Source organism: Periplaneta americana, chromosome 3 (genome assembly GCF_040183065.1).
Source record: "Periplaneta americana isolate PAMFEO1 chromosome 3, P.americana_PAMFEO1_priV1, whole genome shotgun sequence".
NCBI lineage: Eukaryota > Metazoa > Arthropoda > Insecta > Blattodea > Blattidae > Periplaneta > Periplaneta americana.
Genome location: NC_091119.1, coordinates 160955293 through 161085037, shown reverse-complemented (window position 1 = coordinate 161085037; position 129745 = coordinate 160955293). Strand labels below are relative to the sequence as shown.

Below are 129745 nucleotides of genomic sequence, written 5' to 3'. Positions count from 1 at the left end.
TTTCGGCTATCCCTGATCGTCTCAAATCCATCACAGTTGCTACTGTGTATTTGTTTATAAGGCATTGTAAGGGAAAGTGTCATGGGCAGCGGTTTCTGAGTTCCCCGTTGTACCCAGGACTGATTTACGTGTATGTAAGTAGACACGGTAACACTGTATGACTCACTGGATTCGAAGGAATGAGCGAAGGTCAAATAGAAACCACTTATTTTGTTCTGGTTCCTCGAATTTATTGACTCTACGAATTCAATTATTCTAAAGGGGAATTTGAAGATTCCACTTGCGCTCGAGAAGTCCGGAATGTCGGCGGAATGAGTGGCTTGGGATTTTCAAGTGTTTCCAGAAAAAACATCTCTGTTACCTCTTTATAATATCTGGAATGCCTGGTTCAGTGACAGTTATAGAAATATTAACGGAGAGGGAAAATAATGGAGATATGAAAACAATGGAATATTTTAATGACGTAATATTAAAATTTTACCAAAACATTATGAAATATATTTTATTTTATTTTAAATCCACGACCAACAGAAGCAAGCTTCCAATTATAGGTGGCTTACATGGATACATATATATAAAATGCCTAATAAGAAAAAACAAAACAAACAACACAAACGAAAGAAAGAAAATACATACCGGTAATAGATGCTAGAATATAATATTGCAGTTAATATAGTGCCAAATGTCAATATAATAATGCAAAATTATTTTAAAACTAGAGTAAAAAAAAAAACATTATGGTACACTTCTTCATAATTTAAATATCTAAGGAAATACCTACAATTCTTTTTAATATTGTATGAAATTTTTCAACTTTTAAACTGAAATCTAATTGAGAATCACAATTTAAAGACAGAGAGTTGTAAGTATTACACATAACAAACGACGAGGAGTTCTTGAAGAAAACAGTTCTAGGAATTGGAATAACAAAAGGTTGCCTATTATGTAATTCTGTTCTTTTTGCATTGAAGTGAAGGAATTTAAGAAAATCACAGTTATTCAATATACCGTTAACAGTCTTATAGAGTAAAATTTGACTATTTATTAATCGTCTAGATTTTAAAGTTTTATAATTAAATTATAAAAATAACTGACTACATGAAATTTGCTTTTCATAAGACGACGCGTGATTATTTTCATCATCATCGTCCTTGCAGGTATTAGGCCTAGTGGCCTGTTACGGTCTCCATCCATCTTTTCAGGGGGCGTCCCAAAGATCGTCTTCCATATGGTATATAGCGGAGAAAATTTGTCTTGGAAATCTGGAACGGTCCATTCTATTGACATGATTAAGCCATTTTTTCTATAGTGGTTGAGATGTTCATAAATAGGTGTAATTTTCAATTCTTTTGTAATTAGTTCATTCCTTTTGTGGTCAAGCAAGCTGTAGCCGGCAGTCCTCCTTAGAAATCTCATTTCCGCAGTTGTTAGGCGTTGAACATCTGAGTTTCGGACAGTCTAGGCCTCACTGCCTTACATGAGGACAGGTCTTGCTAGAACTTTATATGCTTTTAACCTAGTGTGTTTTTGGGTTTTCATGGTTGTGAAAACCTGGTTGATGGTTCTTAAGGCTCCATTAAAATGTTGAATATTTTAAGATATATCGGTAACAGGTAAATTTGTCAAATTATAACCTAAATATTTAAATGAGTTTACCTGTTCTAACGTATGGGTTCCAATGCAAATTTTACTCTTAACTGGCTGTTTACTTTGGAACGCCATAATTTTTGTTTTGTTTGGGGAAATTTTCATTTTGAAATTTTGTGCTATTATGTTCAGGTGATGTATTGAGTATTGCAGCTCGTCTTCATTTGTAGCAAAAAGAACCTGATCGTCTGGATATAATAATGTACCTAGAGTACAATTTCGGAAGAGCGGGATGTTTCCATGAATTGTTAGTCGCCACTGTCTGATAATGGAGTTGATGTATATATTGAATAAAAGTGGTGAGAGGGGGCATCCTTGACGAACTCCACAGTTTATCGGTCTCCATTCGGTATGTCCTGATCCAATAGTGATTTTGAAAATATTGTGGATATACAGGGTGCGTCAGAAAGAACGGATGGATTACAAACTATCAATACGCAGCGAGGGGAGGGATAGAGTGAGGGGGACCACGACTGTTGGATCAGCGAGAGAATGCAGTTTCAGTTGAGAACATGGTGTTGGTCTGGTGTACAACGTGCTTTCATCGCAGAGACATTTTTGAAAAATGAAGAGTCTGTGATCGTCACTCAGGACTCATTTCGACATCGGACGTCACGCTAGGATTCCAACTCGGGCGGCTTCATTTCGTACCACAGGTTCAACATTAAAGAAGAAATCACCTGGACGAACACGGAGCGCGTGTACTCCTGCAAATGTGGAGACAGACAGTAGGTTGTCCTGCCACCTCAACCATCAGCCCGCAAACATGATATTGCACTGAGATTGTCGAGGTTACGATAAGATCTCGCGCCCTGCGAGTTCTTTCTTTGGGACCACTTGAAGGCGTAAGTAACCACATACACTGGACGAACTGAAGACGGCGATTCGTGAAGAAATTGCGGCAATCCCACCAACTATGACTGTGAAAGTTACGGCGAACTTCAGAAAACGCCTCGATGCCTCTATCGAAAGCCAAGGACATCATATGGATGATGTTGTATACCGTAAATAAACTGCATGTATTGGTGAATCTGTTGATAACAATAAATTTTTGATTTGATGAATCCTTACAATTTTCTTGCCCTGTGAAATCCATCCGTTCTTTCTGACGCACCCTTTATAATTCGTAAATTGTTCTTATAATTGCGTTTGGAACTGAATCATCTGCCAAAATTTGAAAGAGCTTATTTCTGTCAACACGGTCGAAAGCTTTTTCGTAATCAATAAAAGCCAAGTGAGTTTCTTTATTAAATTCCCTATGTTTTTCGATCAAAATCTTCGAAGTAAAATATCCATCTGCGCAAGATCTGCCTTTTCGAAAACCGTTTTGTTCTTCACCAATGAGAGTTTTGTAGTGAGCTTCGAACTTAAGAGCTATTATTCTTGAGAAAATTTTGTATCCACTATTTAGGAGGCTGATTCCTCTGTAGTTTGTGCAATCTTTGATGTTTTTTAAAATATAAATAACGTAAAAATATTTTCTGTATCCTTTCTATTTGCAACTGATGGGACTGGAACTGAGGTGACCATATTACAGATCCATACTCTAGCTTACTCCTAACTAGAACATTATATTGCCGTTAACTGCATTCTACATAAAAATTATGTCCCTTTACCGTTATCGGGAATGAGTTAGAACAGCGGTTCCCAAAGTGTGGGTCGCGACCCGCAGGGGCTCGTGTAAGGGGATGAGAAGGGTCGCGAGATGATTTACAATATAAGCGAAATAGTACATTATGCAACGAGCCTATAATGATAGTAATTAAGACGCAAGTATGTTTGTTTATGAAACGAGCGCAAGCGAGTTTCATAATTTTCATACGAGCGTCTTAATTACCATTATAGGCAAGTTTCATACGACTTTTTATACTCTACCATATTTCTAACTTGAAATTATTCAGAAGTATCATTTTACAGTATTTGTATCTGACTCAAGATCGGAAGTGACCTTGTGCATAGCTCGTGTGAGATGTGCGCAGACGCGAAAGTATTGATTTTTTCCGAGGAACAATAATGTCATTGACCTTGATGTAGAGAATAACATGAACTAATTTTGGTATAACCTGGAAATTGATTTAGAATTGAAAAACGAGATGACAAATTTAATTTATTTGAATATTATTTACAATTAACGCTAATTATTATAGTAACAGAACATAACCTTCTGCGACAGTATTGGATTTGCAGCCTCCGTGACGTTTCCCTCGTTATCTTTCGATTGCATATCCGAGAATAATCGAAAACCTGAACTTTAATGAATAGATGTACTTTAATGACATGCATTAAAGTACTGCTACCAGGTGTATAATTACTACATTTCGGCATGGTAGAGCATAAAAGATTCTTATTAACATTTATTTTATATTTATAAACATAAACGAAAACAATATTGAACATATGAATAAAAACTGTTTCAGTATTATGAAGTAAAAAATACCTAATGCGATTAATGTGCCTGTTTTTCAGAAAGTAACTTCCCAAATCTGGACTCAGTTTTCCATACACATTTAGAGATATCATTTTAAACTTCAAGGAAATGTCTCACTTTGGTTTTGATGGTGACGAGAAACTCATTTTGCATAAATACAAGGTTGCAAATATTTAACAATTTAGGAATTCCGTATTTTTGCAAGTTCGAGATAGTCTTGCATTCTTTTGATCCAAAATTGGTCTACGCTCTGCTTCCTATTTCCAAACAAGTGCCCACCTAAAAGTCTTTACATATTTATCACTCCAGCAATACATTTTAATGGCTCCACATAATAATAGCATCTTCGCCAACTCTTTATCTGTCACAGACAATTACAGTATGCTGTTAAATATGCATCAGAGGTCTGCATCGGACGTTTTCGCTCGAGCGCCAAGTAGTTCATAGCATAATCCGATAGGTAGCGCACATGCAGGATGGGTAAAATTATCACGAGCGATAAATCCTGGAACGGTATAAGCCATGGTGGAAACATAGTAAAGGTGTGGGACTGCGCATGCTGTTGCGATAGCGGCCGAGGCGTGTGACGTCATCTTTACTGCAGACAGCGATCGCAGCTCATTGCGTTGAGTACATTTTCTTTAACAAACCTAACTAGACATTAATTACAATACATAATTTGAACTGATTGTTGCCAATGTTATTCATATCCTTTTCATTGTGCGTTTAAGTTCATGTACTCTTTAAAGAGTTATGAATAAAATTTAAAAAACATATAAAAAATTAACAGTAATAGCTTAAAAGTCGCTCCCTCAAATCTGCCGTCCTAGACAGCTGCTTAGTCTGCCGAGGCCTAAATACGCCCCTGATTGCATGTAGGCTACTATACCTATTAACTTTCTTTCACTTCAGCGCAATAGGAGCATCCAGCACTAATGTAACAATGGAAAATCGCGGAGCCACTGAGTCTACTGTCACAGAGGAATGCCAAATACTAAGAATTAGAAGAGAAGAATTAGAAGAGAAGAATTACTCTCTAGAAACGAGGATTAAGGAATTGACAGCTGCCAACAGGAAACATGAAGAAGAAAAAAGAAAATTACATGAGGATGTAATTTCATTGAAAAACATTAGACAAACAGAAGTTAAATCTAAAGTGGCTGAAATTTTGAAACCATTTTTCACTATTGGGCAAATTGATGCTCTTTTGAATAAAAAGCATAGGGTGAAATGGTCTGTAGAAGATTACGGTACTGCAATAACACTTCGAAACCTAAGTCTAAAAACATACCGATACTTAAGAACAAAATTAAATTACCCGTTACCTGATTTGTCAAATCTGAGAAAATGGGCAGTAAAACAATTATCGCTTGAGGAAGGGGTACTTCATGATGTCTTAAAATTAATGAAGGCGAGAGCTACAAATATGTCGGAGTTAGATCGTGTAACAGTATTAGCATTTGATGAAATGTATTTAAATGAGGAGGTTTCTTTTGACAGTAGGGAAGAACAAATAATTGGACCTCATAAAGCAGTGCAGGTTGTTTTTGCACGTGGTTTGTTTGCAAGGTGGAAGCAGCCCGTATACTATAAATATGATCAGACAATGACAAAAGAAATCTTAACAGACATAATTTGCCAGTTAGAAGGCAGTGGTTTTCAAGTTGTGGCCACAGTTAGCGATTTAGGTGGAAGTTACAGAAAATTGTGGCGTGATTTGAAAATTTCTACCAAACTAAATTGCAGTTTTCCTAATCCAAATGATTCAACTCGAGAAATATTTGTTTTTTCAGACGCTCCACATTTATTGAAATTACACAGGAATCACTTTCTAGATCATGGTTTCAACTTGAACGGATTGAACATTTCATCAGAACCAATTCATGAAATTTTACGTGCATCCTCGTCCTCTGATACAAAATTAGCTTACAAGTTAACTCCTTACACTTAAGTGTCCGTGGTACCCAAAGACAAAAAGTTAGTTTGGCAGCACAATTATTTTCCAACAGAGTTGCAAAGGCTTTGAAATGGTGTGGTGAAAACGAGCTGTTGTGATCAAATGAATGGGAAGAAACTTCAAAGGCAATAAAATTAACTAATGATTGGTTTGATTTATTTAATACCGTTTCTAAATTCGGTACCCACCGTGGGCTGCATAGTTACGGAATAAACCTTCAAGATCAGAATATTATACTCTCAGAAATGAATGACGTCATGACCACAGTTAAAGTAGGAGAAGCAAACAGGAAATTACCTTATCAGGAGGGGATTATAATAAATAATAAATCATTAACATTGTTGTATGAGGCAATGAGGTACAAGTACAAAATTGAATACATCATCACAAGAAAACTTAACCAAGATCTGGTAGAAAACTTTTTTTCGGAAATTAAAAGCATGGGTAGAACAAACGATCATCTCTCTGCTTTAGATTTTAAACATAGACTGAAGTGGTACATACTAGGTCGAAATCCATTATCTCAGTTTTGTGAGAACAAAAACACCTCCGATTTGCTTTCGGAAGAAGAGGCATTAATAGTGGGTCCTAGTACAAGCCAATCAGAAGTCAATGATAATCTGCAGAAAGAATTATGTGCAACGGCAGAATTTCTTAAAGGCATTCTGAAACCGGTTAAATTTACCAACGATCGAGATCCTGAAGAAAATATAGGCCTCCCAGAAAAAATATATGAAATCTCTGCAAGACAGCGGATATCCCAGGAAGGTTTAAAATATATTGCAGGATATGCTGCATCAAAACATATGGAGCAATACCCGAATCTTGGAATTCCCACAAAATTGTCAACTTCTGCTAATCAAAAAGACTGGATTACTACAGTGTCCCGTGGAAACTTAATTCTCCCTTCTAAGGATCTACAATTGGTTGCCATGCTTATTGAAGTATATTCTCAGATGTGCACGGAATTTCTGTTTCTCATGAGAAATTTATAATAAAAAAGACTGTAAATTTGGTTAATTCTGCCATGAAAAACGAAGCAGAAATCAGTTCTCCTCTTCCGCCAGAAGTAATTACGACATTGGTTAGAACAAGAACATTTATTAGAATTAAAGAAATTAATAAAATAATAAAAATGTCTGGAATTTCAAAGAGAAATATTATAAAGAAAATGAAAAAGATTGCATAAGAATAAGTATTTACTTAACAGAGTGGGATTTATAAAGGTGAAATTATATTATGTCGTGTGTGGAATAATAAGGTAAATAATGTAGTAGACTATATTATGTCTCCAATAGCCTGAATATATAAAAATATTTGTTTACTATAATGACAAATTATTCCAAGAAATTCATATACATATGCTAATGAAGGTTTCAAAAGTATTTGAATTCATATACAAAATAATATACGTTATAAATAACTGTATAGATCTAAGTATGTATATATTTATTACACATTGTATTGTAATTATTATAAAACCACGTGTAGGCCTATATTACAGAAGTCAATATTATTAATGACACACTGCCATATCACATTGTTTCTTGAAACTTGAGTTTAATATGTAATAGATCATAATTTTATTACGTTATCATTTCAAGGTAGTTCCTATTGTACTTGAATTCGTGTGTAATATAATTTGTGTGATATATGGGCCTAATTTTGTGCATATTTGTAGCATAATGTATTATAATTATTATAAAAGTACGTGTATATTACAGAAGGCAATTATTAACGTTGCACTACCATATTACATTATTTCTTGACTCTTGAATTTAATTTATTGTTCACTATTTTATAATGTTATCACTTCAAGATAGACCCTATTATAGCCTATACTGTCAATATTTACTGAATACACAAACCATGAGTTTTATTTATTCATTTAAATCTATGGACGCAGATCTAACCATCAACAATCTGTTATGTTGACTGTGTCATTCGAGTGCGGCCTGCAGTAAAGGTGACGTCATGCGCAGACTGAACGAAAACACGCACAGCTTGTCCCACACCTCTACTATGTTTCCACCATGGTATAAGCCTACCGTTAGAAATTCGTTCTTGTTACAGTGATGAACTGTGTAGTAACATCATAGATGTTTATCATTTCAAAACTTTGCAGTGTTTAACTAACCTCTCCATAGTACAACTGCAAAACTTGCTTTAAAATGTAATATAGATATTGTAGGTGAATGTTTTTTTTTCTCCACACAGGAGTGATTTTGCTTTTGCCACATGTGACAGATGTTATTGGATGTAAATGTAATTATTATAAACGGAGAACACAATCACGATAATGCAAGAACTATATCAAGTTTTCTAGTAATAATAATAATAATAATAATAATAATAATAATAATAATAATAATAATAATAATAATAATAATAATAATAATCTCTAATAATTAGTCTATCAATCTTTGCGTCTGTAACAGTTATGCAGCATGATTATTTTTTTATTATATTTTCTGTGACGTTATCTCTGTACTAATATTGTTATTAATCTACTGCTATATCAATAATATTTTGTAAAACGTTTCTACATTGTCGCAGTATATAGGCGGAACACTATGTATGGACCTATCATATTATATATGTGGTAAATCAAATATTGAATAATTATTAATTAGCAATAATAACAGTATATCGAAGTTTTTCATACTATTTTATTTATAACTTCATGTTCCTGTTTTGGTACGTTCCATTGACTATTCCATTAAACGTTTGTCATAAACGCAGAAAATAAAGCCTTATTTTTACCATGTGAGCAAAACATATGTGTATCTTATCTGTCGCCTTCCATACAAGATAAGACATGTCGGTGAGATGACCTTGTACTGTGCTTCTATTTATTACGAGCGTATCACGACCGATCGTATCTCACTCGAGGGTGCGACACTCGACCGTGTTCAAGCGAGCGATTTAACTCCAATGCAGCACTCTGATATGCATATTTCTCATAAAATGTAATTCTTTGTCATTTAATCACGTTCACCTTTAGTTAGATTGTTTTTTAAAAGTGTTTTAACAGTTTTTAAAAATTTTAAAGTTTGTATAATTGGTCGCATTCTTGTATTATGTAATTGATTTTGTACACTATGCACAGATATCTATACAATTGTCTGAAAATGCCCTACATAGAGCGAAAACGTTCGCAATATAATTTGAATGTGTTAACAAATAATTTTTTTGGTTCACATTATAATAAATAAGTTAGAGACGGAAATATTGAAACCATATTGTTTTTTCATTATCCCATTTTTAGGTAATACATATTTAAATGAGATTTTCCTGCATAGTTTCTGGTTCTGAAAAAGTACAAGTCTCCAGGTATCGATCAAATTCCAGCAGAATTAATACAAGAGGGTGGAAGTGCATTATATAGCGAAATTTATAAACTTGTACTTGCTATATGGGAAAAGGAAATTGTACCAGAACAATGGAAGGAGTCCATAATTGTACCTATTTTTAAGAAGGGGGACAAAACCAACTGTGGTAACTTTCGAGGAATATCAGTTTTGTTGACGTCGTACAAAATTTTGTCCAATATTCTTTTGAGAAGATTAGCTCCGTACGTAGATGAAATTATTGGGGATCATCAGTGCGGTTTTAGGCGTAATAGATCGACTATTGATAAGATTTTTTGTATTCGACAAATAATGGAGAAAAAATGGGAGTATAAGGGTACAGTACATCAGTTATTCATAGATTTCGGAAAGGCATATGACTCGGTTAAGAGGGAAGTATTATATGATATTCTTATTGAATTTAGTATTCCCAAGAAACTAGTTCGATTAATTAAAATGTGTCTCAGTGAAACATACAGCAGAGTCCGTATAGGTCAGTTTCTATCTGATGCTTTTCCAATTTACTGCGGGCTAAAGCAGGGAAATGCACTATCACCTTTACTTTTTAATTTCACTTTAGAATATGCCATTAGGAAAGTTCAGGATAACAGGCAGGGTTTGGAATTGAACGGGTTACATCAGCTTCTTGTCTATGCGGATGACGTGAATATGTTAGGAGAAAATCCACAAACGATTAGGGAAAACACGGAAATTTTACTTGAAGCAAGTAAAGCGATCGGTTTGGAAGTAAATCCCGAAAAGACAAAGTATATGATTATGTCTCGTGACCAGAATATTGTACGAAATGGAAATATAAAAATTGGAGATTTATCCTTCGAATGGGTGGAAAAATTCAAATATCTTGGAGCAACAGTAACAAGTATAAATGACACTCGGGAGGAAATTAAACGCAGAATAAATATGGGAAATGCCTGTTATTATTCGGTTGAGAAGCTTTTATCATCTAGTCTGCTGTCAAAAAATCTGAAAGTTAGAATTTATAAAACAGTTATATTACCGGTTGTTCTGTATGGTTGTGAAACTTGGACTCTCACTCTGAGAGAGGAACATAGGTTAAGGGTGTTTGAGAATAAGGTGCTTAAGAAAATATTTGGGGCTAAGCGGGATGAAGTTACAGGAGAATGGAGAAAGTTACATAACGCAGAACTGCACGCATTGTATTCTTCACCTGACATAATTAGGAACATTAAATCCAGACGTTTGAGATGGGCAGGGCATGTAGCACGTATGGGCGAATCCAGAAATGGATATAGAGTGTTAGTTGGGACACCGGAGGGAAAAAGACCTTTGGGAAGGCCGAGACGTAGATGGGAGGATAACATTAAAATGGATTTGAGGGAGGTGGGATATGATGATAGAGACTGAATTAATCTTGCACAGGATAGGGACCGATGGCGGGCTTATGTGAGGGCGACAATGAACCTTCGGGTTCTTTAAAAGCCATTTGTAAGTAAGTAAGTAAGTTTCTGGTTATTTCAGCCAGTTGAACGCAACTTCCTAAAAACGGATTCACCAACTTTGTGATAGTCGTAATTGCTTTGAGTTTCTTCCGGAATATACAATTCTTAAAATAAATTCTAACAATCATGGAAAAAAAAAAAAAAATAAAAAAAAACTCAGGCATCGACCCATAGTGTATAATAAAATTATAAAAAAGTTGTTAATTAAAATTGTGGAATTTTACTATTCATTTTGTATTCAGATAAATCTAATATAATATAATGAAAATATTTTGGGTTCAATCCAAAAGATTTATCTATTTGCAAATGTTTACTTGCTACAACATGTATAGAATATTAACGTTTTCGCCTTTTCGGTATCATCAGATATGTTAAAAACACGTAATCTGTAACTTGAACAAATTAACGAATATACATTGTAATATACATGACAGATAGATTTTCATGAGTTTTATGTATTATGTTATTATAAGTAAAAAGATTTTTGTAGAAAATGATTTCCAGGACATGTCAAATGTGATTGCATATACAGGGACATCATTTTATTTTTACTAACATTTTTAATATTAACCTGTCTATACCTTTAGAGAACCGGAAACACCGCTTGCTCCCCCCTCCAAGACTGGAGTTCGATGATACTGGCGTAAAACACAAATCACTCTACTAGGTATAGGAAGGAAGAAAAGTAATTCATCCATTTACGTAAACTAGGAAATATCGCGATTTTGAGTTTGATAATTTTCATTAGGTTTTTCTTTAATCAAAGTACAGTACTGTATTAAGAATAAGTATTTTTACTCACGAAGTGAGTTATCCATGCGAACGTATTCATTATGCAGTGTATATTATACTGTCTACAGCACATTAGCGTACAATATAGAGAAAGAAGTTAAATTGAAAAATAATCATAATATGAATATTTAAACACAATTTTGAAAATGGTGGCCGTTAATTTCTATACAGGCTTCAGTTCTTTTGTGCATATTATCGCACTATAGACTATTGCATCTAAGTCCAATTGCCAGTTTCGTCCTTCGTACTAGTAACTCATGTTGAAATAATTCTATACCTCTCTACGTACTGTTAATTCAATCTTCACTTCTGCCAGACCCGAAAATATAAAATTACTCAGACATGCTATCTACTGTCCGTCCAAGTGGTTATGCCGCATGATTGTAGAAAGGGAGGAAGTCACGTGACAGTTAATTACTTAACGAGGCCCTTTTATTTAAGTTAAATTAAACAGCTGTATAATATTACGTAAACGCCCAATTCCTAAGAGAAATTAATGTTTTCAGAAAAGAGCTAAGACAGCCAGCTTTTACAGAGGGGCGAGCAGAAGCAGGTGGGGGAAATCGGGATGCGACGTAGGCAAACGGACAGTACCTGTGCGAAAATATGATTCAATATTGAAAGCTCTTTCGTCACTGGAAAACGCGAACATATTCCTGGAACGTACTATACTCAGTAACTCAGTACTGCTTACTATCTGCTGTCTTGGCTCTGTGTGGAGTTGGAACTTCATTAGTAGAAGGGGTGGGAGTGAAGTACATTCAAAAACTCAGGAACAATAAAAATTGAAGTAAAAATAATATGATGTCCCTGTACATATAACTCATGTTACAAAACACATATGAATGATTAAATGACAAGCGTTAAATTATTGCCAAGTCTGAATGTCAGCAATATAAAAGGTTTAAATTGAATTTGTTAATTATGAGTGAAATGGTAATGTAATAGTAATAAATTTTAAAAGACAAAATTTATAAAACAATAATAGATGATTAATAAATTAATAATAATAATAATAATAATAATAATAATAATAATAATAATAATAATAATGATAAAATTGATAAAATCTTATGTGTCGTATTGTCATGCTGTTACAATTGATCTTTGGTAGTTGTTTAGCAATACATTTGCGTGTTCTTCATTCATCAAACTTGAATTTATTGATTACATATATAGGTGACTGCATCCAAATAGTAGCAAAAACATCATTGTGTTAGCAGAATTATATGCTTGTAGATTTAGAATGGGTGATATGCTGAAATAAAGGGGGAAAAGGTGTGAATTTGGATCAAAGTTATGTAATCATAATAACTTGCCTGTGTTTCAACTTGTATAAACTGTTAAGAGGGGCAAAAGACAGTTATTTATTTTTATGTATATTACAATGTATATTCGTTAATTTGTTCAAGTTCTAGATTACGTGTTTTTAACATATCTGATGATGCTGAAAAGGCGTAAACGTTAATATTCTATACACGTTGTAGCAAATAAACATTTGCAAATAGATAAATGTTATGGATTGAACCCAAAATATTTTCAACAGTAATCTCACTAGACGTTTCGATTTTATCGATAAATCTGCGAGCGGAACACGAGCAGATTTATCTAGAGAAAATCAAAACTCGAGTGGGATTTAATTGACTATTACACGATTAGAAGAAAGTATATAAAGATTAGAAGTAACAAAGTACTCCAATACAATAAAATATTAATTGACTTACGAAAATACAACTGTCTTCAAATGTATTATTGTACCATCTCAACATTACAAATATTACGCTAGATGCATGCTAGATGGCATTAGTGAGCAATGCCTTCTCGTCGAGAAGTTCTCGATCTATTATACACGATGGCAATGTTACTAGTCCAGAAGACTTTGTTGATTCTGTTTTATTTTTATTAAAATGCAACATTCCACTTCAATTATCCGAATCCCAGTAACCAACGTCACTTGACAGATGAGTTTCAATAAATCTTAATATGAAACAATCTCTGATACGTGACTATCCATAATATCATATAGCAGAAGCTATAACATAACCTAACTAATATACACAAGTGTTAGAAAAGTTTTAATTAACGACGATGACATAAAAATAAACATGAATAATTTTAAAAGGAATAATTATTGCATATACAATTTTAAAATTTGAATGTGGTTGGTGGCTCAATTGATGTTATATTAGACGTGTGCGTAATAGAAGTGGAACTCGTTGATTTAGGCCTACATGGTGTATTCAACTTATTCAGGATTTCCGAATGGTGCTTTTCATTTATTTGTAAATCGATTTCAGAAGATGCATAGGTATGATCAATGATTTTTTATTAATTCTTGTTCTTGAATGCCAATGCGAGTCATATTTGAAACTGCTGTGCATCGACTGGAGTGGTTTGTAATTATATATATATATATATATATATATATATATATATATATATATTTGACGTCCAGACCAGCGCAGTTTCAAACAAAGAAACAAATGCTAGGGACGCGATAAAATTAAACAAATGCTAGGGACGCGGAAAAAAATTAAACAAATGCTAGGGACGCGATAAAATTGTGCGATAAGCAGCCATGATTGATTGAAATACGTCCTTTCGTACCGTTTTATTGGTCAAAAGTAATATGACGTAGTAAGAGTGTAATAGTCATTATAAAATTGTGGAAACTTGGTTGCATGTCCGCAAAAACACAGTATCCTACTTGCCTATCGTACGTAGCGAAATTTTCCATGCGCTCTTTAATACACTGGAATGAATCAAATATATTTTTGTCAAATGACTTCTTCTTCTTCTTCTTCTTCTTCTTCTTCTGCCAATACACAGTTTTGGGTTGTTTCCAGTCTGTGAACTACAAATGGAATTGGTCCGTCAAACGTCGGTGAGGTCTGCCTAAATCTCTTCGTCCTCGTAGATGGTAATACAAAAGCCTCTTTGGTAAACGATTTTCAGGCATCCTAAGAAGGTGGTTTCTCCATTTACGTTGATAATGTTGGACGTCTGCGGTCATCTCCTCAACTTCCCACTGATTTCTTATGTCTTCGCTCCTAATGCGGTCCCGCAAGGTAACACCTGTCAGTGATCGTAGAAATCTCATTTGTGATGCGTTGATTCTATTATTTCCTTTTGCCGCAGTGTCCAACATTCACTGCCATATAACAGAGCTGGTTTTGATATTATGCTGTGAAATCGGATTTGGACCTCTTTTCGCATTTGTTTTCCAAAGTTCCTTCTCAAGATAACATTTAATTGATTATATTTCAATATATTTTTATGCTCGACATGCCGAAATGTAGTAATTATACACCTGGTAGCAGCCCTTTAATGGACCTCATTAAAGTACACCTATTCATTAAAGTTCAGGTGTTCCACCAATCACAAAATGTCATTGTAGCAATATGAAAGCGCAAGTATCGATTATTCTCGGATATGCAATCGAAAGACAACAATAAATCAATAAATCACTCATATTTGAAATAAAGTCAGTTCTGTTACTATAATAATTAGTGTTAATTGTAAATAATATTCAAATAAATTCAATTTGTCATCTCGTTCTTCAATGTCTAATTCAATTTCAAGGTTATATCAAGATTAATGTTTATTTTACGCTCTAGATTATATCAAGGTCAATATCGACATTTGTTTCTCGGAAAAAATCAATACTTTCGCGTCTGCGTACATCTCACAATTTACGAGGTATTGCAAAAGGTCAGTTCCGCTCCTCTGTCAGCTCGCTTGCGCTCGTTTCATAAACATACTCGCGCCTTAATTACTACCATTATAGGCTCGTTGCATAATGTACTATTATTTATGTCTTTTTGATAATTAGGGGAGAGTCGGGTAGTATCGGACGTCGGGTAATATCGGACAGTGAGTTTCTTTCATCTACCACACGATGATAGTACCTGATTGACATGGTTACGTTTCTGTGATGTCGCATAGAGAAACGTAACCATGTCATTCAGGTACTACCATATGGTGGTAGATGAAAGAAACGCACTGTCCGATATTACCCGATGTCCGATACTACCCGACTCTCCCCTATACAAAGAAATATGACTTCCTAAATATACAAAATCTGTCACTTGTTCTATTATTTTGTTATCAACCACTATTTTTGCTCGTATAAGGTTTTTGCCAGAAACTGCCATTACTTTTGTCTTTTCGGTTGATATTTTCATATTGTATTCTTTTAAAACCATCTGTAGTTTAAAAACAGAGCGTTGTTATTCGTCTTCAGTTTCTGCAAACAAAACTTGGTCATCTGCATATATTGTTATATTTAGTCTTGTGTGTTTGTCAACTTGTATACCTTTTGGTACTACTTCATTCCATTCTTGAATTGCTTTGTCTAAGTATATTATAAACAAAAGGGGGGAAGGCCACAACCTTGTCTAAGTACTTGGTTAGTTACTATTTTGTCCGTATATTTGTCATGATCTAGTTTAATTTTATAGCAGTTGTTTCATAAAGACTTTTTATAGAATTTAACAGAAATTTTGGAATGCCATAAGATTCTAAAATTAACCATAACTTTTCTCTATTGACTCTATCGTATGCTTTTTCATAATCTAAAAATAGCATATATAGAGGGAGGTTAAATTCTCGCCTCTTTTCTATTTACTATAAATATAGCATCTACACAGGAACGTCCCTTTCGGAAGACACATTGTTCTTCCGCAATTTGAGCTTCTACTAATGTTTTCAATTTCTCTTTTAAAATTGCTGCATGTAATTTTGACCCTGTGTTTATTAATGAGATTCCGCGGTAGTTGGAACAAATATTTCTTGGTCCCTTTTTATATATTGGGATCACTAAAGTTTTCATCCAATGTCAAATGACAATGACCAGAAATCAAGTTCCTTTGTAAACCCGTTAATTTTTTATCCTCGGTCAAAAAAATTCCTAGTTAATGTTGGAAGGATTCCGTAGGATTTAAAACGCCATCTAGCGGAGTCAGTCAAACCCATTGGCAATACGCGGTGACGGTGATGGTCGTATGTCACAGCTGGCCATTAAAATTCATCTCTAAGGCCCGTATTCACCAATGTCAATAATATTTGCTATTATCTCAGATTTCCAAAACTCTGGTAATACTATTATGTCGGATAATGCCCAGTTCTGTATTCACCACATAATTTATTATCCTGGTTTTCAAAAACGGAGTTTTCGTTTCAGACTGCATTTGATCGTTAATTTTTTCATAACGAAGTACGGAAAGCATAGAGGGAAACAATTGACTAACGCCATGCACACTATAAATTCATTATAAAAATAAACAAGTTTACGAGTGTACATAGGTTAGGTGTGCGAAAATAGTTTATCAACCGTAAGTTATGGCTAATGTTGACCAGAAACATAGAAAGAAACCTAATATGACATGTCAAGAGAAGGAATTGTTATTGGATTTGGTGGAAGAAAATATAAATATGATAGAAAATAAAAAAAACAGATGGTGTAAAAACTCAAATGAAAAATGAACAGTGGCAAACAATTTCAATTAGTTTTAGTTCTCAAGGAAACGGGCCTGTTCGGGATGCTACAAACTTGAGAAATGTCTGGGAAAATTTAAAGAAGGCTTTTAGAAAGGCATCGGCGGAAATCAAGATGGAAACATTGAAAACAGGTGGGGGCACAAGTAAGGTTATTACAATTGATCCTATCCTTGAAAGGGTAATAGAACTTATTCGTCCTTCAGTAGAGGGACTGAAAAACCCATACGACGACGGTGACAGTGAACCGTTAGATATTGTAGTTGTTAATAATGGTGATACAATTGTGCTGACAGAAGAATCCGGGAAATAAGTAGTAATTTTGAGATTCATCCAACGCAAATCAATTGGGGTCAATATCCACCAAATATGCTTAAGTGTCCCAAGCATCCAGCACTGCAATCGACTGTGACTGCAAGCTGTAGTGGAGCCGCCGACAGCGCTAATGTTCAAGCCATAAAAAACTGCTCCACTGAAGCTACAAGTGAAGTTGCCTGCGACGACTCGGCCAACGTCAGTGTTACAGCTCCTTAAACTTCTTCAAAAAATGTCCCCCCAAGCTGGACTACAGGCAGAAGACATATGCTTAGCAAGTCAGAAGAGCCCTTAGCAAAAATCCACAAGTTGAAGGCTGAGGCAATAATGAAGAGCATTGAACAAGCAACACAAGAACACTTGTGGAACAAGGAGCTTCACTCTCTTCGACTAGAGCAGGAAAAATTAAAACTCGAAATTGAAGGAGTAAAACTTGAAAGAGAAAAAGAACTACTCAAACACGAGAAAATGAAAACTGAAATATTATTAAACAACAATTAAAATTGTTACAATGCATTGTGCTGATAATTATTAATTCAATTTCATTGCTTTCATTATATGAAAAAATAATTTAGCCGTGTCGGTACATTAAAAGATATGAATAAGTAATATGTAAATAGTACATTTGTTTACAGAATTGAACCATGAAAAAAGCAAATTATTTCTTATGTTTTGTAATATAACAACAATGTGTAAGAAAAAATAGACAACATTTATGCAAGACCTTTTAATAATGTAAAATGCTGTGCTGCTACTGTGGTAGGAGACTTCTAAAGTAGGCATCAATTATTGTTCGTCTCACTACATTGTCGCGGCGAGATATAGGTCTATTTTGCTGATACAGTCGTCCATCAGTCTGCCCTTCTCCTAAGAATTCAGCCCATGGTGCAGGTAACTGTAGATGTGGATCGTCCTGAGGTAATTCTTCTCCAGCTCGACGAAGAATATTATGCAGCACCGCTGTAGCAATTATCACGGCTAATGTATGATCTAATGTCACATTCATCCCCAAAGTAAGAATCGAAAATCTTCGCTTAAGCCAAACGTTCTCTCTATTACATTCCTTGGTCTGATTTGCGATTCATTATAGAGATTCTCTGCCGGTGTATGAACTATATCCAGAGGAGGCATTAGGTAAGATCTACATCTACTAGTAACACTGAACCCCCGTTGATCCCCTGTTCGAACCTGGCTCGTTGTACACAATTATTGAAAATGGTACTGTCGTGACTACTGCCTGGCCATCTAGCCACTATGTCGCTAAATTCCATATTAGCATTACATATTGCTTGTACATTTAGCGAAAAGTAAGTCTTCCTGTTTCGGAAGAGTTCCGCATTATTACCTCCAGGGGATCGTATCCTAATATGGGTACAGTCCAATGCTCCTATTACTTTTGGAAATCTGGCTATGTTGTAAAAACGCATCTGCGTTTGAAGTACAGATTGAGGTGTTTGCGGAAGATTAATATATTGGCATCGTAAAGCAGCTATGACACTGCTGACTCTATGTACAATTCGGGAAACTGTAGACTGACTCACACCAGCGTAATCTGCAATGGTGAGCTGGTCACCACCAGTAGCGTAAAATCTTAGTGCTAGTAGCATCTGATTTATGGGCGATACAGCTTGATTCCTAAAATGGGAGAAAAGTAACTTCAATGTAATTTTAATTTTCTTAATTTTATGAAAAAAATGTAAAGATACATAGCCAACTACGATGCCTGTCAATACGATCGTTAGTATGCATGTATATGCGCGTGTGTGTATTTATAGCACTAACTTATAGGTACAGGGACATCATTTTATTTTTATTTGCATTTTTATTGTACCTGCATTTCTGAATGTACTTCACTCCGACCCCTTCACTAAAGTCCTTGCTCCTGTCACACACACAAACTTACGGCCGCTGCTGCATTCAAAGTCTTCAAGCAGTGAAGTAAACACTGCAGTGTGTAGTGTGTTTCAGAAATATGGTTGCGTTTTCTATAGAAGAAAGAACCTATATTAATAATATCGTAATAAAAGATTATATTCAAGAAACGGTAAATTCAATTTCAGAGAATATGCTTCAAAATGTTTTTAATAATATGCGTAAAGAATTGAAGTCTGCATTGTAATGAACGGCAACAATTTTCAGCAACTTGTTTAAAAATTTAGATTATCTTATTTTGAATTAAGGTGGCTAGAAGCAAAGGAATACTAGTGGCATTTGTAATAACATGAGTTAAGTGCAGCCAGTGTAAGCTAAAGTATCTAAAATTTTAGTGGCAAAGGGATATTTTAATCTCATCACACATAAAAATTTAAATAAAAATTTCACCGATTTTACGAAAGCTTAAATATTTAAACCCCATTTTCTTAAAAGCAACTTAAGTGCACTTACAGCCATTTACTTATGACCCCCTCAATTTAAATGCACTCTCTATATTGTATGTTAACATCAATAATTAATATGCTAAATAAAGTAGACATGACATAATGAAAATAGCCGCCTGAAAAGTTGAGTTTTTGAAAAAAAAAATTTACTACTCTACTGTATTTTGATAAATTCCATAAAAGTAATGATCAAATTGAAAATCGTAATACTGTATTTCCATATAACATAAATGGATACACTACTTTTCTCTCCTCCTATAGCTAGTAAAATGATTTGTTAACATATTGCACTAGTAACATCAAACTCCTGTAATGGAAGGGGATAACAGTGTTTCCGAGTATAACCAGGTTAATGTTAAAAATGTTGGTAAAAATAAAGTGATGTCCCTGTATATAAATTGGGTAACTACAGAGAGAGGAAGCGAAAAGTTACCGCACTATGCAGAAGACGTCGGCGTCGGGGAACAGATTGTCCGCAATCCACTGCTCGACTCACCGGTCAGCTGTAGCAGCGCGGGCGGGCCAGGCGTTCAGTTTTAATACGGTAGGCCTAAAATTCCAAGTGGTGAGAATTGAGTATGTGGACAGCGGGAAGCATATGGAGTGTTTAGTTGACGAGTGGAGTGTTTATTGAGTGCACATTATTACATAGTGTTGCATTACCACACTTGTTATTGAACATTTTTTGTGTTCGCTGTCAGTATGGTGACGTATAGTACTGTACAACGAATATTTCTAGTTAGACATTTCTCCTAAAAAAAAAAAAAAAAAAAAAAAAAAAAAAAAAAAAAAAAAAACAAATCTTATGACTGTACTGTTCACAAATTTCCACATCAGTTTCGCGACGCTGCAATGCCTTCGAGACAATACATAACCAAGTTATTCAGAAAATGGCGAGAAACTAATAATTTAGGCCTACCGCAGGTATGCTCATTGTCTGACTCGCGATTACGTTCTGTAATCACAACCTTCGGATGTAGAGCGTGCTGTTCCTCGTTCGAAGCTCGACGGATGGCTGCGGAAGGCAGTTCAAGTACTTAGTAAACGTACGAACATTGCAGGACAATGACACAGTCAAAAGCTTCTGTAAGAAAACGATCATTCCGTATAGTGTGGGAGGAAGACAATTTTTGTTGTGCTTCGGTGAAAACGTGAACTGTTTACTATGTTGTAAGGTACTGTCAGGAATACTACTGAGCAACATAAAACGACATTATATTCTCTGTCACCCAGAACATGTCGAAGTGAGAGGGAAGCTGTTTTCTGTAATATGTATTCATATACCAACGTTATTATTATTATTATTATTATTATTATTATTATTATTATTATTATTATTATTATTATTGTTATTATTATTATTATTATTTATTATTATTACTACTACTATTATTGTCTGATTTTATTCCAAAAGAAATACGTGTTATGATAAAATAATTTTTTCAGGGGTGCAACGTGCACTACAGTTTCAAAAATTGAAAGCACTTCATGAAAGGTCAAACATTGAAGAAAGTCGAACAATTAGTGCCTAAATAAAATGTAGTTAATTATATCTCCGTACTGGAAGAGCTCAAATGTGAATTCACAGAACACAGATTTAGTGGTTTTAGATGTATGGAGAGTGATATTAACCTTTTTGTCAATCCTTTCATAGCAAATGTACAATCCGTGAGAGTGCAGTTCCAGGATGCGTTAATTGATTTACAAAGTGACGTAAAATTCAGAAATGCAGAGAATATGACTTGACAAGAATAGAAGTGTTAAAAAAATAAACAAAAGGAAATATCCCGAGATCAGCTTATTCGCTGTCACTATGTTAGCTACCTTCGCCTCGACATATGTGTGCCAACAATTATTTTCGAGAATGAAGGCTGCTAAATCCAAATATAGGTCCCGATTAACAGATGAGCATCTTTTGAGCCAGCTGCGCATTGCAGCAAATTCGTTGGAAATAGATTTCCGATTACTTGCAGAAATGAATACAGATGTTGAATGGAATGCAATGTATGGTGGAATATGAAAATAACACTACATATGATATAATAATAATATCATAACTATATTTAAACATAATAAAATAATAATTCAATAACTGAATATTAGTGTATACTCCTTCCTTTTTCAAATTCAGTTTATTATCCGTATTTGTTAGAGTATGAGAGCCATGACACGGGGGGTGCTGCAATGTAGTTGCGGAGCCCAGTCTGTACACTGTGTGTGTTATGCAGTGCAGCATCATCCGTGTAATCGGAGCTTTTACAATTTTGAGCATACCTGCCTACCGTAATGAAACTGAATGCTAGGCCCGCGCGGGCTGCTACAGCTGATCGGTGAATCGAGCTATGTATTGCTTGCGATCTGTTCCCCGACGTCCCCTGTAAAGTGCGGTAATTTTTTGCTGAATCTCTGTGGTATAAACAATAGGTATTGTATAGAATTCAGTTTACCTATTTGTTGTAAATTCCAGGTTATGTTCTATCATTGATAAGACTGATAAAGCTGAATTTTTAGATAATCTAAAATGTGTTACAAAATCTGAGTCATCGTAGTCCTGAAAGTATGTGGCGCGTTCTTTTAGCCACCGAGGACGTCGTCTTTTGTACTCTTGGCCATATTTCTCATCACTGTCATTTTCCCTTTCATCAATTAAATATTCCAGTCGTCTACGAGCCATCTTGTTATTCCGATTATCTCAGTTTTTCCTATTTTATCGGCCAACATTTCTCCGGTAAAATTTTAAACCGAGATAATCCCAATTAACCGAGATAATTTTGTTGGTGAATACAAATGTAGTTATTATCTAAGTTTTTGTAGCTAAAAACCGAGATAAAATTTTTACCGATGTTGGTGAATACGGGCCTAAGAATCCCGAGTTTGCCTACGATATTTCACAAGAAATTGCGTCTTAATACAGTTCAAGGACGTGTAGGTGGCACTTTTAACAAAATTTTAACCTGAGGCATTTACTGAAAATATACTGAGGAAGAGAAGGAAAACCCACGTAGCAGGAAAATACCTGCGCACCACAAATTACTCACCTACAGTCAATGTCAATATTTATCTATTTTGTGACAGGCCATTATCAAAACACATTGCTTGTTTGGTGTCCTAATGTTGTCAACATGTATTTCTATCTGAAGTATTTTGAGATACTACTACAAAGTAAAATGACCTGAACAGCCGTGGATAGGAATATTCTGAACTAGCACCAACAGATAGCGCACGTGTACTTTGAGGGATGCGCTTTGCGTGTGCATTTGTTTTTCGGCATATAAACATTGAGGATATACGTAATGTATTAGTATATTAAATACTCTTAAAAACAACTAAAAATGGCAAATTTTTGTTATGTTCCTATATGTAAACACCAGGGAAAGCTTTTTGTCTTCAATCAGGTCCCGAAATATTCTGAATATATGCTTTAAACATTAAAAATATAAGTAATTAAATTGCGCCTCGAAAGTGTTAGCTATTAAATAAAAGTAACTGCTTAAAGTAAGGAATTGTTGACTGCAGTTTTATTTTGGAAGAGGGAAATGAAAAATTAATAAAAACATATACAACCTCGACAGCGAGCTATGTTAGCTTGGATTATATGCAGTAGTTGTAGGAGTTTCCGAACTTTACGCCTGCAGTAAACTCTCGATAAACTGGAATGTTTATTATCCAGGACGATCCGTAGTGAAATCCACTTCGTGAATAATGTTTTTAACCCTTCGATGCATGCATTTGGGAGGGAAATAAAAAATTGAGATTGCAATGAAATTAATATTTTATTTGTCTAAGAGAAGTACCTCACATTTTAAAAATTTGAAAAACTTCAATTTTTGACACAGAAAATGGATGGTTTCATGGTAAAACCACTATGCAATACTGCAGAACACAATGCCTTCAGACTTATTGTGAGTGATACAAAAGGAAACAGTTTCTGATCTCACTAAAGCAAAGTGCCACTCCACAAGTGTTGCAGGCCCATTTACTCCCGTGTGGTTGAACTTCAGTGCTACAATAAGCACAGCGTCTTGAAGATCGACACACAGGCGTATGTGCCACCTTGTCGAATCTTTTCTCATATGGGACCGTTGGCTTGAAATTGTGCACAGATTTTAGTACTGTCTTTCTCCCTCTAGGTTTTGGAATATTAGCTGCGACCAAAACATCAACAACTACCAACCTGAAATTCTTCAGAGTCAGTTCTCCACCTTCATCTCTCAATGAATATACCAAGAAGGCATTAGTCACAGTGACATCAACAAAATACCAAAAAATACGGTGCCACTATCTTCTGCATTTTCTATCAATCTCGTACAAGGACTTCAACTTATCAGCGTTGTCAACATAACCCAATGTTTGCTGTAGTCCTTCACGAGTTGTGGACTAGCAATTTCAGTGGTTTTTTCATTCTTCTCCTTCCTTGAAACAGTGGCGACAATAGATGGATCGTGGTAATTAGAATGGAAAAGAATGGACCTTCTATCCTTCCACTTGAGCCAGGACACTCCAGCATATGACGTACGGCTATCACTCTCACCATGTTTCAGGTCGCGGTCTCTTCTTTCGTTGTGTGGTAAACCAATACGCCTATGTTTAACTGTACCACATGCATAGATATTTTGCTAGAAACAGGCGTCCTTTTAAAAGGACAGTAGGCATATAAGCATACATTTTGAGGAAGAATTGTATACTATGCTTACATGAAAGGACACAATGTAATTGTTGTAATTTACAATTATTATTATTATTATTATTATTATTATTATTATTATTATTATTATTATTATTATTATTACGTTTTATTTTATTATAGTTTCTTTATTATTACTACTAATATTATTCTGAAGAATGATGCATTGTGGCTAAATTCATTTTAACTCTAGAATGCTTTCGTCATTGAATAGTACCGTATTGCTATTGATACATAAAAATAAGTAATAGGCGAAAAGAGTGTTGAAATTTCGAGGAGGACGTTATATTGGGAGGGAAGTGACGACACATATAATGAAGCAATTGCTGTGGCAATGTTGAAAGACAGGTTTCAGTTCATTTTCTAAAATCTACATTGTTATGACAATGACAATTTGGGAAGAAAATAAGACCTCTTCCAAAAATACTAAATGAAAAACAATAGAAACTTATGTCCGTTCAATACCTCCCTCCAGTTCTCCACTTGTAAACAGGTCTTGCTGTGCAAATCTGGCTTTCAGGTATATCTCCCTGTGAAGCAGACTTGAATATTTTCAAAGGAAAATTTGTTCCGGAGCCGGGTATCGATCTCGCGACCTTTGGCTTAGAGCACCAACGCTCTGCCGACTAGCTACCCAGGAACTACACCCGACACTGTCTCAACTTACCATTCATATCCACACACCTCAGTGGACTGACAAGATGCCAGAAACCCAATTTTGAGTGCACACGAACTCTGTGTGGCATTTGTAGGCTGCATTATAGTGATATGTCTGTATTTGAGATGAAATTTCGCCCGTAGCATAATTCTCAAACGTAGATAATATTTCATGCAGGGAAAATCCACTAAAATTGAAATAGCGAAACAATTTAAAAATATATGGGGATATGCCTACTGTCCTTTTAAAAGGACACATAAGTTTTCGTCATTGTCATGTCGCAATGAATAGATATTTCGAACGCATTGTGGTTTCACGTTATATTTATGTTTATTATGAGTCATTTGATCTATAACAATTTGTAAATTAATTACGAACTGTAAAAATATTTAACATTCTTATCTGATTTGCGTCTCGGATGCCATAGCTGAAATAAAAAGAACAATTCTCACGTCCACATCTCAAACTCAACGATGACCAGAACTCTAATTACCAGTCTTAACACACCCACCAACCCTCTAATTAAGACCAGTAATAGTGACACCTGTGAAAAATCAAATGCGTTAACTGTAGGGAGGGTAATTTGAAACACTGACAACTGTCCTTTTAATAGGACAGTAAGCATACCTGGGTTAAAATTGTAACTGAAAAATACATTGAAAAATGTTCATATTTTATTATAAACTGTCAAACGAAGCACAGAATCAACAAATAGCATGTTGTGTGGAAGGAATACCCTGAAAAGACAATACGATAAAAAGGAGAAGGAGCATCAAGTGCTAGTAGGCTCTCATTTTCAAGAAAATATTTCTTAATTCCGCAATCTGCAGTACCGTAATTTCCCATAACTATGGTCCAGGCATCCAACTATGGTCCAAAACGCATTATGTACTACTTAGTCCCCCAAGAGTTCGGTGTTTGCCATTTAAGGCGCCACTGTGATGGAATTATGTTCCCCATAGATGCGTCTATCTACCATTACACGTGGCAATGATATGGATGCTTAACAAGGTCAGTGTGCATCGTTCTATTGAATGTGTGAAGACACGAAATCATTCAGTTTGTGTTTGTCTGTTTTATTAAGCTCTCCTATGTAGAACTGGTACCTTATAGATAAATTATTCTTTCTACAATTAAACCTGGCTATATAGTGTTTACTTTCAAGTAATAATTACACTGGCAGAGGTTAAGGACTCTGCGTGAAAAATGTTTAACCCCAAGGCTAGAAGTCAGTCCTCAGCTATGTACCACAATTTTTCGTGGACCATAGTTGTATTTCATTTTGAAATATTTGTTTTAAAGAAATGTGATCAAAGTGATTATTTACTTCTGCAAATACGGTATCTCAGTATACTCTAAAACACCATTTAATATTATAGTCAAGTAAACAAAGAAACAGGCTGTTCCAGCATCAATGGTATTAGCACGAATGACGGTCCGGTAAAACGAAAACTTCAGGGTAGAAGGAAAACAACCGTCCCTGTAAGTGACTATGAGAGCGATGAAATTGAATTGGATACAGATTATGATGTTTCCGGTGTTCTCTCCATATTTACAGACAGTGAGTCAGATGTGGAAAAGAAGACGAAATCTGTCAAATTAATGCTAAAGGCACATAGTTATATGGTAGTTACTTATGAGGAGGAATTGTGGCCAGGGAAAGTATTGGAAGTGAAGAGCAATGGAGCTGTTGTTTCATGTATAGTAAGAAGCGGCAATTACCGAGGTGGCGAGAAATGGAAGACATTTTATTCTATAGAATGGAAAACATAATAAAACAAATTGAAGACTCAAAATGCGTCTAGAAAAAGAGAGATCTATTTTCAATTTCAGAACTATAAGAGAAGTGGAGATTCAAAGGATCGAAATTAGCCTACTGAATGTAGTTCTCAATATGGTAAATAAACATTATCAGTGAATTTATTTGCATAATATTTTGCTAAGAAAGTGTTAGTTTATTTTGATACCGTACTTTTCTTCTTTAATATACTGTAGTTGTTCATTATTGCAGGAAAATGGCTTTCAGATTTCTCTTGTTTATTGTGTGTTTATGCAATGTGAACCAATAAAAAGAATCCATGTACTTTTCAATTATTTTTAATATTTCTGTGCTAGATTATGTTCCTATCCTTAAATTAGAAACTCAATGTATTGATTTACGAATAATTACAGCTCCAGCTATAGTCCATTTATGCTTTCAAGCATGAATATATGAGTGGACCATAGTTGGGCAACTCAGAATACAACTATGTACCAATGCTTATTATTTTTTAACACTTGTAATTAAATCATTTCAAACACAAATGTCAATATTTATTTAATATACACTTACAAGAGTTCTAAGCCAAAATTTCACTTACTCTGGATGAATAGTACTGAATATACAAAGAAAAATGTGAAAAATGTGGACCATAGTTAGGGGAAACTACGGTAATTCCTGTAGAAATTATGCTTAGAGCTTAGATAACAATGCCTAAATTTATGAATTTGAGGTTTATTAATTTATTGTGACTACAGAATCAATTTTATCGAGTGAATATTTATCTCACGTTTGCTTTCTTTATTGTTTTCCTTAATTAAACTGCGGTGTACTGTCTTAGCCACAACAAATGATCGATTTCCTTTAGCGTGAATATGCCAAGTCCTCACGACTTGGTTACACAACTATCAAGATAATTGCGCGAACAATACGATAGCAGAACCACTTTTTAGGCGTTCCAAACAACATTCGACTGCCGAAAAGTGTCCATGCAGACTGCATGTCATGTGGTCTGTAATCGAAGAGGTGATATGGAGAAATCAGCCAAATGTAAATTACTTTTTTTCAACACAGCCACGAACACATACCATGATCCAGTGTTAACAAAGCTGTTAGAGAAGTCAATTGTAAATTCAAGTAAGTATTTTAAAAATATATCAAATGTTACAGACAATAATGATAGCTGTAGGTGTTGAAATGCGTATCGATCATGTAATAGTGAAAGTTGTGAGTGAATATATTAGTAAGATAATAAATAAATGAATTTACACAAGTAAGGTCAAATTCAACAGTGTTCATAAATGAGATATTAAGCATACAGAGAAATAATTTATTACAGTTGTATGAACACTTTTTGATAATTAAATTAAAATTAATATAATCAGTTAAAAACCGGTCATGTTTCGGAGGAATGCTCCTCCATCTTCAGTGGCAATACCACGACTGCAAAAAGAAAATGAGTATGTAAAAAGATCGTAAATAATACTGAATTACAAAAATGCTATATTTAAATGTCAATAATTGTTGAAAATAAAATGACATAAGTGTTATTCAGTATGATAAGTATAACTAAAAGAAATTAAATTAAAATGAATAAAACTGATATTTGAAAGTTGTCAAAAATATACTATCTAATAATAAAGAACTTGTACATAAATACAGTAAGTACAAAAATGAGTTAAGCAGTATATGTAGGAATCGTAAATAATACTAAATGTTACAAAGAAAACATGTTTAAATGTCAAAAGATAGTTGAAAATAATAATAAAGATAAAATGACGTAAGTGTTATTCATTTCTAAAATATATGATGAGTGAGATTAAAAATTGAAATGAAAAAACAGGTATTTAAAAGTTGTCTTAAAAAATATGTTATCACATGATAAAAACTTATATATATATTAATGAGTACAAGAACGAATAAGTAAGAAGAATGGACAGAATTACAATCTGGATGTTAGACTCACCGCTGGTTCAGATGTTCGACTGCGTATTGTGGCTTAGAGGAGACTGACTACGATGTGGGACGAGACAGAGATTGCGTGATTGATACTACGTTGATCTTCTCTTGTTCAAATCGGAAGTGATATAGAGATCAAAAAGGATGTTATTTTCATAGATTGCTTTATCATTTAAATTTTGAGGGTTAACAAGTTTATCTTTGAATAATGATACCCGGCCCCGGAACAATTTTTCCCTTGAAATTATTCAAATCTGCTTTACAGGGAGCTTCACCTGAAAGACTAGATTTGCATAATATATACGTTACTGTGTACGTTAACAGAAAACCACAATTCCAAGTCACACAGAGATTGTGTGCACTCGTTGTGGGTCTCTGGCGTTTCGTCAGCCCACGCGAGTTGTGTGGATATAAAGGGAAAAGTTGAGATGGTGTCGGGTGGAGTTCCCGGGTAGCTCAGTGGTAGAGCGCTGGTACGTTCAACCAGAGGTCCCGGGATCGATACCCGTCCCCGGAACAATTTTTCCCTTGAAATTATTCAAATCTGCTTTACAGGGAGCTTCACCTGAAAGACTAGATTTGCATAAGTTTATCTTTATAAATTTCAATGGATTCTAAAATATTTAATAATTTACCTTTTCTATTAGTGTGTAAGATCTCCATGTCAGTATTAATATCTGTAAAGAAATGTTGACTATTGAATATATGTTCACTAAAGGCAGAATGCGAAACTTCATGAGAAATATTTTTATATTCTTTATATCTTATATTAAAATTACGGCCAGTTTGACCTATATATGTGGCATCGCATTCTGGGAACTGACATTGTAATTTATATACGCCTGAAGAATGAAATTTATCGAAGTTGCTAGAAGGGAATTTATTAAACAAAATTTTACCTAGAGAGTTGTTTCTTTTATAAGCAATATTGAAATTTAGTTTTTTTAAAAATGGAAGCAATAATATGAACGTATGGGTTCGAATAAACGAAATAACAAAGAGCGAAAAGATTATGTTAGTTTCGTTGAATGACTCATGACTCTTCATGGATTATTTGGGCAGATTTTCTTTCAAGATGAAGGAATCTATACACTGCTCCTCCAATTCTCTCGACTCTAACTATAGTTCACTTCGACGTACAAGAATAAAAATTGGCGTGTATATTACTAAGATCTCCACCTATAAGTGGCAAAATTTCAGATCCCTAGCACATCTATATCCTGGTAAGGGTAAGAAATGTTTGAACAACTCTCGTAGCAGTACATCATCTGACGTTAAGAGAGAGGAGAGCGTCACCAAAGGTAATGAAAAAGCGTCTACTTTTTAAAAGAAAGCAAGTTGTTAACGTTCGGCGTGGTTTTTATATCTAACAGTAAGATCTATGTTACTCGTACATTTTGCAGGATATAATCTGACCTTTGGAGGAAAGCAGAGACTCACCACATTCACAGAGAAAGCGAAGGAGTTCTGCGGCCGGATTACTCCTGATGTACTGAAGGTTGAAGCAGAGTACGGGTGAGGTAACTGGCGTTGGGCCAAGATTATCTTCGACACGTGAAGAAGAGATTCAAGCAGAATACAGCTGTGGTTAATTTCGGATTACCATCTGCATGTGTTTGTACTTTTGTGTTGTATCCAAATATGAAGTGCTTCACATTTTCCACTGTGATTTTCCTGATCTTGTTCGGTTTATCTTCATCATCTGATTCTGATTTGATTGTGGAGACTCTTTATGGCCCCGTCAGAGGCACAATTCTGACGTCAGCACGCAGCAATCGACCATTCTTCGGGTTTATGGGGATACCATACGCCAAACCTCCCGTTGGAGATCTCAGGTTTAAGGTATGAGCGCTGTATATTACCGTTTGATTAAAAATGTTCTACATTAATGTCTAGCTTGGAACAATATAAATATTCAATTTAAGATTTCACTGAATTAATCCCAAAACCCATATTAATATACAGGGCTCCGTTTCAAAACTTCCCAGTCTAAATAACTATACAATTTAAATCGAATTTAATTAAACAAAACAAAACTTACGAAGACAAATGAACAAGATGCACAAACAATTGAATACTCTTCAAATTTAAGCATTACAAGATAAGAGTGCCAATCAACCCTGGGCCATAAGCCTGAAACAGTGGAACCAAAAAGGTGTACTAGTATGGCGGTCAAATTACCCATAATTCATCTCTTTTACCGGTGTGTTTATCAGCTGTTTTGTTCATATTATTACGATTACAAATTTTTTCTTATTGTTGTGAATATTTCAAAAGTGTAGTCAAGTTCAGCAGATGTTATTTTATTTATAAATATGCTAATATTCTATTCGGCTCAACTGTAGAATATGTCCGTTGGTATGTCCCCTATGCTTTAACATATGAAGGAGTGCCAACATCCTTCTTGATAAAAGAAAGAATGTGGAAATGAAGTGTTCAGTCCATGTCACAAACGTAATACTTTTAATAAATATACAGTGGAACATACATAGATATAATAATCTGCTAATAGTCCTGTTACCTCCACATCCATTCTAAACCTTTTACGTATGACCGAAACCAATAGTAGCAATTGAATATTTGGCGATTGGCGGTATTTCACGGAGGATTATGGAGCATAGAAGGTGTAGTTTGACGTCATATCCGTCACACTGATTTCAAGCATATTTGCTTTGATTACTCTCTCCTTTCTTTTTATCCTCTCAGGTGCCAATAATCCACCGCTATGGAGTAACGGTCAGCGCGTCTGAACGTGAAACGAGCGGGCCCGGATTCAAATTCTGGTTGGGACAAATTACCTGGTTGGGGTTTTTCAGGAATTTTCCCTCAACGAATTGAAGTAGAATTGCTGGTAATATTCGGCATTGAACCTCGGACTCATTTCGCCATCATTAATTCACATATCATCATCCACACAATAGCCCGGGTTAAGTTCACGATACGGCGTGCTGTACTTGTACAAGAGTACGGCCGTTCGGCTGTCACAGGGTGGGAGTGGTGAGCACAATAAGCCTCAGACTGCAGTGCAAGACTTCGGTTCTCTCTTCCATACAAGAGGAAAAAAAAGTGGCAATTGAAACATATTTTGTACATATTATACAGTGAGGATCACGTAAGGGTACGAACACGTTGACAATGGTAGACTAGCTGGTAGAGTAGCTGGTAGCGGCAGTGGGGGAAATGAATCGCTAGAATCATATGACACCGCACACGTTGACTCATGGATGGTCGCTTTACCGCTAGCTTTCCAGCACGCTGTAAGCTCCAAGAATGGTTTCAGTCATTCTTTCAAGCTTGCAGCGCAAGTCTCGGCGTGGAGTAGAGAGGCATTGGAGAGGTGGTCTGTGGACCAGATGTCAATGATGACTTTTGTAATTAGTAGGGACGACTTTTATCAATTATTTGTGTAATTCGTGCTTTTTAATTTACACAAATTTGTATTCTATTTTAAACTGTGGTTTAGTTTTGACGTTAATTGGCCGTAACTCGGTAACCAGTAAAGATTTTGAGCAGCGGTAACTTTTAAAACGAATTTCCATTCTTACACAACATTTTTCTCGCTTTGACCCCCCATCTAACGTGAAAAACAAAAAAGTTTACCGCTTACTGTAAATTTGTTTCGTTTTAAAAGTGAGCAGATCACTTCAAAGTTAGTATTTTTTCTCACTTTTAAAAACAATATTTTGACTTCGAATTGTTTTCTATGCTTCCCTTGGACATTGATCTATCAATACAAAAAATTGCAACGCGATTGTTTGAATATCATAGATGCTACGACGTGATAATGTTAAACGGAGCGGGAAATATCATTCTTGGCTACTCCGACTATCAGCCAGCGCCCTATCAAGCTCCGCCTTTAGCATACCGCTTGCTTCACTCCTAGCGGGAATCCTGTGTCAGTGGTTGTAAAGTTTTAAACATTAATTTGAAGTATTGCGATGAGTTCGGAATTGTGTGCCATTGAAACATTATTAAATCCATTTCCCGAAGGACTATTCAAGAGAAGACATACATGACAGAGAATATGTGCGCTCGTTCAGTCCAGCTCAATACAACAATGTGCATTGGTTGGCAGGGTCGAAAAAACTAAATAAACTATTTTGTTGGCCATGTTTGTTATATTATATCTAACTTCGGAACAGATGCATTATAGAGGCCACCTATCACACATTATGCACAAAAAAAAAGATCAGCGGAAGTAATGGTTCGATTAGCGTTTTTAGCCTTCGATATTCGATAAACATTAAATGCTACCAAATTAAAAAAAATAAACAGTTTGTTACTATTGATGTGACTTTAGTCACTTTGTATTATATTTTTGGTCCAGGGAAAATATATTTTAGGCCTACTATTACTGCCGTTATTTCCATTTTAAAGTAGGCTACAAGTCAATAATATAAAACTGACTGTTAATTTAGAAGTTGGCAACATATTTTATGTCGATTATAACAATACATATCGATAGTAGCATTCATACCATTCAACCAATAAGGAGATTGGCCCCTATAATGCATCTGTGCCCGAACTTCTACATCTCATAAGCGAATATGATCCATGACTCATAATGATTTCATAATTATAATAGTACATTATGCAACGAGCCTATAATGATAGTAATTAAGACGCAAGTATGGATGTTTATGAAACGAGCGCAAGCGAGTTTCATAATATTTATACGAGAGTCTTAATTACCATTATAGGCAAGTTTCATACGACTTTTTATGCTCGACCATATTTCTAACTTGAAATTATTCAGATGTATACATTTTATTTGTATCTGACAAGATCGGAAGTGACCTTATTCTAGGTTGTGGATTGTGAGATGTGCGCAGACGCGAAAGTATTGATTTTTTCCGAGGAACAATAATGTCATTGACCTTGATGTAATCCCGTTAAAGTTGATATAACCTTGATTATTTAATTCGACATTGAAAAACGAGATGACAAATTGAATTTATTTGAATATTATTTACAATTAACGCTAATTATTATAGTAACAGAACATAACCTTTTGCGACAATATTGGATTTCCAGCCTCCGTGATTTTTCGCTAATTCTCTTTCGATTCCATATCCGAGAATAATCGATACTTGCGGTTTTATAACGGTACAAAGCTGACTTGTCATTGGCTGAACACCTGTAAGCTGAGTTGTCATTGGCTGAACACCTGTACTTTAATGAGTAGGTGTACTTTAATGACATGCATTAAAGGACTGCTACCAGGTGTATAATTACTACATTTCGGCATGGTCGAGCATAAAATAAATTATTTATGTGGGTCTGATTATTTTGATTAATTATGAATTATTATATCCTCCCATCTTTCCCTATGAATAAAAGAGCAAGCCTAACTTTCGTGACTAACATTCGCCCCTGCAGTTGTCTGGTTTTTGGACAGAGGTCTTCATTTACATTACGAACCAAGACGCGTGAATTTGTGTGTTCAGATTTGTAGTGCAAAAGTTCAATAAAATTAGTCGTTTACTTCTACTATCAGTCATAGGCCTATAGTCATATCAAACGACATGGAATTTGGTCAGTTTGTACTGGCGTTCCCATTCCAGGGGCGAATGCTAGTCACGAAAGTTAGGCTTGCTCTTTTATTGATAGGGGAAGATGGGAGGATATAATAATTTATAATTAATAAAAATAATCAGACCCACATAAAGAATTTATTTTATAATTATGAAATCATTATGAGTCATGGATCATATTCGCTTATCAGATGTAGAAGTTCGATATAATATAACAAACATGGCCAACAAAACAGTTTATTTAGTTTTTTCGACCCTGCCAACCAATGCACATTGTTGTATTGAGCTGCACTGAACGAGCGCACATATTATCTTTAATGTCTGTCTTCTCTTGAATAGTCCTTCGGGAAAATGGATTTAATAATAAGGTTTCAATGACACACAATTCCGAACTCATTGCAATACTTCAAATTAATGTTTAAGAATTAATAACGCATGCAGCAGCTAACATATGCATTCCGCTCATACAATTACATTGCACTCGCATATCACAGCACATTCCCGCTGCCAATACTGGTCTGTGTAACGTTAAATAGTCGTTGCTGTAGCTTTCGGACCAGAGCTTCAAACAACACATAACAGAAGCATGTGCGCCTAGGACGGACCAAGGAGGAAGGCACTTGCGCGCGCATCATATTCTCGTTATTTCTACGTCTTTCCTGCAGCTCCGAGAAACGAGCAAGCGTTGCGATACTTGCGGTGGGCAACCTGCTGATGTTATTACGCCTATACAGTATTCCAAAAATCAAAATAAATTTTAAAGTACATAACGCCATTTTGAGAAATACACATTCTACGAAAATATTGGGCTTGCGCAGCAAGCATAGCATGCCCTGAGAAATCGCCCCTGTCCCATTCCACCTTAAACGTCAATTCTACAGTACCTATGGTTTATGTAACAAAGCCTCTTGGCTTCAAACATAACATTTCCCTCACAAAATATTAAAACACCATCTTAATCTTATTTCAAACAGCCTCTCCAGCCTCTAGAACCTTGGACCGAAGTAAGAAATGCAACTGCTGAAGGACCAATATGTCCACAGAAAAATAAATGGAAAGTAAATGCAGAAGGCGTAGAAGACTGTCTCTTTATAAACATCTACACACCTAAGGTGAGAACACATTAACGGAATCATTGGTTATTCTTCTTCTTTCCCTTAGTTTAACCCCTCCGTTTTAGGTTCTTATGACACGACCCACGCCACCCGGGCATCATTGGTTATTAATGGAGAAAAATTCGCTCCGGCGCCGGGATCGAACCCGGGACCCCCAGTCCCACGTATTGACCGCTTTAAGGGGACACGCTACTGAGATTTCTAATCTCCACAATTTTGATTGTAAGTTTTTGAAATTTTAAAATCGAATAGATATTGATGAGTTACATGTGCACAATTATTTTCAAAATTTTATGTTGAAAAATGTATTCGGAAAAAAATAAAATATAAAAAAGTGTTCATAATTTTAGTAAACAAATATCTGGGTCTCATATAATTTGTTTCTTAAACTTTTAAAATTATGCTAAGACTACCTACAATGAAATGGTAAATGGGTTTGTTCCTAGTCAATACAGTTCATTAGTAAAAAAAAAAAATTAACTTTTAACATTGACCAAAATTGACGAAAACTCAGTAGCGTGTCCCTTTAACCCCTGAGATACGCCGATGTCCAATCCACAGCACCGGATCGCCTTTGGTATTTTCCCTTAGTGGCATTACTCCATGTTCGACATATATATTGACACATAATATGTCAACTGTCATCACACGAGGAGAGCACTCATTTGAGTGACTTGGTGGCCGGGATTCCACAGTATATATGCACCAAAGGAGAAAGATTTGATCTGGTGCTGTGGATTGAGCCTCGGCGTAGCTCAGTGGTTAGAGCGCCCAGTACGCAGAACTGGGTTCGTTCCCCGGTGTCGGAGTGAATTTTTCTCCATTAATAACCAATGATAACAATAACAGGTAATGCTGTAGGACCAAAAAATTAATCTCTACGTAGTACATTAACGAAAGCTTATAGGTCTGTGATATTCATTCAGCTAGAAATTAAGACGATCTTCGTTTATACGACTGTTTGGGCGAAGTTCTGACGCTGGACAAAGTATCACCACAGTCTACTATATACAGTCACGAAGCTCAATATGTAGTAAAAATGCAAACATGGGTAGTTGCCCACCACTAGGATCGCTACTATCGCCTCATCATCGCAGATCTCTCTCCTAGTAGACGACAAAATGTTACACTTTTGTTGTGTTCTTTTGGAAATATTAACACCTTCCTTCCATTATTAAAATATTAAATGTATAAAGTTAATTTATTATTTTAATGAAGTATATTAAATTTCACCATAAACTCGAAGATACCTGCAAGAAATAGGATAATATTATTTTTGTTTGTGCAAAACGAACTGAAATTTACTATAATCGCTTCACTCATTCAAGATTATAGCGATAATTAACTATGAAACCAATAAATATTAATTTGCATTTCCCTTTACAACAATAATAATGGAAATATGAATTAATGGAGTAACTTACGTGTACCGGTACTTGTAGTGTAGGCTTACGTAGTTAACAAAGTGGGATGAGGTTAAGCAATAATAATCACACCAGAATTGAAAATAAAACGTGATCAATAAATTTTATTGTAACAGACTTTTTCTACGTCTCTAGTAAAGTAACAAATAAAAATAACAACAAAATTAACAGCTGTAATTAAAAACATCCTTTGTAAAATAAAAAGTAGGCCTAAGCAATAATAATCCCACCAGAATTGAAAATAAAACGTGATAAATCAATTTCATTAAAACAAACTTAATTTTTCTACGTCTCTAGTAAAATATTATTATTCCAAATATTGTATTTTAGCCATTAGCATTTTCATTACAACCAATAACGAACATTTCACAAGCATCAATGTGAAATACGCAACGAGCTAGCACTCGATGGAAATACGACACAGTCCAAAGTCGACCGTGGAGAGTCTATTGTTTCTAGTTGCTAACCGCTTGGAGCGCTTTATCACGAGAATCACCTCAAGCTTCGCGACTGTATATAGGAGACTGTGGTATCACAGTATTTCATCACATTCATTCAATTTTACTTACATATGTGTACGTAGTTCGGAGCAGAAGATGATATCAAATTATAGACGATAATAAAATATATGGATCTTATGAGGAGACAAAGAGAAAGATAAAATAATAAATATTGGAGAATGCTGGGTTTGCAGTGAAGGGTCTTCTCTTGGACAAAAAAAAAATTGAATGAATAAATGTGCTATGTAACTTTTATTTTCACCTTAATTGATAGTTAAAGAAAATGTATTTCGTACTGGGACAAGAAATATTAAACGAGATCTCTAAAAAATCGAGTAGTAGAACTTCGATATATACTGGATGTTCATTTCAAAGTGTGTCATGAAGTCACTGTTGATGAGTCAGGGATTTGAAGCGGGTCTCAGCTTTTGTGTCAGAGAAGTTGCCTATTAATCAAGGCGTTCAATCTGAACTTGAGAAGTGTACGTTATAACTTGAACGTCGTAGCAACAGATGGCGGTCTGTACGGTCTGTGTGCTACCATAACCTCTTTCGAACTATGTTTTACGCGGCCAAGTCGTACGCAGGGTATTTCTTATCATCGGTTGCGTACGGCAACATTCCACAATACGAATCAAACGCTCCGTGTCCATGTTGACCGTCGAAGTTAATGTCAACAAATACGTAAGTAATCGTCTTAACCCTCTCCCCATATCTCGACAGTAAGAAAAAAACTCACCTCAGTACATGTTTCGAAACAGTTCACATTCCAGCCAATACTGGCGTTACCGTACGTATCGGTAAGTACTCTTCAGAATGAACGCCGTATTTGCTAGGCAACTTCTCTGGCACATAGGTAATACACCTCTGCGGAAGTGTAGGAAGATTGAATTTTCTAGGCTCATCGGCTAGCCACATGACGGGATACAGCGAGCCATGATACACTTTGAACTGAACACCCAGTAGTAGAACTTCGATATGTACTGGGTGTTCATTTCAAAGTGTCATGACGTCACTGTTGATGAGTCAGGGATTTGAAGCGAGTCTCAGCTTTTGTGTCAGAGAAGTTGCCTATTAATCAAGGCGTTCAATCTGAACTTGAGAACGTGTATGGTATAACTTGAACGTCGTAGGAACAGATGGCGATCTGTACTGTGTGCTACTATAACCTCTTTCGAACTGTGTTTTGCGCGGCCAAGTCGTACGCAGGGTATTTGTTATCATCGGTTGCGTACGGCAACATTCCACAATACAAATCAAATGCACCGTGTCTATGTTGACCGTAGAAGTTAATGTCAACGAATACGTAAGTAATCGTCTTAACCTTCTCCCCATATCCTGACAGTAAGAAAACACTCACCTCAGTACATGTTTCGAAACAGTTCACATTCCTGGCACTACCGGCGTTACCGTACGTATCGGAAAGTACTCTTCAGAATGAACACCGTACTTGCTAGGCAACTTCTCTGGCAGATAAGTAATACACCTCTGCGGAAGTGTAGGGAGATTGAATTCTCTAGGCTCATCGACTAGCCACGTAACGGCATACAGCGAGCCATGACACACTTTGAACTGAACACCCAGTAGAAGAAATGTATGGAAATTATATATAATTCCGCCAGGAAATAAAAATTACTTCGAGATATCGAAAAATCGAGTTAGAGAAGTTAGATTTAAGGAAGTTCGACTGTATATTGCAATGTACAGTGTCAAATGCTTTAGATAAAAGACAAAATATCCCTCATTATGCATTTTCGAATTTAAAGTTTTGAGTACCTCATCCACCAACCTCAAAGCTGCCTTCTCTTTCCATTTTTGTTTTCTAAATTCTAACATAATAAGAGTACGTGCTACATCTTAATGTACTGTATATGGTAACTACCATATAACTGCATCGTATCAAACGCATACTAGTACATTATGCAACGAGCCTATAATGATAGTAATTAAGAAGCGAGTATGGATGTTTATGAAACGAGCGCAAGCGAGTTTCATAATTTTCATAAGAGCTTCTTAATTACCAATATAGGCGAGTTTCATACGAATTTTTATGCTCGACCATATTTCTAACTTGAAATTATTCACTTTATTTGTATCTAACTGACCTTGAGCAATACCTCGTAAATTGTGAGATGTGCGCAGACGCGAAAGTATTGATTTTTTCCGAGGAAGAGATGTCCACATTGACCTTGGTAGCCTATAAGAACCTACAGATTAAACTAAATATTAACTTTGATATAACATTGAAATTAAATTATACATTGAAAAACGAGATGACAAATTGAATTTATTTGAATATTATTTACAATTAACGCTAATTATTATAGTAACAGAACATAACCTTCTGCGACAGTATTGGATTTCCAGCCTCCGTGACTTTTCGCTAATTCTCTTTCGATCGCATATCCGAGAATAATCGATACTTGCGGTTTTATAACGTTACAAAGCTGACTTGTCATTGGCTGAACACCTGTAAGGCTGAATTGTCATTGGCTGAACACCTGTACTTTAATGATTAGGTGCACTTTAATGCCATGCATTAAAGGCCTGGTACCAGGTGTATAATTACTACATTTCGGCATGGTCGAGCATAAAATTATTTAAAGGAATATGAGTATACAATCATTACTCTGCACGCAAATGTCAGCGAAAAAATAATGAAGCTTTCTGCTTAGTGCAATGTACCTACACACAGGCGCTTTTAGTGACACGAAATATGTCTAATTTGCAGTCAATTTCACGCCTTTTGGCGTTTAGCACGTCTTCTGTGATAGTTTATGGTATCTGTTTTCCTTTATCTTAAATTTTATAGCGTACACTGTTGCCCGTGTGCACCATTCTCGATTAAAATTTGACCATGGTTATTCGGCACTTGACCATCTTCAACGCCAATTTGCAGAGAATCAATCTCGATCAAAGTTAAACAAGCGGGTTGATGATGATCAAATTTGATAATGGGTGTGGGACCGATTATCTTGAATTGAACATGGTCAAGTCGAGAAAACCAAAATGGCGGCACGATTTGACGTACTTGATGGAATTGAAGATGAAATGATGTATCTTGAACACGCAAATCACTGCGGAAATAACAGAATTGGTGTTATTGTAGAAAGAGTAAGTTTGTAGATGAATAATAAAAATGTTTTTTTTCTAATAATAGACTAATGTTTTATATAATATGTTTCTGCTTTGGAAGATCGGGACTTTACTTGAGGACAAAATATTATTTAGGCCTAACTGTCCAATTTTGTTAACATAATAATAAAGTAGTTATTCTATGCCGGTAATAATATAGCAAAACTATATGACCATTCTGTAGAATGCGAGTTTATCACTTATTAGCTACAGGTTTGCCGTTTGAAACTATTAGGACCTACATGACGTTTTGGACAATTATTAGGCTATTTACGCTTGAATTAAGAGAAATTACACGGATACCTCCGTTTGCCTCTTACTCCAAAATTCCAACCTTGTGAACACAAAATAAATGGATAAATTTAGAACAAGGATACTTTCCTTTCCCTCTTACTCCAAAATTCCAACCTTGTGCACACAAAATAAATTGGCACTAAAAACTTACTTTTCGTATTCATGATGATGCGTATTCGACATACACAGACGAATTGCTTTTTTTTATTATTTTAAAATAATTGTTAGCGAGGTATCCATATACTGAAATTTTCCCAAATATATTATTGTCTTTTCGTAAGCAAGATGATGAGCATTCGACAAACACATACAAATCTGCTCTTTTTAGTAGCCTATTTCAAGATAATTGTCAGTGAAGTGTCCGTATACTGAAATTTTCCCAATTATTATAAAAAAATATGAAATAACCACTGTATAAATTACGTTACAAATTATGTGGAATTATGTAAACACGTATAACTCATGTTGAATTGTGAGGTTAAATCCAACCAAGTAGCCTGCTTTTCTCTTAGAGAACTTCCGTCAGTACTTTTATTCTCTAATATGAATGCAGAAATGCTGACGAGTTCTAAAAGAATTCCCACTTTGAACTGTGAGAAGTTCGGTGCTCTTTTCTTTTTTTCTTCCATGATTATTAAAACTTGTTATTCGAAAACTGCGAGGATTTTTTAAACAGTCCGACAAACAAAAACGAAGCGATAATTGACAGAGTGCATTCGTTCGCTGCTTTATACGCGGTAACCTAGCGCTCAGATGATTCTTCTCAAGCGAGTGTACCGTCAGCTGACGGTACTGAGTTGATCGAGGGAAAATGTCGGTGCACCGCATCTGTAACTTGATCATTGTCAAGAATTAACCATGTTTCCGTGATTGCTGATAAACGGGCTAGATGATCAAGAATGGTGCACACGGCCATGTGTTTTGACATAGGTATAGATCACAGACGATGTAGGTATAGAAACCTGGGGCAAGCTCTGCGCTTGGCGGCCGTTGCGCGACCTTAACAATGCGTGTGGGAGGGGATGGAGTGAGGTAGACCGCGAGCAGGTACTGTTCTCAAAACAAACATTCTCTCCACCGGGACGACTAAAGGCTGGTTCACAATAAACCGGAAACGAGAATCGGAACGAAAACGAAAACGGTAAAATTGTTAAAATGTGTAATTTAAATGTGAGCATTCACAATTAACGAAACGCTTGCCGGAGCCCGGAATCGGGAACGGAGAGTTGGCCAAGTTTCAACTTTGGCGTTCACGTTTCCGATCACAGCCCACTAGATTCATTCTATTGCCATCCAAAAGCTATTTTGTCGTCGTATATTTTGTAGCAAGAACACCGTGACATAACTTATGCATTATTTTGTTCTGTGATGTGCATCATGGAACAAGTTTTATTTGATGAGATTCTAATATTGAGTTTACGATAAGCGGCGCGCCTCGTATAAAGATGAGAAAATGAAGGAGAATACGTGGCTTTCAATAGATGCATCTTTGAACACCGATCGTAAGTGAATCATATTTTATTACTGTATTGGTTGTATTACACACTACATATTCATGCTTCAATTCAATAACTACTGTTGTGTTCATTTTTGTTCTATTAGAAATGTTTCTTCTCTAATTATTTTACGTTATGGTAGACTTAAAATAGGTTGTGATAATAAAGATGCATGGGCATATTTATAGTACCGTACCTAATGAAATGTTTCAGTTGAAATTTCGAAGTTGGTTAACCTGTGTTTATGTTGGCTGCCTTGTACTCATGAGAGGACGCCATTGGTCAATTATACACAAATAACATCAGAATGCGTAATATCGACTTTACATATCGTTATTGACATGCATATCGATATGCATAGTCGTCTACGTTCTCGGTTTATTGTGAATAAAAAATTTTCATATTCATGTCCTCTGCTTCTGGTTTTCATTCTGGTTCTCGTTCCCGGTTTATTGTGAACCAGCCTTAACTTGCAACAGATAAGCTAACTCACAATCAACGTTTTCGATTCAGGCAATCCTGCTAGTGCGGGTACGTTGCTGTGACGTACGTAAGCGCACAGATCAGTCCCAGCTCTGCATATTATCTTAATATCATGTGTCCTTCCCCAGTATCTCCCTCCGAGACTTTCGAATGGGGGAATAGTTTACGTCCGGAATCTTTTACTATGAAAAGATTCATCATACCATGTTTTTCTTGGGAATGATAAATGTGGTAGGTTCTCGTTGCTTTCCGCACACCACTCTCTCTTTCGCATCTTGAAAGACCCCAGAGAGGCCCAGCGAGGAAGTGAGGAGAGTGAATTTGATTAATTAGGCTTTCCGAGCTTCACCGTAATTCACCGCAAGGCTCTATCACGGTTTTAACCCGATCAGAGACTGGGAAATCCTATTTAACCAATAGTTCAGTAGAATCCCGATTATCCGTCACCCTATTAACCGATTGGCGGATTATCCGACTGTCTATATCTCGCGCTTTTTTTTATTCAGAAATAAATAACTTATATAAAATACTGTTTTGTATATCATATTAGTAGCACAGTCTAGTATACCGGTATACAGTCACGAAGCTCAATAAGTAGAGAATATGCATCCATAGATAGTTGCTAACCACTAGGATCGCTACTATCGCTACTACCGCCTCATTACAGACAATACGAAATAGTACCGACACTGTCTATTGTTCCTAGTACCCTCACAACTCAAGCTTCGTGACTGTATATACTAGACTATGTTAGTAGGTTCTACATTTATGTTTTTGCTATAGTGTTTCATTACAAGTCTTTATCGTTACACAGCATTGTCTACTGTTCGAATTGCCGTTCTATAATATAACATATATAAAATGTCTTCCACGGGTGTTAAAAGAAAACAAGTATCGAAAAAAAAATGGAGATAATTGAATGGTTTGAGAAAGAAAAACTGCGGCTCATCTCGCATCAGAAAACGAGATTGGAGTTACAACTGCGCGATTTAATAAAAAAAAACAAGGATAAAGAGTAAAAAAGTATGTAAATCTACAACATGAGACCTCCTTTATACCTGTCTTTCCTGAGACAGTCATTACAAAGGACTTCCTTGTCCTTTAAAAACCCGTCGTTTATAATCAGATTGAAATTAGTGAACTTTTGATTCACTACATACCGAGTTAAATACAAGACAATGTAGGAAATTACAAAATCTTCCATGGTACGGATTATCCGATTTTTTCGATTAACAGCTCAGTCCATCCCCTTCATTATCACGGATAATAGAGGTTCTACTGTAAATCTAATGAGATAATGTCGACGGAAATTTGAGACCAAAGGTTTGCAATCATCACTTTCCATGGTACGATTGAACACGTTTCCTCTCTACAGAACTATAATGCGATGAATGATGATAAAGCCGCCAATGATGGCAACAACACGTACTTCCTGTTTACTCGTTTCTAAGACATTTGACATTGTATGACATTTCTAGATACATAAAATTATAACTTAATAGAGAAGTACACTATCAGTTCTGTACAAATTGCTTGTATCAGCTATTCGTCAACATCTAAATACGAGAAGAAACTAACGACTACAAAAATAAACGCAAACGCGACAGAAATTTCCGCCAGAGTTCCCACATGCATCAAGCGTCAAGAATCTTTGCAATCCAAGCTCTATGACTGATAACATACTTTTTGTCTTTCAGCTTCCGTCTGGTCCCAGCGACACGCTACTCCCTGTTTTATTTCTGATCCACGGCGGTGGTTTCCTCTTCGGGTCTGGTAACCAAGTAGCCCTCGGACCAGACTTCATGATGGACGAGAATGTGGTGGTTGTTTCATTTAATTACCGCCTCGGAATTTTTGGCAAGTATACTTTCAAAAAGGCATATGAATCGGTTAAAAAAGAAGTTTTATATAATATCCTTATTTAATTTGGTATTCTAAAAAAGCTACTTCGATTAATTAAAATGTGTCTCAGGAAAAGTTACAGCAGAGTCCGTATATGCCAGTTTCTGTCTGACGCTTTTCCAGTTCACTGCGGGCTAAAGCAAGTAGATGCACTATAGCATTTACTTTTTAACTTTTATTTAGAATATGCCATTAGGAAAGTACAGGAAAACGGGGAGGGTTTGGAATTGAACGGGTTACATCAGCTGATTGTTTATGCGGATGACGTGAATATGTTAGGAGAAATCCACAAACGATTAAGGAAAACACGGGAATTTTACTCGAAGCAAATAACGAGATAGGTTTGGATGTAAATCCCTAAAAAAAACGAAATATATGATTGTCTCGTGGCCAGAACATAGTACGAAATGGAAATATAAAAATTTGAAGTTTATCCTTTGAGAAGGTGGAAAAATTCAAGTACCTTGGGGCAACAGTAACAAATAATATAAATGACACTCAGGAGAAAATTAAACGCAGAATAAATATGGAAATGCCTATTAGTATTCGGTTAAAAAGCTTTTATCATCCACTCTGCTTTCGTATGAGCTGAAAGTTAAAATTTATAAAACAGTTATATTACCTGTTGTTCTGTATGGTTGTGAAACTTGGACGCCCACTTTGAGAGAGGAACAGAGGTTAAGTGTTCGAGAATAAGGTGCTTAGGAAACTACTTGGGGCTAAGAGGGATGAAGTTACAGGAAAATGGAGAAAATTGCACAATGCGGAACTGCACGCATTGTATACTTCACCTAACTTAATGAGGAACATTAAATCCAGACCTTCGAGGTGGATAGAGCATGTAGCACGTATGGGTAACTCTAGAAATGCATGTAGAGTGCTTGTTGGAAGACCTGATGGAAAGACGTTTGAGGAGGCCAAGACGTAGATGGGAGGATAATATTAAAATAGATTTGAGGGATGTGGGATATGATGATAGAGACTGGATTAATGTTGCTCACGATAGGGACCGGTGGCGGGCTTATGTGTGGGCGGCAGTGAACCTCCGGATTCCTTAAAAGCCATTTTGTAAGTAAGTATATTTTCTTCGAGATACACTTGAGAAAAAGAGAGAGCGGATCAGGAGGAAGATAGGAACAGGGTGGAAAATGAAGCGTGGGAGGGAGACGGGAAGATAAAGTTGTGAGAAGGAGACGGAGTTGTTTGAGAGAGAAGGGGTGAACAAGAAGCAGAGAGCAGAAACAAGGGAAAATAAATTTATTTGAGAGATATAGAACGAACAAGAGACGTGGCGAGATGGAATTGTTTGCGAAATAATAGGATCTGAAAACAGGGACAGACGGAGATAAAGTTGTGAAAGAGAGAACTGAAGATGAGGCTGAGTGATGAAAAGGCTGAAAGGAAAGAGACAGGGAGATAGACGGGATGAAGAAGAGGCTGAGTGGTGAACACATGAAGATAAAGTTGTGTGTGAGAGATGGTAGGGTTGATGGTAAAGAGAGGGGGAAATGAAGTTGTGGGAGACTGACGGGGAGAAGAAAAGGCTTAAGAGTGAGAGAAGGGGATGCGAAGTTGTGGAAGAGATACGGAAAGACAAGAGAAAAAGAGGCCGAGGGGACAGAGACGGGGAGAAGATGAAGTTATGGGACTTTGATATAGAGGTGAAAAGGCTGAGAGGAAAGAGACAGTGAGATAGACGGGATGAAGAAGAGGCTGAGTGGTGAACACATGAAGATAAAGTTGTGTGTGAGAGATGGTAAGGTTGATGGTAAAGAGACGGGTAAATGAAGTTGTGGGAGTCTGACGGGGAGAAGAAAAGGCTTAAGGGTGAGAGAAGGGATGCGAAGTTGTGGAAGAGATACGGAAAGACAAAGGGAGATAGACGGGAAGAACAAGAGGCTGAGTGGTGAACACATGAAGATGAAGTTGTGTGTGAGAGATGGTAGGGTTGATGGTAAAGAGACGGGTAAATGAAGTTGTGGGAGTCTGACGGGGAGAAGAAAAGGCTTAAGAGTGAGAGAAGGGGATGCGAAGTTGTGGAAGAGATACGGAAAGATAAACGAAAAAGAGGCCGAGGGGACAGAGACGGGGAGAAGATGAAGTTATGGGAGTTTGATATAGAGGTGAAAAGGCTGAGGGGAAAGAGACAGTGAGATAGACGGGATGAAGAAGAGGCTGAGTGGTGACACACATGAAGATAAAGTTGTGTGTGAGAGATGGTAAGGTTGATGGTAAAGAGACGGGGAAATGAAGTTGTGGGAGACTGACGGGGAGAAGAAAAGGCTTAAGAGTGAGAGAAGGGGATGCGAAGTTGTGGAAGAGATACGGAAAGATAAAACAAAAAGTGGCCGAGGGGACAGAGACGGGGAGAAGATGAAGTTATGGGAGTTTGATATAGAGGTGGAAAGGCTGAGGGGAAAGAGAAAGGGAGATAGAGTTCGGGGAGAGAGACTGGAGTGAAGAAGAGCATGAGGGGTGAGAGACATGAAGTTGAAGTAATGTGTTAGTGATGGGGAGGTTAATGGGTAGAGAGACTGAGTACTGAAGTTATGGCGAAGAGACGGGGAGAGTATGAGGCAGGACTGTGAGTGTTATTTTTTGGAAAAAAAAAAGAACTCTCTTGCTGATCAAACAAAATAGGAGCTCAAGAAAGGGAAACATATTTATTGGCACTAATAATAATTGAAATTTATTTGTTAAAACTCTCTAAGGAACAGTTGGTTTTGCCGTTTCGTATTTATTTATTTATTTATTTATTTATTTATTTATTTATTTATTTATTTATTTATTTATATATTTATTTAGTTATTTATATCTTTAAAACAACAGGTCTTGATTTGGGGCTTTTAAGATGATGCACAGACAAGACAAGGTTTAAGATAAACTTCTAATATGAACAAAGGAATATCTTTTAATGCTTGATGCTTGATGATCAATGTCGAACAAACGAAGTTCAGATCTCAGAAAAAAATATTTTTCATGGATAAATTGTTCTCGCCATCTACCGGACTTGGTTCATTGTACCTGGCAGACATATTTTGAATTTCTTCTCCAAATCTTCTTCCAAAATATAATGGATAAAACAATTTGTTTACGTTAATCATTTATTAATGTTTATTTAAAAATTCGTTTTGAAGAAACACCAGAATTTAATTTTACTTTTATTACAGTTGATTTGCAAGAATCTTTTGTAATATTATAGAACTTCTTAGCATTGATGTTTTTTAACTGGACATCAGGATTGTTTTTAATCTTAACTATTTGACCCACAAATGCACTACGTAAAACTAGTTTGTAAATGTGATGGCGGTAAGAGAAAAACAGCAGTTCTCTGTCCAACTTTTTGTTAATTTTTATGTAGGCACCAGTATTTCAAGCGGTTGTGTCTCAACAAAGGATTTGAACTGTATTTTCTAATTTACACTCTTTTAATAGATTAAAACTGCATTTGTCTGTTTCTTGCGCCGGAAGAGATTAATAATTTTGGAATGCCAATTAGGTCCTAACTGTTTGCTGTCTTAATAGTTGCAGCTATTTCCTCTTTTGAATCCCTAATGCCACAAATGTCAGGGATATTTTCGTTAAATACTTGTTTAATGGCTTCCGCACGAGAAGATATTTGCACTAATTTTTTATGTTTGCATCGCCTTTCTTCCCGTATTATTTTCTTTTGTTGCACCCTTTCTTCTCTCTCCGTAAATTTTCAGTCTGGAAATAGCGCAGCCAGTCTCAACAAATTCAAGATCAATTTGGCACGTCTTAAGGGGCACCCCACTAAAAATTACAATTTTTACTTTCCTAATCATTTTTTCAACCAAATTTTGAGAGTATGTTTATATTGTAAAGGACTAACAAAGTCCAAATTTTGAACTCCCAAATGATTTTGACTTTTGATTTTTTATTTTGTCTATTCTTTTTAGACGTATTTTCAAACCCAAGTTTTTAGTAGAAGATCTCAATTTTTAAGCTTCTTTGTTTTTGGTTACATTCACAATACATAGAGAAATACTTTTATGCATTCATTTTATGAAATATTTCATTTATTCAGTTAAAAAAATTGTTTGAAATTTTAAAAAATGTCATTTTTTCCTATAATGCATGAAAAAAATTAATAAAATAAAGTAGCAACATTTCTCACGAAATATATGCACAGAAACATGCAGTTACCTCATAAATACTTGCAATAAAAAGTTCACTCACATTTATTAATATTTGGCATATAAAGGTTGGTGTTGAATCAGAAAAATAATCTTACGGAAAAATGGATTTGAATGTAAAATGAATATTTATGTAAATTAAAATTCTCATCCACTACATTCATCTAGTAACTTCAGGGAGCCAACTTTAGAACAAAAAGTTACTAGATTTGTAATGAGAAATTTGTAAAAAAGAATTATTTGATGAAAAAATAATTTTGACAGCTCTTTAAATGCTACACCCCTTTACACCCTCAACTAAACAAAATTAGACATATTTGTGATCAGAATTAAACTAAATCCATTTGGGATATGAAAATATAAATTCTAAAGAAGAATTTGTAAAAAAGAATTATTTGATGAAAAAATAATTTTGACAGCTCTTTAAATGCTACACCCCTTTACACCCTCAACTAAACAAAATTAGACATATTTGTGATCAGAATTAAACTAAATCCATTTGGGATATGAAAATATAAATTCTAAAGAAGTGAAATATACATATATATGTATTTTTTTTTTGGAAAAATGTTCATGATTTTCTGTGGAGTCTCCCCTTAACTTGGTTTGATCATCGATATATTTATATCAACAATATTTCATACGAATAGGAACGAAATTATAGGGTAGGGGTTCCAAATTAAAAGTCAAGAAATAAGGGACACTTTAATATGCTCACATTAAGATTTTTATTTCCTAACTGCATTTTCTTCGGGATTTTCCCTCAACCATTACGAGCAAATGCTGATAACTTATAGCGCTGTATCCTGAATTCATTTCGCTGGCATTATCACCTTCATCTCACTCAGACCCTATAATATAACCAAAACGGTTGATAAAGCGTCCTAAAGTAACCGATTAAAAAAAAGAAGTCATTATTTATTTTTAGAAGAATAAACAAATATCACTATTTCTTAAATACGAAGTCAGCAATAATTCGCTCTAAAAATCACAATAAAAGTTAATACTGATATAAAACAAGTAACTTGTCGCAAACAGGATTTAATTCCGGACTTGCTCGCTTCACGGTTAGTCATGCTAACCGTTACTCTACAGCGATGGAGTCTCACTTCTTGGAGGAATGTCCTTATACTTGGGGACAAAATATTTCGTTTGTAAATGCTAAAGAAACAGTTCAGTCTTACTAGTAAAGCAGTGAATGGCACAGCAGAAAACGAGCTAATAAAGTAATAAAAGACTTGAATGGACTATTAACTGAAGATCAGGAGCAGAAATATGCTTTATGTTGACAGAAAATACAAGGGTTTGGGACTATTTAAATCTAGCTGGGAAGCTTTTTTGCAGCATATCAATGCATGTCAGAGCTTACAACGATCCCAAAATATCCATGTAAACGCTTGTCGCAACTTGTCTAAAGAAATTGGGGTTTGTTTAAATAAACTTGGACTTCAAAACATCTCTTCTGATTCACTTCAAGTCAAAAAACTGAGATAAGAACTCAGGGAGCGAGCATTTCAATCTTGGTGCTCTTTAAATCAGAAAGGGAAAGGCGTCATCCTCTATAAGGAGTTCACTCCCGCCAATAAATGGATCCGACAACCTGATCGCCTCACTAGCAGCGAATGGAGACAAGCTCTTAAAATGACAGCTAATGTTTGTCCGCTGCGTGCTATACCAGGAAGGTTCCGAGACGAAAACCGAGACGTCGTTGCGTCAGTGAGATTGAAACTCTTGGCCACGTTTTGGGTGCCAGTCCTTTCAGCGATAGACGGCGGAACTCTACACATCACAGAATCAGGTCCATGATTGCCGAAGCCTTGAGGAAGAAAGGTCTCACTGTGTACGAAGAAGTCCATGGCATCTCTCAAGAGGGATCCTGTCGGCGAATTGACATGCTTGCCATTCCAACAGGTTCTACATCCGCCTACATTATCGACACGACAGTCAGGCTCGAGGCACAGGAACAACAGCCCGCTGACGTCCACGCAGAAAAATGCAGAATTTATGAGCCCACAGTTCCATTCTATTTGGAGAAATATCACCTCACCTCCATTGAAGTAGTTGGGCTAATGGTTGGCGCTAGGGGCACAATACCTCGCCTCTTTGCCAGTTTCTGCAAGAAGTTCCAGCTGAACAACGACTTCATTCGTGATGTTTCCCTTGCCGCTATCAGAGGATCACTTGCCATTTTAAAATACCATCTGTACTTTGTTTCCTAAAAAGGGATACTTTTCCTCGAATGTCTAATCTGTTTGTTTACTATGTTTAGGCCTGTTATATGTATGCTATTATCTTTCCTGTACTTAATTTTCCCTTTTGTTCGTTCCCCTCATTTCCCTTTTGTGGTCTGTTTTTGTTTTCACTCAATATGTTTATTATGCTTTGTCCAATGAAGCAGTTCCGTCTTTGGGAAAGCTGAAAGAGTGTCTTTCAATGTGTGTTTTGCGCTGTCTTCAAGGCGGCTTTTCTCAGAATGCAAGAAACAGGTTTTAAAGAGGAGATATTCTCTGTAGTTTTGTAACATGCAATGTTCGAACTCTCATAATATTTATAAAAAATATTATACTTGATATTAACTGATTTGTTTATTAATCATCAATAAATTTATATGAAATTACAATTTCAAGGCAAAGTTTCGACGGGTTAAAGTCGTGCAATTAAGTTTAAATTTTACACAAGAGGAAGTGTTAATATACAAAACAAAATTCGGGGTTTGCGTTTGCTGACACCCTAGTGCATATGTTATTGTTAATCAAAGTTACACAGTATGAATAAAAATACGCGGGAGTTTACGAATCGATAATAACGCAATCTGAGCCGGCTTTGCAAGCATGTCTCATGTGTGTGTTTCCTGCCGTAAGCAAAGCGGAAAAAAGTATTCAACAACATTAGGCCTACAATGAAGCGTTTGCCACCTCTTATCAAAACGTTTAAATTCTAAAAGTTGCTGAATTCTGATAGATTCATGCCATAGCCGAAGCGAAGACTACTAAATATTTTATTCTCGAATTGTGTCATTTCCTTCTCCCCGAGAACTCAATAATATGGCTGTATTGTGATGTCTGGCAGGCTTTTTGAGTCTCCAGAACTCCAAAGTACCCGGAAATAACGGCTTGAAGGACCAGACGTTCGCTCTGCGCTGGACCAAGCAGAACATCGCGCGCTTCGGAGGAGATCCCAGCAAGATTACCATCGCCGGCAGCAGTGCAGGAGGAGCAGCAGTGCACTACCAAGTTCTGTCCCCCATGTCACGGGGTAAGTCAGCATTTTCCTTGGATTTTTCATATATGTAGGCATATTCTGTCTCGAGATACTCTAACACACTGGTTTGTATTACAATATTTTCAACATCACATCCTTACCAGGAATCAACAGTAATCTCACTAGAGGTGCGATTTATCTAGAGAAAATCGAAACTCGAATGGGATTTAATTGACTATAACACGATTAGAAGAAAGTATATAAAGATTAGAAGAAATAAAGTACTCTAATACAATAAAATATTAATTGACTTACTAAAATTATATTTCACTAATGTTAGCTTCACCAAAACGTTTGAACGGAGCCGCCATTTTAGCTATCTATGCGGGAAACAAATGACGATCGCAAAGCATGTTTTATAGTGCTATAAAGAATTTTGCAGTTTGAAATGTTGGCAAACAAAGAAACAAATGGTAGGAAGGTAATAAAAACAGAAGAAAATATATAAAGATTAGAAGAAATAAAATACTCTAATACAATAAAATAGGTGTTATTTGACTTACTAAAATTCTTTTAACAAAAATTCCACCGCCATTTTCAGTTTAATATCTATGCGGGAAACAAATGACGATCGCAAAGCATGTTTTTATAGTACCATAAAGAATATGCATTTTGAAATGTTGGCAAAGAAACAAATTCTGGAGAAGTGATAAAAGGAAACAAATGCTAGGAAAGTAATAAAATTGTAGCAATAAAGAGCCATGATTGGTTGAAGCACGTCCTTTCGTACCGTTTTATTGGTTAAAACTAGCATGACGTAGTAAAAGTGTAATAGTCATGTTAATTCTTTCCCAAAATGTATATGTCTATGAGTTTAAGTAGGTACTATAAAGGAAAATCTTTCGATAGGACTTAATTTATTGTTGGTGAGAAAATGGAAAACTAAAGATGACAATTTCTTGGAATATTTCCAGTTTCGTAACAACGTTTCCCTTCTACATTATGGGAAAAGTAAACATGATGGATCCTATGAAACATCAACAATATGATCCACTAAATTATCATAAGCAGGCTTCGGTCCTGGGCACAGAAACGCACAGACGATAGTGTTGTGTTGGTCGAGTAGAGTGGGAGATGGAGCGCACCGTTACTTCGTTAAAAAAAATGTTATGTTTTATTTAACGACGCTCGCAACTGCAGAGGTTATATCAGCGTCGCCGGATGTGCCGGAATTTTGTCCCGCAGGAGTTCTTTTAAATCCCAGTAAATCTACTGACATGAGCCTGTCGCATTTAAGCACACTTAAATGACATCGACCTGGTCCGGGATCGAACCCGCAACCTTGGGCATAGAAGGCCAGCGCTATACCAACTCGCCAACCAGGTCGACGCCGTTACTTCGTGTCTCAACATGTAAACAGTCCGTCACAGTACGGCACAAAATATATTTCACCCTGTTCAGATGTAGTATATACAGTACAATTCTAGTGTAGACAATAAAGGTCTACCCTTAAAGTATTATGAATTGTAATCTTCAATCAGGTGTCCCTACGCCGAAGCCTGTTACACGTACCGCAGCCAAGCAGCAATAGGCCTACACACAACGGTAATGCACATTACGGACCCACCTGTCCGGGTGACTGCACACGGGTCATGACGTCATTTATACTCCGTGTACTCTAAACCTCATACTGGTTACTCTATGTCCCTAGGCCGACGCCTGATCATAAGACACATGAGTTATAGGATGTCATACATGGACTGTCAAACGCCTCACCATGAACTGAACCGCTCTACTATTCCAGTAGAAGTGCGTACCTTATCACAGGCAGATATAATACGAGCAACAAGTAGCCGTCCGAAGAGTGCAAAGAAATCAGTTCGCAAATGTGCCCGAGAATTAGGACTTCCGAAAGCAGCAGTTCATAGAGCTTTAAAGAAAAGTCTTCATCTGACTTCTTATAAACTTCAATAATTGTTCATGCATTTCATCCAGATGGTTGTCACTAAGGTTCGGATAAAATAGCTGTATCAGGCAGGGGAGGCTTTTATTAAGGGGCACATGGGCACGTGCCCTCCCAGTGATTTTTATTATCGTATTATGACTATATTATAATACAATTATTTAATTGCATTATGAAATAATAACTTCAAGAGTTTCACATTTTCATTGCTACTAATGTTTTCAGAATGTGTAGTGGTCTACGAAACCCAAGTTTTCTGAACAGGTAATAAAATGGGCTCTCTCTTCTCGTGCCCAGCGATGGACGAGGAAGGGATGGGGGTGTGAGTTGTAGGAAGGCGGAGCTCTTTGCCTCAGACCGTGTGCTTTGGGCACTGTATTTGCCGTGCCCACCAAGCCTCTTTAGTTTAGGAACAGTCCAATTAGCTGCGTGCCATTTTTAGGGGTGTTGATACTTGCTGTATAGCAGACGATATTTTACAGCTAAACTTGACATGAAAAACGTTAAATGTAAGTTTACTAATTTAGAAGCTCAACTCATTGTATAAATCACGTGAGTATGTATATATAGATATTCATTTGTCACAGTTATGTCGTTAATGCTCCCTGTAAACTTTTATGCTTCCATCGTATCAAAAAAAGAAAGTTTACATTACAATACATGGAGTTGGCAGTTCTCAAAAAGCTTTGTCACTGACAACAAAGAAACTTGGCGGGAGTTTTGTCGCCTTCAATGCACACTACAGTTTTCAACCGAGTTTCCCCAAGTCTAGTGCAGCGGTAGGAAGAAGGCAGGCAGTTCCGTGATCTGTGAGTACGAACGAGTGAGAATCTGCACATTTCTGTGAATTACACTTAGAATTCCATTTAACTTTCCTCTGGGCGTAGCAGTGCTCTCAATTGAGAGAAAGATGGTACATTCTATTCCGAACTTCAACAATAGAGTTATAGAGGTTTTTGCTCGCAGAAAGAACCGAAAGATGGAGCTCATCTACAAGAATTAGAAAGGTTAGTGCACATAAATTGGTTTTATATGTTTTTCATTTTCAGGGTTCATCATTAAGGTTGTGCCCCACTTGACAGAATGGCCTTCGCCCGCCTATCAGGATAGGCATCCTTGCTCCGTGTGTTTTGTTTACGAACATTAACTTGTTGTCGCTTGTCCACCAGGCGACAGTAGTTCCTATCAGCTATACTGTCCATTCACTGATGTTTTAGCTAGGGGGTGAGGAGCGCTCTTCCCAGTAAGTAGAGTTTTAGATAGTGAAAGGGGTTAGCGTTTACTTAGTCTGAAGCAAGTCAGAACCCTATCCTGATACAGCTTATAATTAAAATTGGAATTCTTTCACTTTCGGTCAACATCAGATAGAATTATTTAACGTACTAGACATCAGATTCAACCCCTTAAATAAGATGTTTCTGTATCAATAAATATGATTCCATGGATGTAAACGAAGAACAGTTAAATTACAATAAACAAAAGAAGCGTTTTACTCGTATTATTGGACAGACCTACACTTTTCTCTTTTCTTGTTTTAGTAAACAATAAATTTGAACAGAAATATGTAAAGTGTGTACTTTTTCAAAAGATCTTAATGAGCATTATTCGAAAATATAAAATACTAGTGGCTTGTGCAACAAATGCTGCTGCAAACTAAGTTCGTTAGACGTTCAAATAAACATTTTTCAGATTTATTTTCAATGAAGAATACTTGTCTTTTTGATAGATATTTGCTTCCATAATAATGAAACATACTCCCTCTGAATGGATTTTTAGGCCAAATACTTTTTCTTGAACCTATCCAACTTCAGTTTTTGAGTTTCAACGCGAAAACGCAAGAATCAATGTCAGGACGATAACAGTAGCTATTTCAGGTGATTGTGGATTGTAGGCAAAAGTTAAAAAAATGTCAGGTTTGCTAAGCTTTCGAACAATAGCATTTTCGTATAGCTGCTACATGTAGAACTTGAAATGTAGAGCGTAAAATCATTTTATCCTACTAAGAGATCTTGGTGAAATGATCTGGAGACTACAAAATTTTCTAGGCCTCTTATTTTATCAGTAAGTAATACCCTTTTATCTTTCCTTAGGAACTGTAATTTTTGCACTCTCTCGAGCCAATACTGAAGACAATGACACATATCAATATCTGCACTATACCGCCGTTAAGTATATGAAAAAGACCCAGACCCACTGGTTTAATAAGCATAAAAATATTTGATTTGTAATAACAATATTATTATCTTACTTAAGTTTTGTAGTTATATATAGCAGTCACTCAGTAAATTATAGAAATGAAGATCTAAATTAAGATATTCTCTACATTTACTTACATAACCTCAAAACGTTTCACTTTTATGTCATCAAAATAGCATCAATATTATGTACAATTAATGAAGAATAGACGCATCATGATACTAACTATAATAATATTTAATTTCTAATGGTAATAATGTCATCAAACCACCTCAAGTTTCGTAGATTTGAATATCCAATACACAGCTGTACTCAGAAAATTATACACTACAGAATCAGTTTTTAATAACAAATTGAATTGAGCTCTAAATATGTCGGCAATCCTGCAGGTCATGGCCTTCGTGTAATAGCCTATTGTTTATTGTAGTGTGTGTTTTGTTCTGAAATTCAATCAAGTCTGCCGTGATTCGATAAAATTAGTTCTCAAAACTGACAACAGATGGATTTTGGAAAATAGGAAAATTATGTAGGAAAATTGACATTTCACTGAAAACTACTACTTTTTCGAAAAACTTTGGATGCCAGGCATGAAAATGAGGGGTCACTCATTAAAGTCCGTTCAGCCGTTTTCCCGTAATTTCTATTACCAGTTCAAATTATATATATAGATATTAGATATTCAACTTAAAATAAGAGAGTTGTAGTTACTTCCGGTTAAACCGAAAATAGAAGAAACTCGGTAACGCCATTATTGAGTTCTTAGTTTACATCTATTCCCACACACCGAGTATCATGTCACTGAACCACATGCTGCAAAAGTTATGTATGTGGTGAGGGACTTTTAACTAACTCTATAGGCTATTAATTTCAAATTAGAGTGTGTTAATTGGATTTTTCACAGCGACCCGAAGCAGTTTTCTCAAAACTTTAAATTTTTGGTTGTTTTCCTTTTCAACTGGCTCGTCGAATGAGGATTGTGGAAATGAATACTTTCAAATAAATTTAATGCAATTTATATGCTCTATTGTTAAAGATTAGACCTACTTTACTGAATATATATACCATTATATCTGAACAAATATTTACAATAGAATTACTGTCCTACATCGGTAAGCAAGCGATGTCAGAATAGCGTGACGTAACTCATTGCCATTGCTAAGCAACTGACGTTAGTTTGTTCCTTTGACAAACGACCATAAACGCTTCACGTTACGTAAAACAACGTTACTTCAGTCCATGCGGTAACATGGCCATTTTCAAAATATTGTTTGCAAATATAACTAATTCAAAAGGAATTATTTAAAATTCAAAACGAAAAGGTTAATTTGCAAATTTAGAATGAACAAAGAAAGGAAAAAACATCTACACATAGCAACAAACTGTTCTTTCCTCATTAACTTATCTAACTTATCTACTGTATCAAAAAAAAAAATACACTGCAATCATTCAAAAGTCAACCAAAGCATATTAAAAACGTGTCGGTCTTTCATTCATAACTGTGGAGCCAATTCATTAAATGGAGTCAAGTTACAAAATAAATAGCTATTTTTGAAAATGTGTATGTTAAAATGAAGGTTTGTAGTTCTCGTACCTACAAATCTAGATGTATGAAAGCATTACATTTTTCATATCTTAAAATTAATACAAAACGTAAAAAATTCAGGTAACCTCTTCAGGAAATTTCACACAATTGTTTTATTATGAAGTACATAGAGTATTCATTATCTCATGAAACCTACCTGCGCGTAAGGTGAAAAAAGTGGACTGAGAAGATTCTCTCCCTCGCTATGCTCCCACTTGCAGCTAGCTAGCTCACTTACCCCTCACCGTAACTCTCTTACTAAGAGCTACGGCGCAGGCATGTATTTTATTTCACGAGATAACGAATGATCTACAAGTAATGATATATTGACTTCTCTCCGAATGGTCTGATCACTTTACTTTACATATCAAAGTCAACATTTTGAATCCAATCCATTGAAAACACGTAGCAACAAGTAGCAAGACTGAACTAATTGTAGTTTTTAAGGCGATGCGCTACTGAAAATAGTAAAATTTTGAGAAATTGTATCATTGTTTTTTTTTTTTATTTTCGCGTTAAATAACCTACAGTTTCACGAGGAGTATTTCGTGAACATTTTATGCAATGATATCAGCATCTTAAAACTACAAGTGAATATGATAGACGTTATGTCAATGCACGAGTTATGCGTAACCAAAACTTCAAATTTAATTATCTCAGAAAAGAATTTTTCTACGTTTACAACGATAAGTATTCATTTTATTTTTCAGTGGTTAAAGCTAGACTGATGAAACTTGGTATACTTATTCACTAATATCTCTATTGTGAAATGGAACATTTGATTGCCTGTATTCAGCATAGCTTTACTGCTAGAGAATTATGCGTAACCTAGGATTATTTATTTGATGAATGTTTGAATATTGAAGAAATTGTAATTTTTTTTTACAGATGATCAAATTAGAATGGGCATTACTAATGCTCCAAGTATTATATGATATTCTTATTGAATTTGGTATTCCCAAGAAACTAGTTCGATTAATTAAAATGTGTCTCAGTGAAACATACAGCAGAGTCCGTATAGGTCAGTTTCTATCTGATCCTTTTCCAATTCACTGCGGGCTAAAGCAGGGAGATGCACTATCACCTTTACTTTTTAACTTCGCTTTAGAATATGCCATTAGGAAAGTTCAGGATAACAGGCAGGGTTTGGAATTGAACGGGCTACATCAGCTTCTTGTCTATGCAGATGACGTGAATATGTTAGGAGAAAATACACAAACGATTAGGGAAAACACGGAAATTTTACTTGAAGCAAGTAAAGCGATCGGTTTGGAAGTAAATCCCGAAAAGACAAAGTATATGATTATGTCTCGTGACGGGAATATTGTACGAAATGGAAATATAAATATTGGAGATTTATCCTTCGAAGAGGTGGAAAAATTCAAATATCTTGGAGCAACAGTAACAAATATAAATGACACTCGGGAGGAAATTAAACGCAGAATAAATATGGGAAATGCGTGTTATTATTCGGTTGAGAAACTCTTATCATCCAGTCTGCTGTCCAAAAATCTGAAAGTTAGAATTTATAAAACAGTTATATTACTGGTTCTTCTATATGGCTGTGAAACTTGGACTCTCACTCTGAGAGAGGAACATAGGTTAAGGGTGTTTGAGAATAAGGTGCTTAGGAAAATATTTGGGGCTAAGCGGGATGAAGTTACAGGAGAATGGAGAAAGTTACACAACACAGAACTGCACGCATTGTATTCTTCACCTGACATAATTAGGAACTTGAAATCCAGACGTTTGAGATGGGCAGGGCATGTAGCACGTATGGGCGAATCCAGAAATGCATATAGAGTGTTAGTTGGGAGACCGGAGGGAAAAAGACCTTTAGGGAGGCCGAGACGTAGATGGGAGGATAATATTAAAATGGATTTGAGGGAGGTGGGGTATGATGATAGAGACTGGCTTAATCTTGCACAGGATAGGGACCGATGGCGGGCTTATGTGAGGGCGGCAATGAACCTTCGGGTTCCTTAAAAGCCATTTGTAAGTAAGTAAGTATTACTAATGCTCCATTGCACAATATGCAGTGTCACCTTTAAGAAAAACTAACTTAAAAATTAGTAATTTTTATTCAGAAATAGGATTTTCACTAAGAAAGTTAGATAAAAGAATACAAAACAAGTTATTTTTTAAAGTTATTATTAGCAAAGATTTAAATTTTCAAAGTGTGATTATATTGATATGTAAAAAAATGAGTAAAAGTTTCAAGTCTTAGCTCAAAAATTGTGGATTTTAGAAATTTCAGTAGCGAACCGCCTTAAGTAAGAGAATTACACCAAGTATGTGCTGAAGGCAATGAGTTAGAAGTGAGATTAATCTCTAACTCGCTGGCTGGAGAGAACGTACTAAAATAATATAATACTGTGCTAATATAGTGATTTCTTCCGCAGGTCTGTTCCAGCGCGCCATAGTAGAGAGTTCAAGTGCGCTGTATCCTTGGGGCTTCCAGTTGCCCAACGAGAATATCGAATTGGCGTTTCATGTGGGAAAAATTCTGGGTACCAATACTACAGACAAGGACGAGTTGCTGCGCTACCTGATGGGCGTACCGATGGAAGAATTTGTGAGAGCTTAAATATACTGTAACATCATTATAGATTTTAAGCTATCTAAAACGACGATTCGTTTGGATTTAATAATAATAATAATAATAATAATAATAATAATAATAATAATAATAATAATAATAATAATAATAATAATAATAATGATTTATTTTAGCTGGCAGAGTTAAGGCCGTAAGGCCTTCTCTTCCACTCAACCAGCAAAAAGAGTATATACATATGCATGAACTTACAAAGAATTCAACAATTTGATTTAGATTAGAGTTACATGTATACAAGAGTTATTTACGAATTAAACAACAAAATACTATGAACTATTAATTAAACACTGAAATAAACTGTGTAGCAGAATTAAGCTAAAATACATAGAATGTTGTTAATATATTTCAAATAATATTAGATAATAGAAAGAAATTATTATGAGACAATTTTGAAAGTACAGCACAATCAGGATGATGTCTAAAGAAAGAAGTAACAATGTAGTCAATGTGAGATTGGTCTTCTGAAAAATCTAAACGTTGAGGCGAAGACACGTCCACAATGTAGAACACGTCTTATCACACGGGTGCTTGCATACATGAATCGATTTACATAAAAATGCCATTGTTAGTATTCTTACATGTTGCTATCAAGTAAATTTAAATAATTTAACTTACAGATTTTGTCCATGTAGACGTTTAGGTTCATGTAAACAAATTCTATCGATACGACTTCGCACATAATCGACCGTCATTTGTCTCAACTGTTTCCGAGATCGGAATTTTTTTTCCATTCAGGCGATGTGCTACTGACATATCTGAAGTCCACAATTGTTTAGCTAGAAAGTTGAAATTTTTGCTGAATATGCATATCAATATCATAATCTCACATTTTAAGTTTCAATAGGCCTATTTTCTCATAAACACTAAAAAAAACTCATTTTGTTTTCTTGTTTTTTTTATTTTCTTTGCGAAAATCCTATCTCTAAAACAAAAAAATACACATACAAACACACACACACACACACATACACACACACACACACACACACACACATATATATATATATATATATATAATTTTAAAACTCTAATTTTTTGTTAAAGGTAACATTGCAAGTTGTGCAATGGAGCATTAATAGTGCCCTCCTCCAACTACTTCATTTGAAAGAAAATATATAATTTCTTCAATGTTCAAACATTAATAAAAGAATAATAGCCTATTGCTTTACGTGTAATTCTCTAGCAGTAAAAATATGCTGAATACAACGAATCAAATACTCTATTCCACAACAAAAATATTAATGAATAAGTATGCCAAATTTCATCACTCTAGCATGAACCACTGGGAAATAAAATGAATAGCCTACTTGTTGAAAACGGATAAAATGTCTTTCTTGAGATAATCGAATTTAAAGTTACGAAATCCGTATAGATTAAAATAAGAAACTGTCAGCAATTTCATTAATGAAGTTTAATTTCCTCTTCTATTTCCCATCTTTTGTTCGGGTAATTTACAGAGGAAAGTCACTGCCAATATTGACCGCTTATTCTTACCAACAACGGAAATTAACACCACAGACGAAGAAGTGTTCCTGCCAGACACGCCGATCAACATCCTCAAAGCAGGAAACTTCAATAAAGTGTCTTACCTCACTGGAGTGACATCGCGAGAAGGGATAATGGATACAAGACGTGAGTCTACATTACATTCAGAAGTAATTGTTAAATTTTACAATGAAACTATTATTAGAAAAAAAAAAACAGAGAATTTAATATTGAGGCAAATATGGCTTTTGTTGATTTCAAGAAGGCCTTTGACAAAGTAGACAGATCAAGTTTATTACAAAGAACTTCCATAAAGCAGTACCATTTTTAAACAAATTTCTGGTTGTTTGATTTTCGAAACGGGTAAGAGACCCCCGATTTTTAAATAATCGTTGAGAAACTGCTACAAAAGTTCGCCGATAAGGTAACCTTCTTCGCGGAAAAATAGACAGTAGATTACATCCTTCTTGCCTCACTTGAATTACGACGACTTTTTCTATAATTAATAACATATGATAGCCCTAAACTGTGAATGACATTGTAAGTTTTTTTATCGAATACCTGTACTGAACTGATATCCGCTCGGCAGTAGACCTATGGACAGGGAGCTTGATCTCAGCTGACGTACATACGTCTGTGAAGAGTACTGCCTGCTGAACATGTTGCCACGTCTCTCACACTAGAATATTAACAAATTTAAGCATACAAAAACGTAATAGAACAAACGTTTATTTAAGCTAATATTGACTCATTGCTAGATATACTTACTGATGTAATTGTTTTCGTAATTTTACTAACGATATAAGCAGAATAACGCAAATAAAATAAGAAAATACATTTTTTCTCGGAAAACTATTAAGTTTTGACCCTATATTATATTGACATTTATTGATTCTGTAGACCGTCCCCGACGACTGTGAAAAGGACAGCACTTATACCACTTACATCCTGTATAATTCAGCTAGACTGTGACTGTAATTACGACTTTATAGTACTTAAGATTTTTGTTTCGTTTCACATCTTCCATATTCTAGCTGTGAAGTGATGTACGAATAATATGGAATGTAAATAAATACAGTACATTACGCTCATTGATATTTAATTAATTTTTTCTTTCTCCTGAAAAATTATTTTCTGTACTGCCACATAGGAGGTTTCATAAAAACAACGACATGTCATTACCTAACCCTCATGCTCATCACCTCATAAACCTCACTTTTTCATGCACACTTCTATGCAACATGTGGACAGAAGCCATCCATATTTGTACATACAGTTTTTATATTTCTATTCAATAGATTCATTTATAAGGTCATAAGGCCTTCTCTTTCACTCAAGCAGTGTAAGAACAATTGTTGTTGTTTTCTAATGCCAGGCGTTTGACAATAAAGTCATTTGACCTCTTGCACTCCATTATTTTTCAAAGATATTATCATGGCCAGCCACTGAAGCACAGATTTTGAGGTGTTCCGAATCCATTTCTTTGTTTGAGTTGCACAATGGGCAGTTAGGGGACTGATATATTCCAATTCTATGCAGGTGTTTGGCCAAACAATCATGGCCTGTTGCCAATCTAAATGCAGTTACAGACGATTTTCGTGGTAAATCGGGAATTAACTGTAGATTTTGATGCAGAGAGTTCCACTTTTTCCCTTGAGATTGTGTTATGAAATTTTGTTTGTTGAAGTCTAAGTATGTAGATTTAATAAATCTTTTCACAGAGTAATACGTAGATTTAGTAACAGGTTTATAAGTAGCAGTGCTGCCCTTCTTTGCTAAAGCATCCGCATTCTCGTTTCCCAGGATTCCACAATGGGATGGTATCCATTGGAATACAATTCTTTTATTGAGTGATATTAATTGAGAGAGCATTTTAGTTATTTCTGCTGTTTGAGATGAAGGCGTGTGTTTAGAGACTATTGATAGAATAGCTGCTTTGGAGTCTGACAATATAACTGCATTTTTAAATTTATTGATGTGGCATAGAAGATTCCTGAGACTTTCACTTATTGCAATGATTTCTCCATCAAAACTTGTTGTTCCATACCCAAGAGATCTATAAAGTGAGAAGAGACAGAACGTAACACCTGCACCGGCACCTTGTTCTCTGGAGATCAAGGATTCGTCAGTGTATAAATGAAGCCAGTTTTGTGGAGGGTACCTAATATTAATTGTCTCTAAAGACAATTGTTTTAGTATTTCAATGTTTACTTCTGATTTCAGTATTTATTCTGTTAAATTTAGATTATATTCTATATTTAATAGAGTTAAAGGGTTTGGTTTAATTTGTAGGTTTTTATTTTAAATTCGGGATATTGATTTTCTGTTTTAATTCTTGAACAATGGATATGAAACTTTTTTTGAGTTTTCAACCTACAGAGAGGACTGTATGAATGCCAATTGTTTCCTGGTAATCTAATAAGTTTTTCATATTGAATCAGTGCTTTTTCTTCTATTGATAAGAACAATTGTAAATACTGTATAAAAATGGCAGCAATACAGTAACAATATGCAAATAATTACAGTGATGTGAATAGAAGTAATTATGAAAATATTAGAGAAAATTTATATACTAAAAATAAAAAATCGTATATTGGAAAAATTATATTTTAAGAAAGCTGTCAGTCTAAGCAGTCTATTTGGCAACCGGCTTTTCAAAGCAGTTCAATATCTGACAGCCTCTTAAGGTATGAGGTAGGGAGTTCCAATGACGAGCAATTGAAATGGTGAACGATGAAGAATTTCAGGAAGTGTTATGATGACATGACATCTCCTTCATTTTACTCTGCCACAGAATCGAGTAAATCTCTGCAGTTTCTCTTCTACAATTGTGATTTTTCTCGTCATGGTTACCCGGGAGTAAAATTAGATATTTTTTAAATGGAAGATAAATTTACAGCTGGATTAAGACACAGTAGGCATTATGAACCAAGACTATACAATTCAGTATTGAAAAATAATCCAGATCTAAGCAATTTACACATTCTTGAGTTTAAAAATAAAGTGAAAATGTTTGTATAATATTTGATAAATTTGATTACTTTTTTTAAGTGTTACTAGCATTATATGGTACTAATTTTTATTGTATTTATCTGATGCATGTAACCTATAAGATATAACATTGTAATAAATATAAATAGATCATTTTCTTAATTAATAACAGTGTATATCTCCAATAAATGATTTCTTAGCATCGCCACAGATACACTTGATTGTACTTGTCACTAGAGAGTTCTTGAAATGTATATTTTCGCCGCCATTCATAAAATATTTTGATATGATACCGCTTACACAAAAGGGGAGATCTATAACTGAAACTTGGTTAATATATTTCAGTATTATTTGTATTTTTCCTGGTAATAATGAACAGTTTGACTCGTAGACATTTTGTTTTTCCTTCATTAACTTCCCATGATTGTACGAGAAGATTCGAAGAGAACGGCAGTTACGTAGACTTTCGGCTCCCCCTTACTACCAATAATGCATAACACAATGTCAATACGGCGGTTGCTGTCGTCTGCGATACAATGAACTTTTCAGTTGATTTTCGTGTTCGTCATTTTTTTCCGGTTATTATATGCTTAGTCTATTTAAGTTGTGTTAACTCTCGCTATTGGTTTTATATTTTATTTTATCCGTCTTAGTATTTATTTTGTTATTGTAAATATCTGTTTTATCACTAATAATAATAATAATAATAATAATAATAATAATAATAATAATATTATTATTATTATTGATAATGAATTATTTCGTATTACTATCTTTGTATCATCTCCGTCACGATTATTCTATTATTATTATTATTATTATTATTATTATTATTATTATTATTATTATTATTATTATTATTTCTATCATCAGCATTATTATTTGTTCTCTGTAAAATTTATGTAGACTACTGGACTGTACCCGAGCACGAACATATGCTCATTTCGGGTATCTATTCATATGTATTCATTTCAAATGTAAATTGTAAATAAATTTTAATTCGAAATTTGAAATTTGAATTTGAAATTTGTTTAAGATCAACTTGCCATTTTATTTTTGCAATAAACTTGTACAGTTCAGACACAGATTATCTTATGGGTAAGAAAACTAATAATTCATACTGTGATTTCTTGTTCCAAAGCCTTAAAAGAAGAGCTTCTTTTGGGGGATGCACAAAATAAAACAGAGTCGATAGTCATGAATGAATTTGGTATGGAGGAAAGTGATCCCAGAGTTCCAGAAGCTGCGGTCAAGCTTAGACAATTTTACTTCGGAGGTTCAACGAATCCAACTTTACTTCAACTTATAAATGTAAGTACTGTCATAAATATCATTACTGCTACTAATGTCAATTATCTGCAAAGATGAAAGCTTTACTAATACAATTATCTTAGTCATGAATGTTTACTCTACTGGGTGTTCAGTTCAAAGTGTGTCATGGCTCGCTGTATGCCGTCACGTGGCTAGTCGATGAGCCTAGAGAATTCAATATTCCTACACTTCCGCAGAGGTGTATTACTTATCTGCCAGAGAAGTTGCCTGGCAAGTACGGCGTTCATTCAGAAGAGTACTTACCGATACATATGATAACGCCGGTAGTGCCAGGAATGTGAACTGTTTCGAAACATGTACTGAGGTGAGTTTTTTCATACTGTCGGGATATAATAATTTATAATTTAATAATAATTTATTTATTTAATCTGGCAGAGCTAAGGCCAGTAGGCCTTCTCTTCCGCCCAGCCAGACTCTAATTCTAATTAAATACATTTGCTTACATAGTTATTACATTAATATCTAGATCATAAAACAACATGAAAGTAAATGATGAAAATTGGATAACTAATGTTAGTGTGACAATAATAAACACTGGTAAGAAATAGTTATAATAATAATGATAATAATAATAATAATAATAATAACAATAATAATAATAATAATGGTAATTATAATAGTAATAATAATAATAATAATGAGATAATTTATATATTTATCTGTGATATATATAACCATTAAACACTGAGAAACCTGAAACAGCTATTATTGTTGACAATAATTGTTAGAAAAATATCTCGTTAACCTATTCTTAAATTGATTTGATGTCTGACAGTCCCTGACATTACTCGGTAGGGAATTCCAAAGTCGAGGAACAGCCACAGTGAAAGAAGATGAATATGAGGATGTTCGGTGGGAGGGAATGGATAATATTGAGGAGTGTTGTGATCGTGTGTCTAGGTTATGATGGGTGGATAAATTTTGAAAACGAGACGCAAGATAGACAGGAGTGGAGAAATGTAATATGTGAAAGAGAAGGGAAAGACAGTGGATTTTCCTACGATCTTCTAGACGGAGCCAGGACAACATTTCGAGGGATGGTGTTACGTGATCAGCCCGGCGAATATTGCAGACGAAACGGACGCACATATTATGAACACGTTGTAGTCTCTGCGCCGAAGTAACGCTTAGGTTAAGGGTTAAGACGATTACTTACGTATTTGTTGACATTAACTTCGACGGTCAACATGGACACGGAGCATTTGATTTGTATTGTGGAATGTTGCCGTACGCAACCGATGATAACAAATACCCTGCGTACGACTTGGCCGCGCAAAACACAGTTCGAAAGAGGTTATGGTAGCACACAGACCGTACAGACCGCCATCTGTTGCTACGACTTTCAAGTTATACCGTACACGTTCTCAAGTTCAGATTGAACTCCTTGATTAATAGGCAACTTCTCTGACACAAAAGCTGAAACTCGCTTCAATCGCTGACTCATCAACAGTGACGTCATGACACACTTTGAAATGAACATCCAGTATATTAGGGGAATATTAGAGCAGCTTCTTACCCATTTTAGAAGCCACTGAATTTTTGGTATAATATATTTAATTAACTAGAAATAAGTACTTCTACCTCTTCACTTACATACTGTATTTAATTCTCGCCTTGTCCAACAAGATATCATCGTTTTTATAAAACCTCGTATGTGACAGTACAGAAAATAATTTTTCAGGACGAAGAAAAAATTAATTGAATAACAATGATCCTGGATGATACCACTTATTTTCATCATATTCACCAACTTTCTCTACTGAATTATTTCATATTCTTACGTACGTAATCGTCCTCGTATGTAATCGTTAAAACTTTGTAACTAATTTAACAGCATAAATACGCGTAAAAATGACTTTCATACTCCATCGGCAAGTCTATCGTATTATCAAAAAGGATTGCGTTACTGTATCTTGTACAAAAATGAAAATTAGTGTACGCTTATGTGTAAAACACTGTTCTTCTGCTACATGAAAAAGAAAATATTTTTTACGATTAAAAAAATTATTTATATGATATATTTTTTTCAAAATTCAAAATGATGCCATTCACTGTGTAGTGATGAAGTTTTTCCCTCGTAACTAAAAAATTATCCAAAATTCTGTGATGATATTTTTTGTGTGTATTTATGCATGTCATAACTACAATATGATGCAAAATCACTTCTCTATCTTTGATAGATTGCCTGATAAAAAATAAATTCCTTTTAAAAAAAGGTCAAATATCAGTATTTTCTTCTAACACAAAATAGAAAAAAATTATTTATTAAGGAATGTAGGTGAAAAAGCATGATATTGTTAATACGAGTTTCAACAATAAAATAAAAGAGAGTGAACAAGAAAAACTTGACAAGTTTATGAGTTATGAGGGAAACACTTCATCACTGCACAGTGAACTGTCACTATTTTGAATTAAAAAATACTGTAATGGAGGAAAAAATGTTATTTCCAAAAATTTTACCTAACCCCTTAAAATAGATAGATGTGGATTTATTAAGAAATATTATACATACAGATGAACTACACTATCAGAATTTACCCTTAAATCCAGTGCATGGATCTTTCGACCTTACGTGCTTTACAAAAAAAGGTCCTACTTTGTATTTTTCGCCCCTCTCACCTGTATTAAAATCCAATCCCTGTCCATAAAACACATGGATTAATACGAAAGTGGTACATAAGGTATGGGCGGGTGAATAGGATAGGAGGGTGTGGCGGCTAGAAAAAAGTAAACTCCGCCAAATTTCGAGACTGCGGGATTTGCTTACATATAGTCATCAGTAGTGTGTAAGGTGTCGGTGAAATTGCTTGGATATCAAAACGAACTAAGAAAAGGCCAGAAATCATAATAATCATAATAATCATAATAATAATAATAATAATAATAATAATAATAATAATAATAATAATAATAATGTTTTATTTTCGCTGGCAGAGTTAAGGCCATAAGGCCTTCTCTTCCACTCAACCAGCCTTAATCAATACAATACATATATAAATTACGAATATTTACACTACATTTAAAAGGTTCTCCAGCAATATTCTTCAGTTAAGTTAACGACTAGTAGACTACATATTTATTTAAATTTAGATAAACCTGTAAGGTAAAGTAGTAACTTAATTTATGAGCTAATTTAATTCAATTATAATTAACTTGAGGTTTGAGATAGCTAGTAAAATGATGAAAATTAATTTAATTATCATTGCTTTTGTGATTTGCTTGCTTGCTTTTGCTTGCTTGTTTGCTTGCTTGCTTTTGGTTGCTTGCTTGCTTTTGTTTTTGCTTGCTTGTTTGCTTGCTTGCTTTTGCTTTTGCTTGCTTGCTTCCTTTTGCTTTTGCTTGCTTGCTTGTTTTTGCTTGCTTGCTTTTGTTGCTTGCTTGCTTTTGCTTTCGCTTGCTTGTTTTCTTGCTTGCTTTTGGTTGCTTGCTTACTTTTGCTTTTGCTTGCTTGTTTTTGCTTGCTTGTTTTTGCTTGCTTGCTTGTTTGCTTGCTTGCTTGCTTGTTTGCTTGCTTTTGCTTGCTGGTTTTTGCTTGCTTGCTTGCTTGCTTTTGGTTGCTTGCTTGTTTTTTGCTTGCTTGCTTTTGGTTTCTTGCTTGTTTTTGCTTGCTTGCTTTTGGTAACTTGCTTGCTTTTGCTTGCTTTCTTTTGGTTGCTTCCTTTGCTTGCTTGCTTTTGCTTGCTTGCTTGCTTTTGCTTGCTTGCTTGCTTTTGGTTGCTTGCTTGCTTTTGGTTGCTTGCTTGCTTGCTTTTGCTTTTGCTTGCTTGTATTTGCTTGCTTGCTTTTGGTTACTTGCTTGCTTTTGCTTTTGCTTGCTTGCATTTGGTTCCTTGCTTGCTTTTTTTGCTTGCTTTTGCTTGCTTGCTTGTTTGCTTGCTTGCTTGTTTTTGCTTGCTTGCTTTTGGTTGGTTGCTTGCTTGCTTTCGCTTTTGCTTGCTTGCTTGCTTTTGCTTGCTTGTTTTTGTTTGTTTGCTTTTGGTTGCTTGCTTGCTTTTGCTTTTGCTTGCTTGCTTGCTTGTTTCTGTTTGCTTGCTTTTGCTTGCTTGGTTGCTTTTGCTTGCTTGCTTTTGATTTTGCTTGCTTGCTTTTGCTTGCTTGCTTGCTTTTGCTTGCTTGCTTGCTTGCTTATTTATTTATTTATTTATTTATTTATTTATTTATTTATTTATTTATTTATTTAATTGTTTCTCTATACACAGCTGTATTACATTTCGATACTTGGCGGACTTACGGTACATGTATTCAAAATCTCTAATACCAAAAAGTGGTCGTTGTTGTTATTATGAAATCCGTTTACATTGATTTGTTGTAACTGGCTTCTATATATTTGATGTGAGAATAAAGTTTAAATTTTTTATTTGCTTATCTTTGTATATTAATGATATAAATCAAAACATATTATTAATAATTTATTATTATCACAATTTATAGTTGGATTCTGAAGTCGAGTTCACGAGAAATGTGTACTGCACTATTAAGCTACAGGCAGCCAAGTCGACAAGTCCTATTTATGTGTATCAATTCTCATTCATTGGTTACATGAACATCTACAAAGACAAGTTTGGAGGCAGTGACATACCAGGTAAGCAGTAGCATTGAAAGTAATATTGTTGCTTGTTATTTCTCTGTCCTCTTCATTTTTGCAAGTTGCATGAACATGGGCCGAGGCAAAATCACTATTAAACAACGAGCGGAAAGCTATAAAGCGAGGAGTTTAGTTTAAGCGATTCAAATATTCTAATGTGCAAATTGTGTAATAAGAGATTTTTGTGGGAGAAAAGAGATGTATTAGAAAAAAAAACACATAAAATGTAATCAACACGTACCCGCAAAGGAAAACTCTCTTTCAAAAACAACTGAAGAACAACGTGGGGTTAAACGGCAGACAGCAATTTCAGAGCTCGAAAACAAAGCAAAGAATACTCGTGAAGAAAAAAAAAAAGAATTTATCGAAGACACGGTGAAGATTACTTTACGAGCCAACATTCCAATGAATAAACTGTATCATTCAGCCCTGCGAGAATATTTGAAAAAGTAAGTACTGCATTAAAATAAAAATTAACTCAGGATTTGAAAATCTCTTAAATGTTAAGGTTCTATTATTTTGTTTACAATTTCTACATAGATATTTTATTTTTTTACTTCAATTTTTATTGTACCTGATTTCCTGAATGTACTTCACTCCCACCCGTCCTCCACACAGAACAAAGGCCGCATAAACAGTCAAAGTCGTCTTACGGTCATAGTAAACAGTATTGAGTGAGTGAGTATAGTACATTCCAGAAATATGGTCGCATTTTGCAGTGAAGAAAGAACATTCATTATTGAATCATATTTTCCCACAGATAATGTGTGTACGTTTGATTACGTCGCATTCCGATTTCTCTCACCCGTTTCTGCTGTAAAGGCAAGTAGCTGGGCTGTCTTAGCTCTTTTCTGAAAACATTGGCTGTTAGGAATTGGATGGCTATGTAATATTATACAACTGTTTAAAATAATGTAAATAAAAGTCCTCGTTAAGAAATTGTGTCGTGAGTTCCCATTTTCTATGACTTTGCGACATAATCACTTGGACGGACAGTAGATACCATGTCTGAGTAAATTTATCTGTGCACATCGGGCAGAAGTGAAGATTAAATTTATAGTACGTAAGGTACTGTGTTATAGAGTAAGCATAGAATTATTTCAGCGGGCGCAGGATTATGGCTCCCCATCTCGCCTGATTTGAGTGGTTTGCATATTTTCTTTTGGAGTTACTATAAAACAGTTGTTTGTTGAACAGCCTACAACAATAGCAGAAATTAAGAATTACATTCAAGAAACAATACATTCAATTTCAGAAGATGTGCTTAAAAACGTTTTCGATAATATGTACAAAAGAACTGAAGCCTTTATCGAAATGAACTGGCAGTATTTTCAACAATTTGTTAAAATGTCCATATTTTTATTATTTTTCAACAGTAATCTCACTAGAGGTTTTGATTTATCTAGAGAAAATCAAAACTCGAGTGGGATTTAATTGACTATTACACGATTAGAATAAATTATATAAAGATTAGAAGTAACGAAGTACTCCACTACAATAAAATATTAATTGACTTACGAAAATACAACTGTCTTCAAATGTATTATTGTACCATCTCAACATTACAAACATTACGCTAGATGCATGCTAGATGGCAGTACTGAGTTATGATTACTAACAATGCCTTCTCGTCGAGAAGTTCTCGATTTATAATATCACGATGGTAGTGTTACTAGTCAAGAAGGCTTTGTTGATTCAGTTTCATTTTTATTAAAACAGTTGCATTCCACTTCAATTATCCGAATCCCAGTAATCAACGTCACTTGACAGATGATTTTCCAATAAATCTTAATATTAAACAATCTCTGATACGTGACTATCCATAATATCATATAGCAGAAGCTATAACATAACCTAAATAATATACACAAGTGTTAGAAAAGTTTTAATTAACGACGATGACATAAAAAATAAACATGAATAGGGGAGAGTCGGGTAGTATCGGACATCGGCTAATATCGGACAGTGAGTTTCTTTCATCTACCACACGATGATAGTACCTGATTGACATGGTTACGTTTCTGTGATGTCGCATAGAGAAACGTAACCTTGTCATTCAGGTACTACCATATGGTTGTAGATGAAAGAAACGCACTGTCCGATACTACCCGATATCCGATACTACCCGACTCTCCCCTAATTTTAAAAGGAATAATTATTGAATGTAAAATTTTCAAATTTGAATGTGGTTGGTGGTTCAATTGATGTTATATTGGACGTGTGCGTAATAGAAGTGGAACTCGTTGATGTAGGCCTACATGGTGCATTCAACTTATTCAGGATTTCCGAATGGTGCTCTTCATTTATTTGTAAATCGGATTTCAGAAGATGCATAGGTATGATCAGTGATTTTTATTAATTCTTGTTCTTGAATACCAATGCGAGTCATATTTGAAACTGCTGTGGATCGACTGGAGTGGTTTGTAATTTTCTATTTTTTTTTTTGACGCCCAGACCAGCGCAGTTTCAAATGTTGGCAAACAAAGAAACAAATGCTAGGGACGCGATAAAATTAAACAAATACTAGGGACGCGATAAAATTAAACAAATGCTAGGGACGCGATAAAATTGTGCGATAAGCAGCCATGATTGGTTGAAATACGTCCTTTCGTACCGTTTTATTGGTCAAAAGTAGTATGACGTAGTAAGAGTGTAATAGTCAATTTAAATGCACTGTCCATATTATATGCTAATGTGCTGTAGACAGTATACTATACTCTGCATCATGAATACGTCCGCCTGTGTAGTTCAGTTAGTTAGTAAAAACACTTATTGTTGATATTGTACTTATTTTGATTAATTGAAAATAATCAAACTTAAAATCGTAAAAGTTCCTAGCTTACGTAAATGGATGCACTACTTTTCTTCCCTCCTGTACTTAGTAAAATAATTTGTTTGTGACATCAAACTCCGGTCGTGGAAGGAGGTAACAAACAGGTATAGCCAGGTTAATATCAGAAATGTTAGTAAAAATAAAATGATGCCCCGGTATATTTACGACTAGGATTGTTTTTACATATGTTACAGCCCTGTTTGTTTTATAGATATACAAAAATGTGTGTATTTTCATACTTCTAAATAAAACTAATTCCATTATTTCTATCTTTAAAGGTATGTGCCAGACTCGGGTGATCTACTTATGTGTTAAAGTTTGAGAAATGAGTGTATTCTTCGATGTCGAACGGTTATACAAGGAAATGATTTTATTTTTACTTCAAATTTTATTGTAGCTGAGTTATTTATTGTACTTCACTCCCACCCCTTTTACTAGTGAACTTCCACCCATCTTCCGCACAGAACCAAGGCCGCATATGCAAAGTCGTCTTACGGTCACAGTAAACAGTACTGAGTGCAGTACGTCCCAGAAATATGGTCGCGTTTTCCAGTGAAAAGAGCATTCATTATTTAATAGTACATTATGCAACGAGCCTATAATGATAGTAATTAAGACGCAAGTATGGATGTTTATGAAACGAGCGCAAGCGAGTTTCATAATATTCATACGAGCGTCTTAATTACCGTTATAGGCAAGTTTCATACGACTTTTTATGCTCGACCATATTTCTAACTTGAAATTATTCAGATGTATACATTTTATTTGTATCTGACAAGATCGGAAGTGACCTTGTTCTAGGTCGTGAATTGTGAGATGTGCGCAGACGCGAAAGTATTGATTTTTTCCGAGGAACAATAATGTCATTGATCTTGATGTAATCCCGTTAAACTTGATATAACCTTGATTATTGAATTCGACATTGAAAAACGAGATGACAAATTGAATTTATTTGAATATTATTTACAATTAACGCTAATTATTATAGTAACAGGACATAACCTACTGCGACAGTATTGGATTTCCAGCCTCCGTGACTTTTCGCTAATTCTCTTTCGATTGCATATCCGAGAATAATCGGTTTTATAACGGTACAAAGCTGACTTGTCATTGGCTGAACACCTGTAAGCTGAGTTGTCATTGGATGAACACCTGTACTTTAATGAGTAGGTGTACTTTAATGATATGCATTAAAGGACTGCTACCAGGTGTATAATTACTACATTTCGGCATAGTCGAGTATAAACATATTTTCGAACAGGTACTGTGCGTCCTATTGATTACGTCATATCCCGATTTTCCTCACCCGCTTCTGCTGGGCTGTCCTAGTCCTGTTTTGAAAATATTTTCTCTTAGGAATTTGACGTCTATGTAATATTATACAACTGTTTAAAATAACTTAAATAAAAGGGCCTCGTTAAGTAATTAACTGTCACGTCATTTCCCCCTTTCTACGACCATGCGACATAACCACTTGGACGGACAGTAGATAGCATGTCTGAGTAAATTTATCTGTGCGGATCGGGCAGAAGTGAAGACTGAATTTACAGTACGTAAGGTACTCTGTTATAAAGTACAGAATTATTACAACATGAGTTACTGGTACGAAGAACGAAACCGGAAATTGGAATTAGGTACAATAGGCTATATTGCGATAATATGCACAAAAGAACTGAAGCCTCTATCGAAATGAACACCCACCATTTTCAACAATTTGCTTAAATATCCAGATTTTGATTATTTTAAGATTTTAATGCACTCTCTATAATGTATGCTAATGTGGTACAAGACAGTATAATATACACTGCATAATGAATACGTCTGCATGAATAGCTCAGTTCGTGAGTAAAAACACGTGTTGTTAATACTGTATTGTCCAGGAACATCATTTTATTTTTACTTCAATTGTTATTGTACCTGAGTTTTTTAATGTACTTCACTCCCACCCTCTCTACTAGTGAACTTCCAACCGTCCTCCACACAGAACCAAGCGTATACAGTCAAAGTCGCCTTAAACACAAACAGTACTGAGTGAGTATAGTACGTTCCAGAAATATGTTCGCCTTAACCAGTGACGAAAGAGCTTTCAATATTGAATCATATTTTCGCACAGGTACTGCCCGTTATAGAGTGTTAGTTGGGAGGCCGTCGGGAAAAAGACCTTTGGGGAGGCCGAGACGTAGATGGGAAGATAATATTAAAATGGATTTGAGGGAGGTATGATATGATGGTAGAGACTGGATTAATCTTGCTCAGGATAGGGACCAATGGCGGGCTTATGTGAGGGCGGCAATGAACCTTCGGGTTCCTTGAAAGCCAATAAGTAAGTAAGTAAGTAAGTAACTGTCCGTTTGCCTACGTCGCGTCCCTATTTCCTCCACCTGCTTCTGTTTGCCCCTCTGTAAAAGCAGGGCTGTCTTAACTCTTTTCTGAAAACATTAATTTCTGTTAGGAATTGGACGTTTACGCAATATTATACAACTGTTTAAAATAACTTAAATAAAAGGACCTCGTTAAGTAGGTAATTAACTGTCACGTGATTTCCCCCCTTTCTATGATCCTGCGGCATAACCACTTGGACGGACAGTAGATAGTATGTCTGAGTAATTTTATCTGTGCAGGTCGGGCAGAAGTGAAGATTGAATTTACAGTACGTAAGGTACTCTTTTATAGAGTAGGTACAGAATTATTTCAACATGAGTTACTAGTACGAAGGACGAAACTGGCAAATACAATTAGATGTAATAGTCCATAGTGCGATAATACGCACAAAAGAACTGAAGCCTGTATCGAAATGAACTGCCACCATTTTCAAAAATGTGTTTAAATATCCATATTATGATTATTTTTCAATTTAACTTCATTCTCTATATTGTACGCTAATGTGCTGTAACAATATAATATACACTGCATAATTAATACGTCCGAATGGATAACTCAGTTCGTGAGTAAAAACACTTATTCTTAATACAGTACTGCATTTTGATTAAATAAAAACCTAATGAAAATTATCGAACTCAAAATTGCGATATTTCCTAGTTTACGTAAATGGACAAACTACTTTTCTTCCCTCCTATACCTAGTAAAGTGATGTGTGCGTTTTACGCCAGTATCATCGAACTCCAGTTGTGGAAGGGGGTAGCGAAAACGGTGTTTCCGGTTCTCTAAAGGTATAGACAGGTTAATATTAAAAATGTTAGTAAAATAAAATGATGTCCCTGTACTATCTGTAGCAGAGCTATTATTAGTGTCTTGAAAGATTACAACATTGAGTTCGACAACGCCCTGGGTTTGGTTTCAGATTCAGCTCCATACATGACAACATGTTTTCGGGCCTCAAGAACATTATCGGATATCATTTGTTACATTTTCAAAATTTTGCGCACAAAGTAAACTGGATAGGAGATGTCATTTTTAAATATATGTCAGAATTGAATACCTCTGTGTCCAAGCTTAAACTTGTCTTTTTGCATTCTAGAAAAATGGAAAGTATGTATTTAAATTATCTTCGGGAAAAGTGGCCAGATCCAGCTCCTGCTCTATTTCTTAGCCCAGTTACAACACGCTAGGATTCATGGTTTCAAAGCGTAATATCTTTAGATAAATACTTCTTGGCTTTGAAAGACTTCTTCCTATCACTTGACGAAAAAATATTAAATAGAAATTTCTCCTTCATTGCAGATATTTAGAGAGATGAAATTAGTTCTATGACAGTAGAGATTCAAAGTAAAGTTGTCTATAAATTGTGGGATGAACTTAATTAATTAAATTTAGGGTTAGACAGATACGCTACTGGGTGGTTATCATTTGACACATACGAAATCTTAATGCGTGTCTCTAATGAAAAAGCCAAGAGAACAGTTACCGAAAAGTTTATTGTATGTATGAAAAGTTGTCCAGCAAAACTGTCTAATCCAGGCATGGGGATTAAGAGAAGAACGCGCTTTTTATTTTATTAACCTACACCACTTCCCAATAGAGCGATGCGTTTACTTCCTTCTTTGAACTTCGGTTTATACACAAGACGGCACCAGTGGCGGAACGCGATCTGATTATAACTATTTGGATCTATTATTATTCAAATCAATGAGGTACTGCAAAACTACACATAAATATATTATACTTCATTAAATGTAACCAAAATAGTTCCCTTTTATTACATAAGACTGGAAGATTGGATGAAAGAGAAATGTAAAGAAGTAGAGGATCTAGAGAGCAAAGGAAGATACAGGGTTGCCTTTCAGTGGAGGTTACTTGCTGTTAGTCTGTCATTCAGAATTGTGTACAATGGAGCATTGTAAGGAGCTCAGTTCCGATTTAAAGAAAGTTATTGTTCGTCTGGCTCTGAAAGGCTATTCCTATAGAAAAATAGATAAAGCAGTGCATAAAACATATTCTACAGAACAATACATTGTAGAAAAATTTCGAAGTATTTAATTTATTTAACTAGCTAGCTAGCTAGCGAGTACAAATTAAAATTATAAAATAACAATGTTTCTAGCCACTACCGTAAGAGACAGGCTCGTGTACGGTGTGGTCTTAGCCAAAAATATAACTTAACTTAAAATTTACAAGGACAGTTTACTAAGTACAGTAAGTAACTCAATTCAAACCAATAAATAACACACAAGAAAGAAAAAAAAAAGGAAGAGAAAAAGAGAGAAAAAACATATTTAATGTAAATTGAAAATCAGACAGAAGCCAGTAATATTCAATAAATCATGAATATAGTCGACAGAAATAAAAGGTAAAATAATAATAATAATAATAATAATAATAATAATAATAATAATAATAATAAAAGCCGTAAATCCCCAGTGGGGCAAGGCCTCCTGCTTGGGCAGGGGGGGCTCGAGACTTGACCATCAGAAGAGTCGACCTGATGGTCTATTTACATTCCTAGTTTTATTGTCCACAATTACACTAGCACTGGTTGTTCCTGCCGCTCAAAGTGGGTTGACTGCGTCCTTCCACCGTGTTCTTTGGCGTCCTATTCTGGTCCACAGTCCTCCTAGCTACAACTTGAACTCGTCCCCCCATCTGGTTTGAGACGATCCTCGTATAGGATAAGGAGGTTGTCATTAGATTAGTATTTCGTGTTAATCTTCTTATATGGATAGGAAGCGCGGACGTGTAAGGAAGTTTCAGAATGTGAGGCGGAAGTAACAGGTGGACAGGAAGGCCGAAGGGACGCTACGCGGACAGGAAACATGTGTCCAGGCGTGGAGTTGACTGATGAGGGAATGTATGGACTTTGCCTGCGGGTGGTCAATAAGATGACGCCAAGCCAGGTTCCAAAAGAGATGATCTGGTATATGTCAGAGAATTGTCAGGACGCCGGAAGTAAGGGGATATTCTAGTTAACGAATAATTTTTGAAGAACGCGTCTTAAGTGACGTAAGTGTAATCATGGCCAATCAGGATTCTTAATAGAGACACGTGATATATAGACAGGAGGGTGAAATTGTATGTTTGGTGGTTGAAAGTAGAGGATAGATTTGGCAGATAGACAGAAGGCAGATAGACAGTGTTCGGAGAGGTCGCACTCCACATATTCTCGGCAAACCTAACTCGGAAGTATAACAATTTACGGACTTAGAATTTTTTTAGTGGGTGTAGTAAGAAGTCGTGTGTTGCATTATTATTATAAGTCTGAATTCTTTTCTCTCATCACGTTATCAACTGTCCGTTATATTACTGGTGTTTTATAGTACAAAATATATAATTACGTGAACTCAGAAATTAGTCTACCAACTTGTAGGAAGTGAGAGCAGTGAATTATACACTTGGACGCGCATTTCTGCTAATCTGAGACGAACACTTAATAATAATAATAAACGTTCTCATAGTTCTTACCAACAACTTCTGGTGTGCGCCTACATCATTTCAATCTACGATCACGTCTCCCAAACCCCATGTCCCGACCGTTTCTGCAGCTGACCTGGGACCTCATCCTCTACCGGAGTAATCTCGAGGAGGCTGGCGCCCAAATTAATCAGTGTACGTAGTTAATTATTGACATCAAAGTGCCATCCTTGAGATACTTTCCATACACGACGGAGCTGGCAGCCGAGGGCAAGGAAAGGCGTCGTGGGCAACAACGACGACGACAGACGACCGACGCAGATTTTGGCGCCCCAACGACCAACGTGGTGCTACCGCCGCAGATATGGCAACCCCAACGACGACCGACCGCTTCAGGTTCTCGGTCGTCTACGGTTTCTCCAGCCAATTCTTGGACCGCACAGTGTCGCCGTGTGTGCCCATCTGGTAGGCTGCATCCGCACCACGTGTCCTCCCCAGCGCCATTTCGTCTTATTAGCGAGTGTGACCAAGTCCTCTATGCCGCTTCTTCGCCGTACTTCTTCGTTTCTGATTCTGTCCTTCAGGCTTATTCGAGTATTTTCCTTTCCATTCTTCTTTGATATCTTCCTAATTTTAATGCCTGTTTCTTTGTGAGTGACCAGGATTGCGCCCCAAAGTTGTCAAAAATCCAAGAATAAATGTCCCATAAATTCGAGTCAAGACTCAATAATCTTCAAACACGAAGATCAGTAATCAAACTATCCGGCGTGTGTTGTGGAAAAATGATTACCATGACAGAAGACACGAAAGAGGCCGTACATTAGTGAGACAAATCAAGCTCGAAGATTGGACTTCGATAAAGAACATTTTGGCAAGGATCAGGCATTTTGGAACCGAGTGATTTGGTCGGATGAGATGGAGATAAATCTTCATGGTTCCGATGGCATTCATAGGATATGGAGAAAGCCCAACACAGATAACAACAGAAACAACACATTACCTATAGTGAAACACGGAAGTGGATGTATACTATTGTGAGGATATATGTCTGCAAATAGTGAGGGGAATATTGATTTCAAAGATGGGATTATGGATAAGTATGTGCACAATAGCATCTTAAGGTCAAATGTTAGGCAGAGTGTACAAAAAATGGGGATGCCACTTGTATATATGTTCCAACAAGACAATGACGGTAAACATACTGCTCAAATCAGTAAGGATTGGCTCATATGAAACATAACCCAACAACTGTGAACACCTCCTCAATTACTAGGCTTAAACCCCATAGAACATTTGTTGGAAATTTTGAAAAGGAGTGTAAGAAAGCAGGAGTGTACAACCATACAGAATTTCTAACGTGTAGTGAGAGAAAAATGGGCTAAAATCAAACTGCAACGGTGTAAACATTTGGTAAAATGAATGAGAAGGAGATGCCAAGCAGTAATAAATTCGAAATGCTACAAGATATTAATTGTTTATCAAAAGTGTAAATAATCAAAGTCTACAAAGAAGACTGTTACATAGAAATTGGATATGCTTTTATTTATTTTGTTTTGTTTAATGTATTCAGAAGTTTATATTTTCCTTTTTGGCTTTAATATATTTCAAAGTCCATGAGTAATAGTTTTCTCATTTGAAAAAAATTAAAGTATATATTTTTATACGATAAATTAGCGTTTTATTTGGAAAATAGAACTGTATGAACAACATCGTTATATACTGTTTGTATATATATATATATATATATATATATATATATATATATATATATATATATATATATGCAATAGAGGGGGGAAAAGAAAGAATTGTACGCATATCAAAAAGCAATTCAATGATACTTTTGTCATGTTCATAATGTAGGAGGTGAATGAATATTCATAAAACAACTAAAAATAACACTGATTCATGTCTATGAACGAGAAAAGTTTAGCAAAGGCAATTCGTTTTAATTGTCTAAAGTTGAGTTTCCGAGATTTCCCAAAAGCCTAACAACAAGTTTAATTAAAAATATAATTATGTAAAAAGGAAAACCCGGGCAACGTAGGTGCTTTCAGCTAGTAATGAATGAATGAACGAATGAATGAATAAATAAATAAATAAATAAATAGATAAATAGATAGACAGACAGACAGACAGACAGACAGACAGACAGACAGACAGACAGACAGACAGACAGACAGACAGACAGACAGACAGACAGACAGACAGACAGACAGACAGACAGACAGATAGATAGATAGATAGATAGATAGATAGATAGATAGATAGATAGATAGATAGATAGATAGATAGATAGATAGATAGATAGATAGATAGATAGATAGATAGATAGAATCTCAAACGCTCCAGCAATATCCATAATATTTGCGCCATTTTCAAGTATTTACTTTGTCTTTCTCTTTCGCAAGTCATATTTCACAAACAATATTTCGAAATGTATTTTTCTTCTGTTCATGTCACGTAATATCTAAGTAATATCCTAAGAATTTATTTCACCTTTATTCTTTTTACTTGATTATTTGACAACGCTGTATCAACTACTAGATTATTTAGAGTCGATGGCATTGGTGATAGCGAGAAGGTATTTGGCGTGATGAGGCCGAGGATTGTCCATAGATTACCTGACATTCGTCTTACGGTTGGGGAAAATCTCGGGAAAACTCAACCAAGTAATCAACCCAAGCGAGAATTGAACCTGCGCAACTCCGGAACGACAGGCAAGCGACTCAGCCGATTGAGCTACGCCGGTGGCTCCCCTTCGTTAAGGATATTTTTGACATTCTTACAATCAGTGCTTTTCTTTCTGGAGGAACTCGCCAGATAGACTCTGCGGCACATTTCTGTTGTATTTTTCATCATGGAACCGAGAAATGTATTACTAATAAATTATGTTTTAACATAATTTTTCTTCGAACTCGCTTAGGCCTTGAAAGTCTTGAAGTTGGACGAAAATGAGGTTAGAAACAGAAAAAAAAAAAAATCCCGCACTCTGGACAGTAATCATCTCTACGTCTGCTATAATATATTCTACATAGAGTTTCACCTTTTCCTCCAGAACAAAAGCACTGGTTACAATATTAATATTGAAAGAAACAATAACAAATCTATTAAACATATCATTTAACAGAACTATGGTTATGTAAGTTTATGTAGTATTACTTCATCGCCAAACTCTGTGGCTTAAAACGAAACATAAAATATCAATTTCAGGCGCTGCCCACGCTGATGAGTTGGCATACCTTTACAACTCTACATTCTCGAACAAGACATTTCTACCAGGGACCCCAGAGATGGATGTTTCAAGGAGAATAGTAAGGCTATGGGCTAACTTTGTTAAAACCGGGTGAGCATGTTTTTAAACTCTTCCATTCGTTTAAGATAATTTCCGATGAGGACAAGGTGAAGCAAATACGAAGGCTGAAGTTGTCTATTCTGGCGCCTCCCTGGTCTAGTGCCTACAGCGTTTGACTTATAATCCTGTGGGCCCGGGTTCGATCCCCGGCGTATTCCCGACTTACAACCTGTGTTGGGCAAGCCCGTCGACCAAGTAAGCCCAGGTAACACAGGGATTTCTTCGGGAGCTCCGGTTCCCTGTGGCATTCCTACAACTGACTTTATACGGTTAATGACGTTAAGTATCCGCCTTCATTTTAAAAAAAGAAGTCTATTCATGTCTGTTTATGACACACAAGGTTCAAATTTTAAAATTCAAGTTCTGTTTCTTTGTGCCTCACAAGGCCTGGAATTAAGGCTCACATTACGAAACTGCCAAAATCTACGCAATGGCCATGGAATTCCTACGTTACTGATTTTCGCCTTTCTTCCTAGACCCTCTCTTCTCATAATTCTCCCACCTCACACCTCATCCTTCAACCTCTTTCGTTTATTTACTCCATTTTACTCCCCTTTGGGCATTTGCCTTAACTTTACATTTTTCCTTCATTTTCACTTTTCACACTTGTACGATTTTTCTTCTTCCATTTCTTCTCCTTTATCTGTCTCTACCTGCCTCCTCCTCTTCATAACCTACTTCCCCTTTCACACGTTTTCTTATTTTCCTTCGTCTCATCGTTCTCTTCTCTTCCTTCTACTCTGTCTTCTTCTCTCCATAAGCTATTTTTCTTTTCCTCCTTTTGCTGTAAATTCGCTACGGCTAATTTATATTTATATTTCATCATTTTGTTTTCTTCCTTCTCCCAATCTGCAACTAGTTTCATCTCATCGTAGTCTTGAAGATTTATTCTGTAAATACGTCGGCCATAATGAGCTACACAAACTAGTTAGTTACTAAGAGTTGTAAACACCCACAGCTACGTAAACTACATATACCCCGTTTCTGGAATCTGCAGAGTATAGGAGACGAAACAAGTCCTTTGCGCAAGTGTGAGTGGAAGAGGACAGTCCAACGACCGCTCTGGTGGGAAGGCATTACTTAAAACGCGCGAACCACTGCAGAAAGGGGATAATTTTTATTTGGACTAAAATGCAGTTTAAGATGCCCATAGCGGCCGCAAGCCGACGCAACCCGCAATACACTCCCTCGCTAATAGGTGCGCCCATCCGCTCACCCAAATGCACCCATTTACTCTACAGATTCCAGAAACGGAGTTTAGTTATCAATGTATTTGTTAAAACTTAGCTAAATAAAGGAATAACACTAAATCAAGAATGTCAGCAAACCAGGCAACAACCGAGATCTTTAAAATTCAGCCCAATATAATGAACTCCATTCTTAATTACAGAAAACCGACGCCCGAGGCAGACCCGTTGCTGCAGAACATCAAGTGGCGTCCACTGACACAGAGGAAGTTTCCCTACCTTAACATCGACATCAATCTCACGCTGAAGCGCAACCTGCTGAACAACACCATGAACTTCTGGGATCAGTTGACCAGAAACTACACGACGCACTCCTTGTGCGGATAATCGGCCCTGACGTTGGAGTTGGTCGTGTGCAGTAATGTCAAGCCCAAATTTGATTATAATAGTATTGAGTAATTTCTGCGGGCATATTTAATTTATTTCGAAATAGGAATCAATATTTTAATGCTATAATATCCTCGTTCTTAAACCATTCAGAGCCATTTGACATAATTATTTATAAAATAGATGGTTAGATGTCTATAAATTTGTCTACATTTAATATGTTACAAAGTAGAAAGAATAAATCTGAATAATTAAACAATTTTTCAGCATTTTGCAACTGTGCAAGAACTAAATAAATCAATATTACATACTGAAGAGAATAACAAGGAAACAGTTCTTACATTGGACTCGTCACTGGTTACAATACAACACAACTAACTTTTACATATTTTCTGGAAATATATTACATCTTCTGTCAGTTTTGTACAACGAGAAACCTACGAAGCTCCATAAAGAGGAGATTTTTTGTAAATAGCAAAAGTGATGTTTGAAACACCATTAAAACATTAACTATTAACTCAATTGAGAAATTGCTGATTTCTCCTTAACTCCCCACCTCACCTTCCCCGGCTGAGACGAGTACACAGGAAGTAAGTATTGCTCAGTGACGGCTTATATAAGGCTTTTACGAACTTTCGGCTATCTCTGATCGTCTCATATCCATCATAGTTGCTACTGTGTGTTTGTTTATAAGACAGTGTAAGCGAAAATGACATGGGCAGCGGTTTCTGAGTTCCATTTAGCTTCCCGTTGTACCTAGGACTGATTTACAGGTATGTAAGTAGATACGGTAACACTGTAAGACTCAACTGAATCCGAAAGAGTGAGCAAAGGTGGAATATTTTTTTAGTAGGTTATTTTACGACGCTTTATCAACAGCTTAGGTTATTTAGCGTCTGAATGAGATGAAGGTGATAATGCCAGTGAAATGAGTCCGGGGTCCAGCACCGATAGTTACCCAGCATTTGCTCGTAATTGGTTGAGGGAAAACCCCGGAAAAACCTCAACCAGATAACTTGCCCCGACCGGGAATCGAACCCGGGCCACCTGGCTTCGCGGCTAGACATGCTAACCGTTACTTCACAGTTGTGGACTAGGTGGAATAAAAACGACTTATTTTGTTTTGGCTCCTCGAATTTATTGATTCGAAGAATTGAATTATTCTAAAGAGGAATTTGGAGATTTCACTTGCCGTCGAGAACTCCGGAGTATTAGCATATCAGCATATTAGTCTCCTAGAATTTCTTCCCAGACAACATATTGTAGTGCACAAGTTCCAGCTATCACTCCACTTGTCAAATTTATTTTAAAACATTTGTTTGGAATCTGGTATATTAAGTGGCCACGAAGACAACCAATATTGACATCTTTATTCTGAACTACGCTATAGAAAACATATCTTTATTACTGTAAAAGTAATAGCAGCTTACATCAGAGGGCCATGGGCATTATCGTTCTTGAGCGTTCATCACATAACATGAGCTATCTTTTTAGTGAGAACAGGTTTTGAACAATAATTTCGTTTGCTACGGTTTGGCGCACTCGAGTCGTTTATTGTATATTTCTGAGAAAAAATACTAGTCCATGCAGGGCCGTCTTAACAGCATCACAGGCCCGGGAAAAGCTATAAACTGGGCACTGCCTACACGACCACTCACTGGAATACAAATGTAAGTTATCTATAAAGTAAACTTATATTTATTTGTAATGTTAATTCAAATAAAATCAGTGCTCTGACATTAAAAAGAAAGTGGTGTATAAGAAATATAAATTGTGGGGGTTGCGAATAAAACCGGTCATTTCCAAAATAGTGTTTTTTTTTTTCAGGAAGTAGAAAAAAACTCTATCGAGCCTTCATTTTAGTCTAAAGTGGACGAGAATTTTATGTGTCGTGCATGTTACGTCCTTTGTTCTAATGGTGTCAATAATAATGATTTTAATCATTTTCTGTGTATTTTATAGACAAACATATTTTGGAAATGTCCGTACTGTTTGGAAATATGAGAGAAATGTTTGGAAATGGCCGATTTTGAATGGATTGGTAATTGCAACATATACATAATGTTGGAAATGTCCGTTTTTTGATAAAAAAAAGACAATGAGAATATTGGAATTAATATGACGTGGAATTATCAGGTTTTGATTGAAAATACTGATTTTATAATATGTTTATCATGAAAATGAACGAGTTAGAATAAAAACAGTAACATATTCAGAAAGATGCCTCTCTAAACATACCGAAACCGTAAAAAAAAAACTAGTTCTTTGTGTTTGGTGGAAATAACCAGTTTTGTTCGCAACCTCCACAATGAACAAACATTTTTGGGCAATGTGACATTGATATAACATTGAGCCTTGAACTTGGAAAGCAAAGATTTCAACATAAAATGCTACTTGGTTGGTAAATCATACTAATATGAAACAAGCACACTCTATAAAATTACCATTAATTATTTATTATTGATGAAGTGTTCAACACAAAGATCTGCGGAATTTCTTTGCAGATATTTCCTTTATAGTTAGCTTGAAATCAATAGTCTTCAGTATGTCATTTTCCATACACGTCAGTGAAACCCAGTTCAAATGTTGCTGCCACACAATGCTGCAAAGTTGATCATTTTTATAAGTTTCAGTCTTGAAAATCAACATTCTCCTGCACAGTTGAGTACCTCAGTAGAATAAGGTTGGATGTAACACTTGGACAACATGTTACATCCAACCTTTTTCCACGGAGGTACTCAGTTGATCACCAACATGCACATAAACATTGCGTGTAATTTCGAAACTGGAGAACACAGATGTCAAGTTGTCCGAAATTATTTTCCTATAGAATGCAGGGAGATTATCATAATCTTTTTATCATGAATGATGTCTTGCTTGAGATGCCCACATACATTTAAAAGGTCACCACAATCATTAGCCAAATGTTCACGCATTTTGTATAGCAAATAGGAACCAATTTCAATTCACTGAAGAAGGAAAACAGATTTGAATTCAATGAATAAGTTTCTGGACATTCTGTCAGTTCAGGAAATATAGAATGCACATCTGAAACTAATGTTTCCACCTTGAACTTTTAAATTTTACACAGTGTTCTGATCCGTCATTGTCTAGTAAGACGTGGATTTCACTTTTTCCCCGTTTTTGTTTCATATCTCTCTAATCTGAATGTGGAAACCTATTTGTGGCTTTCAATTCGTATTGATTAATTGTCTATAATTTCCTGAAGATAGATTTTTAGAGACATAAGAAGAGTCATGCCGACAAGTTTGTTCACGTTCTCTGACTGCAGGACCTTACTTGTTTTGTCCAAACTTTCAAGAATGTAATTCCAAAGAATTCTGAGGAAGATCATTTCCAGTTTCTCCATTTCCTTCTGCCACAGGCGCACCCGGAGCGTACACGTCGGGACCCGAAAAATGGTGAACTATGCCTGGTCAGCCCGAAGTCAGGGGATACCCTGATGGTGGTCCGCAGCGATTCTGACGTGCAAGTCGATCGTCAGAGCTGGGTATAGGAGCGAAAGACTAATCGAACCACAGTCACGAAGCTCAATACGTAGTAAATATGCATCTATAGATAGTTGCTGACCTCTAGGATCGCTAATATCGTCTCATTACAGACAATGCGAAATAGTACCGGCACAGTCTATTGTTCCTAGCACCCTCACAACTCAAGCTTCGTGACTGTATATACTAGACTGGGATCGAACCATCTAATAGCTGGTTCCCTCCTCCGAAGTTGTCCTTAGTTACAAATATGCACTCATCTTAATATACATTACAATAGCGTGCATGAAAATTTTGATAACAAGTATCCAAAACATTCTCAATCAAGGATATAAAAACTGAAAATGTTAAAAATGTCCCGTAATATCTGTACAGAAAGCAATGTATTCTAATGTACATAAAAATGAATTCACAACTAAATTATCGTACCACGTAGCAGAAATTAAGCCATTTACAGATGCGGAAATTGTTAAGCAGTGTCTTCTAGCTGTATGTGACTCTTTATTTTCTAAATTTTCAAATGCGAAATAGAGTACAAGTGAAATAAAACAACAAACCAACCAGCTTGTATTGACATGATTTTGCAGAAGAATAGCAGAGTCCGCTCTTCAACTTCAAAATATCTAGTGTTGTGGGATTTAATCGATTAATCTAATGGATTAATCGACCAATTTCTGTTGTTAGATTAATCGATCAAAATATTTAATCGAGTTGGTTAAAATTAATCAGTTGTAGTTAATATTAATTATTATTTTGTTAATACAAATTCATACTAAAAATTCCGACAATATTTCTCTGTTGGAAATTGCTTACTTAAAAGCACAATAGTAATGTTATTTTCTAACTGTAAACCAGATAGCGTAGGGAAAATCTTTGCACAAACACTTCATAAAAGGATGGGGATATGAGGACAGTGTTCTGGTCAACCTGTATTGAAAGTTGAAACACAATTAAGTTTTATGGTGAATGCACTCGATTAAATATTTTGATCGATGAAGGGCACTAAAATGTAGGCCTAAGCGTGACTTCTGTTACTTTATATTGAAATAACAATAATAATAATAATAATAATAATAATAATAATAATAATAATAATAATAATAATAATAATAACAATATTAACAATAGTCGTAATAATAATAATGAAACAAATAATATTCAAAAAACTTCAATTCTGTGATATCCATTGTGGCTCTTCCGACAAATTACCATTTCTCATTTTTGGTTCTCCTCTAATTTCTAGTGAGTACCACTGGTCTGATTGATACGCGATTTATTATCATGTTTTCGCCAACATCTCGCTTTACTGATCCCCAAGAACATTGTGTGTTGACTTTTCGAGAGACATGAAAGACTGCCTCATCAGAAAAACAAACTTGCTTAAGGCAATCATTGTGTTGTCCAATATTCTCCAGAATGTGGGACAGTCGTCTGGCAACAAGACTTGCATGATTTGCAATTCTGACACGCGGAACTGCAACCATTTGTGCAAAATTGTAACCATTCGCCAGCGTTTTTGGCGTGTGTCCTAGAGTATAGTGCCCAGTTTGTGAGCATGTTGCTAGTACAGCTGAGAATGGTACCACTTCCTATACACGTCACATCAGCCATTTGTCAAACACAGTTGTCAGACTGACTGCGGCAAAGGTAAAACACTCGCACTTAACGTTCCCATTACTTATTTCACACGCCAAAAACGGTGACGCGGACTATTCGCCAAGTTGATTTGAGGCACGATGGGTAGATTTTTTTCGATCGGCGTTAAAAGGCTGTAATGTAGAACATCAACAGTCTCTTCTGTCACTCCAGGACGACCACTTCTCTGGTGTCCAACACTGGCAGTCTTTTTTAAATTTTATATACCATCCTTTGATGGTGTTCAAATACGGTGGAATTAGTCCATATTCCCTTCGGAAGTGTCGCTGGACTGTAATGGACTACCTCGTTTCGTGATACCACAAAACGCAATTCGCATTTTCCTGCATAGCCGCCAATTTGATACTGAACTATACTGTACTGCAGTGCTACATGTAAGGAAAGAAAACTCTATGAATCGGACAAATAATGTCGGAACTTTCATTTTTTAACCTAAAACAGTTTTTAAACTACAATAAATCAGGGAAAAACTTTTTGTTCGTCCTGTATTATTTGCAGTTACAAAAAGGTTGTTAAAGTAGATAACTATGACAACTGCTCTATAAAACACTTTTTATGTAAGAAAATTAACTCAAATGTAGACATAAAAATATATAACTGGTTTAGGTCTCAAAACCACTAAAAACTTGTGTATTTTTATGTACTTTTGAATGTGCCTGCCAAGAGGACTGTTAAGGTAAGCGTTCACTACATCGTATCGCACGCATCGGACGAATCGCACGGACCGGAAAAAGACTATCTTTGCTGTAATTGTTATGTAACCGCGTTCACTACATCGTATCGGACGCATCGCCTATCGCAAATCCGTCCACGTTTCTCGCATGGGCAACTTTTCCGATGCGTGCGATCATGGCCTTCTTTAATAAATCAATTTTAATTGGTCAACTGTTACTATTATGTTGTGCCATGTTCAGTGTCGCGCCAAAAAGGGCAGACGGGAAAATTATTTCGCATGTAGAAAATTGCGAAGAATTATATAATTTGAGGCGTTCCCATTACAGTAATCAAGTCATTTCTTGCAAACATATTATGTAACCAATATTTCTTTCGTTTCTTCCTCTTCAATTAAGATGCATGAAGCAAATTACAAATTCTTATTCGCTAACAGACGTAATTAATAGATCTAACATCAACTCCTCTGCTTTCAGTAATGTCAATATCGTACGACGTCATGTTTTAAACAGCTGATAGGGGAATCCGATGAGGCGATGAGGTGAACCGTTACAGTGAACGCACTGCACTTAAAATATCCGTTGCGTGCGATTCGTACGAGGAGTGCGATATGATGTAGTGAACGCTTACCTTTAGGGTCCCTTCAGACGAGGCCAATTTAGTGGCGCGTTAGAAGCGCTGCAAACACGCATTATTGGCGCTGCGAACGCGCGTTAGTGTCGCCGTTTTATAAATGATTTTTTAGAGAATTTTTCAGTCTTCCAGTGAACATGGACGTAGAAGAAGATATACATTTGGCAATTTTACTCAGATGGGGAAAGAATAAACATAAAAATAGAAGAGGAGTCTGGGTTCATCCATGAGTTTTGGAAAGACTGAATAGAGGACTATTCCATATCTTGTTTGATGATTTAAACAGGACGACAAAAAATATTAATTTAGAGTTACGCAAATGAGGGACAATATGGCATAAAATATATTTTTCCTTAATATTTAAGAATTCAAAATCAAATATAATAGACAGCAAACATGAAACCATTCATAGTACGTAATTCATCTAATATGCTATACTACAATAGACGTCTGTTGTGTAATGATAAAGTCAAACTCATATTTTTTCTTTGACAACATCCCGTAGTTTTTGTAGTAAGTTCCTATAGTTTCCTCCTGTAATCGTAGACACGTTTTGTAAGAATCTGTTAATATTATGCCTTTGCAATCCCAAAACATCGACAATATGATCTTGTTGGATGACTGTTGCACCTTCGCCTTTTTGAAGGTAGGTGATGAATGACGTTTGCATGCTTTACTAATTTCTATAGTTTCATTATAATATAGATATAATTACCCAGGTTTCATCCATGGTCAGAAATCTAATCTATTCATGTATTATTTGGGCAGATTTCCTTTGAAGATAGAGGAATCTAGTCATTGCTCGGTGTTCAACTTTGTCCAGCGTGACGCCTCATCCAATTCCCTTGGCTCTAACTATAGTTCACTTCGAATAACAACAATAAAATATTGCATGCATGTTATTAAGATCTCCATCTATAAGTGTGCAAAATTTCAGATTCTTAGCACATCCAGATCATGGTATGAGTAAGAACTTTTTGATTACCTTCGTAGCAATAAACTATCATAAGCACTGAGAGAACAACTACTTTTTAAAAGAAAACATGTTGTTAAAGTTTGGCGTGGATTTTATATCTAGCAGTAAGATCTATGTTACTCGTACATTTTGCAGGATATCATCTGAGCTTGAGAGGACAACAGAGACTCACCACATTCACTGAGAAAGCGGAGGAGTTCTGCGGCCGGAACAGTTCGATTACTCCTGATGTACTGAAGGTTGAAGCAGAGTACGGGTGAGGTAACTGGCGTCGGGCCAAGATTATCTTGGACACGTGAAGAAGAGGTTCAAGCAGAATACAGCTGCATTACCAACTTCCTGTATTTCTGTTTTTTTGAGTAACCTTTCCAAATATGAAGTGCTTCAAATTTTCCGCTCTGATTTTCCCGATCTTGTTCGGTTTATCTTCATCATCTGATTCTGATTTGATTGTGGAGACTCTTTATGGCCCCGTCAGAGGCACAATTCTGACGTCAGCACGCAGCAATCGACCATTCTTCGGGTTTATGGGGATACCATACGCCAAACCCCCCGTTGGAGATCTCAGGTTTAAGGTATGAGTGCTACTTCTTACCTTCTGATTAGAAATTTATCATATTAGCATGCAACAATATAAATATTACATTTAAGACTTCACTGAAATAATCCCAAAACCTATGTTAATATACAGGGCTTTCATTTCAAAACTTCCTAGTCTAAATAACTATACAGTATAATTTTAATACGAGATAAATTCTTCAATTTATATTTTAGTTTATGTTTAAATATTTAACATGTTCATTTTTATTTGATGTATATATTAGTTTTTAATACACTTTTGTTTCTATAATATTTAATATGCATTTTTTTTTCATGATATCTGTAGTGCTCGGGAAAAGTGACGCAAGTCAGTTTCCACAAACCTTTTTTGATAATTTATTGACAACTTACGGAACATCTGTTCGCTTGGAAAAAAATACATAGATATTCCTCCCATTACAATAATTCATACAGAAAAAAAAAAATCAAATCGACATAAACCAGTGTAAGTTGTCAATTAATTATCAAAAAAGTTTTGCGAAAACTGACTTATGTAACTTTTCCCAGGCACTGCAGATATAACAATTGTAATAATAATAAATACAAAATAAAAATAATTTTCTAAAAATATTAATTTAATTAAACAAATGAAAAAAATGCGAAAACAAATGAATGAGATGTATCAACAATTGAATACCGGTACTATTCAAGGATAAAGGTGCTATTTCAAATTTCAAAGTTGGAGAATGAGGGGACGAAACCTAATATCAATATTAAGATTGCTTTTAAACTTCCCCCTCAATATCTGAATTGACGTGTTTTTTGTTTAATTGAATTCAACTGAAGTTTTGAAATGAAAAACCTGTATATTAGGTAATTAATTAGACTATGTTTATACCATAAAATAGACACGGACTGTTATGAGTAGATACTGTATTGATGATTATGATGATGGTGGTGGTGGTGATGGTAATAACGGTAAATAAATAGAAGATTGTAGTCCTTAATTAAGTCCCGCTCCGTGGCGCGATCTAGGGTATTCTGCCTAGGATTCGCGTTAAGGAATGCGCGCTGGTTCGTGTCCTAATGGGGGAAGACATTTTGTCATAGAGTATGGAACCTGTGTTCACCCAGCATCGTGATGCACTTGGGGAGTTATGATAGTACATTTAGCACATTTATAGGAAAGCTCTTATTTACCTCACCGCACACACTGCAATATCCAAGGAAAACGCTTTTATCTAACAAGTATGGAGACAAGTATGAAGATTACATCTCATGACCTTTGCATTTATCTCATCATTTATTCGCTGCATGTTCTCTTATTGTCGTTTGCTTCTACCAAGCACATCGTCTTGTATTTTGTCTTCAACACTTCCCTTTTAAAAAAGTGTCAATCTTCAATAAATGACACTCTAACACAGAATTTTTTTAATAAAGCATAATTGCGTCTGAGCTTTGAGTAAAAATTCCTTCATTCAATCTTAATTAAAATTTGGCGTTAAATTTGAAATATCCTATATACTCCAGCTTCAACTGATCCATAACCCGGCATGCAGAGGAATTACAAAACCATTTGTCATTAATTGGCTGAAAGGCATTAGGCAGGCCTCAAGAATCAAATACCTATGCATGTTACGTGCAAATATTTATATAGATACTGTATGTCAGCTTTCAAGCGTAATGTCATTTATACCTATTGTCTCGAAATGTTTTCCACGAACAGCCTAGAAACTTAAGCCCTATCGTTAAGCATCTTGTAAACTTACGACACTTCACTGTAGCGTTATTTTGGAGAATAAAATCTCATAGAATCGAAATTTTGTGTGTGCAAGGATATTACATCTCAAGATCAAGGATGAAAATATATATCTGGCTATTTAAATTCAGAGGATATGACCTGACAAGTAGGAAGGACCAAGAAACAGGTTCGTAATAAAGATTCACTTGCCTGAGGAACATTCAAGGCCCTGTCAGGCAAGAACTGAAGATCTCGGTGAAAATACCGGTCAAGTCCTGAAATGAAAATTTTACAGGAAATAATTAAAACTTTCCATAAAAATTGAATGTGCATTAATTTCAAACTGATTTTTCACATTATATGAAATTATAGTAGCGTCGCTGTTATTCCCGGCGTGACTCCTCCTCTTTGCTTACGCCTTAGGAAGTGAAAGCTGTATAAAGTCTAGGTAGGTAGTATCGTTCGCCATTTTTGTTCTTTCGTTGCCGAGCTACCAGACGAGGAATCTATTTGCCGTTAAACATTATCATATCGTAGCTCCTATGATAATAAATCAAACGCACTGTAATTCAGCAAATCATTAAGCGGCAAATAACGTCCTCGTGTGCTTTCTGCGAACGCCAACTAAAGAGTCAAAATGGCGGGCGGTTATATTAAGTATTTATCGAGCCTTAGGTAATGCATAACGTCATCAGCACCGAATCACAAGACGCACACGTTTAAATGTAGCCGACCTGCAACGTGATTGGCTGCCGGAAATAAGAGCGACGGGACTACAGTGTTTTGTTCTATCCTACAGTTAGCAATAATCTTGTTAGTTCTCTTTCGTCCATGGATATTAAATGATGGACTTGAATTTTTTGTCCCGAAAATAGAACAGATTTCTTTGTCATGTTTGAACTTCATTTAGTTCTTGTTTGAAAACAAATCTACTAAACGTACTTCAATCTCAGGTGTATTCCTGTTGAGTGGTTCATCAATGCATAATATATTATATATTTTTCTACGATTGTGCGTAAAGTTGCATTTCACCCACTCTTATCAGTGTCTAAGGTAAATGATGTAACAAAGCCTCTTGGATTCAAACATAACTTTTCCCCCACAAAACATTAAAACACCATCTTAATCCTTTTTTTTTTCAAACAGCCTCTCCAGCCTTTAGATCCTTGGACCGAAGTAAGAAATGCAACTGCTGAAGGATCCGTATGCCCACAAACAAGTGAATGGTCACTAAAAGCGGAAGGCATAGAAGACTGTCTTTTTATAAACGTTTATACACCAAAGGTGAGAACACATTAACGGTAGCTATTACGTCTGTGATATTTCGTTTAGCTAGAAATTAAGACGATCTTTGTTTATGTGACTGTTTGGGCGAAATTCTGACGCTGCACGAAGTATCATAGTTCATTCGAATTTCGAATCTCACGTAGGTAAATTTGACAGGATTAGGATATGTAAAAATATAGGGTGTTTAAAAATTATCTAATATTTTAGGTGATGGTATGCATTAGACAGGAATTAGGCATTTCAAATATAATTGATGTAACTCATACCTATATAAATAGTTGGCACGAACATGTAGAGAGAATGTCATCAGACAGAGTTCCAAGAAAACTGCACAACTATAGATCCATGGGACGACGGGATGTAGGAAGACCGAGACGACGATGGAGTGGCCAGTTTTAGACTTCAATTAACTATTGGAAGGAAACAGGCCGGACGGCCTAACCCGTGATATTTATAATGATGATGATGATGATGATGATGATGATAGTATGCATCAAAACAAGAAAAAATGTCTAATAAACATGGTCTTACAACACACATTTTCTGAGATCTGAACACTTGTTCATAGGAGGTGCTCAATGTGACGTCCATTTATAGCGATGCATTTTTCTGTCCTATAATACAGCAGGCTACCAGATAATCATACCGTAGTTGATGGAATAATGCTACGTCGCAAGGAATATTGAAAACAAAAGTCTGGTTGCTGACATGAGCGGGGTTCAGCAGAGATGGTGTCATGAATTTTCGTAATCAGCATGTGTGGGCTGATGAAAAACCCCATGGAATTGAAGAAATAAGGCATTAGCACCGATTCTCAATCAACGTATGGGCAGATGTTCTTGTCGATAGATTAAGGGCCATACGTGCTACCACAGAGATTAACTGACGCTCGTTATCAGGACTTCCTTATTAGCGTATTGCCTACCTTGCTGGAGTATGTGCCATGTCAGTAAAGACTAAAGATGTGGTTCATGCACGATGGAACACCAGCACACTTTCTCCGCAATGTGCATGAACATCTGACGCTGACATTTCAATACCGTTGGATTGATTGGGGTGGCTCCTCACCTTGACGTGTTCGTTCCCCAAACATAAATCCCCTAGAATTTTGGTTATCAAGAACAACCAGGTCAATTTCAAAGAGTGCGTGATTCCTTATGCCGAAGGGCAGAGGAATGCATTACCATGAATGAACGTTACATAGAGCACCTCCTATGAACAAGTGTTCAAACCTCAGAAAGTATGTCTTGTGATCCATGTTTATTAAACATCATTTTCTTGTTTTGATGCATACTATCACCTCCTAAAATAGTGGATACTTTTTTAACACCCTGTATATGAAAGAAATACCAAACATCTCCTTACATTAGTAAGCTAATACTTTATTCCCGTGATCTCAGTATATGTTTCATTAGGACACTTCGTGTGTCAGATTTCAATAAACTCAGTGCCATGTACCGAAGTTCTTCTTTGTATTTCATTAATTTTATTGCACAGTTCTCATATCATCATTTTAGCTATGAGATGTGGAACAAATCAAAAGCTATACAAAAATACTCCTACATACAGGATAGATGTGAAATAACCCCACAGGTTTTCAGAGCGAATACCTCATGTTGCATGTAACAAAAAAGTATAATACCATATTGATGGAAAGTTCATAGTTCACAGTTCCATGTTTAACACCAGCTTAATCGTGATTTTTGTCCCTATCGATAGAAAATCTAATAAAGAATCATTTATCCTTAGGCGTATTTCAAAAACATAAACGGTTTCTCTATAAATTTAGTTTAAATACCACTAATTTCAAGCCACTGAACGACTTAATCACATTGCAACGTTGTAGCCAAAAGGGAGGTGAAAGGAAGTTCACCTAGGGAGACAGACCTGAGTTTGTTGACCTCTTACATGTTTATTACAAGAAGAAATTTGAGTTGGTTAACGACCAGATTGCTGAAACTGCTTAACTTACAATCAAATTTTTCGATTCAGGCAATCCTGCTAGTGCGGGTTCGTTGCTGTGACGTACGCAAAGTGCACAGATTGGTCCCATCTGTGCATATGATCCATACATCATAATATCACAATGTGTCCTTCCCAAACATTTCCATAATAATAATAATTCTTTATTTATACTGGCAGAGTTAAGGCCATAGGGCCTTCTCTTACACTTTACCAGGTCACAAAGTATACAAGCAGTTAAAATTTAACAAAAAGTTAAACAACAGAATACTAACATATTACAAAATAATAATAATAATAATAATAATAATAATAATAATAATAATAATAATAACATAATAAAATCGACACTAAACAACATGAAAATAATATCATAATAGAAAAAAAGAAAGTAAAATACATTGTAATATAGTGAAAACAACTCATTTAGTACATAAGGTTAATATGGAAAAACGTAAGGAAGAATATATCAAAATGGAATGTAATAAAATAATAATAAAAAAGAAAAGAAATACGAAAATTAAATAAAATTCACGATAAAAAGGCTATGATAATAAATTCATCTGCTGATAAAGAGAACAAAAAGGGGAAAGGAAGGAAAAAGAAATAGCCTATATTTTTACAAAACTATGGCAGAGAAAAGGGCTTATAACTGAAAGGAATATAATTCAAAAAGTGCAATTTTAATTTATTTTTCAAACTAGACAATGTCCGACAGTCTCTGACATGTGGTAGAGAGTTCCAGAGATGAGGTGCAGAGACGGTGAAAGATGAAGAGTAGAAGGATGTTCTGTGTTTAGGAATGGAGAGTGTGATATGGTGTTGTGAGCGAGTATCTATTTCGTGATATGAGGACAAATGTTGAAAACGAGAAGCTAGGTAGCTAGGGTTACAGGTATGAAAAATATTGAAGAGTAAAGTGAGAGAGTGAATAGTTCTTCGCTCTTTGAGGCGGACCCAGGATAGCATATTTAGTGAAGGTGTGATACGGTCAGATCTACGGACGTTACAAATAAATCAAACGCATGCATTATGAACACGCTGTAGTCTGTCTGTCAGTCTCATGTTAAGGTCAATGTAGAGTGTGTCACAGTAATCAAAATGAGGCATCAAGAGCGACTGCACTAAATTCTTCTTGAGAAGCAATGGAAGGAAATTTCGAATTCTTTTTAGTGTGTGAATTTTCGTCAAAATTATTTTACATATGTGTGTGATTTAAGTATTCCAACTTAAATTTTTGTCCATATAAATTCCTAGATTTTTTACTCTATCACTAAGGGATAATAGTTTCACTCATTTTAACAGGAGATAAGTCACCTGTGTTTAATTTACTTAAAAGTCGTTGATGTCCCATTATAATTGCCTGTGATTTCTCTGAGTTCAATTTCAGTCCAGACTTTTTCGTCCATGAAATAATTCCATCCCAGACTGCCGAATGGGGGAATAGTTTACGTCCGGAATCTTTTACCATGGGAAGAATCATCATGTCATTTTTTCTTGGGAAAGATAAATGTGGTAGTTTCCCGTTGCTTTCCGCACACCACTCTCTCTTTCGCATCTTCAAAGACCCCAGAGAGGCCCAGCGAGGAAGTGAGGAGAGTGGATTTGATTAATTAGGCTTTGCGTGCTTCACCGAAATTCACCGCAAGGGTTTAATATCGGTTCCATCACGGTTTTAATCATATCAGAGACCGGAAAATCCCAGTTAACCAATAGTAAATGTAATAAGATAATGTCGACGGAAATTGGAGACCAAAGATTTGCAATCGTCACTTCCTCTGGAACGATTGAACATATTTCCTCTCTACTATAATGTGATAAAAATCCTCGAATGATGGCGACAACACGTACTTCCTGATTACTCGTTTCATTATGGCATTTCTAGAGAAATAAAATTATAACTTAACAGAGAAGTATACAATCTGTTTAGTGCCATAAGCTTGTAACGACAATTCTGCAACATCTAAATACGAGGAGAAATTGATGACTAGAAAAATAAATGCAAATGCTGCAGAGATTTCTGCCAGAATTCCCACATGCGTCAAGAATGATCTTTGAAATCCAAGCTCTATGACTGATAACATACTTTTTGTCTTTGCAGCTTCCGTCTGGTCCCAACGACACGCTACTACCTGTTTTATTTCTGATCCATGGCGGCGGCTTCTACTTCGGGTCTGCTAGCAAAATAGCCCTCGGACCAGACTTCATGGTGGACGAGAATGTGGTGGTTGTTTCATTTCATTACCGCATCGGAATTTTTGGCAAGTATATTTCCTTCGAGATTCTCTTGAGAAAAAGAGAGATTGGATCAGAAAGAAGGTAGGAACAGGTGGAGAATGAAGCGAGGGAGGAAGACGGGAAGAGAAAGTTGTGAGAAGGAGACGGGTTGTTTGAGAGAGAAGGGGTGAACAAGAGTCTGAGAGGAGAAACACGGGGAAATGAATTTCTTTGAGAGAGAAGGAGTGAACAAGATTCTGAGAACAGAAACACGGGAAAATGAATTTCTTTGAGAGAGGAGTGAACAAGATTCTGAGAAGAGAAACACGGGGAAATGAATTTCTTTGAGAGAGAAGGAGTGAACAAGATTCTGAGAAGAGAAACACGGGGAAATGAATTTCTTTGAGAGAGAAGGAGTGAACAAGATTCTGAGAACAGAAACACGGGAAAATGAATTTCTTTGAGAGAGGAGTGAACAAGATTCTGAGAAGAGAAACACGGGGAAATGAATTTCTTTGAGAGAGAAGGAGTGAACAAGATTCTGAGAACAGAAACACGGGAAAATGAATTTCTTTGAGAGAGAAGGAGTGAACAAGGTTCTGAGAACAGAAACACGGGAAAATGAATTTCTTTGAGAGAGAAGGAGTGAACAAGATTCTGAGAAGAGAAACACGGGGAAATGAATTTCTTTGAGAGAGAAGGAGTGAACAAGATTCTGAGAACAGAAACACGAGAAAATGAATTTCTTTGAGAGAGAAGGAGTGAACAAGATTCTGAGAACAGAAACACGGGAAAATGAATTTCTTTGAGAGTTATGGAATGAACAAGGGCCTGAAGAGGGAGACACAGAACTGTTGTTCTTGTCTTGCTGCCATCTCATTTATGAACTAGTTGTACGTAGTGTATTTGTAGGTCAAATAGTTAAGATTAAAAACAGTCCTGATATCCAGTTAAAAAAAACTCAGAGAAAGTTGAGATAATATAACCAAATACCTTACTATAATAATACCGGACAGCTGTATACTGGTAGCATTGGCGTGAGTGCGAAATATCGCGGACCTGACATCTAGCGGAACGGGATAGAATTACGTCCACATATACAAATATTAACATAGCGGGATTCGGACTATTGTTTAAAACGTGAGTTACTAATGTGGAATCATATATGAAACACGTAAGAAATGTTGAATAGTATTTAATGTAAAATTATTACCTTATATCAGAGCTGCATATTATGAGAATTTTGCATACTTCATATTACTTTCCGTAATTATTAATTGTTACATATTTTTTTCTTTGCTTTAGTGAGACAAAATCAGTTCTGACATTAGGAATGAATTTACAATAATGCTTTATATACCCATTGCTGACAACTGCAAAAATAAAAATGGTAGTATTCTGATGCTTGTAATGATTATTAGTAAAGGCATATAGACAACAATAAAACTAACTTTGCTAAAACCTTAAAATTTCCAATATATTTTAACTTCTATTCATTTATTAGGCCTAAATAAAAAACTAATTGTTATTGTTCTATCAACACAGAGACAAAGGCATTAGGCCTAATAACGAATTTTGTTGACTCACGTTTTATAAAGTGTCGGAAATCGAAAGTATGATTTGGAGCAATTTGTAATGCTGCAATTGTCACAATTGTAAACAGCACACATACACCCTGACATTTTAACACAGCACTAATTAATTAACTAGCCCAGCAACAATATACATTGCAGTTGATCGCGAGTAACTCCACACCGGCAGGTAGGTAACAGCACCAGCGTCGTTCGCACGCAAAACTGCTAGCTGTCCGGTATTATTATAGTAAGGTATTTGATATAACCTTCTAATTGACGCTCTTGCTGTCTCCATAGTAACAGCTATAGGTAGTATTTTCTCTTTCGCATCCATAATATTTAATGTCACAAATGTCAGGGAGGAATGTTTTCGTTAAATAATATAATTGTTTAATGGCTTCCGCACGAGAAGATATTTGTACTACTGTTTCATGTTTCCGTCGTCTTTCTTCCTCTCTTATTTTCCTTTGTTGTACCCTTTCTTCCCTCTCCGTAAATTTTCTGTCCGGAAATAGCGCAGCAAGTCTGAACAAATTCAAGATCAATTCGACACGGCTTAACTTGGTTTGGTCACCGACATATTTATATCAACAATGTTCCATATGAACGGAACGAAATTAGGGGATATGCGTTCCAAATTTATAGTAAAGAAATAAGGAGCATCCTAATACTCTTATTTTAAGATTTTTATTATATAATTGCATTTTCTTCAGGGTTCTCCCTCAACCCATTACGAGAAAATGCTGGGTAACTTACGGTGATGGACCCTGGATTCATTTCGCTGGCATTATCACATTATCTCACTCAGACGCTAGATAACAATAGCAGTTGATATGGCGTCCTAAAATAACCAATAAAACAAGAAGTCAATGTTTTTTTAGACGAGGGAACAAATATTACTTTATCTTAGATACGAAGTCCGCAATAATTCGCTATAAAAATCACAAGTTACTACTTATATAAAACAGGTAACTTGCCGCAAACAGGATTTAAAACCGGGCCCACTCGCTTTGCTCTACAGCGGTAGACTCTGATTTCCTGGAGGAATGTCCTTCTACATGGGGACAAAATGCTTCATTATTTTGTATAATGCTAAAGAAACATGAATAATTTCAAGGGAAAAATTCTTCCGAGGCCGGGTATCGATCCCGGAACCTTTGGCTGGACGCACCAACGCTCTGATCGACTGCGCTATCCACCCGACAACGTATCAATTTTTCCCCTTATATCCATATAACTCGAGTGGGCTGACAAGTCGCCAGAAACACACATCGAGTGCACACAAATTCTGTGTGACTTGAAATTGTGGTTTTCTGTTAGCGTATCTAGAGTAACATATATTATGCAAATCTAGCTGTCAGCCCACTCGAGTTATGTGGATATAAAGGAAAATATTGAGACGGTGCCGGGTGAAGTTTCTGGGTACCTCAGTCGGTCAGAGCGTTGGTGCGTTCGGCCAAAGGTCCCAGGGTCGATACCCGACTCCTGAAGAATTTTTCCCTTGTAACTATTCAAGTCTGCTTCACAGGGAGCTTTACCTGAAAGCTAGATTTGCAAAAGAAACAGTTCAAGCTTACTGGTAAAGCAGTGAATGACAACGGCAGGACGAGGTAATAAAATAATTCAAGACTTGAATGGACTATTAACTGAAGATGAGGGGCAAAAAGAATGTGTGTTGCGCTGTGTTCAAGGTCATAGGCGGCTCTTCTCAGAATGCAAGAAAGAGGTTTTAAAAAAGAGACACACTCTGTAGTTTTGTAACATGCAATGTTCGAACTCTTATAATATTTATAAAAATAATTTACTTTATATAAACTGATCTGTTTATTAATCATCAATAAATTTAAGTGAAATTACAATTTCAAGGCAAAATTTGCACGGGTTAAAGTCATGCAATTAAGTTTAAATTTTACACAGGCGGAACTGTGATTATATAAAACAAAATTGGGTTTTTGCGTTTGCTGATGTGTAAGGGACACCCTAGTGCAGCCGTGGCGAAAATGTGATCGTGCGCCGAGCCACTGTGTAACCTGCAACGTGCATAGCACCTATGGAGGGAGGCGGACACCCGAAGGGAAAGTGAAGCAACTGTCTGACTTATTAATGGATTTTCATTTTCCTTACGTCAAGCACTCAAATATAATTTTATACAGTACAAGGGTACAAACTAATGTTTAATACTTGTAACGAAGAAGGAAATGAATAAGAAAACATAGGAAACATGATCAAAACCTAAAATTAGCTGTCTTCAGAATGTCTCTGCGACAGAGTTTCAAAATAAGGAATTATGTCACTTACTGTCAGTCGTAGTTGATCACGAAGGTATTTGTCTGTCAGTCGTGATCTAAATTTGGTTTTTACTATTTTCATTGTTGAAAATAATTTTCCACAAACGTAAACATGGTACGTAAACTATGTATACATAGTAAACATGGCTTCAACAGAGCAAGCGAATGAACGAAACTTTGGATATTTATTTATTTTTTTTTGGCAAAGATTTGAAAAGTTCAACATTTTTCAAGTCCTTACACATAACTTTCATTTAACATCACGTCGTAAATCTGTGTCTAAATTGAAGATCTAACCGTATTATTCGTACATCGGCTGAAAAAAAGATCGACGTATAATAATAATAATAATAATAATAATAATAATAATAATAATAATAATAATAATAATAACACTTAACCTTTTAATGTTTCATCAGTAACATGTAGTATAATGCCGTTTTATGTTACACAACCGTTATCCTCGTAATACTTGTAAACAAAACATGCATTTAATATTCTCATCATATTGGCAGCAAAAAAATGCGTCCTCCCATTCTACTTTGAAACTTTTGTTTTTGTAGAGGTACATGGTTTCGAGAGAGACATTGTGACGATACGCCACTCGCAGGTCAGAGACAAATACAAATGGAACGGAGTTTGACTCCAGTGAGTGAGAGGGTGGGGGTTGGAGGAGGTAGGAAGCAAGAGAAATGCATAGCTATCATTGCGAGCCACAATGTGCTCGTGAGTCACATTTTCGCCACGGCTGCCCTAGTGTATAGATCAAAGCTATATGAATAAAAATACGCGGGAGTTTACGAGTCGATAATTACGCAATCTGAGCCGGCTTTGCAAGCATGTCTCATGCGCGTGTTTCCCGTCGGAAGCAAAGAGGAAAAAAGTATGCAACGACATTACAATGAAGTTTGTGCCACTTCTTACCCAAACGTCTAAATTGTAAAAGTTACTTTTAAGGAAATAAGCTAACAGATTTATGCCGTAGCCGAAGCGATGACAACGAAATATTTTATTCTGGAATTTGTGTCATTTATATCTCCACCTAGAACTCAGTAAGATCGCTGTCTTGTGATATTTGGCAGGCTTTTTGAGTCTCCAGAACTCCGAAGTACCCGGAAATAACGGCCTGAAGGACCAGACGTTCGCTCTACGCTGGACCAAACAGAACATCGCGCGCTTCGGAGGAGACCCCAGCAAGATCACCATCGTCGGTCACAGTGCTGGAGGATCAGCAGTACACTTCCAAGTACTGTCCCCCATGTCACGGGGTAAGTCAGCATTTTCCTTGTTACATTCTGTGTCGAGATACTCTAACCCAGCGGTGGCGAAAATGTAATCGTGCGCCGAGCCACTGTGTAACCTGCAACGTGCATAGCACCTATGGAGGGAGGCGGACACCAGAATGGGAAGTGAAGCAACTGTCTGACTTACTAACGGATTTTCATTTTCCTTACGTCAAACACTTAAATATAATTGTATACAGTACAAGGCTACAAACTAATGTTTAGTACGTGTAACGAAGAAAGAAATGAACAATAAAACATAGGACAAATTATCACAACCTAAAATTAACTGTCTTCAGAATGTCTCTGTGACAAAGTTTCAAAATCAGGAATTATGTCACTTACTGCCAGTCATAGTTGATCACGAAGGTATTTGTCTTTCAGTCATGATCTAAATTTGGTTTTTACTGTTTTCACTGTTGAAAATAATTTTTCACAAACGTAAGTTGTAGTGAACATGGACTTAAAAAAAGCAAGCGAAAGAACGAAGCTTTGGATATTTATTTTTTTGCAAAGATTTGAAAGTTCAACATTTGTCAAGTCCTTACATCTAGCTTTCATTTAACATTACATTGTAAATCTGTGACTTTAAATTGAAGATCTAACCGCATTATTCGTACATCTGCTGAAAAAGGATCGACGTACAGAGATGATGATGATGATGATGATGATGATGATGATGATAACAACAATAACACTTAACCTTTTAATCTTTCATGAGTAACATGTAGTATAATGCCGTTCTATGTTATACACCCGTTTTCCTCGTAATACTTGTGAACAAATCATACATTTAATATTCTCATCATATTGACAGTAAAAAAAAATGCGTCCTCCCATCCTACTTGGTACTTTCGTACATGGTTTGGAGAGAGACATATACCACTCGCAGGTCAGAGACAAATACAGATGGAACGGAGTTGACTCCAGTGAGTGAGAGGGTGGGGGTTGGCGGAGGTTAGAAGCAAGCGAAATGCACAGCTATCACTGCGAGGCACAATGTCTCGCGAGTCACGTTCTCGCCACGGCTGCTCTAACCCACTGGTTTGCATTACAGTATTTTCAACGCTACATCTTTACCAGGGAATTTTTATCATGTCAATTCTTAAAAAAAATGTAGAGGTTATGCACTTAGCTACTACAAAGAAAAATCCATCGATTGGAATTATTTTATTGTTGGTGAGAAAATGAAAAACTAAAGTTGAAAATTTCTTGGAATATTCCCAATTTGCGTAACGTTTCCCTTTTGCATTATCGGAAACATAAACGTGATGGGTCCTACGAAACATCAATAATATGACTCACTTAACAATCATAAGATATAATTAATTATAGGAGATGTTCAGATGTCGTCCATGAACTGTGAGACACCTCACCATGAATTGACGTACTCGCTCTAGCATTCCAGGAGTATAATACGAGAAATAAGAATCCATCCGAAGAGTATTTGTTCAAAGTCGAAGGAATCAGTTCGTAAATGTGCCCAACAATTAAGATTTCTGAAAACAACAGTACATACAGCTTTAAAGAAATGTCTTCATCTGAATTCTTATAATCTTCAATAATTGTTTATGCACTTCATTCAGATGATTATCAAAAAATGTTTGAGTTTCCTGTGGATATGATTAATGAGTCACAGATTCAAATATTGCCAGCCACGAAACACATTGCACTTTTCTTTAGGTATGTAAAAAAATCGGTAAAAATTTCGAATCTCTAGCTCAAAAATTGTGAATTTTAGAAATTTTAGTAGCGCACCGCCTTAAGTAATAGAATTTCACCAAGTATGTGCTGGAGAGAACACACTGTGCTAATAACACTGAACAACAAGAATTTTGCTCCGACTTAAAACAACGTGTACCTTATGGTTTGGCGTGAGCTGAATCCGAAAATGCATCTATTTTCTTCGTATCACGTAAGGTTTTCAAGATATACTATGATTTCACTTTCCGATAAGCGCTCCACCAGGAAACATATGGTGCGGGTTGGGGGTTGTAAACCAAAACAAAAGCTAATGCATTTTATGAGTTTATGACTTATTTCGATTTCTTATGGTTGCTGGCATGTAATTTTGTACTTCTAATAAATAAACAGATATTGGTCCCTTCTATTCAGTAAATTTCATAACAGTTCAAAGTGAGGTCTACGCAATGAACAAACAAGGTTGTGTGTGGTTTTCAGTATTTAAAAGAAAAGTTTACCATTTTGAGTGAAGGCAAATTAAAAGAGAGCATTTTCGTCGGTCCACAAATTCACAAAGTTATGACTGACTCTTTGTTTGAGGAAAAACTTTCCGTTACAGATAACATACCATGGCTTGTTTTCAAAGATGTTTGCTCAAATTTCCTTGGAAATTCTAGGACAGATAACTACATAGAACTTGTTGTGGAAACCTTGTGAAATGCATATGAGAAAATGAGGTGTAATATTTTTTTCAAAATACACTTTTTACATTCTCATTTGGATTTCTTTCCTCCTAACCTTGGAGCGGTAAGCGACGAGTATGGGAAAAGATATTATTCAGAAATATCTAAAATGGAAAGGCGATATAAAGGAAAATCATCATCCAGCATGCTTACAAACTATTGTTGGTTCTTTGTAAAAGACAGTCCCGGGTCTAGTTATAAACAGAAAGTTATTTTAAATGTAAGTTCAAATTCCGAGATTTTTTTCATTATACGCATGAAATATTTTTATTGTTGTTCTGTTTTAAACTATGTAGCATCAGTTTTGTATTTAGTATACATTTTTCAAATATCATGAGAGGTATTTTGAATCCCTAGTGTAGGGCCTATTGTAATTTTACCAGTAGCAGTGAAAAATTAAAACTAAAACGTTTTCCATAAAAAATTCAATTCATTTTCCCCGGAAAATGGTGATTTTAAATTCAGACATTTATTTATTTATTTATTTTATTACTAGTAAGTTTGAAATGAATACAAGTTAATACAATGTAAGATAAACTAGCCCACTCCTGAATGAGTAAGACTCGTGCTCAGGAGGAGATTCCAATACAGACAAAAATAAAATTAAAATTGAGAGTGAATACAGGACACACATATTAGTAATATTTACCTATTTCTATTTCGGAGCAAGACAAAAAGTAAAAATTTGTCGTTCAGTGTAAGAGATTTCTTCCACAGGTCTGTTCCAGCGCGCCATAGTACAGAGTTCAAGCGCGCTCAACAGTCAGGCCTTCCAGTTTCCCAACGAGAATATCAAGAGGGCATTTCGTGTGGGAAAAATTCTGGGTACCAATACTACAGACAAGGACGAGTTGCTGCGCTACCTGAGGAGCCTACCACTGGAAAAATATGTGAGAACTTAAATATAACAAGAATATAGATTTTAAGCTTTCTAAAACGACGATTCGTTTGGATTTGACAGACTTGTGAGGTTGGTTTTCTGTAACTTACTGTTTCCTCAATCAGAATGAAAAATCGAGAGACTGTGCCGAAGACACGTCCGAAATGTAGAATACATCTTGTCACACGGGTGCTTGCATATGAAACAACGGTTTACATAAAATTTTCATTGTTACTGCTCTTACATGCTGCTATCAAGCAAATTTAAATAATTCAACTTATCGATTTCGTCCATGTAAGCGGATAGATTCATGTAAATAAGAATTCTGTCGATACGGCTTCGCACATAATCGACTATCATTTGTCCCGATATTTGCGAAATCGGAATTTTTTCTATTAAGGCGATGCGCTACTGAAATATCTAAATTGCGCAATTTTTTAGCTAGAAAATTGATTTTTTGCTGAATATGCATATCACTATCATCATCTCACATTGTAAATTGCAATCTTTTCTCATAAACACTTAAATATTTAATTATTGCGGAATTTTTAATAATTTTACAACTTTTTTATGTGAGGCTCTGAAAAAAATTAACTAATATGCATTTAAGAGAGCATATTCTTCTGTGCCATGTTTAAAAATATTTCACCATGACTGGATTTTATTTGACGGAGAAATAAATTCCTAAAATCTGCAAATCTGGCATTAATTTTTCTTATTCGGTTATTTAACGACGCTGTATCAACTACGAGGTTATTTAACGTCGAATGGTGATAGCGAGATGATATTTGGCGAGATGAGGTCGAGGATTCGCCATAGATTTACCTGACATTTGCCTTATGGTTGGGGAAAACGTCGAAAAAAACCCAACCAGGTAATTAGCCCAAGCGGGAATTGAACCCGCGCCCGAGCGCAACTTCGGATCGGCAGGCAAACGCCTTAGCCGACCGAGCTACGCCGGTGGCTCTCTGGCATTAAAATTACGGAACTTGTTGAAAACGTATAATTTTTTTTCACGATTTGAAATACTAATTTATCCGTTAAATCAAATCCGACATTGTTGAGTTTTTAACCGATCCTTTAACTTACAATACAAAATGAAACGGTACGAAAGGACGTATTTCAACCAGTCATGGCTGTTTATCGCTACAATTTTATCACTTCCCTAGCATTTGTTTGTTTTTATCATTTCCTTAACATGTTTCTTTTTATAATTTCCCTAGCATTTGTTTTTTTGTTCGCCAACATTTCAAAATGCAAATTCTTTACGGCACTATAAAACATGCTCTGCGATCGTCATTTGTTTCCCGCAAAAATAGTCAACTGAAAATGACGTCTCCGTTCAAATTTTTTGGTGAAGGTAACATTAGTGAAATGTAATTTTAGTAAGTCAATTAATGCCTATTTTAGAGTATTTTATTTCTTTTAAATCATTATATACCCTTTTCTAATAGTGTAATAGTCAATTAAATCCCACTCGAGTTTTGATTTTCTCTAGATAAATCAAAACCTCTAGTGAGATTATTGTTTAACTACGGCACTAAATTTCAACAGAGAAACGAGATACTTGAAGCTAATAACGACAACGGGTAAGTAACTTATGAATGTGTTTTACAGTGGAAAATCATTGCCAAAGAAGACCTCTTATTCTTACCAACAACGGAAAGTAACACCACAAAGGAAGAAGTGTTCCTGCCAGACACGCCGATCAACATCCTCAAAGCAGGAAGCTTCAATAAAGTGTCTTACCTCACTGGAGTGACATCGCGAGAAGCGATAATAGGTTTAAGAAGTGAGTCTACATTATATTCAGTAGTAGTTATTAAAGAAATTCACTGGAAAGGGCAGGAAAGCACGCAATGTAAAAAATATTTATAGTTATATAAACCAAATTTTTATGGTTACCGGTTGTTCTTTACGGTTGTGAAACTTGGACTCTCACTTTGAGAGAGGAACACAGAGGAATAAGGTGCTTAGGAAAATATTTGGGGCTAAGAGGGATGAAGTTACAGGAGAACGGAGAAAGTTACACAACACAGAACTGCACGCATTGTATTCTTCACCTGACATAATTAGGAACATTAAATCCAGACTTTTGAGATGGGCAGGGCATGTAGCACGTATGGGCGAAACCAGAAATGCATATAGAGTGTTAGTTGGGAGGCCGGAGGGAAAAAGACCTTTGGGGAGGCCGAGACGTAGATGGGAGGATAATATTAAAATGGATTTGAGGGAGGTGGGATATGATGATAGAGACTGGATTAATCTTGCTAAGGATAGGGACCAATGGCGGGCTTATGTGAGGGCGGCAATGAACCTCCGGGTTCCTTAAACGCCAGTAAGTAGTACCAGACCGACTATTTAGTCCTGACAGCTCAGCGACGCAAAGACGGGAAGTAATAGGAGGAGTGGGGAGAATTCCGGAGTAGAGATAGGGCGAGTGGTCGGTAAAGGCAAGCGAGTGAATAATCCAAACACCCTTTGCCGTAATTAAACAGCGTATTCCGAATCTCACCGGTCCGGTGGGATCAATGACGTCACGTTGCAACGAAAATAAGGAACAAAACTGCTGGAAGAATCGATGCTGTCATGGCGACCGTGTAACTGGTTATCTGTGTTACGCTAGCAAAATTTTGCGAAATTTTCGTACTGCCATCTCGTTCAAAGAAAAGAGATCAAGAACAACTTATTTCTTGAACCGGTAGTAATAACTGGTCCGTTGACATGTTCGCTCATAAGCCATTAACATATTGTTTTTACGTTGTGCTCATTACAAACAATGCAGCAGAACTAAAGCAGAACACACCGCCATGACACAACAGTGCACGATGTCATTCGTCTGCTAATTCCCGCCCTATACAAGAACCAATCAGATTCACTGATGGCGGCTGAAGGAGACTGCCATCACCTCTCCAAGTTGATGGCACCGGTGCGACACCGGTGGAGCATCAATGACGTCATCGGTGGAATTCGGAACACCGTGATGCCATCGGATTGCTCACCGGTGAGATTCGGAATACGCTGAAATGGACTCGCCTGTCCCACGCGCACATCTCCGGCGACTGTCAGGACTACATAACTGTACTGTACGTATTCAGTCCATTTTTATGAAAGGACTGCGCTAGTTTTTGTATCCACGATTCCATGGACTGAGCGAGTTTTCAAGTGACATGTACAATACCGGTAATACAATCTTTTAGACAAGGTGTGCCGTCGTTTTGAAAGAAAACATGCTTAAAATATAATGATAGAGGGCTCAAACATAATGCTATATAATTAATGTATAAATCATAAAAATGGCCAAACGGACTGAACGAGTTTTGGGGATCAGACTCTTCAATTATAATGCATTGAAACAGGCCCTATCTTTCTTCCTGCTTCCGTAATAATAATAATAATAATAATAATAATAATAATAATAATAATAATAATAATGATATAAAGCAGTCTACTAGGAAACAAATAAAAACTGCAGTTAGTCCAATGTTCTAATTAAGAACCAAATCTCTACTTCAAAAACCATAACAATACAACATATCCGAAGAATTAAAATTGTAATCGATAACGAAAAAAGTACACAAAATATCTGAATTTATATAGGCCTATTCAGGGTACCTAATCTCAGCTGTTAGGAAAGACAGTATTAAAATTGTTGAAGTATAGTAGAATGGTATAACAAGACGTCACTTTGGTAAACTGATTTAGTAGTAGTAACAATAGATTTATTTCTACTGACAGAGTTAAAGCCATATAGCCTTTTCTTCCACTCAACCAGTATTAGAACAATAGCAATACAATAGCAGAAATACAAGAATAATGTACAATTAATAATAGTAATAATAATAATAATAATAATAATAATAATAATAATAATAATAATAATAATAATAATAATAACAAAATGAAAACAAGTTTAGTTACATGTAATTCTAAAAATCGAACAAAATGTGAATCGAATTGTTAAAATAATAAAGAAAATTTATATGTTAAAATTAAAAATATATATATTTTAGGAAAGCTCATAGTCTAAGCAGTCTAGCTGACAACCGGGTTTTGAAATTAGTAAATGTCTGACAGCACTGCCCTTAAGATATGAGGTAGGAAGTTTCAACGACGAAAAATTGAAACGGTGAATATCGCCGCGCTCTCATGGTTAACATGTCGGCATCATACAATAACGTGAGGTGTCCTTTTAAAACATAATTTTGCGGACCGATTGTTGCTCTGTAGGTTTTACTCTAAGCGTCACGTTGTCACGTCTACTTCCTCGATAAGAATAAGCACTAGTTTACTATATTGTTAAATGGCTATTACGTTGACTTTCTTAACTCTTTAATAATAATTTTTAATCACATACCTTAATGCTCGTCCTCAGCACAAGACATTGCAACCTCGGTTTTAATCCACGTGGATTAGACAAGTAGGTGTCATTTAATAATGGAAGCAGCTTATTGGTTGCAATATTGAAATTGAGGCGAGTGATTGGAGCGGCGACATAAGAAATTGGAAACAATAATGCAATTAAATTTCAAAGACCTGCCGAATGTTATGCACGAGGCCGCTCAAAGGCCTGCCGAATGTTAACCATGAGAGCGCGGCGATAATATCAGAAGTGTTACGATGGCATGACATCATCTCCTTACTAACTAACTAGCCTTATTATTTTACTGCCCCATAGAACCGAGTAAATCTCTGCACTTTCTCTTCTACAATTATGATTTTTCTCGTGATGTCTACCCAGGAGCAAAATTAGATATTTGCTGAATATAAAATAAATGATATTTATTTAAGATCAACTTCCCATTTTATTTTTGCAAGAAATTTTGTACTGTTCCGATACAGATTACCTTATGGGTAAGAAAAACTAATAATTGAGGCGGTTAGAAGCAAAGGGGTGTAAGTGACTTTTCTAAAAAAAATGATTTAAGTGCATCCAGAGAAAGCTAAAACATTTAAAATTTCAGTGGTAAAGAGATCTCTTTTAACCACATCATAGAGGGCTGTAACATTTAAAATTAAAACTTCACGGGATTTACGAAAGCTTCGTAACTTTTAATCACATTTTTTCGAAAATAACTTAAGTGCACTTACACCCCTTTGCTTCTGACCGCCTCAAGTCATGTTGTAGTTTCTTTTTTCAAAGCCTTAAAAGAAGAGCTTCTTCTGGGTGATGTCCAAAATAAAACAGAGTCGATAATCATGGATGAATTTGGTATGGAGGAGAGTGATCCCAGAGTTCCAGAAGCTGCGGCCAAGCTCAGAGAATTTTACTTCGAGGGTTCAACGAATCCAACTTTACTTCAATTTATAAATGTAAGTACTGTCATAAATATCCCTATTGCTACTAATGTCAGTTATGTGCAAAGATGGAAGCCTTACTCTATTGTACTAGAGATAATTAACTTAGTCATAATTGTTCACTCAATATATTTAGTAAATATTAGAGCAGTTTATTACGCATTTTAGGAGCCACTGAATTTTTGGTGCAATAGAGTATTCGGTTGAGAAGTTTTTGTCATCTAGCCTACTCTCAAAAATGCTGAAAGAGTTTAAAAAACAGTTATATTACCGGTTGCTCTGTATGGTTGTGCAACATGGATTCTCACTTTGAGAAAGGAACAGAGGTTAAGGGTGTTTGAGAATAAGGTGATTAGGAAAATATTTTGGGCTAAGAGGGATGAAGTTACAGGAGAATGGAGAAAGATACACAACGCAGAATTGTACGCATTGTATTCATAATTAGGAACATCAAATCCAGACGTCTGAGATAGGGAGGGTATATTGCACGTATGGGCGAATCCAGAAATGCAAATAGAGTGTTAGTTGGAAGGCCGGAAGGAAAAAGACCTTTGAAGAGACCGACACGTAGATGGGACGATAATATTAAAATGGATGAAGGAGGTGGGATATGATTGTAGAGACTGGATTAACCTTATTCAGGATAGGGACCGATGGCGGGCTTATGTAAGGACGGCAATGAACCTTCGGGTTTCTTAAAAGCCGTAAGTAAGCATATTTCATTAAATAAAAACGAAATGCTAGAAATTGACCTTTTTACCGCGCCATACATACAGAAACGCCTAACGTTTCAGTGGTACGTATCGGCTTCAATGCTTCATCTTCAGCAAGGCAAAGAAAGGAAAATCTGTCTATTGGATCCGTTACCTAGAGTTCTGGAGAACAGCGCCTGGTAAAAAAAATCTCAAGGGCTGGTTCACCTTTCCAGATAATCACAACAAATTCCTCTACAGAACGAAAAGTTACATTTGATCAAATTTCTGCATATTTGAAGGACACAACTAAAATTCTTTCAATTACTTATTATCATAATACACTATTCTCTTAAAGTGACTGAGCTTATTGAGAATTACATCAATGGCTTTCCCAAAACACGCTATGAAATACTTCGTGTAAAACAATTTTTTTTTTCGAAAAGGAAGCAAGAACGAGCTAAATTGTGTTAAACGTTTTTGTTCGAAACATCTCAAAGAATATCCCCCTGAAATTAATGACATTACTTATGATTAGGGGGCGAATGTTGATGAAAAGTCATCTTCTTATTTTTCACATTAGGACGATGCCTATTAATATAGAAATCCTTAATATGTTAATATCAACTTAAAAATAATTTATTATATTGCATTTTTTAACGTTTTTGAACTAATAGGTCATATTTATATTTTTTCGGCATTATTTGGTCATTTTTAATACTTTGAAGAACTTTTAGATTATTTGGAATGCATTTTACTTTCTTCTTTACCGATAGGTGTGTTAAATCACTTTCTGAGCAAAGAGATCAATAGTAATTGCCTACTGAATAAGTGAATAACAGTGAAGTTTGAGTTTATAGTTTCGAACAGACTCTAAAGTCTATCCCTCATTCCACTGAAGGCTTCATTTCACACAACGCAAGTAATATAAAATGCTTGACAACAGCTTAGTATAAGTGAGGGCTTTGACCGCTACTGTTCTTTCATCGGTACGAGGGTGTCTTTAGAATTTCTGTTTGGAAGGAGGGAAATTTTCACCATGTTCTGGACAGGACGTGGTTCGGAAGGAATGTCTATTGTAGTAGACAGTATTTTTAACACAAAGATTGCAAGAATGCATGCTGCGCCTACAATTTGTTTTGTCATTCACACTCCCCCATTTGGAAGATCTGGTAACAAAAGTGAAGCGCGGAAGGAGGAGGAGACAGAGAATGAAGGCACTGACATGGTTCACACCTGATTGAAACACATTGTAATCCCTCATTAAAATCCCTTTAAAACCTTCATTTTGTTGCATGTTCTTTTTCTTTATCTTAGCTAAATTCCAGGAAGTTGCCTCCTCTCTTCGAGATTTGCAGGACAGTCATTGAAACAAGGTGACTAATTTTTAAGACGTTGTGGTCTGAGTACGGGCAATAATATTTAAATGTAATTTTCTTTTAATTTTATGTAATTTTTCCATTAGTTTAAGGGCATTTTAATTATCATTTTAAGTAGATTTTTAGGTCATCAACATCCGCCCCCTACTTTTGATTAACGCTGTGTATGTGTTCTTTGTGGGTGTCCATTAATTTCTCTTTGCGAATTTAAGCCAGATTCAAACCCTTCATATCAGAAACATGTAGCGAGAAACGCCTTATTTTTTTAAGATGAATAATCGCTAAACGTAATTCATTTGTTACCCAGTGCCCCTGACCAAACTGATGCATTCTTCTCTCCTTTGTCTGAAGGCTCAAAAGCTGTACAAGTGTTGTTCAATCAGTAGGCCTATTCTCATTATTAGGCACCACGTTATCAAACAGAAGCCGTATATCGGTTAACGTTACATGGCTGTTTGTATCATGTTCGTTGACACTGATGTTTTTATTTATTTATTTCTCTATACACACTTTGGCGGACATACAGGTAGGCTATTCAATATCTCTAACATCAAACAAGTGGTTGTTGTCATTATAAAGTATTTCACATTGTTTTTGTTTTGTAACTAGCATCTGTATATTTGATATGAGAGTAAAGATTTAATTTTTATTTGCTTGTCTTATATCAGTGATGTCAATTGATGCCCATAGGTGCAAGCACGCGCTTTAGAGCTCAGGACAGCCTGAGCGCTTTACAGCGGAAAGGAAAGAGACAGACGAAAGAGGTAGTATATGCCGCCTGGTCGAGCTATATACAGGGATGGTCAGCACTGAATCAATGGATAAAGGGAAGAGAACTTATTAAAACTGTATCCATGTTAATTTTTAGATTTGTCTGAAAAATATAACTGCATGTTAGTTTTGATCTTAAAGCTCATTTTTCACAAGTTTGTTTATAGAAACGTTAAATTTTCAGATATAGGCCTATTTATTTAGTAATCTTACACGTTCTGAAACTATGTTTTCGTAAATCTAATATACCGTAAATATGTATTACTGAAGATAGTGTATTAAAAATTTTGAAAATATTCGCATGGAAAAATAATGTTTGTATGGAAATGAATTGACAAAGAAACTACTATGACATCATAAGCAAAAGATATGTGCCCATACGTTGTAAAAACGTCAGCTCTATAGTTTTAGCAGATTTCGAGAAAATAATTTAATATTTGATGACAGGAAGTTGCGCACCAGTATCACCTTAAAAGCATAATGCGATAAGAGTTTTGTTATGGAATGTTAGTTACACTTACAACATATAGAGTATCTAGGTAACTTTGCTTTGTACTAATATATTGTTTTGATTAGTTCATAGATTACGTTTATAAGGCTAAATATAACATCAAGATCAATTCCAACTTATCATGTCATACTCAATCTCTTTTTTTGGGATATCGCTTTCTTAATGAGTGATGCGTTTCATTCATCTAGTACAGTATAGTCGTAGGTACTATGAAATTTATATGAATATTCCTTCATAATTCTTTATTATGTTATTAACGTTTAAAACACAACTGCAATATTAAGAAATTGGTGTAATTACTTTTGTTTTACAGACAATATAGATAATATCAAATAGAAAGAAGCCATATAAAAATAACGACATAAAATTTCACGTTCCGTTTGAAGTTTGTGCACCACTGTTTTCTTAATACAGCAGGCTGCTTATTCCTCCTTCCATTCCTAGCGCTTGATGCCCGAGCACGACGTCAAGGTCAGAAAAAATGCGCTTGCTTTGACATCACTGTCTTATATCTTCATGATATAAATATTAAATTATTATTAATCATGTATTATTATCATAATTTACAGTTGTATTCCGAAGTCGTGGTGACAAAAGATGTGTACTGCACTATTAAGCTACAGGCAGCCAAGTCTACAAGTCCTATTTATGTGTATCAATTCTCATTCTATGGTTACATGAACATCTACAAAGACATATTGTATGGAGGCAGTGACATACCAGGTAGGCAGTAGCATTAAGGGGAGGGGTTATGGGTGAGGTTTCTATTTTCTACATTTTCCCAGCTATGTCCTTGATTTTTTGTACACATAATCACAGTGTGATAGATAATGATCTGGTGAAGTTTCATTTCTGTGAGTGAATTAGTTCCTGAATTATTAACAAAAATATTTTGAAAAATTTACATATTTCAAAATGAAACTGAGGATCTAAATCTGTGCGCCAAACCCTCGGATCTGCAGCGCAATCTGGACCTAAGTATTCGAGGAATAAGGCACCCATTATTAATTTATAAAACATACACGTGACATAAGGTCACTAATATTTTGTACTAGAGTCATTAAAAAAATATACACATACACTCTATATCTGAATATTGTTCCTCTTGAAGGCGAGAAAGATTAGAGCTGCAGCTGTCGAAGTTTGCGACGCGAACTGAGGAAGGGATAATAGTATCCACCCAACTGAACGCTTTTAGGTCTTTTAGGTTAGGATATATTATATAATGTGTTTTATTGTGCCATTTCAATTTTTAATATGTGTGTTCTTTTAGAGAGTAGTTGGATGTAATCATAGGTGGGTGGGGGGGAACCTACAAAGGAGGACTTGTTTCGGGTACAAAGCACGTACGGTCAGAAGACACGTGCATTGGATTTTAGATAAAATTATGATAATATAAAATTTGTATGTATAATATTACTCAAATCCATCTATCTATATCTGAATAGCTATTATGTATATCGTCGTTGTTCCTACAATAACTCTTATGTGATATATTTATCGACTTTCAGATTTTTGCTCTATTAAATACATTAAATAGTGATACAGCAAATAATACAATCTCCTGTATGTAATTATATTTCTTTGTTTCGAAAATGTAAGAATTCACAGTCTCCTATGTAGATCTACGGCTGCCATAGAATGAATAAATGTGTTTTCTCTTCCTAATGAAAAATTATATATTTTGTACATAGAGTTATTGCAGGAACAACGACGATGTATGTACCTATTTATTAACACTACAGTTGGGTATACACCGGTGGCAGTGATATATAATATACAATAATTATATTTATTAGATTTACAATAATTACAGCAATAAAAAGAAAATAAAATAAACGTAAATTTAATTCTAACTATAATTAAATATATATTATTTTAATGTACTGAAGTACATATGATGTTTCCATGCAGATATTCTGCGTCATCATACGATGAAAGAGTATGATGACGCAGAATATCTGCATGCAAACATCATATGTACTTCGGTACATTAAAATAATATGTATGATATGCGTAAATCACTTCGTGATTTAAGACGGCGCTTATTCCGTCGGATCCCGGCCAACTAGTCACTCATAACGAGTGCACCTCAGCACATGTGTGGACTTCGGTCCTATGTTCATAGACACCTATGATGTAGTGCAAAGGGCGGCCACTAGAGGGAACCCAAGAGTTGGAACTTAATCAGAGACAATTCTCTCCGACGCCGGGGTGGTATCCGATGCGGCTTAGTGGATAAAGCATCAGCACGTAGAGCTGAAAACCCGGGTTCAAATCCCGGCGCCGGAGAGAATTTTTCTCCGTTCCATTACTCTTTCATCGTATGATGACGCAGAATATCTGCATGGAAACATCATATGTACTTCGGTACATTAAAATAATATATATGATATGCGTAAATCACTTCGTGATTTAAGACGGCGCTTATTCCGTCGGATCCCGGCCAACTAGTCACTCATAACGAGTGCACCTCAGCACATGTGTGGACTTCGGTCCTATGTTCATAGACACCTATGACGTAGTGCAGAGGGCGGCCACTAGAGGGAACCCAAGAGTTGGAACTTAATCAGAGACAATTCTGTCCGACGCCGGGGTGGTATCCGGTTTGGCTTAGTGGATAAAGCATCAGCACGTAGAGCTGAAAACCCGGGTTCAAATCCCGGCGCCGGAGAGAATTTTTCTCCGTTCCATTACTCTTTCATCGTATAATTAAATAGATTTAATAAACCTAGGACTATAAATAAAAACTATGCTATAATAACGCCTACAATAAACAAAAGTAAACCTAACTTATAAGTACTTCTATTAAACCCAACTATTACCAACTTAAGTAATTACATATCACCTTAATTAATTAAATATCAATTTAATTACATATCAACTTAGTTACATGACACAACTTAGATAATTACACTGCACCTACAATTACATTTTCAGTCTAAATCTTCTCAACCTTTCCTTATAGGACTATTTATTTAATTTCTTTTTTCCTATATGTACAGAGTAACTCAGTATATTTCAATATGGATAACGTACGTAGCTCGTTAGATACTAAATCGATACAAGCACTTGCCAAGGGTTTACCAGCATTTCGAACATTTGAGCCCGTCTTAAAGCAACTGCTTTAGCGATACCCTTTTCAGGGTTACATAGTTTTCCCAAAATGTATTAAAGAATATGCAATAATTATGAGTAACACACGCTCCAATTGCAAAGATGTAGGCTAATAAAAGATCGTAATAAAATAAATATTACCTTAAACGTCACAGCAATATATCCTTCATATTTGAGCCCTTTTCAAAGCGTTGAATAGTATTTCCTTTGTCGTTCTCTTTCACAAGTCATATTTTACAAACAATATTTCGAAATTTATTCCTCTTCTTTTCATATAATTAAAATATCGAACTAATATCCTAAGAACAATTATTTCCACTTTGTTCTTTCTTACTTGGTTATTTAACGACGCTGCATCAACTACTAGGTTATCTAGAGTCGATTTTTATTTTATTTCATTTTATTGGGTTATTTTACGACGCTGTATCAACATCTAGGTTATTTAGCGTCTGAATGAAATGAAGGTGATAATGCCGGTGAAATGAGTCCAAGGTCCAGCACCGAAAGTTACCTAGCATTTGCTCGTATTGGGTTGAGGGAAAACCCCGGAAAAACCTCAACCAGGTAACTTGCCCCGACCGGGATTCGAACCCGGGCCACCTGGTTTCCCGGCCAGACGCGCTGACCGTTACTCCACAGGTTTGGACTTTAGAGTCGATGAGATTGGCGATAGCGAGAGGGTATTTGGTGAGATGAGGCCCAGGATTCTCCATAGATTACCTGACATTCGCTTTACGGTTGGAAAAAACCTCGGAAAACCCCAACCAAGTAATCAGCCCAAGCTGGAATCAAACCCACGCAACTCCGGATCGACAAGCAAACACCTAGCCGACTGAGCTACGCAAGTGGCTCCCCTTTCTTAAGGATATTTTAAACATACGAGGACTTACAATAACTGCTTTTTTTCTGGCGTAACGCGCCAGAAAGAAGTTACGTCACATTTCTGTTGTATTTTTCATCATGGAACCGAGAAATGTAAGTATTAATAATAAATTATGTTTTAACATAATTTTTCTTCGAACTCGCTTAGGCTTGAAAGTCTTGAAGTTGAACGGAAAGGAGGTTAGAAACGAAAAAAAAAAGTCCCGTACTTTGGACAGTAATCATCTCTACGTCTGCTATAATATATTCTATACAGAGTTTCACCTTTTCCTCCAGAAGAAAAGCACTGTACAATATTAATATTGAAAGAAACAATAACAAATCTATTAAACGTATCATTTAACAGAACTATGGTTATGTAAGTTTATGTAGTATTACTTCATCGCTAAAATCTGTAGCTCAAAACAAGACATAAAATTCACCTACTTCTGCAAAAGACTATAGGCCAATCTCCATTCTTCCCGTTTTATCCAAAGCCCTGGAACGCATCATTCATAAGCAGTTGTCAGACTACCTAATAGAATTTAATCTTTTAGACCCTTTACAATCAGGATTCAGAAATGGCCATAGCACTTCTACTGCTTTGTTGAATGTTACTGAGGACATACGCGCAGCCATGGATAAACGACAGGCTACTGTACTAGTTTTATTGGACTGTACCAAAGCCTTTGATTCTGTTGGCTTCGATCTACTATTGACTAAATGACAAACGCTACACCTTTCTGATAGTGCTATCACCTGGATGTACTCCTACCTTACTGGCTGCCAGCAGCGTGTCATATTTAATAATCGTTTCTCATCCTGGCGTACTGTAGATACAGGAGTTCCTCAGGGATCAGTATTAGGCCCCTTGCTCTTCTCTATTTATATAAATGGAATTTCTAAATCATTTAAGCACTGCAGATATCAAATATATGCGGACGACGTTCAATTGTATATTTCAGCCCGTCCTGATGCACTAAATGATAGCATTAATAGTGTTAAGGAAGATCTTGATTCCATCTCTTCCGGGCCTCAACAATTTGGGCTTAACCTAAAAGTATGTAAATCACAGGATATTCTGTTCGCGAACCGTTAGATTAATTCCTGAAGTCAACAACCTGAATATTCCACCTGTGAAACTGAATAAAACAATCATCCCGTTTAGCTCTACCGTAAAAAATCTCGGAGTGGATTTCGAATCTAATCTCAGTTGGGGTACGCATATTAAATATACATGTAAGAAGGCATTCTCTATTCTCCATTCACTAAATAGATTGTATCATTATCCATCTAAATTAAAACAGACGCTGGTACAGACACTCATTCTACCTCACTTCGATTATTGCGACGTTTTGTTCAGTGATCTCAGGATTGATTCCGCTCAGAAACTACAGCGTGTTCATAACGCGTGCGTCCGCTTCATTTGTAATGTTCGATACTATGATCATATCTCACCTTCTTTCGAGAAGTTATCATGGCTTAGGTTACATGAGAGGAGAAATCTGCACTCACTTTCTCTCCTATATCGAATTATGCACACTTCATCCCCCTATTATGTATTCGCTCGTTTTCATACTCTCTCTCGCTATCATAATATTAATACTCGATCACAACGCGATGACACGCTAGAAATTCCACTTCACACATCATCTCTGTATTCCTCATCTTTCACTGTTGCTACTTCTCGTCACTGGAACTCTCTGCCGCCTGAAGTCAAGGGCCGCGGAACATTGCAATCTCTCAAATTCAACCCTCGCTAATATGTTTTCGCGGGATATCAGCCGAGTTAAGATTTTGGAATGCTCCAAGCTTCCGACTGCTATCTCTGCAGCCATCTTCAGGGAAGTGATGTCCGAACAGAAAGTCGAGAGGTTATATAGATGTTAGGCTGTCTCAGGTGAAACGGGATTGGTTGGCGGATCGTCCAATCCGGGGCCGGGAATTGTCATCCCTCGTAAGCTCCGCCCCTCCCGGGATTCCTGCGTGAAGTTTGGCGGGCGGCGAGCCCTATTCCGCCGGTTAGAATCGGTTGCCGTCCTCGGTCCGTGATCATACATCTCAAATCCAAGTTAGAAAATTATCTTATGACGAGTTGCCAAACTAACTTACTATTATGACAAGTGTTGTATTGCATGTTTCCACGCATTCACATTTTTTTTTATGTTCTAGTGATATTTAACTTATTTTATATTTTTGTTTTCATATTTTCCGATAATGGTATATCTCTAATGTGATAAGTTGAGCTATATATAATCATAATTTTCCTTACTGTGTGTACTTAAAAATATTGTATTCATTATATGCTTTGTACTGCACTATTTTATTACTACTATTAGTATTATTACTATTAGGGCTGTTATTATTATTGTTATTATTATTGTTATTATAATTATTATTATTACTATTCTTATTTATTATTATTATTATTATTATTATTATTATTATTATTATTATTATTATTATTATTATTATTATTATTAATAATTGTCTTTTTTTATACTTTGTATGCCTCATTTATTTTTGACCTGCTGTTCACATTTTATTATGCTTTTTTCTTTCTTTCTCAATGTTATATATTATGTCTGATTTCTTCTTACTTGTTGTTTACACTTTATTATTATTATTATTATCTTATTCAGTTTTATGTGTAAAATTGTAGTGTACTTTGTAAATTTGTAGTGTTTTTGTAACGCAGTTTTTACTCCTGGTTGAGTGAGGTTAAATAAAACATTATTATTATTATTATTATTATTATTATTATTATTATTATTATTATTATTATTATTATAAAATATCAATTTCAGGCGCTGCCCACGCAGATGAGTTGGCATACCTTTACAACTCAAACTTCTCGAACAAGACATTTCTCCCAGGGACCCCAGAGATGGAAGTTTCAAGGAGATTAGTAAGGCTATGGGCTAGCTTTGTTAAAACCGGGTGAGCATGTTTTAAAATTCTTTCATTCGTTTAAGATAATTTCCGACGAGGACAAGGTGAAGCAAATACGAACATTGAAGTTGTCTATTCAGCCGCCAGCTGGTCTAATGCCTAGAGCGTTCGTATTATAATCCTGTGGACCCGGGTTCGATCCCCGGCATATCTTAGAATTATAACCTGTGTTGGACAAGCCCTTGGTCCAGGTAACACAGGGATCTTCTTCGGGAGCTCCGGTTCCCCTGTGCCATTCCAACAATTCTACATCATCATCTCATCTCATAGCAGGTGTAGCGTAGAACACCCTGGGCAACGACTCTGTCGATAAATCGGTTTATGTAACAGGCTTTATATGGCTGAATGACATAAGTACTCCCATTAGTAAAAAAAAAAAAAATGTCTATTCATATCTGTTTATGATACACAAAGTTCAAATTTTAAATTTCATGTTCTGTTTTCTTTGTGTTTCACAAGGTCCGGAATTAAGGCTCATATTACGAAACTGCCAAAATCTACGCAATGGCCATGGAATTCCTACGTTACTCCTTTCTTGTCTTAGAACCTCTCTTCTTATAATTCCCTCACTCCACATCTTATACTTTCAATCTCTTTCGTCCATTTACTCCATTTTACTCTCATTTGACCATTTGTCTTAACTATGTAGTATTTTTCCTTCAGTTTCACTTTTTACACTTGTACGATTTTTCTTCCATTTCTTCCCGTTTAACTACATCAACACTGTCTCCTTCTCTTCATATCCTATTCCTCTTTTCCTATTTCTTCTTTTCCTCCCCTTCAGTCTTCTTCCCTTCATAAGCTATTCTTCTTTTCTCGCTTCTCCTTCTCTTTCATCTCATCGTCTCCCTATTCTTCATTCTCTTCCGTATTCTTCTCTTCATATCCTATTCTTCTTTTCCCGCTTCTCCTTCTCTTTCATCTCATCGTCTTCCTACTCTTCATTCTCTTCCGTTTTCTTCTCTTCATATCCTATTCTTCTTTTCTCGCTTCTCCTTCTCTTTCATCTCATCGTCTTCCTACTCTTCATTCTCTTCCGTTTTCTTCTCTTCATATCCTATTCTTCTTTTCCCGCTTCTCCTTCTCTTTCAACTCATCGTCTTCCTACTCTTCATTATCTTCCGTTTTCTTCTCTTCATATCCTATTCTTCTTTTCCCGCTTCTCCTTCTCTTTCATCTCATCGTCTTCCTACTCTTCATTCTCTTCCGTTTTCTTCTCTTCATATCCTATTCTTCTTTTCCCGCTTCTCCTTCTCTTTCATCTCATCGTCTTCCTACTCTTCATTCTCTTCCGTTTTCTTCTCTTCATATTCTATTCTTCTTTTCCCGCTTCTCCTTCTCTTTCAACTCATCGTCTTCCTACTCTTCATTCTCTTCCGTTTTGTTCTCTTCATATCCTATTCTTCTTTTCCCGCTTCTCCTTCTCTTTCATTTCATCGTCTTCCTACTCTTCATTCTCTTCCGTTTTCTTCTCTTTATATCTTGCTCTTCTTTTCCCGCTTCTCCTTCTCTTTCACCTCATCGTATCCCTACTCTTCATTCTCTTCCGTTTTCTTCTCTTCATATCCTATTCTTCTTTTCCCGCTTCTCTTTCTCTTTCACCTCATCGTCTCCCTACTCTTCATTCTCTTCCGTTTTCTTCTCTTCATATCCTATTCTTCTTTTTCCGCTTCTCCTTCTCTTTCATCTCATCGTCTTCCTACTCTTCATTCTCTTCCGTTTTCTTCTCTTCATATCCTATTCTTCTTTTCCCGCTTCTCCTTCTCTTTCATCTCATCGTCTCCCTACTCTTCATTCTCTTCCGTTTTCTTCTCTTCATATCCTACTCTTCTTTTCCCGCTTCTCCTTCTCTTTCATCTCATCGCCTTCTTACCCCTTCTTCTCCTCTGTCTTCTTCTCTTCATATCCTACTCTTTTTTCCTGCTTTTCCTTCTCTTCCTTCAACACATTGTCCTCCTACTCTTCCTTCTCTTTGTCTTCTCGTCTTCATATGCTATTATTCATTTTTTCTTACTTCTCTTCCTTCATCTCATAGTTTTCATTCTCTTCCTTCTCTTTCTCCTTCTCTCCGTATCCTATTTTTCTCCTTTTCCTTCAGTACGGACTCTGCTTACAATCACAACAAATAACGCGCAAAACGGGGTCGCTCTACAACAGGTTCCTTACTCTTGAACAAGTACAGTACAGTATACTTCAGTTTAGCAATGTTTATTATCTTATGAACTACTAGTTGAAATAAAGATGCCTAAACAAGTTCAAAAGTACGGAAGTGGATACAGGAATTCGGAAGACAATGTTTCTGTGTAAGTGGCGACCTAATAATTATTGTAATTTACGCAAAACTGACATACGGTAATCCGTTTTAACGGACGGTATTGACAGCAGCACTGTATTCCAAAAGAGAGAAAAAGACATATGAAGTTGATAGAAAGAAATGAGTCTAACGATATTCTTTCAAGTAGTAATTCAGTACCAGCGGACGAATTTGACAGAGATCTGTATGAAATGATGGTGGATGCCGACATTCCTTTCCACAAAGCTGAGAACAAGCAATTTAACAATTTTACTGAAAAGTACACTTACACACAAGAGCAATACCCGTATTGTAGTAGTACCGATATTTTAAGTTAAATTTTGCAGGAAATAGTATAATAATATAAGCTAATGCATTTCATTAAGAGTATTACCTATATTATATTTGTACCAGTGTATTAATTAAAATTTTACATAAAATATTATTGTAATATTAGACTTAAACATTTAATTAAATCTATGACACGGTAGCAATTTAAGTTAAAATTTTAAACCAAAAACTATTGTAATATTATGCTTAAACATTTGATTAAGACCTGTACTTATAACACAGTAACATTTAAGTTAAAATTTTACAGCAAAGATTATTGTAATATAGGCTTAAACATTTCATTGAGAGCAGTGCCTGTGTTACTGTTGTAGGGCCTATCTGTATTTTAAGTTAAAATTTTACAACAAAGATTATTGTAATTTAGACTCTAACGTTTCACTAATAATAGTGCATGTAAAACAGTAACATTTGATTTGAAAGTTTACAGCAGAGACAATGTTTATTTCTTGTATTACAAAACACAACCTACTATTGAAAGCATTATTTTATGTGTGTTGTTTTCCCTGATGCGAACGTCATTTGTTTTAATCGTACAGCACTTCGTGCCATTACTCTTCAAGTCATTGGCTCATTGCACAAACTCCGTACTAATTTAACTTCAAAGATTGTATCAACTATTAGGTTACTTAGCGTCGATGAGATTGGTGATTGCAAGATGGTATTTGGCGAGATGAGGCCGAGGATTCGCCATAGATTACCTGGTATTCACCTTACGGTAGGGAAAACCTCGGAAAAAACCCAAGCGGAGATCAGCCCAAGCGGGGACCGAACCCGCGCCCGAGCGCAACTTCAGACCGGCAGGCAAGCGCCTTAACCGACTGAGCCACGCCGGTGGCTAACTTCAAAGATTAATCTCTAATCATTATAATGCATAGTATTAATATTATTGTAATATCAATTATTGTCAGATAAGTCAATTGTACGTCCATAATACTAACGGAGTTAAACAGCATGGATAATAAAAATTGAGACACCGATGTTTTTCGTATGAAGGAGTGCCTATCGCTATGCATGTGATTATTGAGATTGCTGTACGTAAATTCGTTACGGCTAATTTATATTAATTTTTCATAATTTTCTCTTCTTCCTTCTCCCAATCTGCAACAAGTTTCATCTCATCACAGTCTTGAAGATTTATTCCGTAAATACGTCGACCATAATGAGCTACACAAACTAGCTGGGTACTCAGCGTTATAATCACAGCTACGTAAACTACATATATTCCGTTTCTGGAATTTGTAGAGTATAGAAGACGAAACAAGTCCTTTCTGCAAGTGGTGAGTGGAGGGGGACAGTCCAATGAAGGCTCTGGAGAGAAGGCATTACTTAAAACGCGCCAACGACTACAGAGATGGGATTATTCTAATCTGAACTCTACTGCAATTTAAGATTCCAAGCGCATCTTACCCCTTAGCGGTCATGAGCCAATGCAACTCGCAATACATTCCCGCACTGATAGGTCCACCCATTCGCTCCACCCAAATGCGCTGACTTACTCTACAGAATCCAGAAACGGAGTTTAGTTACAAAATTCGTTAAAACTTAGCTAAATAAAGGAATAACACTAAATCAAGAATGTCAGCAAACCAGGCAACAACCGAGATCTTTAAAATGCGGCCCAATATAATTATCTCCATTCTTAATTACAGAAACCCGACGCCCGAGGCAGACCCGTTGCTGCAGGACATCACGTGGCCTCCGCTGACACAGAGGGAGTTTCCCTACCTGGACATCGACACCAATCTCACGCTGAAGCACAACCTGCTGAACAACATCATGAACTTCTGGGATCAGTTGACCAGAAACTACACGACGCACTCCTTGTGCGGATAATCGGCCCTGACGTTGGAGTTGGTCGTGTGCAGTACTAGTATTAGAATATTGAGAAATTTCTGCTGGAATGTTAAATGTATTTCGAAATAGGAATCAATATTTTAATGGTATAATATCCTCGCTCTTAAACCATTCAGTGCCATTTGACATAATTACTTACAAAATAGATATTTAGATGTCAATAAATTTGTCCACATTTAGTATGTTACAAAATAAAAAGAATAAATCTGCATAATTAAACAGTTTCTCAGCATTTTGAAACCCTTATCTGAGTGCAAGAACTAAGTAAATCATTATTACATACTGACGAGATTAACAAGAAAACAGCTCTTACATTGGCTTGACTCAACGTCACTGGTTACAATAGAACACGAGTAACTTTTCCATATTTTCTGGAAAAAACATTACATCTTCTGTCTGTTCTGTAGCACGAGAAACCTATGAAGCTCCGCAAAGAAGAGAAATTTAGTAAATAAAAATTGATGTTTGAATCCTTATTTAAACATTAATTAATACCAGGCCTGGTCACTATTAACTCAATTGAGTCACTGCAGATTTCTCCTTAACTCTCCACTCCACCTTCCCCGGCTAAGACCAATACACAGGAATCTTTGTGAATTGTAGTTACTACAGTCCAACTCCTTCCACTACTGTACGAAGTTCCACGATTGGTCCCGAACACATTCGTCCCGATCTACCTGAAGTATCAATAATAATAATAATAATAATAATAATAATAATAATAATAATAATAATAATAACAACAACAACAATGGTAGAACATAAAGGTTACACAACGCAGAACTGCAGGTATTATATTCTTCTCCTGACATAATTAGGAACATTAAATCCAGACATTTGAGATGGGCAGGGCATGTAGCACGTACGGGCGAATCCAGAAATGCATATAGTGCTAGTTGGGAGACCGGAGGGTAGTTATTAATTTACCAGAGCTTCCTCAAATTAGAGGCTGTCATTAGACAAAGCATACAAAACAAAAAAGAACAAATAGACAATGAAAGATAACAGAGTAAGAAAAACGGCAAACAAACAAACAAGCAATGGAAGTTAACAGAGTAGGAAAATTGACAAACAATTAAACAAACAGAAAAACAAACAATGGCAGTTAACAGAATAATAAAAGTTACAAATAAGTAAAGAAACAATGAAAGCTAATAAGAAAAGAACAATTATAATGGTACGTCTTTGGGGAGGCCGAGATGTAGGGGAAACTCGGCTAATGCCGCAGTACGGCTGATTCCGCAGTAATGCACATATGATTTACTGCTGCTTTACAATACCTTGAACGTAAGTTTTGAGAGGCTGTCGACGGGAGACATGTCCTCTGCAGTGCTATAGAAAAAAATCAAGGATATTGGTCGACACCTCTGTCGGCAATACAGTGAAACATCGAAAGTTGGCTGTTTTTCGTGTTTTGCTACACAGCTGTGAAGAAAGTGAGCATTGTTACATATAAATTGTTCCTTTTATGTTACTTTCATAATGTATTTCATTATTTACTACTGCGGAATTAGCCAAGTCCTATTGCGGATTTATCCGCACTGTTGCAGGATTACCCG

General features: G+C 35.9%; 1 protein-coding gene across 2 annotated transcripts; it reads left to right on the top strand.

Moving 5' to 3' along the window:
* The first annotated feature begins 27964 nt into the window (after nucleotides 1–27964).
* On the top strand, nucleotides 27965–128303 carry LOC138696778 (juvenile hormone esterase-like). Of its 2 annotated transcripts, XM_069822175.1 has the most exons (11): nucleotides 27965–28082; nucleotides 30308–30746; nucleotides 35413–35550; nucleotides 44583–44742; nucleotides 52014–52199; nucleotides 60289–60461; nucleotides 61961–62135; nucleotides 66121–66290; nucleotides 70743–70893; nucleotides 82748–82880; nucleotides 127982–128302. In XM_069822175.1, the coding sequence occupies exons 2-11, from the start codon at nucleotides 30546–30548 to the stop codon at nucleotides 128163–128165; spliced, it is 1671 nt and encodes a 556-aa protein (XP_069678276.1). In that variant the 5' UTR covers nucleotides 27965–28082; nucleotides 30308–30545; the 3' UTR covers nucleotides 128166–128302. The 2 variants fall into 2 exon arrangements, with proteins under 2 accessions (XP_069678276.1, XP_069678277.1); XM_069822176.1 differs by lacking the exon at nucleotides 27965–28082 and having other exon boundaries at nucleotides 30435–30746; nucleotides 127982–128303.
* Nucleotides 128304–129745: the final 1442 nt, after the last annotated feature.

Bases quoted from the DNA above. Each gene is read 5' to 3' on its own strand.
- LOC138696778 (XM_069822176.1), top strand. From the start codon at position 30,546: ATGAAGTGCTTCACATTTTCCACTGTGATTTTCCTGATCTTGTTCGGT. The intron at 52,200-60,288 runs GTAAGTCAGCAT...TTTCTTCCGCAG, and splicing joins TCTGTCCCCCATGTCACGGG to GTCTGTTCCAGCGCGCCATA. The intron at 62,136-66,120 runs GTGAGTCTACAT...CTTGTTCCAAAG, and splicing joins AGGGATAATGGATACAAGAC to CCTTAAAAGAAGAGCTTCTT.